The sequence below is a fragment of the Ixodes scapularis genome, unplaced genomic scaffold, assembly GCF_016920785.2.
Source record: "Ixodes scapularis isolate PalLabHiFi unplaced genomic scaffold, ASM1692078v2 PGA_scaffold12__126_contigs__length_90152505, whole genome shotgun sequence".
In the NCBI taxonomy this organism is placed as follows: domain Eukaryota; kingdom Metazoa; phylum Arthropoda; class Arachnida; order Ixodida; family Ixodidae; genus Ixodes; species Ixodes scapularis.
In genome coordinates, this window is record NW_024609838.1 from 23,051,880 (window position 1) to 23,195,390 (window position 143,511).

Below are 143,511 nucleotides of genomic sequence, written 5' to 3' on the forward strand. Positions count from 1 at the left end.
GACGCCCGGTATCACCACGTGACGTGGTGAATGTCTCCCTGCACAATACTATAGACGCTTTGCAGCAGCTGTGCATGGACGCCGCCATAACTGACCTTCAGTTTTTGTTTCCTCTTATTTTGTTTATTTCACTTCATCATTACCATAGCAGGCCAGGTTATTGCCATATTAGATTCAACTGTGTCCTTTTCTAAAGCATCGGCCTTTGTAGAGGATCGTCAACTACCGTTTCAGTTGCTCGGCATCTCAGTAAGACAAGAGAAGGTCAGCAATGGCGGCTGTAATTTGGCGCGTGTGTAAAGCGTCTATAACTTCACTAGTTTCTCTTTTTTTTTTTTTTTTTTTTTTTTTTTTTTTTTTTTTCGCGCGAATCTGAAACTGTAAGCGGGTAACCGCTGTACGCGCATTTTCCCGCGACATTGCAAAAACAACGCTACTACCGTCCGAGCATTACCGTACACTAACGAAACCTTGCGATCTGTAGACAACGTTTCAAACATAAAAATTGTGAAAACCAGCCGAAAAGGGGCGTATCGGTATGTTGGTATCGGCAACACCGCCGCGTCATCCATATGCAAATATAAAGGCAGCCGGAAGCAGACGACACTCCTCCGCGCAAGAGGAAATCGGAGACTCTCACATTCGTTCTTTTACGTCTATTCGTTCATGCTTGTCTGCGTGCGTGATGTATATTCTGCTTGGCGTCTCCTAAGATATTCAAACCCCTCAACTTCCAAAAGTTTTAAGAAGAAAAATCAAATGGCAGCGAACCGAAGTTGTAGACCTGCCTGCTGTCTCTGTCCCTCCCACGGGGAACTAGCCGTAGGACGGGAATCCGGTGGGCTGACCGCTTTCACGCCGTTCCCAAACGGCGGGAGCTATCTGGAATCAGTTTCACCCCTAAAGCGAACCACAACGGAGGCTGCGAGCCGTCCCAGCCAATCCAGTCCTAAGGCTGTGTTACGTGACCTTCCGGTCGGTCACGTGGTACCGCTCGGAGCGCTGGATTGGCCGACAAGGACGTTAACGGGTGTGCCCATGATAACGGGCGGTAGCTTGCGTCACCTAGCCTGAAAACTACATAAACAAACATTGGCTGGGATGTCTGGCAGCTTCCCCTGCGGTCCATCTCAAGAGGAGACAGAGTAAGCTGCGGCGGCGGATCTCGGCTTTCAGGGCGATTTTCAACGGTCTTCTGCGCCTCCGAGACGAGGCGTTGTGAGGTTCTGGAGCAAGGCATACCGTCCACGCTTTCCGGCAGGCGAGATGCAGAGGCAGGCAGGCAGACAAGTTGTTGCATAAAAAGAAGGCAGACAGCCTCCTCGTTCCTTCTCCCACACTTCTCTCTCTAAAACAGTTCAGTCTGCTCGTGTTTTTGTCTTCCCTCCCCCCGCTTTTTTTTTTAAATATTTACGAGCGCCATTTTTGTTTCTTTGTTTCTTTCCACCGGCGAAACGGACCTACCTACCTAAGCGCGTCACGATCTTCAAGGAGAGACTCCCTTGCGCGAACGACCCTCACAAACGGTACCCTCATTTTTTCCTCTTTTTTTATTTCTATTTTATTGTTTTAGTTTGTTCTTTTGGGAGATTTGTTTACGTGTTCAGTGGAGTATGTTCTCGGCCTCTGCGGGCGCTCAAGGTAGCAGTTGTTCGTCTGCGTTGCAGAGGAACGATGTCTGGAACATTTCGGGCAGCTGGCCAAAGATTGACGCGTGCGCCGATACGAGCCTACGACGTCATTCTTGTGCAGTGGCATAAGGGCAGTGACTACATTGGGATTGGAAACACTGACGGCGACGTCATTATTGTACAGTGACGTGGGCAGTGACTACATAAGGTAACGCTCGCTCTGACGTCCTTCTCTGCGGTCCATCGAGCAATGCACGCAGCCTGTCTGGTCAATGCCCATGGGCAGTTGCGGAACTCTGCTCAGATGCTACCTGGTGTTGGGTAAAGTACACCGAAAAAGTATTTGAAGTAAAGTACAAAGTAAATTAGAGGTTATGTACTTCAAGTACATCGCATACTTTTGAACACCATGTAAAAGGAGGAGAGGGAAGCTACTTTTGTAAGTATTTTGAGTGACAAGTTAATCTTCTATAATCTTCTGGGAGGAGAACAGCGACGTCTGTGCTTATCCGGGAGGCACAAAGGAGGATCCTGATAACAGGGGAGCTCCTTCTTCCCCTTTTCTTTGGAGGGCATCGGAAATGACGTTATGTGCAAGTGCATCGAGCGCAATGAACTTGAAGAAAAGTACTATATATAACATATACAACGTACCTTCAAAGTAATTTTTAACAATTTTTCACTCGCCTACTCAATGTTTTTTCTTTTTTTTAAGATGCATTGTTACGGGGGATACATCAGCTATTTTCAGAAATGGCGGTGAATATTGCCTAAAGTCAAGTTGCAGAGTATTTGTTTCTCAGAAGGCAGTTATTTGTATTGGTCTCATAGCCGGCCCTTGCTTCACTCAGGAAAACGACCAGATGACGTCTTGAAAGACGGATAGCGAGTTTTCGCATGATGATACGCCACTTTTTGTTAGAGTTTGGTGAACCCTTACACTTGACCTGTCAAGGACGCGAGCGCGTGGTCCTTGAAAGAGCTTAATATCACCGAGCCAAATTTGGGGAATGTACTCTGAAGTCGGGAGTTCTACTTTCCCCGGAAAGTGCCAGAAAAAAAAAAAACTTTTCAGTAAAGTACAAGTACATATACTAAGAGAATGTACTTCAAGTACCACTTTTCTAAGCCAACCTGAAGTACTTTAAAGGAGCTGTGCAACGATATTCAATTGGAATGTTTTTCTCTCTACACTAGCTTACTGGCACACCTCGGACTCAAGGATACTCACACGCAACACCATTGTCCAAGAAACTCCTTTGTTGTGGTGTAATTTCAAGGACAAAAGCGATCATTTTCATTCAATCTCTCCTTTGCAAAATTTGATGACGTAACTCGGGGATCGCAGTACACCCAAGTGACGATATTTGAATGCGGTTCACAGATTGGACCCGAGCATTGCGTGGGCACTCGACTTGGGCTCGTGACAATTGCTAGCTCGAGAAGCATTCGGGTTGTGACCCGTGTCCAATCGCTGCAACGACGACAACAGCCGAGCCATAACAATGTCTGGAACTCAGCGCGTGTCCTGCGCTTTGCCAACCCCTGCGCGTGGCTATGATCAACACTGGCGGCATATAATCGGCTCCAGATCACGTGGCCGCTTGTTCTGGCTGCGAGTTGAGGGGGTGAACGCTGCTCGTTTTTCTTAAATTTTTTTCTGGGACTTCTATTGCGTGGGGTGAAAAACGAACGTGTGTTTCATAGGTCATTAACGTTAGGGATCCGATTTAAGCGGTATTTGTGCACAGTACAAAAATTGTTGCATAGCTCCTTTAAAGGGGTACGGAAGCGAAATGACGTGACTGCAAGCTCTCTCTCTACCTCTCGCTTTAAAATCGGCTTCAGTACCCTTGGCCGTGCAGAAGCCATTGACGTCACGAGCGCAATACGCATTGCACTTGTGACGTCAGTGGCTCCTGCATGGCCAAGGGTACTGCAGTTGCGAGCGTTCCCGCTTGGTGGCGCAACGCATGACAATCTCGCCTAGTAGTGAGGACTATACCGTAGCGTCATTCGCGGTCATGCCGTTATTTTATGTGCCACGAGCGTTTGGTTCGCCGTGTTAGGGAACCAGTAAATAGAAATAACCGTCAGTACACAGCAATGGCGACTCCTGCAAGCTATGTACTGGGTGCCATATTTGAGCGCTTTGTTCGTTTTGCATCCACGGGCGGGAGTGGTATGGTTGGCCTGGCAGAGGTCCTCGCATCGTCAAATCAAGCTCAAACCTAACGTCTGCAAAAAACGGCAATCGTCATAATGTGGAATGCACGTTGCGGAAGCACTGTGGAAATTAACATATACAACTTAGTAAACTCGTTCGCATTCTCCGCCAAGTCACATTCAGGACTAAGTAACTCCACGAGAGAGCCACACTGCCACGAACTGGCGCTGCTTCTCAGAGGCCGATGATGTGGTGACATTCCAACAGAACTTCATAGACCGACACGTGGCGCAGTTTTAAGATCTGTTCATTTGTTTTAAAATTAGTTTTCTTGACTTTTCTGCCGGCAGCCCAGAAACAATAATCTAGACTAGGGTTTTCGGGGCTGCCGTCACAACATAGTCCATATATAAACAAAGAAATTATAGCAAAAATTTCGTTTCTGTGCCCCTTTAAGTATACGATGTACACTTAAAGTACTTCCCAACATTGTCATAAACGCTGCGTCATCTTCGTGCTTGCCCAAAAAAGCCCAAAAGAGCTTGCCCAAGTGCCATCCATTTTTTTTTTTTTTCAAGATTTCATTATTCTTCGAGAATCTGTCCCTAAAGGCAAAGTGGGAATTATCTTTTTACTGCGTCATCAAAAGCAACCGATCACAGGGCAGCCCGTCGCGACTACGAGCAGACGGGATCGCGGACGGTTCTTCAGTCAGCCGAGAGAAGAAAACGAAGGAAAGCGAACTTGGCAAGTGCGCAGCATGGCGGCTCCAGGCATTCCTCGCGTCTTCTGACCTCCATGAGAGTGCCCTTTCTTCGCGGCGCGCCATCGTCCTTGTCGATAGCCTCGTCGCCCCGTCCAACGCGGCCGCTCCTGCGCTTTTCTTTTCCGGGTAGCGTCTGCTCGGAGTTCGGCCGAGCATCACGCATGCGCCGCCGCTGTGTTTTTACCTTGACGGAGCGTGAATTAGGGTTGCCCGGACAGATTGAGATTGAGCGTATCAAACTCCAGCCGTGTGTTCCGAGTGTAATTAAACGGACTTCCGGTTCCGTTGACGTCCGCCACTATGGCTGGGACGTGTCGTCGGGCCGGATTACGGTACTACAGCGCGAAACACATGTACGACGAAACCGTCCGATCCGACGTCCGATCAGGCAACACGACGGTCGGAGGCGAGGGTTTTCAACGCTCTCCGGCGCTACAAACCCCCCCCTCCCCCCCCCCCCCGAAGGTCGTTCCGGCAGTTCGCACGTCGGATCGGACGGTTTCGTCGTATGTGTGTTGTAACACGGAAGAGGGCTATAGACCGTTTTGAAGGTGCGTGATAGATAGGGAGTTTTCGTAGATCGTTTTCGCCGTCCCGCAACGGCTCTCCACAACCCGCTGCGATACCGGCGATACCCGGAACTCTACACTCAAGGCCATCGGCGCGCAGGCGCAGTAGGGGCTTCTTCGTTGCGGAGGGCTTAGCGGAGGGGGAAACGCGGTCTACGAAACTCCCTAATGACTGCAAGTCAAGCAAGCATAAGCGAGTCTTCGGCTAAGCGGGATACTCTACGGGGCAGCATGTTCAGCTGTACAACGAGCCAACTACTCAAAAACAACTTTTTCTGGCATTTCCGAAGTGAAGGTCGCGTAAGCACAGTTGTAATCAGCGCTCAGTGTGCGCGAGCGCACTGTCCCCGAGTATAGCGTATCTGATGGGATACCATGACCAGCAGATCCGAACGTTTATGGTGGATCCAACGGCGCCAAAGCAAGCCAAGTGCCGATGGTTATAAACTTTTCTCAACACACTGCACAATGGCGGAATAACCGACACCGCGGAACGTGCGAGTCTAGAAGTACATTAAAGGGATACTTCAACAAAATGTGAAATATACCCGTTGTGTTCAGGAATAGGCTGAATATGATCCACAATATCCGTAAATGACAGTCGCACGTTTGTATTTTGAGCCTGATGGCTGTATTTTTTCACACTGGCAAGCGCTCGGAGAGTAGCCAGCGGAGAGCACGTCACATCCGCCGGAATCGTGACGTAGTTTGTCTCGGGACCTTACGTCCGGACGCAGCGGACGCCGGCGAGCTATCCCAGCCAATCCCGCTCTGTGGACGTAGCCCGTGGTACGCTTTCCGTGCGTCGCTCTGCCCCCTCTCCAAGCCCACGTGACATTCACATGTCCTTGGATAGGCCCCGAAGGCTCGTAGCGGTCCGCTGAAAGCAGCCGAAGCACATCAGAGATCGGGCCACCGCAAGTAACCCCCAATGCTGCCTCTGTGCGAATTTTGAGTAACGGGTTAACTAGAGCCACTAAATGAGCTGCGCTTAGAGTATCGGCACTCCGTTCCCGACATTGTTGTGGGCGCCGCCATTTTGGCTCGTATGCAGAGGAGACGCAACTGCCGATCGTCATGACTCAAAAGTGTGACTTCCTCGGTGTTAGATTCGGTGTTAGGAAGGTCATGCAATATTGCTTTGCTCTGTCGCGAACTGTTTAAACATTTGTGGAGGGCGGAAAAGCGTTTCCTGTGATTTCAGATAAAGCTTCAGATAACTGGCAACCATGATTTTAAGACACAATATGGCCAAGTGTCGTTGCTCTGAAGCGTAGCTTATTTAGTGGCACTAGGGTTAACCTATAATCTTGTAGAGGGACAATAGCGACTTCTGGGACATACAAAAGAGAGCCTTGGGGAGAGGTGAGTTCCTCCTTCAGCTCTTCTCTCGCCGTGGCCGGAGGCGGGACAGTTATCGTCACTACCTGTCAAGGTTCCTAGACGGGCATTACAAACGAGGCGTTAGCGACAGACACCAGGTGCTCTTTGCTAATCGTTTAATTCGTTTTAAAATTCCTTTTCGTGTCTTTTAGAGCGCAGCTCTTAGGCGCCCGTTTCCGGCTTGAGCGGCGTCGCCGTCGGCGTAACCGCGCGGTGCATTATGGGTAAATTTTTCCGCTAAATTTAGCGGGAAAATTTTCCCCGCTAAGTCTAGCGGAAAAATTCCTTGCTAAATCTAGCGGAAAAATTTCCCCGCTAAATCTGGCGGAAAAATTCCCCCCTTATTCTAGCGGAAAATTTTCCCCGCTAAGTTTAGCGGAAAAATTTCCCCGCTAAATCTACCGGACAAATTTCCCCGCTAAATCTAGCGGAAATATTTTCCCGCTCAATCTAGCGCAAAATTTCCCCGCTAAATTTAGCGGAAAAATTTCCCCGCTAAATCTAGCGGAAAAATTTATCTGGGGGTCACGTGACCTCGGGGGGGGAGGTCACGTGGCCCGTCCCCCAGGTCACGTGACCCCCCTTCCCCCCGAGAACACGTGACCCTCAGTACCCTTCTCTCCTCATCCTCAAGAGCTGCGCTCTAATTCGGCGTTACAGGGAGTTGTAAACGGCTTTCATTTTTCAACGAGGTGTGTCTGATGTGATATGATGCTTTCTTGAACACGAAAATACCAAAAAAATAAGCGTCGGAATTTCTTTGTAGTATCCCTTTAAATGGTGACGAAGTAGAATTGGTAACATTTCTGTACTGCATCTCACAGACATGCTGGCAAAGGCACGGGAGCGAGCACGTGACTCGTGCAAAAATGCATTCTTCTATGAGGCCCACGTGCCTGCGGCTTTGTCTGCGCTGTGAAACAGAATACATAGTGTTCCAACTTTGGCGGTGTCTCCTGTCTCCGCCATTGTGCAAGTGCGTTGGTGACCTTTCCAGTAATCGCCTTTTGTGCGCTACCATCTTTGTCTACTGGGCTGTGGAAGACGTCCTGGGCGTGCGCCGTACCTTTCTTCCACGAAATGGGAGACGCCGCGCATGCGCCCATGGCCCAGTGACTGAGCATCTTTCGCCCGGGTGGTAAGCGGTGGAAAGGCCTAGAGTCGCCGACAGTTTATGAATCGCCGGGCGGGGTGAGTCCCCGATAGCTTATTATCGATCTGCGGCCAATAAGATTAGGCATTAGCCGATAACAGCGTCTAAGAGCGAATCAGGGAGCGAGACTCGTGAGCATTATAAGCCACACCCACCCCTCCTTTTTTCGTTTGCCCTCGTCTCCCGTAGGCGAAATGGCGAGAGAAAAATAAAAGCGATGCATATTACAACATGGAACAAGTAAGATAATATAGAAAAGGCAAAACAAGATAGTAAACAGTCGCGATTCAAACGTGAGCCCCTCCCAGCGCGAGGACGTGGCGAAAGCAAAACGATGATTTCTCGCGAACCGAAAGTTCCGTGATTCAAGATGGCCGCGCCCACGTATGAAAGGTATATCCACTGATATCTACGACAATTGCTGGATCGCGCTTCCCCGCTTCGAGCCAAGCTGCGAGCCCATTGCGCGATTGCGGCCATTGAGGACAGTGGTCGGCCATCTGACGACAACCGCCGAAGCGTGTCAAGGCGGTGGTCACGTGACCTTGGCCTCTGTTGTCACGTGACCTACAGATGGTAACCATGGTAACTGTCTAGGCTTGACATCCTTGACATAGACCCGTTGCTCTCGGGAAGGGGGCGCGAGCGCGTCCACAAGACGCGACCATGTTATGCTGGCAGCACCATCTAGGCGGCGCCGTAACGTTCGATTTTGTAGCCTGCCTTTATACACACGCGCGCTTTTGCTTTAGTGGTGACATCTCAAATATTTTTCCGCAAAATCGTTTTTTTTTTTTTTTTTTTTTTTTTTTTGCATTTTGAAGCGCGCGCAATCTGGTGTCACTCAGCTCGAGCGCGTATAGCTTTGGCTAATGCATAGACGCCATTTTACCGCCAAAGTCACACGCCGAGTGCGCGAGAGCGTCACGCACTGGCACATTCAGGGCAACAATGGATGTCTTCACCTTCAGACAGACAGACATGTAGGCACCCCACGATTTTGCACGTGCTACGTTCGAATGCAGGCATCCGTCAGCACCTACGCGCGATAATAAAACGTCTAAAAAAAAGAAAAACTAAAATAAAAAAAAGAATTATGCAGCTCGCTGCCTCTGCGTCCCATTAAACATTCCTTTCAGCTTTATTATTTTATTGCTTTCTTTCATAGATTCCTTGAGCCCGTATGTTTCACTTTACGTGATAGTGAAGCAGAAGCTATACTTGCAAAAGCATGTTCCCCAACGATGCTCGCACGAGCGCGCGTGCTTGGCAGGGACACTCAGAGCCTTTTATACTGGGACACTAAAAGTGTCCCAGTATAAAAGGCTCTGGGGACACTAAAAGCTCGGCGCTCGCTCTTGAAGCCTTTGCTATGCTGGCATTACTGCCACTAATGTCTCTAGCTGGCACTTATAATGGAACAGAGTATCAAAAAACTGAAGCGTAAGGACGCACGTTGGAAACGCGAGCCAAATATTCTATTTTGCTCGCCTGGAGCGCTGCTCAAAACTTGAGAGTAGGGTGCCTACATGTCTGTCTGTCTCAGGGTGAAGACATCCATTGTTGCCCTGGATGTGTCAGCGCGTGACGCTCTCGAGCGCTCGGTGCGTGACTTGGGCGGTAAAATGGCGTCTATGCGTTAGCCAAAGCTACGCGCTCGAGCTGACTGACACCGGATTCCGCGCACTTCAAAATGCATAAAAAAAACGACTGGGCGGAAAAATGGCTGAGATGTCACCACTCAAGCAAAAGCGCGCGTGTGTATGAGGGCACTCTACTTGAGAGTGGCTGCATTTGCAGAGCAGGGAAGGCGGGGAAGCGCGATCCAGCAATTGTCATAAAGATCAGTGGGCTACTCACTGGACGCCATATTTAAGCGCTCTGTTTAGAGCACAATCGATGGTGTGAAATGCATGTTGCAAAAGAAATGTGGAAGCTCGCCTCCAGCGCGCGCTCAGCAGTCGCGCACACAACTATGGCTGCCAGTGAACACTCCATATAAACCTTTCCAATTTACAAAATCACAGTCCCGCGTGCGATCTTCACAGCCCAGCACGTACGTGCGTGTTCGTCGCTTCGGAAAGCGAGCAAAGCACGCGCCATACGCACGAACACTCAAAATGGCACCGACCACACGCTCTTTTTCGGAAAGGTCTATGGTATTCACTGGGGTCATAACTGAGTCCGCGGTTCTTGAACGCAAGCTGACAGAGCTCCCACAAGGCGAGCTTTCCACACCAAGACTGCCGGCCTTTGCAGCCCATAAGTGCGAGCTCGTTCTGAGCAAGCGGACGCAGATGTGGCGTCCAGTAAATATACCTACTATATGGTGGGCTACGAAGGGAGGTGTGACAATCGCTCGCTTCGTCCAGCGGGAGAAAATGGCAAGGCTGTTTAGCACGGAGCTTTAGCATCGATATGATCGATATGCCCGCAGCAGCGCCACAGACGGTACTCCTCCGCGCTGTAAACACCAAAGAAGAAGAAAATGTCTTCATCGTTGATCTCAATCGTGAAGTGCCGCATAATGAATCTTTCCTTGATAACCATAACGAAGTTGGGCATGGCACATTGAGCTCGACGTAATGAAGACAGACTGCAGTGATCTATTCGACACAGCGAAGACAGCCGTCTCTGCTGTCTCGACAATTCCGGTATCTCGTTGTGTCGGCGGTATACCCTCTCCCTCGGTCCGAGAGAACGCGCGTATGCGTTCTCTCGGACTTGGTTTGTCCACGCCGATTGGGGAAGACTTACATACGCAGCGCGAAGTAGTTCCTACAGGATTCTGTTGCCGGTGGAAGAAACGATGGTTTTTAGTGTTTGAAACGTGTATGCTTTGATAGTTTTGAATGTAGCTTATCTAAAATGCATTTACATATATCTGTATATCGTACTTCTTCACAAAAAAGTTTTAACTAGTAATGCTCCGCGAGGAACCGGACTTGTTTCAGCTATTGTTCTTGAGATGAATAAGTGTAGTAAAGCATTCGCTTCTTATTCTATGTTTGTGATGAAGGGGGGCATTCATTAGTTTACCCGTGCACGTGCTCGTGCGCCGGCGCGGCTGTTTCGTGTACTTGTCTACGTGCGTGCAGCTACACGTTTAACAAGAACAAGCCACAACAATGGCGAAGCAGAGCTAAGTAACGAAAAAAAAAATGAAAAAAAGGGGGTCAGCCCGAGGCGAAATGGGAGGCCCCTCGGCCACGAAGCGTGCCTACACGCTCAAAGAGGGGTGTCATAGCCTCGCGGTCAGGGGCGCCGGTTACGTGCCCTGAATGGAAGATCTTCCGTCATGGGAAAGGTAGACGAGAGAGTCCAAGAAGCCGTCTGTTTCATTGAGCATTCGCCCGCGAAACACGATATGCTCTGCCAGAAAACGAGTTATCGAGCAGCGCCATTTTCTGTTTAATCGGAAGGTAAAATCTCAGTAACGCGTGCATTGTCATCAAATGTGTTCCTAGTTACTGATCTCTTTTCGAGTACCGTTATTTATACACATGTTCTATGTGGATATTTATTCACTTGAAGAATGTTGTGTCAAGTTGCATGGTGTGGTCAAAGTCACCTTTGACCACACCATGCACCCCCCCCCCCCCTCCCCCACCCCACTCCCTCTTAGATCATAAAAAAAGTCAGTAAAGGTCCATTGTCAGAGCGCTCGTCGTCTTTGTGCGCTTGCTGTACCCGGCCAAACATATCACACACAAAAAAAACACAAAAAAACAACAACAACAAACGGTTATACGGCATTTACTATGCGTGATCGGTTTAGCCGTGGATACCAAACGGGGAAGATTCGCCTTCGTAAATTTTCCCCTAAAATATTTTATCTTCGGTTTTCTTTCTTTTTATTTTTGTTGGTTGTGTTTTCCGTCAGTTTATTCCGCGAGAAAACAAGGCGGCCCTAGCGGCTACGCGGCCGTCGCGTTGCAGACGACCCGTAGCAGACGACCCGTAGCAAGCGATGCGTAGCAGACGCCCGCACGTCTACCAGGAGATATGAAGACGACGCGTAGTAGATGAAGCGTAGCAGGCGACATTCGAAAGTTGTTTTGGAACGAAATCGTACTGACTGAACTCCACAAAGAGGTTATAGAGGAACGCCATGAGGAAGTGGCGTGTATCATCGCAGAGCGCCGGCGCGTTTAGGTTGTAAACAGCCGTCATTTTTTGGTAACTGAAAAGTTGGGGTTAGCTGTTTAGAACGTGATGTTTCAGGGGAAGTTGATGACATCTACCGATTTCCACGACGGACGTTAGGAAACCTGTCGAGTTGAGATAGAGCCTTAGGTTTCCGGTCCTTTTTGTTTACGCACAGTCGTGGGTTTTTTATTTGTTGGTTTCGTTTCTAAAGGGCACGCGTCTTGTCTCGCAGGCAGAAAACCTTCCGCGCTCATAAAAATTGCCCCTTATTGAGTGAGGGGAATTAGACCACGCCGAAGTCATTAGGCCGAAGGTCTCAAACTGCCCATTGTTTTCAACCGTAGAGAACGAAACACTTTAGCGTTCGTTTCACAGGCACCGTGCCTTGTGGTGGTTGGTGGGCAGGGTTCCTGCAACGACCGTGGCGTTTTAAAGTGGCACAAATCAATGGATGTATTGCCGATAAACAGACCGCTCTGTTCGTCGTTCCTGCTGTGATTTTTCTTGTCTTCTGCTTGTTGATTGTGCTCACGCTCGCTTCGCACGCCACGTTTATCGTCTCTCTTGCTTTCGGGCATTTGGCGCCTTTCCTTTTGTTAGAGAAGGTCCATTTATTTTACTTTTTTCGCCAGTGAGGTTTTTTTTTTTTGGGGGGGGGGGGGGGGGGGCTTCTTTTTTCGTGCCAACAGCGGCTCCGTCGTGTCCATTTTATTTTTCTTTCAATCCGCCTTTAGTTATTTTTTAGACGTTTTTATTTTGTGACGTCACGTTTCCCCACTTTGCTTCAGCGGGTCATAAAAAAATAAAATAGGAGAGGTTGAGAAACAGTTTAGTTTTTCTTGCGATCGGGAACCTATCGAAAAGAATTATTCGACCTTGGAAAAACACTTTCAATTAGTTTAATTTATTCTTTCGTCAAAATATTTTTTTTTTCTGGCGAGAATAATATTAGGGGTATGTGGCACGCAACTTCTTTTATTGTTATTTTTTTTCTTTCTCGCACGCGCGCGCTCACGGACACACACATACACACACACAAAGAAAGTCAGGGAAGGCGAGAAATAAAGAAATGAAAACAAAAGAAAAATAAAGCTACGTACTGATTTATCCTGAGTGGCAGACGGCATTTTTGCAGCAGCAGCCGACGACATTCTTGCCGTGGCAGACACTTTTGTGCCACATTCACCGATCCACGGGCCCGTCTACTTATCCAGGCTCGGCACACGTTCTAGAGAATGGCGTAACGGCTAAACGGAAGTCAGGGTTGTAACAAGAACGTTTGCGCTTTTTTTTTTTTTTAAGTTTTGTAATTGAAATTTTTAAAAGGGGAATCACCCGGCCGTGCATGAGTCTCCCTCATTTGGTGACATCACGGATTACAAACCAACAACGCAATCCTCGGTTACCCCAGTGCGTTAACCTGTCAGGAAACTTTGGCGTGGCGTTCTGAATTCTGAGCAACACCCTCTGTTCGCTGAAACTGTCATGGCGGTCAGGGTTCATTCCTCTGCTAAGTAACTAACGCCCTTCTTTTTTTCTTGTTCTTTTGCCAGCACAACAAAAAAGACCGTTCCCGCCCGAACACCGGCAGAACTGCCTCAGCAACGAAGCAAATTGACATGCCGCGGCTTCTTTTGACATCACTAATGTTCGCCCGAACTTCAAAGTTAATAAAAGAAAAAAAAAGTTAAAAGGTCATTTTTTTTTAGCACGCTGAGATTTCATTGACCCTTTGCTGAGTGGTTTCTGTTGGTTTTCGTTGATAATGATACGACGGCGATAGCATCCGGAGAGCAAGTCGTCTGCTTCAAGCGCAAGAGTTGCGGTGACGTCAGAACAACGCCGAGCCCTGATTGGCTCTGGTTGAAAGGATAGTGGGTAGATCTCAATGCTGAATGCTTCAGAGCCTGCCCAGTATTTTTTTTTTTTTTTTTCAATCAGCCAATGAGAGCTTGACTTTCTGACATCAACGCAACCCCTGCGCAAGAAGACGAATTTGCGCTCGGCTTTCGTTCTAGCAGACGACATTTCTTGGTGCGTTGCCAGTGCAAAACAAATTGAGATTTATATTATAATAATATACGCGTCTGATTCGATGTCTAGAAAAAATTATCACATCAAAAGAGCGCTTTTTGTTCACCATGAACCTTGACGCTTTCCAAGCCTTCATCGAAACGCTTCTTCAACAAAACAAGCGAGCTGGCACGATGTGCGTGCGAAACAATAACGTTTTTAGATGCCGGCAACAATATAGCCTTCTGACAGGTTCCGCATGTATGTCTGTGAAGAAAGTCGGCCTTGACTACGATGATGAGACAATGGGGGACGTTCGGAGTTTCATCATTAGCAGCTAGCATCCGTGGCACGTTTGTCTCTTTGACAATAAGCGAAGCGCGCTACACTAAGGGGCGATTTGTCTGAAGGCTGGCATCACGTTCATCTTTTATGCGAAGCATATTAGTCAAGCAGCGTGCGATATCATTGAATATACAAGTATATCCTTCCTCGTCTGTAGTTAGATTTCTTGGAAAGCCGCGCTCAGACTTGATTTGTTTGTACCCAGGCAGGCGTTACGTGTATGTAATTACACACGATGAACACACACACACAAAACGAGCAGACGATAAATAATGAATCCGGCACCGATCTTTTCCTTTCTTTTCTGCTCCTTACAGCCGCAGTTCCAGATTTGGAAGAGTATTGAGGTCAGCGAGCGCGCTTGGCGGCCGCTTTCGGCGGGGACGCGCGGGCGCCCCGAGCCAGTCTGGCAACATTGGGAACGTGATGGCCGTTCCGTAACTTCCGTCAGGAGACCTCTAGCCGTTTTTTTGTGTCCTGTTTTTTGTGTTCCGTGCGTGCGTGCGTCTGTTCACCTGTACCTGCATACCGATGTTTTCGCAGCGACGATGTCCGTCGAAATGCGTACGGCAAATGCGTAATCACCGCCGACATTGGTCGCGTTAGCGGATCGCCGAATCGGTGTGGACACAGCGCAAGGGATTCCTCTGCGTCGTCGACATCTTGTAAAGGCACGTCACCGAACTCCCCCCTACAGGTGTTTTCTCCTAGATCTTCGCTGGGTCGCCTCGTTCGCCACCGCTGGCGCCTACCCACCCATCCTTCCTCGAGTTTTTGGCTCGCATATTTTCGCGTCCTTCGATATCGACGTTGGCAAGACTGTCACTCTTCGAGCTGTCGCAACACGTCGTGCCGTTTCGCTTCCAAGAACTGTTCCGATGATCGGCGTATCCTCGAACGGCGGCAGGAACCTGCATTGTGTGTTATCATCGTGAGAAGGAATTCGCATGCCACAGGTATGTGTGCCCTTTTTTATTTCTATGTACCCCCCTCATTAACCTCGCTCTGTAGGCGTTACTATGCCCAGCTGTAACGAGAGAGACACGGGAGAGCTTAATTGGTTTCTGAAACTACGAATGTTTCGGTGTAACGTTCGAGTTTGGGTCGGGGGAACTTCGGACCTCCGTGACCTCCCTCGGTACTGCGTCTTGCTCGAGTCCGGTTCGAACCTTCGGATCGTCGGCACACGAACCGTTTTTCGAGCTTCGTAATCGACGCAGGAAAGGTGAAAGTGGACTTCGTTGGCTCGTCGCGGGGAAGAAACAAAACAGAAAAAAACGGGATCATCCAGCGCGAGCCATGCACCCACACAAGCCAGCCTTGTTTGGTGGGATCGCCTTCGCGAGGGTGGCTCGTTACGTTTTATTTTTGATCCTTTTTTTCTTCCTCCGTAGCGGGTGGGGGTGGTCGCGATCTTTCTCGAAGCTTGCCCACACGATGCAGTCCCCCCTCAACTTTTTCGTGCACTCGCAAACTGCGTTCGTCGTCACAACGGCGCTCTAAAGACAACAAAAACAGCACAAAAAGAGGTATCTCAGTTCGGTTTGCTTGTTTGCACGGTTTGCACGGGAGGTCTTCTCAGCAAACGTTGGGTGCGTTCCTTCAATTTTCTTGTTTGTCTTCTAAAAAAACAAAACAACGGCAGCCGCCAACTAACTTTCGATCTAACGAGCCGGTCAAATCGTTTCCGTTTATGCTTTTTGCGCGTTTTTCTTTTGTACTTTGTTTGGAGTAACTGCCTGTTTTTTATCATTATTATTATTTTCTTTTTTCGGAGAGTGATATGTGGGGCAGGTAGGGAGGGCCCCAGCGGATATCCGTTATGTCGTCCAGTGACATGCGTTTAGCGGACGATAGGTAGCTCTTTTTGACGAGGATGGAGAAGGGGGGAAAGGGGGGGGGGGGGGAGTTCGCGGTTGCGTTGCCGTGCCTTTTTATGAAGAAAATAAGAGGGTCGGTGTAGGAATGCGGTCTGGGTAACTCTCTCGATGGCCGACGGAACTTGGCACATAAGAGTTTCGTGTTTGTAGAGGCAGGGGAAACTTCTTATCCCTCGCTGATAACAAAAATTGCCGAGAGGGGTCGCCAGAAAGGTCTCCCAGAAAGATTGCGTGGGAGTCTTATCACAGCCTCCGGATACCCATCCTCGCATTTATTTTTACACGGGGTGCGAGAGATAAGGTTCGATACGACTTATGATTTCTACATGACTGCTCTTCGGATAACTGCACATGTAGGAGGAGACCAGCCTTATCGCCGTTCTTCGCTGAATTCCGTTATATGTCTCACCCTTGAGTCCACATCACTCCTGCCAGCAGTGTAATTCTTATCGCAAAGTCCAGCGGAGACTTGTGATTAGGTTGGTCGATACAGGTCGCATTCCCCTAAAGATTGCGGTCAAAGAGGGATAGCATTCGATAACGACCCGTCGCCTTCCGGCTTGTTTTGATTGCGAAGCAGTCGGTACCCTCTTGGGAGCTGCGATAAGCAACGAAGAGTTTTTATAGTGCCCAACCCATTGAGCTGGCATATCTATGCGAAGGTAACCTGGAATGGTGCTCGCGGTCATTTGAACATTGGGAGGTGCCGAAGCCCCGCTTTTGCGTCTGTTGAGTTGTGTCAACGTACTCTCCGCCCAGTGTCAACGTAGCGACTCGGAATCCATCACTAAGCGCTCTAGTGTAGCCCTTGGCGAAACGTGTGCTGTCTTCGTTCGCAAACCTGTCCGTCTCCACGGAGGACCGCGGATCCTCTTATGGTATTGACAGAGCACCCAAGATAGTACGCCGACGGTTCATCATTTTGTTGTTTAAGACTAGGGACAGGAAAAGCATGTCAGCATGTGTAGGTTCTTCCTCAGACGGCAGAGAAGTGGAACCTTGTTTCCACAACTTAACCCAGATGTGTGCGTGGCTTCTGATGAGCTGTGTCGAGTTTGCGTCCCTAGGTTCGGCATTTACGGCTTCTTTTCCTTGTCTCGGCATGTGCCTTCAGAAGAACTTTCTCTTTCTGTAGAATGTTGACATAAAGTTACGAGCTTTTAGCATACGAGACAAAGGCTGTGGGCTAGTTGCACGTAGCTGCGTGACCTCGTTTGCTTAGACAAATCGAGTTCTGAAAGTGTTTACGGCCCGAGGTCGTGCGTCGGTCAAACTTTACGTCGGTTCGTTTTTGAAGGAGACGGGGGAGCCTCTTCCTCTTACGTAGGTTTTTGCTCGCTTGGGTGCTTCCTTTACAACTCATGAGCACTGAAAAAAAAAACTTTTAGTTCCTTTGGATTGAGTACAAATTTCTTATCTTCAGTGTCACTTTGTCATACTCAAAAGTTTAGAACAACGGTGGGTGTAAAGGGAAGCCAGTGTGTGTCGTGCACGGTTAAAGAACCCGAGACGGGAAAGAAATCTGCCAGAATGACGACGCGAGACCAAACACAACTTTGTTCCGTGATGTTGCGTTTTCTGTGGCCATATTGGGGTACACGTTGGGAGTATGTGTGCACGTTATGATGACTGTCATAATCACATTGGAAAAGGGGGCGTGGGCAAGCGGGGGAGGCATCCCATTGCTGATAGGTTCTCAACGCACTTGAGAGACAGTTTTTACCGAATGCCTTCTCTAGTTGATGACGGGCCAAGAATGCAGTAGAAGACCCACCTCTAGCATGTGCTCGTTTCCTTCTGCTGGGCTTTGGTTTTGTATGCAATGAAGTGTCACGAAAAGCCTGCACTAGAGGCGGACCATCTACCGAATTCTGAACCCATCCTCGACTATACCGCAATATCCTGAGAGATAGCCCACCCAAAAATAAATGCAAATCGGGTGCAAATAAGGGGTAGGTTACCTTTCGGTGTATGATAGAAAAAAAAAAAAAAGTTGAAGAAATGCAAGTTTCAGATTGCAGGGAGGGCAACGAACCAGACGACTGCCCTTCCCAGTCAGCAGTGTTCGCTTATCTCCCGTTGCGGCTAAGTAGCACCTTTTACTCTGAGGTCACCATTGGTCAGTGCCCTGGAATTACTAGAAGTAAGCTATTTTTCAGTGTTTAAAAAAAAATATATATATAGCAAATCGTGCAAAAAATAGGAGGTGGGTTACTTCGGGATATACGGTAGGTGTGCGGGCAACGCTCATCTTGCATTGACTGCTCGTGACGAAACGTGTCCCTGGCGACTCATGTCTTGGACGCACTAACGGCGCGCTCATCTTGACTAGGGCGCTCGGAGCGCTTCTCCGACCGGTGTGTTTAGTGTCCTATCACACTTGTGCTTTGAAAGTGGTCCCAAAGTGGCAACGAATGACATCACGGAAGCCGGAACGTTGTGCTGTCGGACGTTGCGGTCCCGGCGGTTGGTCGTAGGAGTTGCGGCAAAAGGCAAGTGACTGATGCTTCTCCAATGCGACTCCTGTCTCTTCTTTGACGCAGATGCTTGTTGAATGGCAGCCATGCCGGGGGTGATGAAACTGGACAGCTGGGAGGACGGATATTCCATGAACAGGCACGCCCTCGCTTCCTTCCCCGCTTTCTTGTGCCGCTGTAATCTCGCGCATGCGGTATATCTCCCAGTGTTCTTGCGTGCGCGGTATCTCGAGACCTAGGCCCAGCCCCGGGTGTGTCGTGTATGAGCGGAAACGCTCCGCCTAGCCTTCTGAGGTTCTGAGATGCAGTTTTAGCATTGAAGCTGTAATTGTCTCTTAGGGTTCACTTATCTTTTTTAGATGGCCATGTTTAGAATGAAATTACTGACTTTATTAAGCAACTGTTTCTTTTAGGTAATGCATAGATTTCTTCTCGCAAATACTGCAAGTACTTTTGTCTAGTGAAGCACAGTTCGGACAGGTTCCAGGGCTATTTTATAGATTGTTCCAGTCTTGATCACACACAAGTGGTTACTAGCATTTGCAATGCAGTCGATGACACTCTCACGCAAATGCGTAAGTCAGTCTTTGAGGGTACAGTGTCGGACAAAGCCGGCGAAGTCGCAAGAATGTGTGACCTCTGACTGAGCGCACACGTCGTCGCGGGTACGAGAGGAGCCATTCACACCGAGCATCAGCCAGTTGCAAGATTAGGGGTTATCGGCAGCCGGCTACTGAACCTTCCCATTCTTGATCGCACTGTTAGCGTTTGAGCAATGCTTTGAACGATGTGCACTCAGAATAAATAAAACAGCTTAAAAAAGAACACAAGTCTTCTACTTGTTTTTGTGTCCCCTTTTGCGCCGTTTAATTTACTATTTAGTCTGATTATGCACTTTACTACACACCTTACAACAGCATGCACTCAGCTGACCGAACATAGAGAGTTTAGAGTACCGTATTTTCCTGTCTATAAGTTGCACTTTTCTATGAGTCCCTATAAAGGGGTGTTCCTTATAATGATGTTTCCTATAAAAGGCTGTTATCATAAAAAATGTTTGTGTAGAAATCGTATCTGTATATTTCTACCGTCGGCGAAACTGCATTGAAAAGCTCGTATATGTGTATTACGATCGCAATATCTGCTCAGGCGAGAGCAAGTTTCAATATTTTTGTCCATGAATTGAACAGGAAATTCTATCCAAATAGAAAAGAAAATACATACAAGTGACACCATTGCATAAAATGCACAAAAAATATATATAAAAAATATGGGACTTATACATTGGGAAATACTGTACTTAGGAGCTCCACCTGACAGATTTGACTCTCATTGTAGTAGCACAGCATTGCCAAGAATGCTGGTTGAATAGCTGGATTGTGAGAGGCGCCAACCTCGCCAGTTTACCCTCATAGTTCCAAGACCACGCGCTCCTACGGATTCATTGGCTTTTGTCCGGCGTTGCACAACAGTTGGCGCGGACATGACGTCGGCTCTTTTCCTAGACAAAGTGTCGATTGGCACCAAGCTTTACCGCTTATGTTACGGCCAGGGGTTGCCCCAGGAATTGAAATTAAGGGGTGTGTCAAAATTTTTAGGGGGGATTGAGAATAGAGGAGTCATTGCGAATTAAGGGGGTGCCTTCAGAAAAGCGACGGGGGGTGTGTAGGGAAATCACCGGTTACGGTTCTGAATGAGGGCGTTCTGCCACAGTAGTAATAGTAACGACGGTTGTTCAGTTTTAAGATAAAAACAGCAAAAACTGGAACAGGCATGTTTGCACTAACAGTGCAAACAGTTTACATGGCGTGACCGTTAACGTGAGCACACCATTGGCGCTTTTTTATCGTTTGCTGAGGTAGGGTATAGCCAAAGACTTGACTTAGTGCCTAGATTAGTAACCAGGATGAATGAGCATGTTTGACCGTGAATGCGCGTGGCTTCGATGGCAGCACTTGGGTTGGTATAGGAAGGTAGGAAAAATAACTCCAGATCGCTCGTTTGTACCGACCGGATCGTCGCGCTCTGTGCATAAGCCGTTTCAGACATGAGGAACCTGCAGAGAAACTGGAATCAAACTTGGCAGACGGGATCAAAATGTTCCTTATGGGAGCGTTTCCTTGTGTCGGGTGTGGAACTAAAGTATTGCAGTTGTAGTCTGTTGGTAGCAATTCCTGTGTTTATTGTTCGTCTACTCTTCTCGTCTTTGTTCAAGAGAGACTTTCCGGCTGAAATGTTGAGTTGATTTCTGCTTGACTACTTGTGCGTGGTACCCTGATTGCATGGGTGCTCTTAACCATAGTTAAAGGGACACTGACACCCCCTGAAATTGGTTTTATTTTTTTGCTAAGCAATTCATTATGGTGTTAGAAAACTACCCAATCAATATTTTGCTACAGCATCACATATATTTTCTATAAACTAAAAAAATGCAACCGCTGGAAACCAAAACTGGACTGGGGAGGAAGAAGAAATATAGAGGAGATGGCAGAAGTCGCGTGGCCGTGCAACTTTTTTTTAATCTTCAATCAATGGATTTGTTACTTCTTAGAAGCCACAAAAATTGGGTACCATATTTCTTTTTTATTTTTAACACTGAGTGTGTGCCATCGATGACCCACGATTTTGATTATACTTGGTGGTTCTGTCTAAACCATGGAAAACTGCACATGACCACGAAGAAGAGAGTGAGTGCGACTCAAATTGGCCAGTTCTCGATTGGCGGTTTTCGGGCAGAAGGAAAACAAATCTTAAGCTGCAATTTGTGCTCTGGGTAGTTAGGCACTCGTAGGTCATGTATAAATAAAAACCTTGGCGAGCATAAATACCCTGTCAGTGTCCCTTTAAGTGTGACCAAGGTCAGACTGAACTGCAGTTAAAGGGGCCTTGGTAACCAGGGAATAGTTGATAGAAACTGCTAACGATACTTGATGGTAACTGCAGTTTATGATGCCTGTCGGGCACTTGCGGCTGTGTCTGACCTTAGTCACACTGAACTCTGGTTAAGGGTGCCCACATAAATAGGGTAAAACTGCTATTTTCTCGACACCTTAGGAATCAAAACGAATAGAGAAAGAACTGTGCAGCAAAGAACACCGTGCGCAAGTGACTGTGACCAAACAGGTGCTAAATCGTTGCTGCCGTTATCATGCGAACATTTAGACTGTTAATTGGAACATTATATGGCAACGCATTGCTTAGAGGCTTCGGTACAGGGAAAATGAAATGGCCCAAAAATGATGCGGGGATTTGTAGAAGGAATACACGGTGTCGCATCTGTGTATTCCGTTTACTTGTACCCGTGTCTTTTTTGCAACGTCTTATTTTCCTCGTAACACCTGTCGACTTGTCACGTAAAAACACATATGCGGTAGGGTGCAGATCTCAGTTTTAGTCGTGTTCCCTAGTGTTCGGTTTGTCTCGCACAAGCCCATTTCAGGAATTGTGACATGTGATGCGTCTTCGTTTCCCCGTGCTTGCAGTGACTTTGACCCTTACTCTGTGCACAAGGACGTCCCGCCGCATCGTTCTGACCTCGACATGCGCAGCTCAAGATCTGCTTACTCCAACGGATACAGCTCGGGTGAGGCCCAGTCACCTTTTGCACATGTCGTTCCGCTCATGTTGTATATTACGGATGTTCGGTGCACGTTGCTCTGAAAGTCCAAAAGTGAATGCGTTGGATCGTGGTTTGGACTGGACTGGAGAAATTTCGCAAGGCCGAAGCGCTGCTCCAGCCGTGCTCTTTCGCTCCGTTCGTTAGCTCATTACATCCACTTTCCCTCTTACAAGAAGGAACGAGGGAAAGAGTCTTCTGGCGAGCTTTTAGTGACTCACTACGGGAGGGATTGAGCGGCTGTGGGGGTGACACGACGTACCTGATAACGTAAAATCGAGGCGTGGCGACGCCACCGTCTGTGCGAAACTCCCGACACCCGGGAGGAAAGATTGGCTCTTCAAAGACGACAGTAGCGGACTGTAGGCGGCAATCGATGGAAGCTTTAGTGGCTGCATCCGAAAGTGCCGACGCCCGGGAGAACAGACTGGCTCTTCGAAGATGGCAGCTGATCAATGCGAGGTTGTAATTCCCACCCTCCGCCGAGTTGGAACCCCTGGGCTAAATGCTAATGCATTTCGTCAAGAATCGGTGTAAAAACAACTACAATTTTTTTAAAAATAAATTCAGGGGATTTTGATGTGGTTGAAAAGGGGAAGGGGGGGGGGGGGGGGGGGATAGGAGCCTTAGACAAGTTAATGCTGTGAAATGACAGTTACCCTTAAGGTAAAATGGCCACTGATGACAGTCTATACAGATGCTAGATACATGTTGTAGTTGTGAATTCGTTGGGGTAATATTAGTTACGTCATGTGCTGTCCCGAGTTGTCATGTTGCGTTTCTACTTCTGATGTCTTGTTTGATGCTTGGTTCCTAACAGATCAGCACAGCGATTTTGGAGGTGAAGATGGACCTTCGTATCTGCTCGAGCACCTCGCCACGTTTTCGGTTGGGCAGCAGTACGGTGAGTGCCCTTTTCCGTCGACTGACGAAGATCCGACACGCCGAAAACGACAGATTCGCAGTGCCATTAAGCCGTCTGAGCAACGTCCTAGGGGGGGGGCTGCTACGGTTACACCTGAATACAAACTGCTGTCAAAGCATTTTGCGTAAAGTTTTGTTCTGAATAATATGAACGAGTAATTGTCCAACTGATTGTAAGCGTACAAACGAGCTGGTGTAAATTGAACGTGGCGTATGCACTGAGACTGCAGGTAAAAGATGACACATACACTGAAAGGTCTCAAACGTTATACCTTTTAGTGTCTGTGTTGTTTTTTAGGGCATGAAATCTTTCTTAACAAAACCCCCCAATCCAAATATTTGGTCCGTCCATGCATGTCTCACTAAATTTGGCGGGGAAGCTGAATTGGTATTTGGGTCACGTGATGCCAGTTGATCTCACGTGACCCATACACCGGTTACGTTTTCCGCCTAAGTCGGCGGGGAAATTGATGTCGCATGACCTATACACTAATTCAGTTCTCCCGCTCAATTTTGCAAGAAACATGATGCCACATGACGTCACGTCACGTGACCTGCACACCAGTTCAGTTTCCTCACCAAATTTGGCGGGGAAACTGATGTCACAGGAGCTGATGTAATGAGACCTATAAACCAATTTAGTTTTCCCGCTAAATTTATCGCGAAAATTGATGTCGCGTGACCTATACACAAACTCAACTCTCCTACGTCGCGCCGCGGTGGTGACGCGCCGGACGCACTTCCGGTGTGGGGCGGTGGGCAGGAGCCGCCATGCCAGACATGCATTGCTGTGTTCCTTTGAAAGAAACGAGACAAAAAATCTGCCTTCTCGTCAAAATGCTGCGATGGGGGCTGTACTAAGAGAGTCTGGAAAGGTTTGGAGATCAGTTTATGTGTTTTTGCCCCCTCCGTTCGTCTGAGAACGTGGATAGTAGCCGTGAAAAGGGCAAACCAGACGCTGTCGAACTACGATTGCATGTGAGAGCAACACTTTGTGGTCGCCAGATGTATTTGCTTTGTTCCAACATGAACGAGAGAAAACGGCCAAGTTGTCCGGACCACCGACGGGTTCAGTGCGTCTTCGAATTCACACGGCCGCCTGATCGTTTGAACTTTCGTCTGCTCTTTCAAACTTGTCTGCTTTTTGTCGTCTGCTCGTTCAAACAAAAGCGGCCCATAGACCAAACATTGACTCGGTGATTGCAATAAGAAGTAATTGCAGGCCTCAAAAGACTTAAGTAGGCTTGGTGTAAACAGTAGACACAAGATGTTGATCATTGGTACCGGTGGCCATCAATGACTTGTTACGCTTGGTCTGTTCCCGCTTCCGATTTTCAGTATCGACGTCGATCATCGCCGCTACCTTCTACACTTTTGCAGCACGAGTGACGTCGCAACTGAAAATAGCTAGAAGAATCTCATCATGGTTTTGGCGTCCATTCTGCGGCGTTCATGCGAATGAATCGCTGCACTTCAAATTATTTACGAAAAGTTTAGCGGCGTAACGAGCCTTGATAATTTCGCTCAGGCGATTAAAGTGGTAAGACATTGCGATGAGGACGTAGAATCGACAATCCCAATGCGAAAAAGAGTATGCAGACTAAACAGACGCCGACAACGTGACATTTGAATGGTTTGTTGACGCGGGACGCGGTGCTTCTTGCCCATACTCCATTGCGCATGCGTTCGAACTGTCGTCTGCTTTTTGTCGTCAGCTCGTTCAATCGACAGCGGCCTGTAAACCTAACATTGACCCGGTAATTGCGATAAGAACAAAGTGCAGGCCTCAGATCACTTTTGAAGGTTGGTTGGGGTAAGTAGGCTAAGTGTAAACAGACACAAGAAGATGTTGATCATTGCTATCAGTGGCCATCACCGACTTGTAATGCCTGATTCTACTTGCGGTTTTCAGTATCGATGCCCACCTTCTCAGCTACGGTCCACGCTTTTGCAGTCCGAGCGATGTCGCGACTAAAAAAACGAGCAGAATCTCAAGTGCGAGTCAGGCTTTGGCGCCCATTCTGCGGCGTCCACGTGAAATGAATCGCTACACGTCACATTATTCACGCAAAGTTTTGCCTCGTTAGTTTTGCTGAAGCCGCTGAAGTAGTCAGACATTATTAGGAGGACGTAGAATCAACAATTCCAACACGAAAAAGAGCACGGGGACTCCCACCGACGCCGACAACAACGCAATTCAATGGTTTGTTTATGGGCGACGGCGGCCTTCTTGCCCGCCATCCACTGCGCATGCGCGGCGCTGGTGGCGTCCGCTAGGGGCGCTCCGGTTTGTTTGTAAACATGAGTTGGTGTATACACCAATTCAGTTTCCTCGCTAAATTTGGCGGGGAAATTTGATGTTCGAATAAATAAATAAATGTGGCAACGCTGTAGTAATGGGTCTGAAAGAAATCGCCTTTTTGCTATTAATTTCATGAAGTTAAGCTGGGAGTTTGTTCGTCATGAGAAGATGGCTGAGAGATCCAGGTATTGAATCTAACTGAAGCAACGTGGGCCACGCACAGTTTTACCAGTTTTCGTGGGAGTCTGTCGTGCGGCCCGATTTACCTCACACATTTTTCTCACCTGGCTGAGCTGTGAAAAGTCACATTCTTCGGTCTTTATATCACAACATTGTTTGCTTCACTTAGCACCTTTAATAATGTCGTCTCTCTTTTTCGTGTTACGCAAAATAAGAGCTGTTTCTCTTTGTTTTTTTTTTTACTCTTGGTCCAATTTTTCGCGCATTTCTGCACAGCTCTGGAGAGTCCGAAGGATGGACTCCGCAAGCTCTTCCAGATGGAGAAGTCCAAGGGGATCTGGACGCAGAAGATGAAGATGAAGCTTGACCGGAAATGGGTCATCATCATCGACTGCGAGAACGGGGTGAGTCCCACCCTTGCACCTGTTGTGCATATTGGAAAAAAAAAAACGCCGACTCGGGGAAGCTTATAAAAAAAGATTAAATTTTCTTATTTTTCACAACTAAAAAAAAAAACGGTTGTTCGTTAGGCTGTTGCCCAAAGTTTGATTGTTCGTAGTGCGAAATGCAGAAATCAATTTTGTATAAATTCATTGTGTGATAAAGCCATGATGACAGTGTCGACTTTTTAAAAAAAATTGTACATTTATCTAGACGCAGTAATTTATTTCCACTATCATTCTTGCTTGTTTTTTGTCTTAGGAGCGACAGATCCTCAGGGGGGCTGCAGTAACAAGGGGGCATGGCATCTTTTCTATTTTTTTTTTTAATGATTAATAAACAGCACAGGGACACAGACAGAGCAGAAGACGGAAGACAAACACGGCACTGTCCTCTTCTCTGTCCGTCTCCTACTCTGCCTGTCTCCTATTCTGTCTGTGTCCCTGTGCTGTTAGTTACTCGTTAAAATGAACTACCGACTAGCCCATTCGTCGATGCTACTAGACATATATTTTTTTTTAAACTTTGATGGTGGCTACAGCCTTTATTAGGTTAGTTCCGCAATAGTATGGTAACACGAGGCTGCCAAAACACACACCGTTTTTTATTTTCTATTTCTCGCCTTCAAATCTCGCGCTGGGAGGTGCAGACGCATTCACCGGGAACCCACGAGCCGCGACAGACCTTTCCGGAAAATCCCACGAGGCTCCTCATCAATCCCACATATTGTCACGGGTGGTGACCAAGAAACAATAAATAAACAGAAAGAAATGAACGTTTAATGTGGTGAACTTGTGTCAAAAATAAAAGGGTTACAAAGGATAATAACAGAGCATCGCGGGCGTCGAAGTCGGCGAAACCGCAGGATCGAGCGCTGGGGGCGAGACTGAATGCTGATCGCCACGCGGAGCCCCTTATGTTCACGTGTGGGCTTCTGGAATGATCGGCGTAGAAGGTTCGGCGTGTAGAACATGCTGACCTCGAACAAGCAACCAGAACATTACTTTACAGAGTCAACAAAAATGTGCCTCCGCGGCCAAGAATCGAACCCTGACTTCCAGCGTGGAAAGCGCGCGCGATAACCGTTAGACCACGAGCGCGCTGCCTTCTTGGTCAGCTGCGCTCGCGGCAATATCACCGTGTCCGGTGCGGAAAATTGTGGGACTGTTCTGACGTATGCTCCATACGTCTTGCAAGCGACGTGGTTCCAGCTTCCTTACCACTGTGGGTTCGGAACACAAAGAAAACGGAGCAAACACATCACAAAGCCGATACATACCCTGTTTTGCCGTCGTGGTGCTTTCTTTGTTTCTGCAATCCCGAAACGTTACACAAACATGAGCTGCACCTTCAATGTTTGGATACTCCTTCAAGCGCTGTGCATCGGATTGATGCAATCAAAATAAAGAAAAATCATGAATTTTTTTGAAAAAATTAATGGTGAATTCCACTCGTAGATCTGGAGCACTTTCCAAAATCCGTGAGGGAGGCAAAATTCCGCTCCGTGGGACCCGCTCCGAATCGACGAGGGGAAGATAAACTTGCAGTTTTGGAGCGACCTCCCCCACACCTCTTCCCACCCATTCTCCCTCCGCCATACAAAATGGCCGCTGCTCGAACAATCCCACCAACGCCTCAGCCGGCAAATCTTTCCGACGACCAGTGACGACGGTCACTGCTTAGCTGCAGAAGTAACACGCGACACAGACCGGGCGAAATTATACGTACCACGGCGCCCATGTCACAAATAATAAAGACGTCCGCGTTCGGCACCGTCACATACCTTTCGGCCGCCTCGAAGCGGCGGGGCAGGGACAGCGATTGCCAGCGGTGGAGTTCAGATTTGTAGTACGACTTTAATAAACACAGAGGTAACAAACCATCACTTGCGCGGTCGTTGCCTAACCACTTCTTGCTTTATTTCACGGGAAAACGCCGACGGAATGCAGTGCAAAAAGGTAAACAATCACTGGCTGCAGAACGAATAGGCCTAACCTTGCGTCTGCCTCCGGCTTTTTTGTCATTCCTTTTCTCGTTCTTCCTCTCGCGATCACAGAGTCAGTGCTTACGATTTGCTTACGATTTATCCCTGGTCTACGCAAAGTAGAAGCGTTGGAGCCGTCACAATCCAGAGTAAACAACCGACGCACCAGAACAGATCAAACTCCACGACCTGACCGGCCCGCCGATCTCTCCAACCTCGCCGCGCATGCGCACCACCGATTTAGACGGAAATCACGTGGGCCGCTCTGTCAACTTCCGGAGAGATCTGTGAAACCCCGCAGAGCAAGTTCAGCGGAGTTTGGGGCGCTCCATGGAGCGGGCGCTGCCAGAGATCTACGAGCGGAAGATGACCAACTTGAGCCAGATCTGCGAGCGGAATATGCGCGCTCGAGCGGTTTTGGAGCGCTCGAGATCTGCGAGTGGAATTCACCATAAGTAAATCAAGATTTATTTAGTTTAAATCAGATTAATTAGATTCAAATCATAGTAGCTATAAAATAGTAATTCTTAATCATTAGATATATTTTTAAACATGGCAGATCGACTGATCAATCTCTCCGATGACTAAAACGATGCGTAAGAAAGAATAAAATACAATTTAATGGAAAACTTTTTTCTTTTTTTTTAATAAACCTTGCCATAGTAAAATGAAAACAGCTTTAATATTTTTGAGTTAATGAAAAAGCTTTATTTGCTTACTTGTGTTTTGATTTTCCTGCTTTGGGACATAATTTTTCTAGTGTTAGTTTCTTTCTTTTGCTTTCTCAGTTACTTGCAGTAGGAGGTTACGTGACAGACGAACAAAGGGGATGATAGAAAGAAAGCTCAATGCTTCGATTCGCTCGAAATTTAAATCACGATTTAAATTACGGTTTATGTCATCTCAATTTTTATTTTGCACGCTGATCCTAATGCATCGAAAAAGCAATCGTGAAGAGCCTAAATTTGGCCACTCGTGATCGGCTTGTCTCTTTCCGAACAGGACATAGTGGAGCGGTTTCCGATGAGCCTGATCAGCGACCCGACGGCCTTCACGTCGGACGACCCTCGAGAGCTGTACAACAACATCCTGGTCTTCGTGGTCCAGGACGACCACACCTCGGGCCAGCAGGTCCACGCAGAGATGCACATCTTCCAGTGCGTCCGCATCTCGGTGAGCGCTTTTTTTTTTTTTTTTTTCGTCCCGTTTCCTCCGTTTTTGTCGTCCCTTTGTATGCTGGACACATTTGTGTCGAGTTTGCGGCTCTCTGCAAGCGTCTGTCATTTGTGACTAGCACTTGTTGCGTTGTCGTGGCGGCACCGATATCGAACGGGCATCTATGCACGTCAGGCATCTGGCGTTCGTTCTCGCCGTTCCTTAGTGTGTTGTGCACATTCGTGCTATGTTTATGGTGTTCTGTGAGCTGCTGTGATTTGCAGCAGGCGTTTGTCTTGTGTCGTCAAGCTGGCACTAACGTCATACGGACGTCGTCGGACGAAACACGTACGACGGATGTCTAACAAATGTATGAAGAACGAATGAGCAGTTATTTTTTTTCGAAATGAGCCAAATTCAGAAACCGAAACTAACCGAATTTGGAAAGTATTTTTGGAGGTGCATCATTTTCGAAAGGTTTTAATCTAAAATCGGCCATATTATGCGAGAAAGACCAATGTAAAGGTGGCCGCTGTACAGGGCTCAAAGCTATACTGATAAGCACAGATTCCTGTTTATCTCAGTTTCCCTTCACATAAATTTGGCTCATTAAAAAAAAAAAAATTTATATGTGTGTTGAATGTTCTAACAAACGTTTGATAGGCAAACTGTAGGCATTTAGACAAGCGTCCAAAAAGTCAGTAGGATGAAAATCTTTCGGGCGTTTGTGAGACAGACTTCTGTCTGATGGATGTCTGATGTCGGATGCCGTTAGACGTTGCTCGTCTGACGTCTATCTGGCAACAGATGCCATCTGCCCGGTGGCTGGCATTTGTTTCCACGATTTCTCCACATGCCGCACACGTGACAGAGTTGGCTTCATTTTCGAGCTTAAGTTTTTTGTCGAGATGTGCACAGTGAAAGGAGTGTTTTATGTTTAAAACTAAAATTATGCTAATTGTAATTGTTATTATTTTTTCTCTGCCACTTTCAAAATTTGAGTTGTAAACTTTATTAAAGGGCAACTCCGCTCAATTCCGAAAAATTTAGGCTTACATGTGATTCAAATTCACAAAGCACTACTAAACAGCTCTACGTCTTCGGATTCGCGAAATGTGGAATATTATTTGTGTAATCCTAATTTAAACATCAGCAGATACCGAAACCAAAACTTCGGTTGCGTCAGGCAACATTGGTCTCGGGTCGTCAGAGTCATGGCCACGTCACGTCGAACCACGTGGTCTTGTGATGTTCGGGAGGGGGGCGAGGGACAGGACACGCGACGCAAGCAGGTCGCTTCGCATGGCGCGGACGGTGATGGCCCGGGGGAGAGGGGGAAGGGGAGAAGCCGAAAGAGGAGAAGGGGAGCGGAGAAACAGACCGATAAGCGCGCAGGGCAGCGCAAACTAGCGCATCCGCGTTACGGTGATCACGTGAACGCCCGGTCAGCCAACACCGGGAGGAGAAACTCATGACGTCATCGTTCAATTTCGCTCTGAGGAGTAAAAACAAACAAAACGTGAGAATGACGTAGTCATGCCTCTGACGTAGTGGCTCAACGTTTGCCGCTCAAACTTCGTCGCATTGACTGCGCTGTTGATTGCGCCTCACGTCGCACGCTAGAGTTGGCAGATTTCGGCGACTTGGCTTAGTTGAAGGTTTGCTGGCCAGTGTATTAAATATATAAACGGAATTAAATCGTAATCTTCGACATGGGGTCTTCCTATATGATACTGAAGAGGGCTACATAGTTTTCTAAATATCAAAAATGAAACGGAGTTGCCCTTTAAGAAAAAAAGTGTGCACTTAGCTGCGTGTAAAAAGCATTTACACAACTGAGTACCTAATTGGTATTCTATGCTGTAAGTCCTTTTCATTGTGTGTTTTCAACTGAAATTGTGTGGCTTCTGTAGGAGTTAGAAGCACCTGCTTGTACTGTGGCTTTTTCTTATGCAATAGTAATTCTAAAAATAAGATTTTTTAAATTTTTTAAAAATAATTTTTAAGAAGAGTTTTGTTCAGTTTTGTTAGAACCATATTGGGGTACCATGTAAAATTGTGTTTTACTAAAAATCTAAAAGTCCTATCTTCACTTGGGAACGACATTCAGCGTACATCCTTCAGAGAAATCTGCAAGCTCAAATGAAAAACCACGCAACAGGCTTTATGATTGGTTATTGTAAGTGTGGTCATTGGTTATCAGAAGCCGCCCCATTTCTTAGAACGGATGCTTGGGCAAGTTGAGTATTCATGATGTAGGAAATAGTGCAAAAATGCTATTTGCCCCATTTGATTTTAATGGCATATTACTACAGTAGTATTTTGTTTATATCTCTATTGATATCTTTATGAAATAGGTTTATTTGTATTTGGATGGCTGCAGATGGAAAACTGTAGGACTTATTTCTAGCTTGTTCATTGATTATGCATTCAATCATGGCATTATCTGGCATGGCCTAACTCTAGGAATACCTGAGATATCATTCTTTTTTTTTTTTTTTAATTGAAATGTGCACTGCATTTTTTAGAAGCCTGCAAAAGTTGGTTGTCCTGGCTAAAAAAGTCACCGTAACATAATTGCGCAAATATTTCATACATAACCTTTCGGGGAGCAGGGCTCGTTTTCTTAGTGTTTTGAGGGAGAATTGTTTGGTAAAAACTTTTTGGACTTTTTAATAGATTGCGCAATGCTTCATTTCTAAAGAGGTTTGTTTCTTTTACCCAACCTTCTAACGAACAGTTAACCCTTTTCTCCAAACCAGGCTCAAGAAGTGGTTGACGACATTAAAGCCTTCATCATGGGCAAGTGGAAAGGAAGGTGAGCTGTTGTAGCTGCCATTCTTTTTATTCTACTGATCATTAGGCTAGAATATAAGCATTCGACAGAGGTCTGTCTGGTTTGGTGGACACCATAAGAGTCCCAAGGTTTCGAGACCAACTTGGTCTCATCCAGGGGTGGATGAAGGTGTTTCCAGAGGGTGGGTGTCAGTGTAACAGATGCTTGATCACCGCTCCCCTGCCACCCCCCACCTCGCCCCGCCCTAAACTTTTACACATGTGAAATTCAAGCGGGTTGGTTCAGGACATTCAAACACTCCTGGTCTCATCTTCAAGAATGACTATGCAATAATCTTTGTTTTTTTTTTTTTTAATTTTTTTGTGGCAGTTTTTTTTAATCACATGATGTAGCTTCTTTATGTAGACAGGTGGTAAGGCGCTGAGGGACCTATTGATGTTTCCTGGCATGGTCTGAATATGCCATGATTCTACAGAAAGCCTCAGGCCTTTCATTGTATTTTTTGCTTTTTTCTTTTATAGACCTTTTCATTTCAGTAGTTGCCTGACCGGCGGGTAGAGGGCGCTGGCGCACTCGGCGCCATTAGGTTGCTTCAATTTGGTCGGTTTCGGTTTCAACGTACACGCGATTGTGATGCTATTTCATGCCACTTTCGATTAATTTTGCGATATGTATTTCTTTCTAGTGGCACGCAGCGAATGAAACAATAGTATTGAGCCACTTGGCAAACCACGAAGTGGTTTCGAGCTTAAATTGCGATCATTTTTTACTAACACTATATGCGTCTGATTCCGTCCATCATTAATTTCGGCCAGGTTCGGCGGTGAAACAACTGCGCTAATGCACAGGGAAAAGTACCATTGTCCACGGCCGTACCCGCGGACACTAATTTCAAGAAGAAAGAAAAATAAAGAGCAGGACAAGCTCCGCCTGCAGCGTGCGCTCGTTGCCAGCCGCCGTGCTTTGGCTGTGCGTGCACCGAGCGGTACGGAAGTAGATAGCTCGTGCTCAAGTCAGGTATTGAACTGATACTCTTATATTGCAACATACTATATTGCATGAGTGCTTAGTGAAAAAGCAGGTCGACAACATGATTAACAATCTGGTGAATCACCAAGAACAGATGAACTGACAAGTTTGCTGTTCGATGTTTGGTTTCCGTACACCAACCGTTCTAACTTCGAGACTGGAAACGTCTTTTATAATGACTAGAAAAGTTTCATATAATCAGGTAGATAATATAAAAATGTGATATTGTCTCGGCCTGTTTTATTTAAAGAAATTAAGCGCTCGAGAAATATTTTGATAGACCAGCCTAGGCTGACTAGAAAATTTCTTTTCTAAATTTCTCATTAACAGCATTTCAACATATTGGCCTTATGAAATAAACTTCTTGTTATATGGACATTTCCTTACGACGTTTACAAGGTATGAGAATGGTAAGATAAGTGAATGCCAGACTTCAAATAAAGTCTGATATTCATCTTCCGTAAAATTAGCCGAATGAAATTGAAGAGCGCAAAAGAAATGACCTCCGATAAGTTTGGCTGAAGTCGAACGCCAGGCGCCACCCAATGGACCCGTGTAGAAAGCTGTTCACTGATTTGAAACGATGCGCTTTGCACATTTTGACGTCGCCATCTACTGAAAGTAACTCCCTATTCGAAGTCGACAACCGGCTGCACTCGGGTGATTTTGATGCAGAAGGATTCTTTTCGGCGTCACATTTTATGAATCATAGGCACTATCAAGCTGTCCGTGGCAGTTTCTTACGCGGGGAGGTCAAATATTTGTGTAGAAATAAATTAATTGAAACTGCATGGTTATATTAAAAAATGACTTAAGCAGCTGAAAGACTATGGACATGGGATCAAGTATGATCTAGTATTCCGTGGAATTCATAAACAAACCGATAAAGCGAATGCTTATATCACACACGCGATTAAGAACGTAAAACAGATATAGGTGTGATATTGCGAACAAACAAGTTGCCTAATGTTAAGGTACCATTATTTCTAGTGTAAAAACGAATTCAAACTAAATGTTTCTTCCCGCGCCTTGTCCACTAGTTCTCTAGTGTAATCAAAAGAAACTGTTTTCGATCTGTTGTAACCCCAAAACACCATGTTTTCAGGAAAAACACGTGGCTAATTACGCTGAGTGTTTTTGTTTTCTTTCTTCACACCAATGCGCACTCATATATATAATAACATTGGGCTTCCTATTGCAAATGTTCTGCCCTTATTAGTAACCGAACCTCAGTTCTCATAAGTTATTGGTATTTGAACCCTCGAGGCTCTCTTCAAGTCATATATGTATTCAATGTGCGCAAGTGATAACGCTGATTCCTGTTCCTATAAAACCTTTTCACACGTATCCCGCACGCCGACGGTAAAAAATATTCAAAACGTGTTACAAAATCAACTACAGAAGTTGCGCCCATAATGATGTAATGCAATTGCATGATAAGTATAAGTATCGGACGACACTTTACGGAGTAAGGCAAGAGACGCCGTGAAAGGCGACGAAAAACACGAATTCAACGCATCCGCCAAGGCGCCGACGGGAGAGCGGAGCAACAAGTTGAAGCAACCTAATGGCGGCCGCATCACGTGATTCCAAGATGGCAGCGCCCATGCGGCGGAGGGTGAAAAGGTCTATAGACCACATTAGAACATATGCATTGCCAGTACCAAGATCGACGACGCACATGTTATCTGAAATCTGATTGCATATTTGAAATCTGCGGAAGAAACCATGCTTGCATGGCGAATATAATAAAAACCCTTGTAGAACTAAAAAAAAAAAAAAAAAAATCTCTCTCTCAAGAACTCACATCTTTCTTTAAAGGGATCCTAAACCGAAATTTGGAGCTCACAAAACAAGGCTGGAGTGATAGGCGGGAAGCTGAAAAACACAAAATTAATGGCTAATACAGCGATATCCCTAAAGGACGGCTGTATATTTCGAAAAGAAGTGTGCGATTGAACACGGACGATGAGGCTGATGAGACGTAACATAACGATTCTCATTTCCTTTCCCCTTCACTTCGTCCCCTCGAGCAGGTGAACCGAAGCGAGGCCACTCCCCCTAATTATGAACTGTTCGAAGAGAATCATGACATGACATTATTCGCTTGATCGTACCCTTCTTTTCCAAAAATAAGGCCGTCCGTTTGAGATATCGATGTAAGAATGATGTTTAAGGCGAAAGCCTTACTTGTTTCACTGAGTGAAATATCAGAGTAAATGGCCGTGAAAATGCGGTTGAGCAGCACGCACCACTCACTCGTATGCTCAAGGACGATGCTGTCCTTGGCATCGTCCTTGAGCTTGTCCTAGAAGTCGTCCTAGACTTCTAAGATGACCTGACTTGTGCCTTTACATGAAAAACAAGCAGCAGCATTGTACCCGAAAGATGGCTATAAAAATATGTCATCAAACATCATCAGTGTGATGTCATCATACGTCATCAGCACAATGTCACTGCCAAAGCACCGTGTGCAAAAGGTGTGCTTCGGACTTCATCTGTGCTTGTTCTGTGCTTTGTGCGATGGACTGTGAGGCGACTGTGTCTATATCTATGGCGGCTTCCACTGGGAAACGTGGCCGCCCACGCACGCCTAGTCGCACGCCATGCCTAGAGGACAACACTCTCGACGTCGTCCTCTAGGCCTCATTCTCAACGTCGTCCTTAAGGTCGTCCTGTTGTCCTAGAAGTCGTGCTAGACATCTATCTTGATGTCGTCCTAGAGGTCGTCCTAGACGTCCTCTAGGTGTCGTAGCCAAGGTTTTTATGTGTACATGGCATATGAGAGCCCAACTACCCAGAACACAAGTTGCAGCTCGAAATTCGTTTTCTTTCCACCCGAAAACCGCCGATCGAGAAATGGCCAGTTTTAGTCGCGCTCACTTTCTTCCCCGAGGTCACGTGCCATTTTCTATGGTTTAGACACAACCACCAAAGATAATCAAAGTCATGGGTCACCGAAGGCACATAGTCAATACAAAAAACAGACAAAAAATATGATACCCATTTTTCGTGGCTTCTAAAAAATTGCAAATACATTGATTAAAATAAAAAAAAAAAAGTTGCACAGCCACGTGACTTCCGGTAACTTTCTCCTCCTTTATTTTTCTTCTTCCTCCCCAGTCCAGTTTTGGTCTCGGCTGCGAGCAGTTGCGCATTTTTACTTTATTAAAGATATATGTGACGCTGTTGCAAAATATTGATTGGGTAGCCTTCTGACTCCATAATCGATTGCCTGGCAAAAAAACAAAAAAAAGAAGTTTTGGAGGGGCGTTAGTGTCCTTTTAAGGTCGTCCTAGTAGTCATCCTCAATGTCCTCCTAGACATCGTCCTTGAGGTTATCCTAGACATTACTTGTTACTGGCAAATAAAAGGAATGCATTACCGGCCCACTTTAACTCAAAGTAAAAACAAATGCATTACTGTTACTGATTAAGAGTAACACACGTTACTTTGGCGTTACTTTTTATTTATGAATTAAAATGTTTTGATTTTACAGGCATGCGTAAGTGCCACATTTCAGGAAACATGTCCACGCAGAAACTAATAAATCACTTTATCTCTTTACGATTCTACATAGTTACTCACCAGGTAAAAACATGAAAAATTTAAGAATATATATGATTGGTGCCCAGACACACGCAAAAAAGAATTGAAGTGTAATTTTTTTTTAAGTCTTAAAAAGATGATGTTACAAGTAATTTAACTACGTTACCCGTCACTCGAAATAAGTAACATAAGTACCCCCATCACCCGTTACTGATTTGAAGATGTAACGAGTATGTTACTGTTTTACTGAAAAAAAAACTAATGTGTTATCACCAATGCTGCACCACGCCGACCATGCGGCAACTCGACGCGTTGTCAGGTCGCATGATGTCACGGTGTTGTGCCCGGCCGTCACATGATGCAACGCGACGTGACACTGTGACACGACGTCATACGGCACCATTAAACTTGCGTCTGCGTCGGCACGGTTAAGGATTCTCCGCACTTCTTGCGCCTCCATACGTCACATGCAAGACGAAGACGGGCCATTCTCGTTTCCAGGCCCGGAGGCGGGGGCTCCGCACTGCCCCCTCCCCCGAACGTGGCCCCGCCCGAGCCCCCGCTCAACGGCATCAACGTCCGGGAGCAGGTCAGCATCTTCAACGCCGTGTCCCAGGGTTCCCCGCCCACCCACACGCAGCTGCTCCGCGCTCCCCACGACAAGATGGACCGGGGCGCCCCGCCTGGCGGCTACGCCCGGGAGTCCAACGACGAGACCAGCTCCACCACCAGCGAGAAGTACGAGCGGGAAGTGGTGAGTGGCGCAAGAGCTCTTGCCCGCAGGCGTCCTTCTCCGTCAATGCCGTGCCGCAACGTTGTGTAGGGTGCACCCGGAAAAAAAAAAAAAAAAAAAATGTATGCCTTTTAATTTGCCGAAAGAGATTGCTACTTTTTTTATCATTTGTAATCCTTTTGTAAAATGACCGCCAGCCCTATTTTTTTTTTACCACAAATGTAAATTATGCGTCACCCAATGCTCTGCCTCCACCCAAATGTAGCATTGGTGGTCCGAACCGGACGGCGAAGTTTCAGGGCGTGACGCTATCCGGTACAAAAGTTGTAAGCGATTTTAAGAAATTTTTAATGGTAAAATGGTGGTCGACAAAGCCCACGAACGTGTGGAGACAAGTGGCGTCGGCTGCCGGGAACATGCCCCACTTTGCCATTGAAACTTTCAGAGAGTCACTTCTTTTAAACGATATAACGGCAAGTTTTGAAACTTCGGCTTCTAGTTCAAACTGCAATAAAAAAAAGAAAAAAAAAACAAACGCTAGAATTTTTAGGGGGAAATGCCGTACAAACAAATATGCACTTGATGAAGAAGGGACATACTTGCGTAACTGATTTTCTGATCTTTTGTCTGTGTTCCTTTCTTTAACTCCTTCTTTCAGTCCCCCTATCCCTCTGCCCCAGCACAGGGTAGCTGACCGGGTAAATTGCCCAGGTTAACCTCTGTGTCTTACTGCTCTGTCCTTCCTGCCCTTCTTTCAAGCACTGTGGTCTTGCCGTCTAGGGAGTGTTAACATTTTGGGGTCATGTGAGTCTTCCCTTTGTAGGCCTCTCTAGTCAGAATTAGCTTAAGCGAAAAAGGATCAAATCATTGAGTGACTTAAATTCAACTCTTTAATCTATTGCGATCAACACATTCAGTTTGAAATAACTCTGCGTTGTCCTGAATGTTTTCATTTGAATTCTTGAACTACACTAGTGGAATTTGTGCAGCGTATGATACTTTTAAAGCAAATGCCGGGGTGCAAGCGAGGGTGTAGATTGCAGGTTTTACAGTAGAAAACAGTTTCACGTCTTTGCCCTTTGACTTTCCTGTCACTGCAGACTGCACAGTTTGTAAAACGCGGACAAAGCTGCCATCCTGAACACCCAAAAGCGCATGTGAAATGCCCACCCGTGCACCTAGCAAACAAAAATGTGTCGCACCTTTTACTTGAGGGGACAAAGAAACTAAGTATGCATAGTTTACATGCTTGATAAGAGATGGCGCAAGTTGAAATTGTTGGGAAGTGCTAGGCGCTTGACCGCAAAGGAGAAATGGGCCTGTTGTGGGAGCCCCGATGCCTGTCCAGAACAGGAATATTTGTTTGCCTGGAGACACCCGACAAATGACCCAAAAGCGTTAAATTAGTGTGCTCGCACATATCTTGGGAGAGTTTGCAGGAAGCAAGGGAAAAAGGAACAAGCACATGCCTCGAAGGAAACGGGGGTGGCGTGAAAAATTTATGGAAAATCGCTATCCGATTGTGTTGCATGCGTGAAACATTCCAGCCTCCGAAACGTTCAGCGATATGAGCTCCCCGACGCCAGTCACCTACAATCACCATGCTCTTCATTAGATAATTAAATACGTACCATGTGTACACTTGATAGTTGCTGCTAGAATGAAGCAATACTACCACTAATTGGGCTGATAAACCTGACGATCTTCCAGCGTCTGCCATCATCTCGAGCTTATCTCCCTTGGTGCGCACAGGTGGTCAAGATCCTCCTCGCCGACCTCTGTGGTCGCATAACCTCTCTATTAACCAATCAGCATTGAGCACATCACTCCTCCTCTCCCACCTGTCAACCAATCAGTGTAGAGCCTAGCGGCCACGCTTTGATTCGGGCTTCACGAAATGTCGAACGTTTCTCGTTAATAGCACCTCAACTCACGGCAATGTGTCGTGACATGTTGGAGAGAGACTCGCTTAATAATCTAGATCAGGGGTATCAAACATGTGGCCTGCGACTCGCTGGGACGCAGCCCACAGGCTGCGAGCCCCGGTTCCCATGTCTCGAGCGCTAGAAATTGCATGTGCCAGTTGTCTCTTCGATTCATTTTCTCTCGAAAAGTAGCTCTGCTCTTTTAACGTATTCACATAGGTTATACTTATCTGTGTTCATTTGCCCTTTGTTTTGCTTAATTTGTTTGTTTCCCAACTTTTTGTACTGTACAACAATTCCGTTACTAGGCTGCAAGCGCGAGCTACTGTAAAACCCTTAACGTTTGCGTGCCCTTCATTTTCCCGAATTCAAAAATTTGGAAATTTAAGGGCAAGCGAAAATTTCAGTCCTTAAGAGTTTCAATGCAGGCGTCTGTAATTCGCGAAATTTAGTGGCTGCGATTATGTCCTCTGTGACCGATTTGCACAAAATAGGGTCCATGAAAATGAAGGGGCTTATAGTATTTTTTGAAGAAAGCATTTCGGCTGCTCAAACTCTCTATCAGCAGAAGCAACGGCGAAAGATAAGGCTACGAGCTCAGGATTCTCATTTTCAAAAAAATATCTCCATTAAAAGACAATTACTTGTTCAGGGTGTTGTAGTAAAAATCATCAGGAAATCGAAAACTGACAAATTAACCAAATGTTTTTTAGAGACATGTTAAGCTTGGTTAATTCCTGAGTAAATTGAGCATTGGGAAAGACAGTGTACTTGCTCTTTTGTTTTATTAAAAATGCCAGCACATTGGCGGGGCTATGTCATTTTAAATCTTAACACATCTGGTCAAGGCACAAAGTCAAATCAAATCTAAAGATGTTACTGGAAAAACTGTGAGTTTACAAAAAGCATAAAGCACCGAGGTCTCGTCTCTTTAAAATCTTTTGAGCACCCCCCTTCGCCCTACGTTGGCCCTCGACCTTTCCGGTGTGGGCTGTCGGGGCCTCACACTCAAATGAGTTTGAGTTCACTGATCTAGATGGTCTGGGTTCGATTCCCGCCTTGCAGAAACACTTTCTTACCGCGATGGCCTTTTCCTTCCCGCTCTAAACCAATGGTTTTTTTGGGCTTCACGAAATGCTGAACATTTAGTTAAAGAATGTTTCACATTAATAGCAGTGTTAAAACTGTGATGTGCGACTGGATGACAGGCAATATATGCGTTCCACTCCCGCCGGAGTGCTAGCTTTGGCAGGGCCTTCTTTCAGAGACGCTACGCACAACAATATGTCTGTGTGCAATGTCACTGCAAAGGAACATACTACACATTCTGTGGAAAAGGGGCAAATTTATTTTGTTGATCTTCCTAGGCTTGGATCAGATTGCACCTTTAGCAGTTTCGAAAATCGCGGTAAATATGTGCTGCTCGTTTCCCGTGCACAACTCAGTAAAACAGGCAGCAGGGGGCAATGTTAAGACCTCATTTTAATATCAGCATGAAGCCAAAACCAGATTCCAAGCAAGCATCACCCGAAACGAATGTTTAAACAACTTAAAATGTTCAAATGAACCCTGGTGAACCCGCTTTTATGGGCGGGAAAGAACGCATTGCAGGCAATGACTGAAAAACGATTGCAGTGAAATAAAGCACACGCCCGCTGGTTGTTGTTGTTGTTTTTTTGGGGGGGGGGGGGGGGGGGGGCAGCAGCGATATGATGGTTGAAGTATCGTTGACCTGTCTCTTCCATTGCAAAATACCATATTTCCTGTTGCCATTGTCCTCATTGGCTTTTGTGGCCCGTTTTTGCACAGGCCATCCTGAACCACTGCTTCGACGACATTGAGCGGTTCATCGCGCGTCTGCAGCACGCGGCGGCTGCGTACCGAGAGCTTGATCGACGCCGCAAGTCCCGCAAGAACAAGAAGAAAGATCTTGGAGGTAACCAAAGCAGCGTTCTTCCTCGTGAACTTTGTTTTCCCGTCTTTCGCATGGTTGTCTTTCTGGCAGCTCTCTGTCTTACCGCTGAAAGCTTTTGGTTCTCCGAGATCTTTCGATGCAGGAAACAAACTTGGGAGCAATGCGTTTCTTTTTGCAGACGGCATGTTGAGCATGCGTGCCAAGCCCCCTCCGGAGCGGGAGTTCGTCGACATCCTGCAGAAGTTCAAGCTCTCCTTCAACCTTCTGGTACGTTTTAACAACCACCGCCAACAAAAGTTGCCGTTACATTTCGGTTGCGACGAAACGTGAGGAACCTGTAGATCGACAAATCTGGCTTTCCTTCCAGGCCAAGCTGAAGAACCACATCCACGAGCCGAACTCGCCGGAACTCGTGCATTTCCTGTTCACTCCGCTGGCCGTCATCGTGGACGCCGCCCGTGACTGCGGCCGGGCCGGCACGGGCCCGAGCTTGGCCTCTCGCGTCGTGAGCCCCCTGCTTACGCGAGATGCCCTGGAGCTTCTCGCCAACTGCTGCACCTCGAAGGAGAGCGACCTGTGGCACAGCCTCGGGGACCCCTGGGTGGTCCCCCGGGACCTCTGGAAGGGCTACGAGACGGAGACTTACCAGCCCGTGTTTTCGGACGGCTGGGCCCCGGACTGCAGCACGGGCTCGGACGACCAGATGATGCCGCAGCAGCCGCACCCCCGCCGCCGGTCGCAAGAGGAGGTGAGGCTGACTGCTCTCCGCTGGCTGTGACAGTGCTCGGGTGGCTCTGCCGGCCGTGGCAGCAGGGCAGCAAAAGTTTGCTCGTGCTTCGTGCACCTCCGGGCAGGGGCACTGTTAGTTTAGGGCCCTTGCGGAGGCATGATTGTGCAGTGCCTGCGTGCGAGGACGGTTCCTTGAGAAGCTCTTATCTGCTTCCTACTACCCCAGACATCTTGCACCATCTCACGGCATTAGTCCGAAATGCCAGCAAACTTTTGCCACAATGCTGCATGGCGAGGCGGTGCCGTTCAGGCACCTTGCTCTTCTGCCACGGTCGGCATGGTGTGTGCTCATACTTGGGGAACTTGAAAGCATCAGTAGCTTACAGTGGGGGAGAACCTTCCAGGAGCAGCAGTGATGGCACAGTGCCGGCATTTAGTTGGCACTACGTCGGCATGACATTGTTATCAGGCCCACGTGAGATTGGAGATATGTTGGCATTACACTGGCACAATGTCGGGGTTACACTGTTATTAAATTAGCAGAATGTAGGTTTTACATTGGTACAAAGTTGGTGTGACGTCGTCATCAGGTTAGTGTTACATTGGCTCGACGTCGGCTCAACATCATCGTTCCAGGTGGAGCTGCGTGATGTCCCGGAGTACCACGCGCACCGCGGCAACGTGCCGGGGCAGCACGAGGTGGACAGCCGCTACGGCGGGAGCGACTACCTCGGCGAGCGGCCGGGTTCCATTCAGGCGTCGCCCTACGACCGCAGCTTCTCGCCCCGCGACCACCTTGACAGGTAAGCCCACCCCGTTGTGCCACTCTGCCGTAATGTTCCTTGTTCAACATCTGCCCTCAACGTCACACTCCCTCCCTCCAAAAGTGGTGGCTGTCCACGACCTTTATTTTGCGGTAGACTGTCACCACTTTAGGAGGATAGGTGTGTGACCCTAATATGTCGGAACATGCAGCTTTGCAACATTCTAGATCCTATCCGAGGTGGGGAAGAGAACTTCCTTCACTCTCGTGCTCCCAGCCAGGGGCTGGCCCATTTTCAGTGGCTTCACTGTACTTGTCTTTACTTTCTGTTCCTACGTCATCTGTGTCCTTGAGAACTATTTTTTATGTGGTGTTCAATCCTTTTGATAGCTTTTCAAGAATCATGTACCGGAAAGATTGCCCCACCTACCATTCTTTCACGAACCATCTGCTGCCTGGGTTTGTGAACGAGCGTCTAATCGAAATATTACAGCGTTCAAATCTGAATGAGATCTAGCCACTTTTACATCTCTATACACTCCGTGCGACGCGACTGGCGCGCCGCCGCGCGGCCGGTACCAAAGGTAGGCAGTGAGAACCCCAGAGAAAACGAAACCGAAACCACGCCGCGTACGTTGGTACGCATTGAAGTCGGAATGGTGCTGTTGCGCTGGGTTCACAGCCTGTGCTGCGTCATTAAGTGCTTCAATAGTTATGCGTCGTATCTCGTGGATACAAAGTTTCACAGTTTTTCACCTCGCCGATGTTTTGTGGGACAGCGACAACGATAGAGCCGTGCCGTACGACGCGAGAAATTTGGTGTCCCGATCATGTCTGTCACTGTGTCGGCACGGCTGACATATTCTTCACTGCCGCTTTGCGCTCTGCGTTTGTTTTCGTACCAGTAACGCCAACATGTGTCAGCGCCGATGGGACGAACTGAAATGCAATCCCACACTCGCGGGTATGCAGTGCCAATTTCGTTGGAGGAATGCCCTCCAAAAATGTTTCGTCCCCATTGTACGTGTCAATGATATTTTTGGACAAATATGGCACGCAATCTGTATTTCATGAAGAAAGATTCCAACGGTAAAAAAAGTGACATATAAATCTAAAGAAAACAACCATGAAACTCGGAATCACTGGAGAATCGGCGTTTGAGTATGGAAGTTTATGTGGTGTGCTTTCTTTCTTGATCAGCCTCCTTTTGGATGTGGAAACACTGACATCCCGAGTTCTGTAGACAACAATTTTTTTTCTCGGCTTTAGAGCCACCTATCGCAAAGTGGTTCGAACTGGAAGTACCGTCCACTGGTCCCTTCCTACCTGTAAAGTGTGCACCTCCCACGATGAGTGGTATTTTCTGACAGCCTTAGACGGTCAAAGCCAGTTCCCATTTAGTTACGCCGCCCAAACTAAATTTCCACCTGGTTTTGCTAACTATTTTTGATATAATAAGTGTTGTGCCAAGTGACGGTCATGTCAAAGTACCTGTGGGCCGAAAATCAGCACCTCGCACAACAGCTTATTACACAACGGCTGACCGCAAAAGCACTTGGCGGCCAAACCGTGTGTTGGCCGACAACTTTGTTTTCTCGGCTTTGGAACCACCTTTCGTAAAGTTGTTTCAATTGGAAGTACAGTCCACTAGTCCCTTCCTACCTCTAAAGTCTCCACCTCCCCCGACCAGTGGTATTCTCTTGACAGCCTTTTCATGGTCAAAACCGGTTCCCGCTGAGTTACGCCGCCCAAACCAAATTTTCACCTGGTTTCCCTATGCCACCTTTTTTTTTTGTATAATAAGTGCTGTGTCATGTTACTGTCGTCCAAGCACCTGTGGGCCAAAACCTGCACTTTGCACAGCCCGCTATAACATAACATTTTGGGTCCAATATTGGATATACCGTACAGCTTTATTTCTTTATTCGTTAGAAACAACTTTCACACCTGTAATGAAACTTGGCACACCTCGTGCAGAAACTTAGTGAACATCTCACTCGCCTCCAATATCATCGTTCCAGCAGTCCTACGTTTACAGCGTCGAGCAAAATGAATTTCCCACTCAAAACAATTATGGTGGCGGCCGTCTTGCTTTTCGGAAAATTGCTCCAACTCCTTTTTTGGCCGCAAATAAGAAAATTACCCATAATAACGACTCAAACTCAATATATAAGAAGTAGAGAACAGCTAAATGACCTTCTTAGGCCTGCCCCAGCACTCATGCAACGTCACCCTCAACGTATCGGCTCAAAAAGCAAAAGTTTCGTCCGTGCGCGCTTCCGCCGCCACAGCTTCGCGTGCGAAAAGGCGCCGCAGACTGCTGAACGCCAGGGTTGCCAGGTGTCAGGACTCCAACCCGCCAAACGTCTACGAGATATAGCTTAAAAATAGCCAAATGTCGATCCAGAAAAATAGCCCAAAAATAGCCAAAAAAAAAAGCAAACACACTTATCATTTGAAACGTTTATTTTGAGCAGAAAAGACACATGATACATTTTTATCCACCAAATGCCCCAGAAATGGCGTCCCTTGCACGTTCGACGAACCTCCTGAAACGCTCGTACAAGCGCATGACAACATACCTTCCACTGTATTCGGACGCTTACTATCGGGGCATGATGACCAGAATGACGTCATGGGAGAACTATGCAGAATTAAACACAAAGTATAGGTGCAAGCCAATCAACAGACAACCTAATGAATGCGCAGAACAGGTGCTGTTAAGGCCGCAAGGAATCGCGCCGTCACTTGTTGAGATGGAGGAATAACAACACATGCTTGCATTCGGACAAAATTCGGAGGTAAACAATTGCACAAGGCGCACAAAAAGAAGACGAATTTCTTTGCTGTTAACGAGAAAAGAGTCAAAGTACAGGCTAGCTGGTGGAAGTGAGACTGTCTGTTTTTTCTGTTACTTCTGCTTTTCAAAAAAAACCCAGTCTCAGGGTAAACGACGAAATGGTTGATTTCTTTGCTGTCGCATACTTATCAGGGTTAAGGGACTGAAGCGCCCCCCAAGAGAAAGAGGACATGAAAGCCTGGTGCTAGAAGGTATTAGACTTCCTCCGGCAGTGACGGACACCTCCTTTTCGGACTGACACGTACCATCCCATATGACCTTTGCGTTAAACATCAATTACCGTCAATGTCCTTGTTACTGATGTGTTAAGTTCCTGTTATACTGCGGCACCACAGGCCTCAGGTACGGGCCAATGGCCTTTCTGTGGTGCTGCGACCCTCCAGGGTCGAATGAAGACTATCTATCTACACTAAAAAAACACGTTTGAACCTATAAACCCAAGTGCTTTCAGGCATTTTGGTTCTAACACAGTTCAGAAATTGCTCGATGCACAGGTCAGAAATAGCCCAATGCACAGGTCAGAAATAGCCCAATACTAGCCAAATAGCCAACTACCATTTTTTCCCGCCAACTGCAAATAAAACTAGCCCAATTTGGCTATTTATAGCCCAACCTGGCAACCCTGCTGAACGCGCCTCACGGTCGAACGCCAGCTCCTCCGCTAGCGGCGCTGCGCGCGTTTTTCAAAGCGCTCCCTATAGTTACCGCACGGAGTGTATAGTGGTTAGAGCAGTGGTTACATCTTCAAACATTTAACTGCTTTTACATCTCTATAGCAGTTATAACAGCATTTGTACATCCATGAAGATCTAGCCTTTGTTACATCTCTGTAGCAGTTATAAGAGCAGTTTGCATCTATAGGGTTGTAACTGCTGTTACATTTCTGTAGCAATTATAGCTGTGATTACATCTCTACTATGGTTATAACAGCAGTTACATCTGTATATTTCTGAACTCTGGTATATTCCTATAGTGTTATAATTGCAGTTACATCTTCAGAGATCTAGCCACTGTTACATCTCTACAGTTGTTATATAACAGTGGTTACTTCTATAAACATTTAACTGCTGTTACATGTTTATAGTGGTTACATTTACAAAGATCTAACAGCTGTTAAATCCCTGCAATGGTTACATTTGCAAAGATCTAACCGCTGTTTCATCCCTACAGTGATTACATCTGCAAAGCTCTAACCACTATTACATCTCTACGGTGGTTATATAATAGTGGTTCCATCTACAAAAATTTGACCACTGTTATATACCTACAGTGGTTACATGTGCAAAGATCTAACCACTGTTACATCTCTGCAGAAATTACATTTGCAAAGATCTAACCACTGTTACATCTCTGCTATAGTTACATAATAGTGGTTCCATCTACAAAAATTTAACCGCTGTTATATTTTTACTGTGGTTACATTTGCCATGAACTAACCACTGTTGCATATCTGTAGTTTTTACATCTACAAGGCTCTAGCTGTTGCATCTCTGTAGTTTTTACATCTACAAGGCTCTAACCGCTTTTACATCTCCACAGTGGTTACATCTGCAAAGATCTGTTACATCTCTACTGTGGTCATAACAGGGGTTACATCTACAAAAATTTAACCACTGTTAAATCTTTACAGAGGTTACATTTGCAAAGATCCAACTGCTGTTACATCTCTGCAGTAATTACATTTGCAAAGATCTAACCACTCTTACATCTCTGCAATTTTTATACATACAAAGCTCCAACTGCTGTTACATTGCTACAGTGGTTACACCTGCAAAAATCTAACTATTGTTACAGTGGTCATAACAGGGGTTACATCTACAAAAGTCTGACCACTGTTATGTACATCTTTAGTGATTACATTTGCAAAGATCTAAACACTGTTACATCTCTACTGTAGTTACATAATAGTGATTCCATCTACAAAAATTTGACCGCTGTTATATACCTACAGTGGTTACGTCTGCAAAGACCTAACCGCTGTCATATCTTTACTGTGGTTGCATTTGCCATGAACTAACCACTGTGGCATCTCTGTAGTTTTTACATCTACAAGGCTCTAACCGCTTTTACATCTCTACAGTGGTTACATCTGCAAAGATCTGTTACATCTCTACAGTGGTCATAACAAGGGTTACATCTACAAAAGTCTGACCACTGTTACATCTTTAGTGATTACATTTGCAAAGATCTAACCACTGTTACATCTCTGCTGTAGTTACATAATGGTGGTTCCATCTACAAAAATTTGACCGCTGTTATATATACCTACAGCGGTTACGTCTGCAAAGACCTAACCGCTGTCATATCTTTACCGTGGTTGCATTTGCCATGAACTAACCACTGTTGCATCTCTGTAGTTTTTACATCTACAAGGCTCTAACCGCTTTTACATCTCCACAGTGGTTACATCTGCAAAGATCTGATACATCTCATAGGGGTCATAACAGGGGTTACATCTAGAAAAGTCTGACCACTGTTACATCTTTAGTGATTACATTTGCAAAGATCTAACCACTGTTAAATCTTTGCTGTAGTTACATAATGGTGGTTCCATCTACAAAAATTTGACCGCTGTTATATACCTACAGTGGTTACGTCTGCAAAGAACTAACCGCTGTCATATCTTTACTGTGGTTACATTTGCCATGAACTAACCACTGTTGCATCTATGTAGTTTTTGCATCTACAAGGCTCTAACCGTTTTTACATCTCCAGAGTGGTTACATCTGTAAAGATCTGTTACATCTCTACAGTGGTCATAACAGGGGTTACATCTACAAAAATTTAACCATTGTTAAATCTTTACAGACGTTGCATTTGCAAAGATCCAACTGCTGTTACATCTCTGCAGTAATTACATTTGCAAAGATCTAACCACTCTTACATCTCTGCAATTTTTATACATACAAAGCTCTAACTGCTGTTACATTGCTACAGTGGTTACACCTGCAAAGATCTAACTATTGTTAGAGTGGTCATAACAGGGGTTACATCTACAAAAGTCTGACCACTGTTACATCTTTAGTGGTTACATTTGCAAAGATCTAACGACTGTAACATCTCCGCAGCTTTTACTTCTACAAATCTCTAACCGCTGTTACATCTCTACAGTGGTTACATCTGCAACAGTTGTTACATCTCTACAGTGATCATAACAGGGGTTACATCTACAAAAATTTAACCGCCTTTAAATCTTTACAATGGTCACATTTGCAAAGATCTAATCACTGTTACATCTCTGCAGTAATTACACTTGCAAATATCTAACCGCTGTTACATCTCTACAGTGGTCACATTTGCAAAGATCTAACTGCCGTTAAATTCATATACAGTTGAACCTCGATGTAACGAAGTCGGTAAAATTCGCAATTTACTTCGTTACATTGAAATTTCGCTAAATCGAAATTTGGCTTTAGCATGCGAAAAAAAAATTCCGAAACATTTTACGGGTATGAAAACTCACCGAAAATGACATTTATTTAGGGGCGAAGTAGTCCGCGAGTTTTGCTTGCGCCTTGTCCGACAGTAGCAGCGGCGTTGGCGGCGTCATACGGCGTTCGAGCGCCCAGAGCGCTTGCACGGCATCCTGCTGCCCATGCGACGCCGTGTACCTCCTCAGTACGTCCATTGCGTCGAGCACTTCCCGAGTGCTCGTGATCTCGGCAGTTTCTTCAGGATGGCGTCCAAAACGTTTGCTTTCTCATCCAAAGAAAGAACTTTCCCTATGGCAGCAAGCACGTAAGTGAACCGCCGAGTTGAAAAATAAAGCTGTTTAGTTTAGGCGGTGCCAATGTTTCCAACCTACACAGCACTCTTGACCGCACAGTTTACTTGCCCCCTTGCGCCCACAGTGTGCTTGCGCCTTTGCTTTACATCACGCTCTCAAGACGATAATCGGTCTTTTCGGTCTTCTCCTAGATGGCACTGCCCGTGCGGTCGCGCGGTCGCGCCATCACGTCGCTCCCCCGCTGAAGTTGGCTCCCGCGCTACCCGCGGTACAGTGGACTATGATGATCAGTGAATGTCAGTGGTGATGCTGTTATGCCGTGTTAACTTTTTGCTCGGCATTTTCTGGCCAGCCTCGCGGAATCCGCTTTGCCGCATGCCTCGCCGGCGCTACCGGCGCCGCATCCTGGGGCAGCCTAGGAACGTTGGAAGGCCTGTCCCCGTCAAGTAACCTATCAAGCGCTCGCGTTTGCGAATAATTTTTTTTTTTTAACCACAATTTTTTTGCGAAGTTGTTTTTTAGAGTTGATTTATTTATTGCCTTCTATGGCAATGGCGCTTCGTTATATTGAAATAGCAGCCAATTAGACTTCGTTATATAGGGACTAAAAATACATGGGGTCTATGGGCAAGAAATTATGAAAAATAAAATACTTCGTTAAATCGAGGATTTCGTTACATTGAAGTTCGTTATATCGAGGTTCGACTGTAGCAATTATAACGGCGGTTATATCTCTATAGCAGCGGTAACGGCGGTTCCATTCCTAGGGACGTAAACGCTGTTCCACGTCTTTGGAGCGGATGCAAGACGCTTTTAAAACCGCCTCTCCCCGCAGGCCGGGCACTCAGACCCCGTCAGAGCCGGACCTGCACGACCCGAGGGACCAGAGGTCGGAGCTGAGCGTGGACTCGATGGAGCGCCCGGACCCCCAGCGCCAGTGGCGGGCCTGGGCCGACGGCCTCCGGGACCAGGGTGCCAAGCTGGTTCAGGTGGTCTACCCACGCACCGCCAACAACGACAAAGAGCTCACCGTCGTGCGCGGAGAGTTCCTCGAGGTGAGTCCGCGCAGCCGGAGCCTCCTCCGATGATCTTAGAGTGGCGTCTCGTGCTTTGCGAAGCCGCACAGTTCCAATCGAGTTGCGTTTGTTTAGATGTCCTCGGCCGCCCCTGCCCCTTAGTAGCCTTCTACCATTTCAAGCACTATTTCGGAAGATCTGAGTAACACTTCCTAGTTTGTGCATTATTGTTTACAGGGCCTATGGGCTTGATGTCTCGATGCCGAGACTAGAGGGGGTTCCTTGGCAGTCGAGAGGAATGTGCGTTCTTTGAGATCAAAATATTTGAGCAGTCCCAGTCTAGAAGTGCACGCGTTGAATGGAAGCTGGCTGTCGAGGATTTGATTACCTTCTTTTCTTGTGTGTGGTTATCTCGCCATGGCACATTGGGCCCCCATCAAGATGCATCACGTTGCAAAGCTGCAGCTGCAGTGTCTTTGTCTTTCTCTTTTTTTCTGCTACTTGCTACATAGCTACAGCTTTTTTTTTCTTGTTTTGTTATTTTTGAGGTTTATGGACTCTCATGTTCCACTTCTGAAGAGAATCTCTTCCTTCTTTGTTTTATAAGGAAAAGAGGTGTCTAGTCTTGGGGTGTAAAGTGTAGCCGAGGAAAAAGAGTGTAGCCTTCTTGAGCTCACTTTTTGTAGAAGCTAGCGTCTGTAAACAAAAACATGTGCCCGTTCTGTTCTTTCTGAATGGGAAGCGTGTAGTTTGAGCACTATTTAACCATGACAAAACCTTTTTGGGGTCCCTTTATACAGACATACAATAACAAACAAGTACCATAAAATAAAGGGGCATGGTCCAACCAAAAAGCAGCATTTCTTGTCATTGTTTCTTTGCTTTTTTGCCAGCATAGCTGGTGCTTAGCTGTTCCTATTATTTCCCATCTACGTCGTTTCTCCCTAGTGTGGACTTCCAGTTTTTCTAGCATGGACTTTTAGATCGCTCCTTCAGGGACCGTAAGGCACTAAAGAGGGTTGAAATCGCCGCATTGAACTTCTGCAGCTATAGTAGAGTCCTCACTTTTTTGTAGCCTTTTTAATGTAGCCTTTCTTGGGGAAAGCACTCGGGCACGTGTTGCCATTTCGGCTTTCCACTGCGAGACTGCCTAGTTTGGGTTCGTCTGCAGGCTGTTGCAGACACTAAACGTGATTTGCATTCAGTCAAATCGACGACTTTGACCTTTTCCAATTTACGGCAATCTAATTGCTGAGGGTTTACCAATGAACCCCCTATAGTCGAGAGTTCTGCAATGACGCAGAGCTAGAGGAACGTTGCCTTAGGTAAGACACGACAGACTACAAGACATAGATCCGTATCTGAACTTCCTTTTCCCACTAAATTTCGCTGCGTTTGACAAGGCAAGCGTCTCGATGGTCGCCGAACTTCGCTTTTGTCGCAGATCCTGGATGACAGCCGCAAGTGGTGGAAGACGCGCAACATCCGGGGCCAGGTGGGGCACGTGCCCCACACCATTGTGACGCCCTACCAGGACGAAGGGGGCAGCGACAGCGTGGTGGGCGGCTACGACCGGGGCCGGGGAGAGGACAACTACAGCCCCCCCGTGAGGTCACCGTACCCGCCAGGAGGAGCCTTTGCGGACATGGGTCTCGAGGTACGGCCTAGAGGTGTAGTCTCTTCTCTAGCGCTGTTGCGTTGCGGCGAGCCGCATCGGACAGTTTGACAAGATTCCGATGCCTTGATGGGAGAGCACTCGTGACATGGGGTGTCTTTTTGTGCACTTTGCTGAGAGTGGTGACATCTGAAGTAATGTGTTAGGTAATGGGTGTCGTATCTTTGGAGATGTAGTGTTCTTCAAGTTTAGCCTCTATTTCCGAAGATCCGAGCTGTCCGTTGAGGCATATCTATGTGGCAAACGTTTTCCTGGTGTGTACATTTATCTTTGCAAAGGTCAGTAGGCTTCTGTAGTGCTTTACTGCTTCAGTGCCAGGGCCACGTGGGGCTTCTCGGCCGCCATTCAAGGGAGATAGGTGTTCCTTGAGATGAAGAAGTTTGAGAACCTTTGCTCAAATGAAAGGGCATTAGGCACCCCATTGTGTCAGTCTCCTTCTCTTGAGAGCTGCGAGATTTGTCCCTAGGAGGACTTTGTGCATACAGTAGACTCATTAATTCAAACTTCAGGAAGCCACATATTTCGTTTGATATATCAGAAGTTTGAGTTATCATCAGTTCATCTGATTATGACGCAAAATAAAATTATGACTTTTTATGTGGATGGTTACGCATAGAAGGCAGATATTTGGCGATGTCCTCTATGCAGGAATACTAATCGTAAGCACGTATGCCACATGTGATAGGTGATGCATTGGGAAAATGTAGGAGATGCATTGGGGAAATGTATGAGATAGGTTTATTCATCCCTCAGAAATGTCCTCTATCATCGACTGTTTAGACAGCGGGTGACACCTTGGAACAAAAGTGAGTTTGTACATCCAGCAAAAAAAGTTGTCTATTGCGGACTACTAGCCCCATTGGGCGCGCTTTTTACCTAGCACCGTTGCGGTGCGGAGAGGTGACAAATGCGGAAGCGAGCTCCGTGGGTGTTGCATTTCTGCAGTGCGCCAATGCTCAATAAGTAGCGCGCTTAACGGGGTCATGAGAACAAAAATGAGGAATTACACGAAAACGCCGTTCGAAATGCCGAAATGCGTTAAAAACACTGAGGGACAACCAAAATCTTGAAATTTGTTTGAATTAAGTAGAAGTATGAAATATTTGAGCTTGAATTATCTTGAGCCTACTGTACAATAATTAGCGTTTGTGACTACAGTAAAACCTCGTTATAACAAAATGGGATATAACAAACTAATGGATATAACAAAGCAATCATAGTTCCCCTTGCTTGCTAATAGGGAAGAAATGGACATTGGCTATAACAAACTAATGGTTATAACAAAATAATTACGATCGCTCCTTCAACTTTGTTATAACGAGTTTTTACTGTATACTGGACTATACATACCGGGACGTAGTCACCTTGTGTCGGGAGAGGACGCATCACAAAAGCTGTCCTCTTCCGAACTGCATTCCCACGACGCAAAATTTGTCCGAAGTGAATCCTCTTGTCGTCGTTTTCTCTCTGAATGCGGAGTACAGCCAACGACGTGAAAAAGAGTAAATTTTTGCGTTGCGTGTACGTTCAGATGGCGGGAAGTCGGTCAGCTCCACGGGTATCTGGTGCCTCCGTTGTAAACAAGTTCTTATTGAAAAGTTTTTTTTGACATCTGACGTCGAATCTCCCCGGCAGATTTCATTTCAATCACTTGAGTAATTCAGAAGTTGAATCTTGTGCCAGTGTCCCCCCTTGAATGCTTATCTGTAGGGCTGTGCGAATACTCGAATATATGAATTCAAATCGAATAGCAAGCTCTCGAATAATTCGATTCACGAATCAAATTCCTAGTATTCGGTTACTCGAATATTCAATATATTCGGCCGAAGATGCGCGGTTGCAGCGGAGCTGACAAAAGAACCGTTTTTTTCTCCCAATGTTAGTTCCGTGATGTTAGACAGACCATGCGAAAAACACCTATTGGTTCTATCATTCCACAAAAATCTTAACGCACAGGTTAGAAAAAATAAAAGTAACGAACGCCGCAAACTTTATAGCACGCAGATTTACTCATGATCAAAGACACAATCTAACCTTGAACACACTTGCCACACTCACAGAAATCTTTGAGCAAGATGACAAAAAGGAAACCACGTTAACCACACTGATGAAACCAGCCGAGTTGTCGTCGTCATTCTTTTGGATCCTCATGCCGCAAATTTTGATTCGGAACAAAACGGAACGGGAAAATAGTGTGCTTAGATTTGAGAGGGTTTCCACCTGTTTGATTGTCGCGTTTGAATTACGAACTGTGAGAAGGTGTCGAAAAGACGAAAGTGTCGATCGGGCAGGCGTCGTCGCTTTTCCGTTTGCTCGCCTTCCTTTTACGCGACAACGCAACATGTGCGCACTTACGACCAATGTGCGCAGGAGCCGTCTCCGTGGTTTCAGTGTCGCTTGCTCCCTCTTTTAAATCTAATGGTGAATTCCACTCATAGATCTGGAGCGCTTTCCAAAATCCGCGAGGGAGGCCAAATTCCGCTCCGTGGGACCCGCTCCGAATCGACGAGGGGAAGATAAACTTGCATTTTTGGAGCGACCTCCCCCACAGCCCTTCCCACCCCTTTTCCCTCCGCCGTACAAAATGGCCGCTGCTCGAACTTGACCAGTCCCACCTACGCCTCAGCCGGCTAATCTTTCCGACGACCAGTGACGACTGTCACTGCTTAACTGCAGAAGTAACACGTGACACAGACCGGGCGAAATTATACGTACCATGGCGCCCATGTCACAAATAACGAAGACGTCCGCGTTCGGCACCGTCACATACCTTTCGGCCGCCTCGAAGCGGCGGGGCACGGACAGCGATTGCCAGCGGTGGAGTTCAGATTTGTAGTACGACTTTAATAAACACAGAGGTAACAAACCATCACTTGCGCGGTCGTTGCCTAACCACTTCTTGCTTTATTTCACGGGAAAACGCCGACGGAATGCAGTGCAAAAAGATAAACAATCACTGGCTGCAGAATGAATAGGCCTAACCTTGCGTCTGCCTCCGGCTTTTCTGTCGTTCCTTTTCTCGTTCTTCCTCTCGCGATCACAGAGTCAGCGCTTACGATTTGACACGCTCCACATTCCCGGCTTTTTATCCCTGATCTACGCGAAGTAGAAGCGTTCGAGCCGTCACAATCCAGAGTAAACAACCGACGCACCCGAACAGATCCAACTCCACGACCCGACCGGCCGACCGGCCCGCCGATCTCTCCAACCTCGCCGCGTATGCGCACCGCCGATTTAGACGGAAATCACGTGGGCCGCTCTGTCAATTTCCGGAGAGATCTGTGAAATCCCGCAGAACAAGTTCGGCGGAGTTTGGGGCGCTCCGTGGAGCGGGCGCTGCCAGAGATCTACGAGCGGAAGATGACCAACTTGAGCCAGATCTGCGAGCGGAATATGCGCGCTCCAAATGGAGCGCTTTTGGAGCGCTCGAGATCTGCGAGCGGAATTCACCATAAGTTCTTTAAAACAGGACAGAGAGACGGAGGAATGGCTGAATAGCGGCAGTTGAACGGTGACTTGCTCCACCAAATTGCATGTTTTTTTTTACTTCAGTATATTGTTTAAGCTTGTTTACTCAGATTTAACAGCTATCTGTTTATATAAAATAAAATTCTGGGTGCCTTTTTTCTCCCTTAAAATTGAGACCAAATGTCACAAAATGCCCCTTTTTTGAGATATAGAAATATAAGGAGAGGACATGTCGCTGTGTTAGGTTGTGCTTTTAACGAGAACAAAAGGGACGCGTGGCTGTAACATTGGGTTTTTTGTGGCGCTTAGGGTAGATAGATTGTTTGCGCCATAAATTTGGATCTTTAGTGCCCAATGTCCATCAGCAGCTGTTTTTCTTTCCTTTTTTTCTCTCCAGAAGTTTTACACATTTGAGCTTTTGTTCCTTAAAAAATTTATATTCCGCACTAGGCGCACACTCTGCACATATAATAATCTCATTCACAGCACACTTCGAAAACTTCCTACAAATAAAATCACTTCGATGTTCAATTCAATATTCGGCTTTTTTTTCTTAATTCGATTTGGTATTCGATTCGATAACTACTATTCGGTGTTCGTACACCCCTACTTATTTGTGTTCATTTATTTAGTGTTTCTTCGTCTATGATTACTCTTTCTTCTTTTTTGGCACTCAAAGACTGCGACAGATTGCTAATCCGGCCCCTTAGCCAAAACGTTTGGAGACCCTCGCTTTGAAGGCATTGCCAAGGATTGCAACATCTAAAAAGGTTGTCCATTTATTTATCTTTTTGTTTCTTTTTTTTTTTTTATATCCGGTGTAGGGAGGTGATTCGCCATCAGGACATGACATGACGGGCGAATCGGTGAGCCCGTCTGCCCTGGGACTGGGCCCCCGTGGGGGCAACAACGGGCCCCGCCAGCCCCCCGCCCCGGCCGACTGGGTTCGCAGGGAGCGCCAGGGCAAGAAAGGTGAATTCCGCTACTTCTAAGCCAAGCGCCGGGACACGCCTCCCCCCTCTCCTGGCGACCTCAAAACGACCTTGACAACCCTTCAAGGTCGTTTGTACCCTCGTCCAACCCTTTTTTCCCTCGAGGAAGACCGGAACTCTCGTTAACGCTGCCTCAAGAAACAATCTTCAGTCATTTTTTTTTTTCCTCTGTGTAGTAGCGTCTCTTCTGGCGACCTTGAAACAATCTTGAGGACACTTCGAGGTTGTTTGTGCCCTCGTCCGACCCCTCTTACCCCCCGAGGAGGATTGAAACTCCCGTTAACGCCGCCTCGGGAAACAACCTTCGATCGGCTTCTTGGTGTAGCACCGTCACCTTCGGACATTCGAGATGGACTCAAGTTGAGATGCGAGTGTTTGGGTGTTAGGTTCACAAGTCATCGAGATGTCAAATGTGGAGGTTGGAATCTATTTTCTGCTCAATCGAGGTCTAACAAAACTTGAGGTCATTTACCGGTTGTGGTCAGTTTTTCTCCGGTCATAATTTACCTGGGACTCTCAACAAGCGATGAAGATGTCACCAAGTGAATCAGCATGTTTTATCTATCGAGCTTCTTCAATCTACAGCAGATTGGCAAATCGACTGGGGCTGCTTTCCTGACAAAGGGGACGCTCTGGATCAGATAGCTCCTTGTGACAACTTTCCAGAGTCCCATTGTGACACCCACTGTAAGGTGCAGCCCAAGTGGGGTGCGCTATAACAAACTTTTGAGCATCGCGTTGGCTTACAAGACTGTGTTGTTATGTTTTGTAGAAAGATTGATCGACGCCCGGATTTGTGACAAGAGGGGGAGTAGGGAAGCGTCGTGGTGCAAACAGCCTACCCATACGAAGAAGTAGAGGTGGTCAACACATGCATTCCCCTTTTTTAATGATTTTTGATTGTGTGCAGTTGCAACCACGACATTCCTATGGAAGGGCAGCAACCTTTTTTTTTTTTTAACTTGGAAGCTTTTTCTGTGACTGTCCTTTCAGTGTTGACCCGTTTTATTTTTAGAGTTTCATGTCCTGTGTTTTGTCTGTGTGTGTTTGTCTGTTTCGCATAAGGAAAGGCTATGGTGCTTTCTTCCTTCCTTAAGGCCCGTTCACACTCTTGCGACTGCTTGCGACCTCTTAAACCTGGGTTCCTTAAAACTTCTTAAACCAGAGAACACACTGGCGCCATCTATTGGGAAGCAGTGTAAACTCGGCGGTCCGGCATATTTTTTTTTATTTCTCGCACAATATCCTTTCTTTTTTGGCTCGAAAAACTTTTGTCAATGTTATAAACGAGCCTTTCTATGGGTATTACGCACATTTGACCTCGGAAATCCCGCAAAACCTTCGCTTTTGTGAAATGCAGTTCTAGGGTCACCGCATAGATGGCGCCACAATGTCAGTGTGTCCAGTGTGTGTGTCCCCTCATTCTAGAAACATTTAAGAAGTTGTAAGAGATCTCGTCTCTCTCAGTCGTACTCGGTCGCAAGAGTGTGAACGGGCCTTTATTTCCGCGGTGTGCACATTCCAAATCAAAAGTGTTCATTCCCCCCGTCTTTTTTTTTTTTTTAGAGGTGTAGACACTCGCGCTTTGAAGCTTTGTTCACATTCCATTTTTTTGTGTGTGTTTCTTGTGCAGTCTTCTACATGCAGTGTTTACACAGGCCCACAGACAGTTGTGTCGGTGTTCCGTGCTGTTGGCTTTCGACGCCGCGGGCTTCAATGTTTTGTCCTTGCGTTTGTTTGTCGTTTCGGGGGGTCGTCGTTCTCGACGCACCTTTGGACCGAGATCAAAACGTACGTACCTCGTGCGTCTGCCGTATTTCGCAGACGCCCGGTGTTTCTCGATAGCCATCTCTGTAAATAGAGGCTAGTTTTAGGTGCGCGGCGACCTTCGTAGAAGAGAGTGCCAGACCGCTTAGCAGTCGCTGGTGGCGTCCGACTTATTCGGCGTCTTTGGTAGAGCGCAATACGCGAAATGCAGGTGCGTCGCGCTTGTCTCGTTCGTGTGGTTTACTTCGTCGGCGTCCTGTTTGTTGAACCGGCGTTTAGCCACGTTTAGGCGATTTCGAGTAGTGCAGCTGTAGCGATACGTCTCCGGACGCAACGAAGCGGATTTGAAATCGGGAGGTGCCGTATCGCGGATCACCGGCTCAAACTGTCGCGACGTCGGCCGTCCTTGTTCTTCGAGTAGTTGAGACCGTGTTTTATCGTAGAAGCTCTTTCCCTCCCCGACGCAGACTTCTTAAACTGAGCGTCTCTTGGAATGGGCTTGGGTGTTTCCGACGAATGACTTGCAGAAGCGCGTGTCCTTGAACTGTTAACGCCGTTGTCGACGGCGGAGACGGAGCGTTTACCCGTCTGGCGGTCCGCAGCGTTGGTGCGGACCGGTGTCCGAAAGACGTGCCTTAGCCGTGGGTGTCTCGCGCGACCCCATAGGCCGGTTTTGGAAGCGAACGCACAGCAAGCGAACGGTCACAGTGTTAACGGTTGAGAGACGTTTTTAATTTTTGCACAAAAGGACAAAAGGAAGAGAGAATATTTTGCCTTCTTTGTTTTGTTGGAGGAGCGATCTTGGGTTTTAGAGGAGCTGTTTTTTTTTTTCTCCTCCCTTTTATTTTTAAAATGTTGCTTGTTCAAGCTAATTTTTTTTAATGCAGACAGATAGCTAAGAGTTATATGCAGAAGTTATATACGATAGTGTATATTCCAGATGTCTGGACAACCCCTCGCCCCCTTCTATTCATTTATATCTACCTCCGCTAACGTTTGTTTGGTTGCCCCGGGTGCGGGAACACGTTTTTTTTTTTTTTTTACGGGGGGGAGGGCAGGCGTTGTCGGCCGCTCCTCCCGAATTCCATTCCGATCTGTCACGTTGTTGGAAACATAACTGAAAACAAGAGAAACGAGAGCGTTTTTGTTTTGTGTCTGGTGTTTTGATGCAATGGCTTTTTTTTTTTTTTTTACATTTATATTGAGTTTGTACAACTTAAAACTTGCATTGAATAAAGCCCCAATCATTAACAAAACTAATTTCATTTCCATTTTTTTCTTTTGGTCGGAGGATTAGTTGTTGCATACTGCTGATTGAACGGATGCTTTAGATATGTTTTATAAGACTTTAGGTTGATTAGCTCTGTAGGGGTATTGTTACGTAGTAGATACAACTTAGTTAAATTTCTGCAGTTTAAGACAAAATAAAAATGTTTTTGTAGGTGAGGTCATTGACCACACTGGTTTCTCTTTCCCTTTTTTTTTCACTTTGACACAAATACAGTCTAGGCTAGATTAAAGAAACATAATTTTTTTTTAAATTGTAGTTTCGGTTTATATTTTTTAGGTTAAAACTTGGGATATCATAAGCTCTTGTTTAACATGTAGTTGGACCTTCAAACTTCGGAAAAAATTTAACAAGGTTCTACTTTCAATGGTGCTGTACGATTTCTACTCAAATAATATAAAATTTGCAAAAAAGTATGTACAGTAAAAGCGGTTGGGGGGGGTGTTGTCATTTGCAAAGTGCAAGATTTAGTTTGACGATGCCGACGACTTGCTTTGAGAACGTAACAGTGACGATGACGGGAACGACAGCACGAGTGCGGACGAATCATAGTCTCTAGTCACGGACAGAGCGAGGACGACATGGAGCAGCTTCACTTGTCCCGTCTCTAGCGTGTGCTTCCCAGTTTTGATAACGCTTGGGCATCTCGTGCTCTGGCATGCCTTGGCTGCATGCGCAGCCAAGGCATGCCAGAATGCATCGAGCACGTTCTGGAGGCCGGCCTTTCAAGAGGGACGCCCTGCCCTTCTGACGTGCTCGCAATAAAAGACACCCCTAAAAAGTTATTTTTTTCTTGTTTACGTGCAATTTGGGGGGTCGACCTACAATCATGTCATTACGTTACTTCTTTTATGATTAATCCAAAATATCAAATGTTTTCATGCTTTAACCTGCATTCCAATTACATTAAACAAAAAGCCTTGCGTTGATGCTTTTGAAAACTTGATTTTTGCCGTCTACTCAATCGAGGCAAGGTGCCAACAACAACAGACTGCACACTGCGTGACACTGTTAGCTTGAACGTAACATGGACGCTCCTTCGCATCTAAAAAGTGTCAACGAGCGGCGGGGTTGGCCGCCTGTATTAGTGCCCCAAATGAGTGCCTTCCATCACATTATAGTAGTACTTTGATGACAACCTTCCAGTTCTAAGAGAAAAGCAGAAAAAAAAACCAGCTCTCGCTAACAGTGTCACATCGTGTAGGTTGCCGTTTCAACGCGGTTGAATTCTGCTTGGTTGCCACACTTGCTCAGAGACAGAATGTGGCTGTAGCGTGACTACTATACCCCGTTTCACCTTACGACGGATCACGGCGGACACTACATGTCAACCCAGTCAATCTGGCGCCGCGAACGAATCGCGTGACCACGCGCTCCGCACGTTACTGCACCCCTCTCACGGGTCACCCGACGCCCACGGGACGTCCGATTGGCTCCGACGATCGGCCGTGTCCGCCGCAGTCCGTCGCAAGATGAAAGGAAGCCTAAATGTCGGATTACGAGAGTGCGCTGTAGAGTCTAGTCGTCTGGTTCGGCCCAGGACATAGACCGACAACCATCGCTTACATTGAGAGTGCGGAAGCGGGCGGCCATCTTTGTGGTAAGGAGACCAACGACGCCTGCTCGTCGCCGCAGGACGACGTTACTTTTACTAACCCCTTTCCCGGTTGCGTCGGCATCGCATGAAGTCTTGGGTGTCGGTGTCGCGACATTTTGTTTCTTTTGAGTTTGCGCATAACAGTCGACCCCTGCAGCCTCCCTTCAATTAACCCGGTATAGACCCTTTTGGAGCACGCAGTATTACCTGTTCTGAACATCAGGCATGATATGACATTTTGTTTTCTGCTGCGAATGATGAGGAGCATTAGGGTTGTTGGAATCATTGCTCTAGTTGCCAAACAACCTGATGTCTGCTGGAGCATGGACAATCTTGGTTCTGTTGTGCCCTTAAAAGGATGCATCAACCGCCTGCTTTCGAAGCATTCTCGATAAAGAAATGCTCAAACTGGGTAACTTCTAAAGAACAATGTGATTCCTTTTCTCTTTCGTTGAAATTGCAAAATTGCAACCTCGTAAAGCTTTTTTCTCTTGGCTGTTGCTTCATATTAGTTTAAACATAAGTATAGAGTAATTCAGATTCTTGTTTTTCTATAAATGGACAGGATTAGTTGAGAGATTGACCGGATCGGAGGTGGACGGGATCAATCGGCTTATTGACGTCATGCGATAACTAAATTGGAAGGATGACACTTAGCTGAAGCCGACGAGCGATTCATTCCACTATCCATTGCCGTCGGCAGCTAAAGGCGGGGTTTGTCGTCCAAAAGGGTCTATCGCCGTTTTATAATTGCCCATAATTTCTAAGCTGTCACAATGACTCGGGGTCTTTATGGTGGTGTGGAGTTTCGACTTTCTTGTTTTGTTTCGTTTCGAATGTTGTCTGTGTCGTATAATCCGTAACCCGCACGTTAACCTCCTTTCCCTCTCCTAGAAACGTTTCTTTGCACACTTGCTACGGCATCCGTGCATGTTTTGTCTTGGCCTTGACCTGGTGATGCGTTTCCGAGCCTGCAAACTGACCCGATAACATTTCTTCAACCTCCGAGCGTGGGTCTTCGTCGGTGCGTAACCTTGCCTCAAACTTGTTCCTTTCAGGCGAATATTATTTCGCTGATCAAGGGATCCACTTGGAAAAAAGTGAGTTCTTTTCTTTTTTCTGGTTTTTAGTTTGTTTGTGACAGAAAGATCATTTTGAGATAGAAGTAAGATACCAGAAAAAATGTTTTAGATAGCGGTTCAAAGCAAAGTTTTGGGAAGCCGTTAATATATGTTATTGTTATTGGTAGGGCTGGATGTCATATTTTGTTTCCAATTTGTGTTTGGGAGGCAGCAGGTAGCGTAAAGTCCCATGCTGACCTATTGAGATTTTGAGACGTAAGAGCCGATAAGCGTCTTATCTGAAACACCCATCTGCAAAAGGTTTATTTACACAAACAAGCAATTAAACAAATTTTTTATCACTTTTTTTTTTGGTTTGTTTATTTATTATTCAGAAGAAACACTTTACACCCATGAATTATGGAACAGGTATTTCACGCTTGCTCACATATTTTTTTTTTTTTTTAAAAAAGCATTAAAGTGGATTAAATTTAGTTGTTTTTTATCTGCATTTTCCACCCAGCACGTGTGGTGTGTTGAGAGAATGCCTAATTTCCAGAAACTAAAAAAAAACGGGGCCACAGACAATCTTTTTGTTTCCCGTTCGTCTCATCGTACGCCCCAAATGTGACCCGGCGCGACGCTTCTTCAGCTTGACATCTGAAATAGCCTCGACTCAAAAACGTCTCCTCAGTTGTTAGGCTTCCGATTGGGGTATGAGAACATCCCAAAACAAGTTCACAATCTCGCCGCTCCCCTGCAATCAGTCATAGTGCCGTAACTTCAGAAACAGAGCTTTGCTATTCGTTTGAAGTAAGTCAGGTGAGCATACCTATACAGTAAAATCTCAATAATTCGAACCTGAGGGGGACCAAAACTTTGTTTAAACATTGCAAAGTTTGAATTACCGGTAGTTTCCTCCCTAGGAACGCATGTTAGTTTGAGTTAGTGAGATTCCACTGTACATTCCTGTAATGCCCCCTAGTTAGTTGGGGATAACTTTGCAAAATTTGAGATTCCAGCTTTTCATTGTGTCCCAAAACACTTTTTACTGACTTCTTCCTTTAATAATAATAATTGTAGTAATAATAATAAGAATAATCATTTCTCTTCAGGCATTCCACCGGCACCCCCTCTTCCACCGCCCGGTAAGACCTGCAACTCTCCTTTTAATTTCAATTCTTGCGATGGCTATGCGGAGTGCTAGTTTGTCTGCTTCTTTTGCAAGCGTTCGGGTGTCATCAGAACACCGAGCTCTGGTTGGTTCTGATTGAAGGATAGTGGGTAGATCTCAAAGCAGCTTGCCCTTTGAGGTTTACCCACTATTCTTCAATAAGAACCAATCGGAGCTCGGCGTTCTGGCGTCACCACAACCCTAGCAAAAGAAGCAGACAAACTCGCACTCTGCATAAGCGTTGTGAATGTTTTGATAATGGGTACTTCACAAACACTGAATTATTTCCAGTAATTCAAAAAATTACAATCACTGTGGCTTGTTCAGCGATAGAGCTGCAGAAATTATGATTCAGCTCTTATCGATCACATCAGCAGTTAAAGACTGATCTTTTCAACAGTAGAATTACAGATGTAATGATACAGCATTTAATGATGGAAATTATTTCTATGTCTATTGTTGCAATAAATTTATGAATTGTGTGTCAACTTGAACATTTTATTAAATAAATAATTGTGAGCGTTTCACACTTTATTAACCAATCTGGAAATCAAGCGTAGGCACCTATTTCATTCAATAATGCAATAATTTATCCTGGACATCATTATCACTTTCAGTAATAAATTCAAAAGGAAACTGGTCACCACAGCTGTCTCAGTACTTTACTGAATAATTAGTATTTTTTACTTTTCATACTCTTAAGGCCCAAAAACACAGCACATATTTTAACAATATATCTTTCATTCACTGCTTTTTTTTTCAATTGTCACCTGTCAAGAACGAGTTTGGCCAGAAATGATTTCGCTTATGTTAAAATCCGCCACTAAAATACACCTTTGGTGAAAGGTTGAGCTCGTTACATGCAGGCATTGATCTTTCCGACTCTTACATGGAGCCCCTCGATTCGTAACACCCCACACGTCCGCATGCTCGGTAAGGTTAAGCCCGGGGTGCTTGACCTTCATCGGCGGAACCCGAACACGTCTACATCCGCAGATCCTCCGACGCGAGGATCGACACCACCGGCACCGCCAACACCAACCAAACAGCCCAAGCCGACTCCGGTCCAGAAGGAGCCCGAACGGGCGAAAGATCCACAGCCAAAGCCCGTGGCAAAGACAGACAACTCCTTCGACGAAGAACTGAGGCTCCGCCTCACCCTGGGTCACAAGGCGGACAAGAAGTGGGGCAAGATGAAGGCAAACGCCGCCCAGACCACCTACATCACGCCTGAATCGTCAGTGGCCGAAGTGCAGACCTGGCTCACAGCCAAGGACTTCAGCGACCGGTACGTGCCCATGCCGTGCTTAGCTGATTTTATTAGCCGATTTCCGTCGTAACGGCTACAGCTAAAAGGGCTAGAGCCCTTTTATGCTGAAAGTAGCGCCAAGCCTTTTTTCCTTCGAGAATCTCTTGCTCTTTCCTCCTCTCTGTGAGTGTCCCTCTGTCATTTCGGAGCTAGCGCATCGTAGGCTGCCCTTTTGCTGAGCGCCGTGACGGGCGACTGCTGGCAGACTTTCGCTAGTTTCGCGTTTTCTGCTCGATTTCGACTGGCAGCCTTTTCGTGTTTTCGCTAGGATGCGAGTTGCCAGCATCCATGACGTCTTGTCTAACGGGTATGTTTTTTCATATCTTTACGTATGGACTAGGCGCACGAGTTTTGTCAAGGCTTGGGCTGAGCGTCTGTTCGGTTGGAGATCAGATACATCCTTCCGCTTTATAAACATTCATACAATAAAATTTAACTGTAAGTCAGATTTTCCTAACCTTATTTCCTCTTCGTCAGAATAGGGGATCCAAGGTGACGAGCACACACACGCTTCTGTTACGGATCGCAAAGTTGTGATCTCGGGCCCGTCTTTAAAGCGGTCGACAGCAGAAATAGTGACTTCTCGTGCCTTTTTGTTTCTGCCTCTACACACCAAAGTGACGACGAGAGGAAAACACGTGAACCAACGTTTCTTAAAGCTAAACGCGCGACAAGCGGTCTACCGACAAAAACAGTTTCGACGGGTGGCCGGCAACATGGTATTTATACGTATGCACGCTGCCAGAGAATGCGAATACGCAACACGGGAGGGGCACAAACAGCGGACGGAAGTGGCAGACCGAAACGGGACAGACGATTGGCCAATCAGTGGTAGCGGAAAGCGGAACTTTCGCGCAGCGTGCGAGTGAGCTGGCCTCTCCAGTCATGTGGCGCCATCTCACGGCGCTTGTGAGAAATGAAAGCGAATCTTCGGTGGATGGTGCCATGGAGACGCCCTTCTCTTCTTCCCTAGAAGGCCTATAGTGCATTCTGCGCTTACCAGTTTTTTTCAGCATGATCGAGCTTGTATAATTTTACGAAAAGGATGCAAGCAGGTGTCTTTCTATGTCCCCGCAAACCTCCGGTCAAATGGGAGGACAGGCAATCTCTTCATAACTCCGCTCCTTGCGACATTCACGAAATATTTCATCACAGAGTCTCCAGGTGCGTAGCTAAAGGTTCAGTGAGCGAAAGACTTGTCGGAGATTTCCGAATACTTCTGTATGCCGACCGATCACCTCTTATACAGTAGTGAACAAAAAAAAAAAAGAAGATATATTTCAGTTTTACATAGCTAACTTCTTTGAGAGCTGTAATATATGCATAGAAAGTTTTATGTAAAGCTATATTAACATGTTTTTATGGTACAAACCAATGTTTGCTAAAATATGAATGAAAATTATTTTTTAATAAACATTTATTGCATAACTGGAACCATCAGTGTAACGGTACATTGTTGATAATCTGGCTGCTGTGACAAAAGAGGACACCAAATTTGCGCTCATCTCTAAATATGAACATAAGCTGACCAGTAGTTCGTAGGGAAGCCTTTAGAGGGCAACTCCAGTAGAAAACGAAACCAAAATAAATGACTGGTATCGCTTTACCGGCATGAAATATGATAACAGCCGAAATATTATGTCAAAGTGAAGCCACGTGGTCCACTAAAACTGAATTTAAGCGGTTTAGCTTTTAGTCAAGCGATGCGTACCGCAGCACCCTCGTGACGTCCCGGCTTTGTGGTGCTGCGGTTGATTCCGCACATTGTGCCGCGTATCACAGCACCACGGTGACGTCACGTTGCGGCCAAACAGCTGATGATCAGTGTTGCCATCCCTTTCTAGCAGGTAGTTTCGGTTTTGCCGTAGATGCCCGAAACCAAGCTTTGAGCTGCGATATTTATAGAACTACAGACACTATCGAAGGAAAATAAAACCTTGTAATTCAGGGACATTGATTGAGCTGAAAACAGTCATAATCCCAAATTCTAGAATATTGACCGGACTTGCCCTTTAACATTGATCACCACTTGACACCAATGAGTCATGAAATCCAGCAAATTTTTAAAGACTATCTGCTCTAGGTTTTCCCATTCCTGCTGCAGTTGGTCAAACTCCTGCTCAATGTTGCTGGCTTTCATTTTCTTCAGACGAAAGTTCACGTCTGTCTCATTCTTCCCCGGCCTCCATAGGGTCAAGTCCCTGTGCCAGGATCTCACGGGCGAGCACATGTTCTTGCTGACAAAGGAGCGGCTGGAAGGCACCCTCCCCGCCACCGAGGTGGCACGCCTTATGAGCCACCTCACTGTCCAGAAGAACCTCTGCGGGGTGAGTTGCCAGGAAGCGCCGCTATCACCTCCTCACCTCTTGTCGACGCCGTCCGCAGTTTCTGGAGCGCGTCGTCGACCAGCGCATTTGCCACGCCCTCAGAAGCGGTCTCTCGATTTCTGCTTGATGATGAAAATCAAGAAACGGCTTTTAAGAACGCGGTAAGCGGGAAAAGAGGCGTCGCGTTGCTGCCCGCCGCGATTTTGGCGGCAGAGGCGACGGCAGATGTCGTGGGTCACTTCACAGCCAGACGGAAACCAAAGCAGACGAGAGTTGGAACGCCGCGACGGCGTTCCTAGGGCCGACCGTTGGAATCGCGACGTCCGACGGTGCGATGCACTGGCTCCAGCGACGCGGCTCATTGCTGCTTCGGGGCTGCCATTGACGCGCAGGCGAAGTAAGATAAGTTAACGCACCAGACGAGGACTCGTTTTGAGCACCGCGAAAGCTGGTCCGTACCCTTGCACCTTATTACGGGCGGTTCTTTAAAATCTCGTGACCTATTACGACAAGAGCACACATATATTCTCTAGTTTTTTTTTTTTTCGCGCATCATTTTTTCTTGTTTTTTTGGCTTGAAAAATTTTTGACACTGTTATAAACAACTGTGTCTCATAGATAGTATGTGCGCTTGATCGCGCAAATGCCGAGAAACCTTCGCTCTAGTGAAATGCAGTTCGAGGGCCGCCTCGTAGACGGCACCGGCGTGCGAGAGCGTTCGCTTGTCGTAAGAGATTGCAAGTACTCGGTCGTGTGCAAACGCAAATGTGTAAACCGGTGTTAACCGTAGAGTTAATGTAATAATATAGAAGAGAAGGCCCCGTGCATTCGAGGCCGCTTGGGAACGGCAGGACATGGACACGGACCTCGGTGGCCCCAGTTGGCAGTCCCGATGGGCCCGCATCGCTGGCGACGCCTTAATATGCACAGAGAAGCAGCAAACCATCACCTGTAATGTCTGTACCTGCATTCATATCCTGAGAGACAGCCCACCCAAAAATCGATTGCAAATCGGATGAAAATAAGGGTAAGGCTCACTTTGGGTGTGCCATAAAAAAAGAAGTCGAACAAATGTTAGTTCTAGATTTTGTGACCCTTAAAACTTGCAATTGCAGGAAGGGGGCGATGTACCAGAGACGGCTATCCTTCCCAGCCAGCAATGTTCACTTATCACCCGCCACGCTTAATTAAGTAACACCGTTTTGCCAAGTCACCATTGACCAGGGCCCTGCAATTACCAGAAGTAAACTATCTTAAAAATAGCAAATCGTGCCAAAAATAGGACTGGGCTATCTTTCAGGGGTGGGGCATCTCTCGGGACGTTACGGTAACGGTTTTCTCGCCTACTTCGTAGGATAACACCGGAATCGTGCATCGTATAAAAACGAATATTGTTAACAAGCGCTCGAGCGACTTCGACTCGTTGCGGCAAAACGAACTTCCTTTCTCTGCTCTTCTGTTTATCTCTTTCTTTTTTTTCTTCCGAGACCATAATGTCGACGCCTGGGATTTACCACATTCTTCTCCTGTCTTTACTGTCCCGCCCCCTCCCCCCCCTCCGGTAACTCTGTCCAATCTTCCTTTCGTTTCTTGTGCAGTACAACCCCACGAAAAAGAACCAGTTGAGCGAGATCCTCCAGCTTCGTCGAAATCAGGTGGAAGCCGGCAACGCGCCGAAGGAAGCCTCCCAAGTCGAGATGACGACGCTCGTCGTCATACCGAAACCAAGTCCGTAATCTTGGAAACGTTGCGGTTCCTACAATTTCTGCATGTCCCTCATACAAGGTTTAGCTAGCTCTGTCGAGAGAAAATCACGGCTGCTCCGCTTTGAGCCGCTGAACCAGCTACGCTTCGGTGTAAGGATACTTCGGCCATGTTGGTGCTCGATACCGTTGTTGCCGGTCGTCCAGAGTTTCATCCGAATTCGCAGGAAACACTTTTTTGTCCTCAAGAAATGTAAAAACGGTGTGAAATGGAGCAGAGCGATATCACCTCGGCTCTCTGACAGCATATCTAAAGCTCTGGAAGTCGTATTTTCAACTCGTAACAGCCCACACTGAGCACCGAAATGGTGGCGCCCACAAAACTATCGGGGTTTGAAGTGCCGATAATCTGAGCGTCACTCATTCAGTTGCTCAGGCTTCGCCAAAGAGCCGAGCCCTCTGATTCCAAGGCTTTTGACATTGTTGTCGTTGTTGTTTTTTCCTATGAGGTTCTCGACTCGAACTTGACCCCATTTGTTACCTGGCCGCCGAAGCGGTGCCGTGTTTTTGTTCAGGCACCGGATGACCTTATATGCAGGTATTTTTACAAGTTAGCTCCGGAGGACTGAATATAAATAGTCTATTCTGTCGCGTTACAATGTATGGCGCCACGCAGCTTCCCTGGGCCGATTTGTTCATCTCGTGGCTGCAGCCAACAGGGATTTTTATGTCACGGAACCAGTTCCATGGGGACATGGAAGTACTTAGCATCCCTGCCTAATGGCGGAGAAATACTTGTTTCATCGAGCCCAAAAGTTTGATTTCGCTCGCAGAAACTGACTTCAGAGGCTTTCTATTAGAGTCCAATTAACTGCAGCCTTACACTTAAGGAGCGGCAAGTAAAGTTACGGCCGGGGAAATTGTACCTGGAATGAAGAGCATGCTGGTAAGGATAATATAAGTAATGGGAAGGACAGAAAGCACAGAGACGGTCCGTCCCTGCATTTTCTTACCAGCACGCTCTTGATTTCAAATACAATTTTATCTGTTTTTAAACATGCAACACACTTGCTGCGACTCTTTTCAATAGCAGCAACACCCACTTCGTGCTAATACACACTGCAGCTGGGTCAATTCAAAAATTAAAAACCTCCACGCACAAAAAAGTTGTTCTGCGGCGTGATTCGCACTTGGAACTTTCACGACACGCCGACAAGTCCCGGCTCTCTTACCTCTTGAGTAGAGTATAGGGTGGAAATTGCGGTCGCTGGTGCAGACATGCAAATATAATGCCACCGCTTTTATCTCGCGTGGTTTCTTTTTTATTTTGGCTCGTATTGACCTTCCCTGGCCGTAACTTTACCTGCCACTCCTAAAGTATAAGCCTGCGGTTAATTTGACTCGAATCGAAAGCCTTCTGCGATCAGTTTCTGCGAGTGAAATCTAACTTTTGTGCTCGAATCGACACGGATCTCTCTGCCATTAGGCAGGGACGCTAAGTATTTCCATGTCCCCATGGAGCTGATTTATCACGTGACATAAAAATCCCTCTTGGCTGCAGCCACAAGATGAAAAAACCAGCCCCGACATCTTTCTCAAGTTTACATGACAGACAAGATGACTTGCGCACAGCGGCTACAATTTGTGGTGAGACCAAACTAAATAGACTTGACCGGCTCACAAAGTGTTTTTATTATGTCGGTGCGTTGTTGGAATCCGACCATTGTTGTTTTTTGTAGAGAGCTTCATACAGAGTTCAGCAGTTGTTTTCTAAGCACTTGTTACGATGGTATTTTGTTATACTGAGTGGGGCTGTTGTGACTGAACAAATACATTGTGTGCTAAAGCTGTTGATCATCTGGGCTTGGGAACAAATGTACTTAACATATTTCTATGACATATTGTGCTAGTATGTTTGATAGACAGTGGTGTGTAATGTAGTCCTTGCACGTTTTGATAATTTGAAACGATAAGATGTCGAGACATATCGTTGACCATCCAGGTAGAGGTGGGTGTGCGTATCATATATTTGTCTTTGCACTTGTGTGCCTTGACCATATAGTATGGCCCAAAAAGTGTGACTTCACTAGCCACTGCAGTGAGTCCTAATCTTGTTAAACCCGTATGTGCAACATTTCAAACAAGGGTTCTCGTACGTCGTATAAAAAGCATATGCATATATTATCCGCTCATGGGTGCAGGATTGTTTCCTGCACTTAGGTTTTCCGTGCAACACACATTAATGCATCGAAAAAGAATACTACCTCTAGTAGTAATATGGGACTAACTGCATTTGTTTTATTTGTTTATGGTGCACAAACATTCAAACTTTTATTATATATTTCTTCGTTAAGTAAGGTTCACTTTTATATATGTTGCAGCTACAAGTGCAGGTTTTTGGGTTGTGAATCGAGTTTCTGCTCATAACCATGTCCAGAAATGGTAACAAGGTTGAACAAGAGATGGCAGGCTGCTATGTTTAGCCATTTATCATTTTTCAAGTTATGTATACTTGTAGCCTTTTACTTCAAGTTGCTTTCTTCCACGTGGGCTGCTGTAATTGTGCCTCAGACCTGCAATAAAACCAAAGCACTATGTCTTTTTAAATAACCGACTTATTTGCATTTATATCTGAGCGCGGTTGAAAGAAAATTTCTCACAATGGTGAGCAATCTGTTCATCCGATTTCACTTGTTTTTTTTTTTAATGCTTCCCTTAAAAATTATAACTGAACAGAACATGCACATCTGCGTAAGCTTGGTGTCTTAACTATGAGCATCATGTTTACTCCTCTAAATATTTTTCATGGAATCACTAACATGTGATGCACATTGAACGTAAGGTTAGCGGTCATTCCGCTCAGCTGAATCGCTCTTCTGGGGCAGAGCACATTTTGTGGCGAACTGACCTCCCAGCTGTATAAACGTTTATACAGTAAAACCTCGTTATAACAAAGTTGAAGGAGCGGTCGTAATTATTTCGTTATAACCATTAGTTTGTTATAGCCAATGTCCATTTCTTCCCACTATTAGCAAGCAAGGGGAATTATGATTGCTTTGTTATATCCATTAGTTTGTTATATCCCGTTTTGTTATAACGAGGTTTTACTGTATAACAAATCTAACTCAAGGTTTGCTTGGTTTGGCGAAATGAAGTATGTATACAGGTAGCACTCTTACATGTCACTTGTCCATCACTACCACATATTCCTGGCCATCCTGTGCCTTGCTAGATCGGCGGAGGAAAGCTCACCACAAAACCGTCGGATGCAGAAAAAAAGCTCACCGGTCTTTTGATGGATGTGGAGAAAACCTCACTTACGAATCGAATCGAGCGTCCATTAAAGTGAAGTGTATGTTCAGTCAACTGGAAAGTATACTGGGATGCCTTATGTGCAAACGTTCATTCTGCACTCCGCTAGCAGAATCTTTTTTTTTTTTTTTTTTTTAATGTAAAGTTGTTCTGCAACATGTAGGCGTTGCACAACAAAAATAAATAAAGAATTTTAATAGAGCGCTAATTTCAAAATAACTGGGGGAAATAAAGCAAGTGTAAAAGTCCGCAGCTTGCATAGTTTCTGGATATTTATACAGGGTGTTTCTACGAAGGCTTTCAAGAAAGGAAAAAATCTTTCTTGGAACAAATTGCAAGCCACGGTGAATATCAAAAATTACAGAAACAAATATATTAATTAGATAAATAATTTACTAAAATTTAATCATTCATTTTTTTTAGTGAAAATGAACAAAGTTCTAATGATAAACTTTCTAAGCATCATCGAAAGCCACTAAATAAACTCATTTTAGAAATATATAAGGCCGGGTCAGCATTTTACGGCGTTTCAAGAATGAACTAAATTCGGACGCATCCGAATAAAGCGTTTTACGACATTTAAAAAAAAATGCTAAATGCGGACGCGTTCGACTTGAGCGTTTTTTAGAGACGTTATAAAAAGCTGCCCCTGTTTTATATTTTTCTAAAATGAATTGATTAAGTGGTTTTCAATAATTCTTAAAGAGTTTCTTGTTGGGACCATATGTTTATTTTCACTAATTAAAAAGTTAATTATTTAGCTAATTAGTATTTTTTTTTCTCTCGATTCTTGACATTTGTTGTGGCTGGCAGTTTGTTCCCTGAAAGAGCTTTCTTTTGCTCAACCACCTAATTTTTAGGGATTTTTTGAAGTCACCACTGAAACACCCAGCATATTGAATAACCTTTCATGTAGTTCGGAATGCCAAATCTTCACATTTCACTATTTATTTAAGAAGCTACGCTTTCAATTTTTAGCTCTTCTGCGAGTAATTTTAGCTCTTACTGCGAGTAAAATGCAAAAAAAAAAAAAAACGCCCAGCTCGTGTTCGTGCTGTGTCGTACAGTGTACCGCCTGCTTGAGAGGTGTCAATTGCTTTCATTGCACTACTGCTATAAAATGGTATTGTCCACTTTACATAATGATTTAATTCGAGGTGAGATTTTTTCCGGGTCTGTTGAAAGACTGGTGAGCTTTTCTCCGGGATTCCCCTTGCCATTCTGTCTCTTCTCATTCTGTCCATTGCCGTCCTGCCCCTTGCCACCTTGTCTCTTGAAATTCTGTCTCTGCCCCTTTTCAGTGTCACCCTTTCCGTGGCTATCCTTTTTCTGGGTCGAGGAGCGAAGTTAAGCATGTAGCTGCACACGCGCAGAAGCTTTATATGTGTGGCATGCGACCCGCACAAGCACATCAGAGTTTGCTGTTTTCACGTTTGCACAAAACACGCCATGCGTCTAGAAGCCGAAGACATCCGGTTTCCAGACGACGAAATGCAAGCGTGGAAAGCGCCTCGGTTCTCGGGAGTTCACTTCTTGGAACCCGAAAGCAACTCAACCTGGAGATACAAAATGCTGACGTCCCTCAAGCGTCAATTTGTGAGACATAAAATGCTAACGTCCCGCAAGCGTCGTTAGGACGTGGTCATTCCTCGAAACTCGGTTGTCGTTGTCGTTGTCTCCAGGGAATTCCGCTTCTGGCAACGCCGCGTCGCAGCTTTGGTCTTTGTGGAAGCCCAGACGTGCCGGAGGTACAGTGGAGTGTACCCGTGACTGGCTATCACTCGAGGCGTTGTGCAGGGCGTAAAGAACTTCCGGTAGTTGAGGAACCCGTCGTTGTGCACCCTACGAATGCCGGCCTTCTCTGCCACGAGTCCGGTGAGGAAGACGTCCTCAAGGTACAGGTAAGGCACGCTGTCGCTCGCGCGAGCCAGCAACGGCACGCTGTCACCGGACAGGAGGTACGAAGGACCCGTCAAGAAGTCCGGGTACGTCGCGTTCTGGTACATTCCCCAGGACACGTACCACTTGCTCCGGGGGTTCCGCTCTGGCGTCCAGCGCTGTGCCAGCAGCCCCCAGATGGTGCGGTCTACCCCGTGCAGTGCGCTCAGGGTAGGCGCAAAGTCCCAGACGTTGAGGAGCACGTCGTCGTCGATCTTGAGTACAAACTCCGCACCAGGACAGGAGGCACTGGCCCAGCGGACCATCATCACCGACTTGAAAGTGAGGTTCCGGTAGCAGTCTGTGAAGTTTCCTTGGACGATGTCCGCGTGGAGGCTGTCTTCGGCTAGGATGCTGCGCTGGAGGACGTCGTACCTGGGCAGGCCGAGGAGGAACACGAGCTTGAAGCCACGGTGCAGCGATTCCTTGCCCCAGGTGTCCCTGATGGCACGGCGCTGGTTGAAGTTTCCGGAGGCCGTCATGACCGCGATGAGGACCAGGATCTTGGATCCTGTAGCGCAGAGGTCTGGTTTGTTGAGGACGTAGCCGAAAGGGTATGGGTTGACGTCCTCGTGCAATCCTGGTGGGTGGCTGGCCATCGCGGGGGTAGCGCGTGACGCTAGCGTTGCATTGTCTTTGAGGATGAATCGAGTGGCGACAAAGGTACCGAAATTCCCGATGCCCGCGTTGTGTCTTGAGAAGTGGAAGTAGCATGCCAGGAGAACGTAGATGGCTGCGCATGTCGTGATCCAGAGGAGCAGCTGTCGGCTGTACCTTAGATAGAGGCTCATCGCCTTCCGTTGGCCACGACATCAGGAGGGCTCTGCAATGGACGATTGACTGCATGAACGAGAGATTGAACCATTGCTTCTATCGAAAGCGTTAATCAACTTTAGCTGCGAAAACTGACTGTTGTGAGTCGGGTGACCCATGTTTCTGTAACAAAAACTAACAAAACATGAATCTCGCTTTGCCGCCGGATAATCAGCTATGTTGGAATCGTTGGAGATTAAATTAAAATCGCGCCACGAACCTCGAAGTAATGAAATAAGACGAAAAAAAAGGAGACAGTCTTGTTAGTTGCGCTGCTCATTTCTTGTAGTGCGAGCTTCAGATAGAGAGCAACTTTTTATAAGTTCGAACAATGAAAATCTCTACATAGTAAGTACAGGCTGTCCACCAAAATAATTTACACTTTTTTTTTTTTTTTTTTTTTGTACAAATAGGCTGCATGGCTGAACGCTCATTCTCATCTGAAATGTAGCGCTAGAGGTCCGAACCCAATGCCAAAGTTTCAACACTAACCATTGCCTTATTCAAAAGTTATAAGTGATTTTCTAAAATTTTCAATGGGAAAATGGGGCTTATTTTCGTAAAACCTTTGGTAACTGACGCCATAGAGCTCTGTGTATTCGAGAGCTCTCTCTCGGCCGCCATTTTTCCATCGAAAATTTCAGAAAAGTACTTATAAATTTTGAATAAGATAACAGTTAATGCTGAAACTTTGGCATCTGGTTCGGGCCTCAAGGGCTACAATTGGGGCGGAGAATGAGCATTCCGGCAATGCATAGTTTATTTTTCGGTGAAAAAAACCCTGTAAATATTGTGGGAGACATATTGTACTTCAGCTGCTCGTGCTCAGACAACTACTTGAGAAAGTCCGCGAGGGACTTATCTAATCTCCTGCCCAATCTCTGTCCCGGTTCGACGGCCTCTTCTAGATGACGTCAGAAAGTAAGGCCTCGTTATCGGGAAGTGTGCCGGCGCACCGCCCCTCGTTGCCGCGTTTCCTGCAAGAACAATGGTCGCTTTCCCCGCAATACTTGAACATAAGAATGACGGACCAGTGTAAAAATACATGAAGGAATACGAAAGCATTCCTACAAGCAGCGCGCCACGTCTTCCTTTTGCACACGGCGCTCCGGTAGTGACGTCACGCTCCCCGACTGCACAGGCGCGGCGAACCCCGCCGGCTCCACGGCTTCCGCGACGATGCATCTGCGTTGCTGTGCTTTTCTTTGTGTTTTATTTCGGAGGCACGTCCGCTTTGACTTTCGCAGATGCTTCCGGGGCGAAGCATCTGCCTTGCTGTGCTTTTCTTTGTGTTTTATTTCGGAGGCACGTCCGCTTTGACCTTCGCAGATGCTTCCGGGGCGAAGCATCTGCGTTGCTGTGCTTTTCTTTGTGTTTTATTTCGGAGGCACGTCCGCTTTGACCTTCGCAGATGCTTCCGGGGCGAAGCATCTGCGTTGCTGTGCTTTTCTTTGTGTTTTATTTCGGAGGCACGTCCGCTTTGACCTTCGCAGATGCTTCCGGGGCGAAGCATCCGCGTTGCTGTGCTTTTCTTTGTGTTTTATTTCGGAGGCACGTCCGCTTTGACCTTCGCAGATGCTTCCGGGGCGAAGCATCTGCCTTGCTGTGCTTTTCTTTGTGTTTTATTTCGGAGGCACGTCCGCTTTGACCTTCGCAGATGCTTCCGGGGCGAAGCATCCGCGTTGCTGTGCTTTTCTTTGTGTTTTATTTCGGAGGCACGTCCGCTTTGACCTTCGCAGATGCTTCCGGGGCGAAGCATCTGCGTTGCTGTGCTTTTGGTCAATGGGAACGTAACTACCGTTTCGTTGCTACGGACAGTTACAAGACAACGCTAGCTTTGCTGCTACGGACAGTTACAAGACAACCCTAGCTTCGCTCCATAAGACAGTTCATGCTTTCGCATATAATCCCTGCTTCGTGAGCGGAGCGCGCACAGTTGCTTTAGTTCTCCATTTCCGTGACGTCCGAACAATACACACTTTTCAAAAATGCGCGTTGCTAGTGAAGAAGGTAGGGCGAGGGAAAGGCAGACCGGGGAGGAGGAAGCAAACGGAACGATGGAGTGGAGAGGGGGAAACCTCCTCATCTCTAGCGTTTCGTCTGCTTCCTCCTCCCCAGCCTTTCTTGCCCTCGCCCTACCGTCTTGAGTTGCAACGGTAAGACTGTGATGGCGCAGGCGAGCTGGCGTAGATTTACCATTTTCTTGAACCAGTTGAGACTGGGTGGAGAACTAGAAGAACCAAAGTGGAAGGGGCAGGAACAGAAAGACGGAAGGCGTCGTCTCAAACTCAGCTGAAAGTTTATTTAGTAAACCTCAAACGTCGCCAACCAATCACCGCATTCGAGAAACCTAAACTTCAGGTCCAAAGCCCGACAAAAGACATGACCTATTTCCCGGATTTGTTATCGTCGAAGTACAACATGTAAACACTCTTGCCTTAGTACACTCGGCGTGCATTGGAGACGAGCTCTGCGACACCGCTCGGCGTGAACTTGGCTCGGTTCGTATTGGAAACGAGTGCTGCGTCATTGCTCGGCGAGCACTCGGATCCAATCGCACGCTTTCTGCCCAAGAAATGGCGACCGACCATGTTGCTGGACGGGATTTTGATAAGGGGGCTGTTGTACTCCTGCACTTTTTTAGAGAATCTCAGAAACAAAGATGTTAAAGCCTTTTCACGATGAAAGAGAAAACACGAGCAAGCTGGCCAAATAGCTTTATAATAATCCTGAGACCTGCAAACAAATAAAATACAAAAAGGACAACCATGCACCTCTCTCAAACACAGCAGTAGTTGTAGCTGCTTGAGACGTCTGCTGGTACACGGTTTTTTATTATTTTTTTTTCTGGTCTCAGGTTTATGTCGAGTTCAAACTTGTTTCTAGCTCTGGTAGATATTCGATAACTGTTTCTTTTTCGTGCGCGTGTGTGTCGCCCGTAACACTTGCAACTAAGAATAAAACTTCAAAAACTTGTTCGTCCTATTAAACAAAACAAAAATGCAAAGCGTTTTTGTTTTTTGCGAGGAAAGCGCGGCGGTTTGCGTCGCCGCGTTTGCGCCTTGCTCGCTACTGGTGTCTGTCGTTTTGTGCATGCGCATTTGAACTACTGTCTGCCACGTGACCACTCCCCGTCTGGAAAAGAAAAAAGTGGGAGAGGGGGGCTAAAGAATCACGTTACAACTTCCCGTTTAACAAGAGTCAACAGCCTCCGAGTGGCAGCCACATTAAGGTCACGATTGCCCTCACGCATGCCGCCGCGGTCCGCGACGAGCGAATCGAGATCAGTACCGTCGTCCGCTCACCACAACACTCGCCGAGACACGCGCAAACGTGTACAAAAGCGATGTTGCCGGAAGTGAGCGTGTGTACGCCAATGCTTGCTTTTCGGGACCCCAAACACATACAAAAGCAGCCACGCATCGATTTGGTAATGCATTGTGACGTCACCGGGGATACGACGCAGGAAGACTATTCTCATCCATCGTACCATCGCTATTTGAGTGCCCGGTTCCCATTCTTCCCGGTTGGATTGATATGAGGTGAAAAATAGAGCACAACGCGCCAACGAGGAGGACATAGAGAAATAGGGCACAGGACTAGGGCTGACTTTCAACTGATACGTTTTAATGGGAAGAAACGCAAACCTCGATAAACAACTCAGTCATGGGTTATCAACATATGTCAAGGAAGGCAATCTCCTTCCAATGTAAATGAACCGATGTTTGGCACACATCGACCTCCCCTTCTTTTTTGATGGCGAAAGCTTCTAGAATTTCTCTGGCACTCTGATTACCGCCCCATCCATCCAATGATGGGGACGTTATCAAAGTCAGCGCGACACCCACAATATGCATAGTGTAGTGGAACGTCCGTCAGTTTGCGTTTTATTTTTTATATACTGCTCCTACGATGCGATACTGCTCTTTTGAACGCGTATGGACCAAAAAATAAGCGCCGAAATTTTGTTGTTGTATCCCTTTAAGTGTCACCGACTTACTATATCTTAAGACTTCGATCGCGAGGAGCTCTCGCACGTTTCGGGTCGAGCGGGTGAATAAGCAGAAATTTAATTGAAACGACTCCGGAGGCCAGGTCCACCGCTTCTTCCTGCCAGTTCTTTTGGAGGAAATGTTTGTTTAGTGGTTTACAAAATTCAAAAATAAATCCTCTTGGAAGTAATGAGAGACCCGCACTCACAAAACACATTGGAACCGGCAAAATACACGGAGTCGCTTTCACTGAAGTGTTTAATACAAACGTGAGAGGCGAATTTCGCTCTCCTATTTTCAGTTCGAAGAAACATTCCTTTCTCAGTTTGATTTTGTCCTAGTCACAATAAAAAAAAAATTCACCCTATTCGCTGAGGTAGACGTTGTAGTGGGGTAAAGCGTTGGATACTCTATTTTCATAATCCAGCTTTTAAGGCGACAGCCTTATATGTCCCATTACGCAAAATGGCGGCGTCGGCGTTGTGCCCGAAAGATGGCCATAAAAATACGTCACCAAGAGTCAAAGCGGACGCGCCTCGGAAATAAAACACAAAGAAAAGCACAGCAACGCAGATGCTTTATCACGGAAGCCGTGAAACCGGCAGAAGCGCTCAAAGTCGAAGCGAACGCGCCTCAGAAATAAAACAAACGAAAGCAAAGCAACGCAGATGCTTCACTGTCTTGCCGCTCATTCATACTGGAAGCGGATCCGCGTTCGCAAAGCGGTTGCGAACTCGGTTGTATCAAGATCTAGTACAATTGCACGCGTACTCGATGACATCAAGTGAATATGGTCAGCTGAACAATAACAAATTAGAAAAGAAAAGAAAAGAAAGTACCAACTAGCTCAAGTAAAACCTGTAGGACATCAAGTGCGCTTGCAATTGTACTGGATCTTTATACGACCGCGTTCGCAACCGCTTTGCAAACGCGGATCCTCTTCCAGTAGTATGAATGAGTGGTTAAGTTTCTTCGGCGTGTTTTTTGTACTGGGGTAGAGAACAGCACACCACCATCCGAGCCCTTCGACACCTCAGCGTCGAAAGAGTTTGTTAGCACTTGAAACCGCGTGCCAAGGTTTCAAGCTTTGGTGAAATGTCCTACTACAACTATCACTTGACCAAATAAACCCAACGCGTGAGATTGTCTCTGCCGCGCGTTACCCAAACAGCGCACGAAGCGAGCCGACGAGTCGAGGGATCCAAGATCTGCGCGGTCTGTCCCAGTCTGTCGTAGCCGTGACGTCATAAACGATGATGATGATAGTTACAGAAGCGCCCCCTGTAGTTCGATCAAGCCGGCAATTAACAGGCATGCTTATTCTAGGACATTTTGACAAAATGCGAGGAATTTTCACCAAGCTGCACCAAAAGGTTCATTTTCACTTTCTCACTACTCTGAAACTAACAGCTCAGTCACCGCTACACTGCCAGGCCGTAGGCCCGCTCACACACTTGCGACTGCTTATGACCAAAGAGACTAAAACTCGTTTTTTTAATCCTTTCACCACAGCCTACGGTCCTTTTCCATCGCAGGAGGCTTAAAAACCAGTCGTGTCGAAGTCTGTCGAACTCAAGAAGGTAGGGCGAGAGAAAGGAAGGCCGGGAAGGAGGAAGCAGACGGAACGCTGGAGAGAGGAGGAGGTTTCCCCCTCTCCCCTCCAGTGTTCCGTCTGCTTCCTCCTCCCCGGCCTTTTTTCCCCTCGCCCTACCTTCTTGAGTTGCAGTTGACTATATGGAAGTGTGTGAACGAGCTTTTACGGTTGACCAATATGCAAGAATAGAGAAGTTTAGTGTGACCGTTCCGATACCTTCGACAGCCTCCGATAATGGCACGATGAATGCGCAAATGCAGCGGCGGAGTATCGCCCCTTTTTGGTTTGCTTTCCGTTTGGCCCTGTAACATTGAAGGCTCGTTCTTCTAATTCGCAGACTCGCGTGCGTTTTCAGAACTTTGGAGCATCCCTTCGAAAAACGCACTATTCGATGTGATCTTTGTGTCGATCACCGACACTATACTCCCAAGTATCGTTCCTCATTGTTCCAAGGCCCGTTCTTTCGTGCGGGTTGAGTTGGCTCCCTTGAGTGCGCTTCTCGCCGCGCACTGGTGCACCGTGGAGAAGGGACACCCGCGTAGAAGATGCCGCGATCGCCTTGTCAATTAAGCAAAAAAAAAAAAAAAAAAAAAAACATTGCGCGGAAATTTATTATCACGCGACATCAGGTCATGTGACATCGATTTCCCCGCTAAATTTAGTGGGGAAACTGAGTTTGTGTGTAGGTCGCGTTACGTGAGTTTCCTCGCTAAATTTAGAGGAGAAACTAAATTGCCGTGTAGGTCACGTGCCGTCAATTTCGCCGCTAAATTTAGCGGTGAAACTGAATTGGTCTGTAGGTCACGGGAAGTTAATTTTCCCGCTAAGTTTAGCGGGGATATTGATGTCACGTGACCTATACACCAATTCCACTTCACCGCTAAATTTAGCGGAGAAACTGAATTGGTGCGTAGATCTACGATGTCCCGTAATGCAACAGTGCGCGCGTTACGACGTCGCAGGTCTCGTCCTCATGAAATCCGGCTTTCCGAAGTCCAGAGTAACATAGCCAAGGAATCTTTCACGTTAATAACTGTACTTTGCCGTAATTTCTTGTTTCTAATAACACCTGAAAGTCGGGGCGTAGCTCATGTTCACGCTTTTAGCTGTCTCATTGGGCGCGTTCAGTAGCGGCCCCGGAGTCAAGGAGTCACTGACTCCTTCCACTGGACGGCCAAAAGTCACTTCCGGTGCACGTAACTCCGGGGCTTCGGAGTCAAGCTCCGAAGCACCGAGTCCGGAGACGGTGCACGTAGAGTCAAAGGAGCTAAAATGACGTCATTTCCTGACTGGTGACGATTTCCGGCGCTAAAAGAGGAAAAAACAAACAATATGGCGGGATAAGCTGCTTCGGTTCTGTCGCGGGTGCGCGGTTTGCTCGCTTTTGTTAATGAAAAGTGGTCAAGGTAAGACGAATAACGCGTTCGAATATCTTTTTCAGGTAAGGCTCTTTCGGAAAATGCATTGGACCGTTTTTTGTTTGGTTTGAATATGCTAATAAACAACGCAAACTTTCATTTGACGCCGTGTCTTGATCGCCGTTGCACGGAAACTCGGTAATATTGACGATAGTCCTGTCCGCGCTCAACAGAGCAAAACGGGGTATGAACGCGACTTTGGAAGCCGGTTGGACACTCACGCAGAGCATGATACCGATTAATGTTTTGTTAGCGTAGCTAAATCGGGGTGCACGTTGACTGAGGCTCGCTTCGGCCGACAAAACCTTGATCGCCGAGCGCGGCCGAACTTCCCGTGTGTATACGAATACATTTTATAGGAAGTTCGTTACGAAGGGCAGAACAAACTTATGGCCGTATAAAAGTATCGCAACCGGCGGGGTAGATTCGCTGAGCTCTGTATTTTGCGTGTACTGACGACGTTTTTTGTCGGCTTTTATAACAGTAGCTGCCTTTGCACCGCCAAGCGAAGGGGCGAAAGGCTCGATCGCTTTGCATCGCTTCGAACAGCAGCGCTGATGTGTACAATCACCCTCTTTTTCTTCAACGACCTTGTCGAGACTTCTTCAATACCGGCGTCAAATAAAAGCGATCGTGCTCGCCATCGTCTGCTTCCAGTTTATTCGGAGACCGTCTGGCACAGGGGAGGAAGCGGAAGTTGCGTAAAAGCAGGTTTGGAGCCGCGGGTTTTTTTTGCCGTTCAGTAGGCGCTCCGATGATTCCAACTCGAGGCACTCCGTTCGGAGGCAAGGGAGGCGCTACTGAACGCGCCCATTCATTACAGAGCGACCAAGACGCGGGCATTGACTATACAAGGTGTTAAACTTTAATTCAAACAGACTTATTAAAAAGAAAAAAGAAGAAAATAAAGGTTTCAGCCTTTCTATTCTGCCGAAGAAGGAAGACCAGCGAAGCTGTACTGTGGTGGGAATTAAGTAATGGCGCTGGCCGCAAGTCGGCAAGCCAGATCGGAAAGGCTCGAGAGGTGTCCGCCATCTATGAGCGACGGCGGCAACATAGACAAACGGCAAGCCGGTTGCCTGGTTGCCGCCGTCGCTCATAGATGGCGGTAGCTGTCCAGGGTTCTGTGTTATCAGGTCATTTGAGGACGGACACGATCCTGGGGAAACTAGCCCTTAACAGCTCCGCTGTAAAAAAAAAAAAAAAAAAAAAAAAAAAAAAAAAAGGCTACGAAGGGTATACATAATATAAAAGGCCAATTCTCACGATAGGTTGGATAATTAAGTAAAATGTCTTAATTAACGTTATAATTAGAAAAAATAAACGTATGGTTTCAGTTGTAAACTTGTCGAGCGTTATCGAAAACATCTAAATTTTATGATGACTCGAAGGACGTGGGAAGCGCAGCGGGATGCACCGCATTGCAGTTTTTTTTTTGGAACGTTTAAAACGTGAGCGAAACATTCAGTGAAGTACTGAAGAAGTACTATATTCTAAACGTTATTTCAGTGGAATACTATTTGGTTTACCTTTGATTTTAGTTTGTTGAAAAAGAAGTTCATGCTATCTCCTTTATATGTACGTGTTTTAAAAGCAAAATAAGAAGAAAGAAAAAACAAACAGCCTAGTCAACATGTGGTTGTTATGCCTGGTCCGTTTAAACACACCTAAATAGCTATAGTTGAGTGTTCGAGGGAATCAAGCATGCTCTGCAGTGAATGCTAACAAGTAGTTGCGCAGGAGTAGGAAGGCATCGTCTTTTCGTTGGATAGGCCAACATTTGCAGTGGAATGATGACGCATAATTAAATGGGTTGTGCTCCATCTGTCTTCTTGCTGCTTCAGAATTATTCGAACCAAAAACATCACCGCAGTAATTCGATTACATTTTCAAGTTAATTCTAACCTGCAAAATACTTTTTTGTAAAAGTAGCTGGTAACACTTTTCGAAGCGCTATGTATTAGGTAGATTTGAGCTATTATACTGTTGCGGAAGGAAACGAATCAACGAACGTAAAACTAAAAATAAAGATGTGGGCCGAACTGGTACCATAAATAAAAAAGAACGCAGAGAAAGCAGCGGCGAGCGTCGAAGGCGGCAGCGGCGGCCGTCTGCTGACTTCGTCGGCAGGGAGATTCGGCGCGGTCACGGTCAACCCCTTCCTTATCTAATACACGCGGTGTCTCGAACATTTGACCTATAGTTAGGGTTCGGAGTTTTCGGTTTAAACCCATAAAAGTACGCCGAAGTCATTTTTGGAAATTCGGTTTTAACTGAAAAAAGTCAGCTTTTAGGTTAGGCATTTTTTATTTAAACCGATAAAAACCGATAAAAGTTCGTCGAGTCCATTTTCTAAAATTCAGTTTTAACCGGAAAAGGTCACTTTGACCTTCCAGTCGTACAACAGAGCCGTGGCAAAAAAGTGGAACGACAGTGTCTATCGAAACGTGTCCGAAAGTATGGGATACACGGATGGCATCACGACGTTTTGGTTTAATGTGCGCATCATCGATCGGAACGTGAAGTCCGAAATGCCCCATGAGTTCGCCATGTACGAGCGTGCTTTCAAACTCGTTGTAAGGAAGACTGACGTGATGCAAGCTCTGCATGTTGTGTTGTGCTTTAAAATGTCGCACGTACGGTGCCTTTTTCGGCGGTCAAAATTGGCTGATTGGCCGATGTTGGCTCAGGCAGCGCTTCATCTCCTCGGCCTGTCAGTGTCCGGTGTTAGCGTTGAGAGGGCATTCTCGAAGCTCAGGGTCATATTAACAGAAAAGAAAGAGTGCGGATTAAGGAGAAGAACCTTGGCAAGTACAAGGTGAAGTTCCATGTTGATTGGGCATAGGCTTCATATCTGACTTGTTTGTACTTCTATGTTTTTTTTTTTTTCTTGTTTCTTTTACAGTTGCACACATTTGCCAAATGAACTGTCCATTTCTTTTTCAATGTATCTGTGCCGTTATTCTTTGAGTGATCACAAATATCAGAGCTACGTACAAGGATCATCTAATCCCATGTCCATTGGTGTTTATTTTATATTCACCGAAAAAAGCCGATAAACTTTTGTGGGCATAAATATCCGCCGAAAAAACCGAAAATTGTATTTTAAAATAAACACCGATAAAAATACGCGGAATTTTGAATAAATAGAAACCGAAAACGCGGAACCCTACCTATACTTCATTTCAGCTTAGGTCCGAACGCGGCCTATGTTATGAGCCGAAGGGCCCATTATACAGCGCAAAAAGCGCAGCGTCATGGCGTGCTCTCTGCTCTTTATAGAACTAGCCGACAGAGGAGCACGCACAGAGAAACGGCGAACACCGGCTGGTCCTATCACCTGCAGAAAGCACGCCATGACGTTGTGCCTCTTTCGCTGTTTGATTGGCCCTTCGGCTCATAACATCGGCCGCGCTCGGACCGAAGCTGAAACGAAGCATAGAATGTTCGTGAGGGAGCTAGGGCGAGACTGGCTCTACTCCGTTCACCCTTAAAAACTACGGTGGGAGCTACGTGCCCGCCGATCCAATCAGCCGCCTCCTTCTTATCACCTGACCCGACTCTTCGCGCGTGGGTATGGCCTGGAGCGTGATGACGTGGCGAAAGATATGCGTATGACTGGCCCAAAGGGGACGTCGCTTCCACTGCTGTCTCAGCTTAGGGATGAACGGAGTATAGGCAAGGTCCCATTCTGGCCTCTTTGTATTCTACACTCGGGGTAAGAATAGACACGAATATTTTAAATGAGGGGTCGCCAAACGTTGTCGCTAAAGGGTCGGATCAGGAATCAGTCGCAGTTTTGAGGGCGAGAAAATTAATAAGAGAATTTAAATAATGAAATATCAAATAAATAGACCTAAATGAACACTTCAATAAAAAAAATAACGAGAAAAATATAAAAAATAAGGTGAGTGAATATAGTTAATAAGGTGATGGAAGCGCAACGCCATTTGTACCATGAACGAAAGTCTGCTGCATCTTGCGCCAAAATGCCATGTTTGCTAAGAATTTTATTATTGACAGAAGTAAGAAGGAAGGAAAATGGTACCATAGTATACATATTTAACAGCGTCTCCACTCGCCCACTCACCTTATAGTTTATTTCATCTTACTAGGCAGAGCACATGTCGAAGACACTGGAGTACAGCGAAGCTCACCGGGCATTCGCTGTACTTGTCGATGAGAGAGCGCGCACAGAAAGATGGACAAATGTCATGATGTCGCTCTTTGACGCTGCTTTGTTGGTCTGGCTGACCTCGTAGCGTCGGCTGCGCTTGTCGCGCTGGTTAACTTACAGGCGATGTCGGTGATCTCAGGAGAAAAAAGTCGCGAGAAAACATTGCAGAGTAATAGGCTGGCGGCTATCTCTGATAAGACAGGGCCGCGGTCTTGTACTCCTGATCACTGGATTTTCATGCTTGCCGCATGCCTCCGTTGCCGCCTCTCGCCAGCGCGCGCGTTGAGCTGTATCCGCTTTGCTCCCGAGCGCTAGGAGGAGCAGCGGCTGACATGGGTGAGTGCCAGGGTTACTGCGATTGGCTCGGAAATTATGCTCAGAACTGTTCCAGGTCCACTTTCTTTGGTCTTGACTTTAATCTCCAATTTAAAAAAAAAGAACAGCAAAAAAAGCCCGTATATATATATATATATATATATATATATATATATATATATATATATATATATATATATATATATATATATATATATATATTGTAGCGGTGCTGCCGAGGCGCGTGCTAGAACCCACCGAGGACGACGACGAAGCGCGTGCAGACGGCGCGTGACACACTTCTAATCGGATCTAATTTGGTTATGGACGTCTTCTTGTAAATTAAAAACGCAACATTTGGTGTCAGAAGTGGGATTTCTGGCATGGCGCCTCAAGTTACCCGGAAAGCTCCGCTTGGGAAGATCATCCCCTGCAGTATGGTCAGCGCCACCGTCTCGGAGCCAATGGCTGGCGGCTGGATTGCCTGACGCCGCAAATCTTCATGCCGGAACCGCCACGAACAAGTGACCACTTCGCCATGTTCCTCACGACCACTCTGTGGCCGTGCAATGAAGATCCTGCGTTGGCCTATGGCCAAGTTTGCATCTCAAAGCTTCAAGGCATTGAGGCGCGTTAGTGCGCGCTGGACTTGAATGTTTTTCGGACTGTTGGACATTCGGCGGATGAGGTCGTGAGCACAACGTTCTATCTTCTGGACTTTGGCCTTACCGGCACATTTCATTTTCGGTGTTCTTTTTCAAAATGTGCAAATGTGCAGTGATGCTTTGCACCGACATGATATGTGCCGGCATCAGAGTTCTGATTAGACATGTCACCAGGGGTGACGAAAACAGGAGCCTGCGGCGGCCAAGTGACAAGTGTCCGGGCATCAACTTCAAAAAGCGCCAATGTGCTGGATTTTGGTGTTGCGGAGGAACTGTCGCGATGAGCATCGGCAACGACACCTGCAAAAAGAACTGTCTATCTTTAATGGAACGTGGCGAGGTTGTTAAAGGGGCACTGACACCCCAAAGGTCGTATTTATTTTTATTGTCTAAAACGATGCAATTTGCAGTCATAGACACGCAAAAAAAAACGCATCGCGAAAAAAAATTTTCCCGCGCGCGCGCGCGCCTTTTTATTTTGGGCGTTTGATTTTCCCGCCTCTCGCCTCCTCGCTTCTTTTGATCGGTGACGTCAAAAATCAGGAAATTTAGAAGCTTTGTAGGCGACATCTCTAGAACATTTAATTACGGCAATCCTAAAACATGTTTTTTAACGCAATTGCGAATGCACTACGGCCCTTCTTTTTGAAATACCAAAAATCGGGAGTTCGTTGTGGTGTCGTCTCCTGGATTTGTATCCTCCAACGGAAAACAGGCGACACCGCTCAAAACCGGTCCGCGCCGCCGCTCACTCCTTTCCTCCTCGCTTTGGGTCGCCATGGCAACAGCAGGGAGTGGTGAAAGGAAGTCGACTCTCAGGTCTCCTCAATTTTTGACGTCAAGGCGCCGGCGCCGATCGCGCGGGAACTTCGAATTCGGCATTTTGGAAATTGTTTTTTTACTTCACGAATACTGAATTCCCAAATCTCAAATTTTGAGGGTAATGTCCCGGCATCGTTTTCAATCGTTTCGGATAATAAAAAAAAATATGATTTTGATGTGTCAGTGCCCCTTTAAGCACAATGAACCAACCTACGAAGAAACATCACTAAAAAACTCAGAGGGGAAATAGTGTAGCGGTGCTGCCGAGGCAGAAAATAGTGGTGGGTCGTATCCCGAGGAATATGCAACCAGGAAAGGACGACGGCAGAAGAAAGGCCAGATCTGAGGCCCTGTCTAAGACATCACAGAAAGGGAACGCTATATGTTGACTGTGGCGGCCCAGTAAACGGAGTCGCCACAATCGCAGTGGCTAACGCCCAGGATCGGGTGTTAAGATTAGCTTCGGTCAGAGTAGAGTCGGCTGGGCAGACTGAGGAAGCGGCGATTGCGTTGGCGGTCGTTTGCAACCCCAGGGCGACGGTCATCTCTGACTCCCAGAAAGCATGTGGAAATTTCGCTCGCGGGATCGTGTGCGCAGTCGCTGATAGAATACTACGTAAGACGGAAGTGCAGGGGGTGCATCTTATCTGGTCCCCTGGCCACACGGGGAACACTGGGAATGAGGCAGCAAATGCTGCGGCCCGAGGCTGTATTCTCCGGGACTCGTCCCAGTCGGGTGGTCAAGTGGACACGGACCTCTCGTTTAACGAGGCACTCAAAATGAAGAAACTCGACAGGCGCGTATTCCCGAGCCCGTGCGGGGGGCTTGGGAAGGAAGAAGCATGGACTTGGAGAAGGCTCCAGACGGGCACTCTTGTGACCCCCGCCAAGTTGCACCAGTGGCACCCCGACCGGAACACTACGGGAGCCTGCCCCTTCTGTGGTGATTCCTGGGCGGACGTGCATCACATTACTTGGAAGTGTAAGAAGATCCCATGGACTGGCTCCACTGGTGGAGCCTTCTACTCAAGAGTGGGAAGCGGGGCTGCAGAGTGAAGTCATCGATGTGCAAAAGCTGCTGGTGACCCGCGCGCTGCATGCCCAAACCGCAATTGGAGCCCTGGAATGAGGGCATACACCCACTCTCTATCTCTTTAACTCCCCCTTCCCTTCCCAATCTTTCCTGCTATGTCCAGTAAAGTTTTCAACAACTACTACTGCCGAGGCGCGTGCTAGAACCCACCGAGGACGACGACGATGCGCGTGCAGACGGCGCGTGACACACTTCTAATCGGATCCAATTTGGTTATGGACGTCCTGTTGTAAATTATATATATATATATATATATATATATATATATATATATATATATATATATATATAAACGAACATATGCAGATGAATAAACCGTATTTAATCCAATGAATCAAAGTTTTCAGGAACCCGCCGAAAGCCAAAATAACGGCGGAGCCAGGTACAAGGCTGGGGCTAGATAAGCGACGGAAAGATTGCGCGGGCGCCTTACCGAAACCGCTAGCCTTGTACCTGCTCCACGAGTGGTTACTTTATTGCACTACCACGCTTCTCACGCGCTGAAAGTCTTTCTGAAAATGTCTGATTTAGGGGTTTCGGACGACGCTCAGCAAGTTTCGAATTGGAACCGTATGTCTATTTTCACTAATTAACAAAGTTAATTAGTGAATTTTAATTAATTAGCCGACTTATCGCGAAGATTAGCCACCCACATAATGTCGTCCTGGGCGTATAACTCACTCGCACAAACCGCATAAGTGTAGCTTTCATAGTTTTTTTTTAAAACAAATCTGCAAGAATAAAAAGGTGATGAGGGTGATTCAATAAATAAGGTGATTTTTTTTTTGTATGAGGACTTCTAATACAGATGATTTTTATTATTTTACTAATTTTCCACATGGATTTAATTTCTTATGCAGATTGCAAAAAAAAAAAAAAAAAAACAGAATTTTACTGAGTAACAAAGATGGCTGACCAAGAAGTATGCTCCAGGATTGAACAGCGGTCAGTTATCAAGTTTTTGGTTGCTGGAGGGTGCAAACCCGTTGAAATTCATAGGAGAATGTCAACTGTGTATGGTGCCACATGTTTCAGCCAAAAAAATGTCTACAAGTGGGCTAAATTGTTTAAAGAAGGGCGGAGCAGTGTTGAGGATGAAGACAGGCCTGGGAGGCCTACAGAAGTGAGATCTCCTGAGGTGATCGAATCAGTCAATGACCTCATTTAGTCTGACAGAAGGGTGACAGTGGATGGCATTGCAAGGACTTTGAGCTTATCTGTGGGGACAGCACACAAAATTGTCCATGATGACCTTGGCTACTCGAAGGTCAGCAGCAGGTGGGTGCCAAAGATGCTTACTGCAGAGCACAAACAGGGGAGGGTCGAGTTGTCCCAGCAGTGTTTCTGAAGAAGATGGTCACATCTGGACGAGACATGGGTTTGGCACTATGAGCCTGAGTCTAAACGACAGTCCATAGAGTGGAAGCACGCAGGCTCTCCAGTGAAGAAGAAGTTCAAGTCCCAGCGGTCCACTAGGAAAGTGATGCTCACCGTTTTTTTTTGGATATGCAAGGCCCAATCACCATTTCATTCCTTGAAAAAGGAAGCACTGTGAACAGTGCCAACTACTGTGAACTGCTGAGGCAGGTCAAGAAAGACATGAAGAACAAACGCAGAGGTCATCTTGGTCAAAGGAGTCATCTTGCATCATAACAACGCAAGGCCTCACGCAGCAGCCCTAACGGTGCAGACCATCAACGAGCTGGGCTGGGAACTGCTCCCTCATCCCCCTTATAGCCCAGACCTTGCCCCTTCAGACTTTCACCTGTTTGGTCCCTTGAAAGCGTTCACGAGAGGCACGAAGTTTGAAAGTGACGATGAAGTCAACGGTGCTGTGAGCGACTGGCTGAGGCATCAGTCTAAAGATTTTTACGCTGAGGGAACGCGGAAGCTTGTGCACAAATGGGAAAAGTGTGTGACAGTGCTAGGAGACTACGTAGAAAGAAAAGTAGGCTTCTATCCTGTATTAGAAGTCTTTATACAAAAAAAAAATTCACCTTATTTGTTGAATTACCCTCGTATATAATTGCGGTAGTCAAGGTAGTTGTCGCTCAGCTGTAGAACGAAAGAGCAGTGAACTTTGACTTCACTCTGGTTCCAACGCACCAAAGAGCACTCGATTTTAAAGCACAACTGTAAGACTTCATAATATTTCTGGGTGGTTGTTTTTGAAGCTTATAGTATTTAAGTTTTGAGTTGGGTAGGTTTTTAAAACCTGGAAAGCGGGGGGGGGGGGGGGGGGGGCGAGGTCGCGTTTTTATTGATGGACATGCTTTAGATTATATGCTGGTTTTTGGAGTCATTTTACAGAAATTATATTTTCAGGCAAATACTACCGGGTGTAGAAATGGGAGGGGAGAGAGGCTTTATCTAAACTGATTAATTTTTTACATGTTTTGAGCTTTGAGTACCCATTTTACATGAAGCCTACTCTGACCAGTACAATATTTTCTAAAAATAAGGTTCTGTCTTCTTTTCGCACCCTATGTAATTTTATTACGAAAGGTAACGAGTAATATGGTCCAGTATCAAAGAGAGGCCCTCAGTCATTATCATAGATAAACTTATTTAGTGTTGCAATCACTTTTATTTTTTCGCGATGTGCTAACAGATTGTTGGCATCTGCTCTGGAAGTGACAGCGGCACCAAACCAGTACTGTGCCTGCTACAGAATCTGCTACTAAACGTCAAATACCGCTTCCATAAATATTCTAAACGTAGTTTCGAATAATACGCTATTCGATATTCGCTTTGAGATGAACTGCGATGTTAGTACTTTTGGAAGTGTCGATCGCGGCTGGTGAGCCCCGTTGAGTGCGCTTCTCACCGAGCAACTCTGCACTGCGGGAAAGCAATACCTGCGGAGCCCGCGGGCAGAGCCGTGTATACAGAGAGTTTAGTCAATGGGAGGCGCGGGCAGGGTCACGGCTTGCACCAGACGCAGAACGAGGGCTTGGCATGCTCTCTTGGCCAACTAGAAGCCGAAAAGAATCCTCTATGGGTGGTAGCGAGAAACGGTTTTAATCGTTTTAATAAGCGCCTAAGAGTTAAATGTAGTAACCCTTCATGGTTGAAAATAGCGTGCACGTGATGTTTCGATCGTGATCATGCAGAAAGATGTAAGAAACGAATGTGCCGCTCGAACTCTGTTTTGCTCGGACAGGGTGTGACCGCTCGGACGGCGAATTCCCGGCTCTCGGCGCCTGGCGTACGGATTATGTCGATCGTTCCGCTGGTCGCACTCTTCCACCATGATTTTGGATGACCGTGATTGAGACATTACGTGCACCATAATTTCAATCACCGAGAGTTACTTCGACGCACTTATCAAGTTTGTTTCTCGCGACCACCGCCAGGGTATCATTTCCGGCCTCTGGTTGGCCACATTTGAATTTGTGAAGACGCCCTGGAATACGCCCAGCCCGCTTTCAGCCAATGGCGCCTCCTCATTTGAATGACTAAACTCTGCCCGCGGGCTCCGCCGGGATTGCTCTCCCGCAGTGCAGAGGTGCTCGGTGAGAAGCGCACTCAACGGGGCTAGCTGACCACGATCATATGTCTTGACAACCCGCATGCATAATTCGTCTTTTTCTTTTTCTTTTTTTTTCTGTCAAATGTGAAATGAGAACAAAATTTGCATATAGCAAGCATATTTAGGAATCTCCCTAATTAGGATAGGTGCAACAAATTTAATGTTTACATGCCGCGGTTCATAAAAAAATAGTTGCCTAGTATATTAAAATTAACTGAGCTTAGAAGTGGGCAAGTGTTAGGAACAACATTCACGAGTTGAGCTGAATTTTCGTTGGACCATGATGCACGGTAGTGAAAGGCTAAAAAAAAAGGAAACTATTCGATATTCGAATAGTTTCTCCAATATTTGAATGGTTACCAAAACCAGTGTTTGCTTCAAGCTGAAAATGCACGATTCGCACATGCCTAATACTTAATTTTGAATTCAGTATGTTGCCACTCGTGTCATTACAAAATATTTGTGACCCAGGAAACTCACCTGGCATAAATCGAAGCGCACATATGGCACCGTGGTGTATTAACACATGGCAAAGCGTTCCTACTCGTAATACTGTACTAGGTAAAAGTACCTTGGACACTTTTTGTCGAGTAATGCATCGTACAACGTTGCATAAATATTCACTTTGAGCACACTCTCCAGTGAAAGCAACTGCGGTACTACTTGAAACCAGGGCCGTAACCAGGGGGGGGGGGGTTAGGGGGTTCCGACCCCCCCCCGAAATTTTTTTCTGGGTACGGCCCTGGTCGGTGCACTTGCAGCCAGCCGATTTTAATCTCCACCTCTGCGCACGCGCAGTGGCACCGGTCGGCTACCGGATACCAAACCGGGACCGGTTGTTCGGTTTGCTATAACTCTCCATTATATGCCACCGATGCACATGATTCATAGGCGAAAATAAGACAAAATGGCCGCCGTTGTCCCCGATAACCCCCCCCGAAATTTTTTTCTGGGTACGGCCCTGCTTGAAACACTGCGTTAGGTATAGGTATCTCAAATACTCCTGCCACGAGTGTACCGTGTACAAGACTGGATAAATACGCACTACAGATACAGATACGTACCACACCGGCGCCGCTTCTCCACCTGCGTTCGTCATGTCTGCTATTTATTTTTTTTCTTTGCGTGTATGTGTGTGTGTGTGTGGTGTTGTCCTTCCTAGCCGTGTTCCACCAAAGCGTCCAGATCATTGGTATGCGACCGACGTGTGAGCCGTCGATGGCCCGCCGCCGTACGGTCGCTCTCCGTTTTGACTGCTTTGTCCATGGATGGCGATCGCGGACAGAGGCGCCCTGCGTGCACAGTGCTCCCGTGTTGCGCGCCCCATTCTCGAAAAGCCCGGTCGCTGTGGTCACGCATGGGGGTCGAAACAAACAGCCACGTCTGCGTTTAGACGAACCGCCGCACGATTCCGTTGGCGTTCCGATACCGTCGATAACGATACGATGCATGCGTAAAGGCGGCGGTGGAGTGTCGGAAATCGTTATCCGAGTCATCGGAAGGACTCAGTAAAACACTGTAGTAACTATTCATCTCCGCGGTTAGAAAGGGTGGCGGTCCATCGGGGACATTAATCGCTTCCAAATGATCGACAGATTTCTACACACTAGAAGTATGCTTACTTCAAAATACTCTACCCAAAATACTGTATTTCAAATACTTTCGGTGTAGTATTTTGGTATCTCTAAGATGCATTTGATTGGGGGTGCTTGTTCCTATATCTCAATTAAAGTTTTTCTTTTTACTATCTTGTACTCGATTTATTATTATTTTTTATTATCTGAAGACATTTGTTGCTACAATATTTTACGGAAATATGGATCGGCGGAATTGATTTCAAACAGGGATGGGCAGTATTTCAAATACAAGTATTTGAAATACGCATTTCAAATACAAGTATTTGAAATACGCATTTCAAATACTTTGTGTATTTTGCATTTGTATTTAATTACAAATTGGGTAACGTATTTGACGTATCTAAATACTAAAACGTGGGTATTTCAAATATAATTGTAATTAAATACAATTTTGTGGGCGAAAATACATCCCTCAAATTTATTGTCACGACTCAATTTTCTCATCCTAAGACGTGTCCAGAGCAGGAAGAAAACTACGTTCTGCACCGAATGCAGTGTCTCTGAATCAAGCACAAGCGTTTAGTGACTTTGTGGTTACGGTGCTAGTCCAGGGCAAGAATAGTGACGAAATCGACGCTCACAGGCAGACTGGCTAAATGAGTGCCTGTGACAACTTGTGATGCTCTTCAGCCTGATTTCCATCCATACTTTTGACTGGAACATTCTAAATGAGCGGGTCGTCCAGACTGTCGTAACTGGTGCGAGTTGCAACAATAAGAAATTCTCTAGCTAGTGCTGCGCGTCTTGGTCGTCTCGGTTCTTTGTTGGTTTATGCCAACATGTAATCGACAAAAAAAGCTGCTTGAAGCTCTGTACTTTTTTCACCTATCACGTCCAAGCTGATTATATATATATATATATATATATATATATATATATATATATATATATTCTTTTTTTGTGATTATATTTCTATTACGTTACTAGAGCCTCGCACACTAACTCCCGAGTGTGCGATGCAAAATTAAAATGAGATACTCAGAAACCCGTTGCAGGTGCCCTGAAGTCGCTGACGCAAATTTTGAGGAATGTATTTGGAAAAGTATTTGGAGGAGACCAAATACATTTGGTTGTATTTGTATCTTGTACTTAAATGTTTTTTTTTTTTGTTTCTTTTTTTGGAAATGTAATTAGATTTGTGATTAAATACATTTTTGACGAAGTATTTTGTATTTGTATTTCGATACATATTTGCATGTATTTTGCCCATCCCTGATTTCAAACTAGGAGCGGATGCGATCGAACACAGATATCAGGAAACAAGCCATGGCCAAAGATGCCGGCCCGAAATGCCAACAAAAGAACAATTAGGAGGAGACGACACCAAACGAAGACACGCGTTTATTTTTTTTTTTCTATTTTTATCTTTGATCTTGATTACAGAATGCGAAAGTAATTGAATTATATTCCCAAGTATTTGGTAGTGTATTCAAGATATTTTGCAGCGAAAATAACTCGAGTAGAGCTTTAAATACTTTCTGAAACACGTATTCATTAACTTATATGAAATACTCGCGCCGAACATCTTGTCCAACGCTGCTTGACGGATATATTTTTCTCCTTTTAGCTTAAAAATCAAATTAATTCGCACTCTGTAAAGTGTGCCGAAAAAAGGAAACATCTTTTTTTTTTTCTCCACACTTACAATGGTACATTCAATATTATTAATTATTATTTTTAATCTCCGCTGCTAGGGTCACTGATAGTACGAGAACTGCAGGGGGTTATCCAGTTGTTCCGCCTCCGGCGTCAACTTCCTGTTTTCGGTAGCACTTCGGCTGCTGGTGAGTCTGGAGCATGCTCACGCAGTAGAAGCACGACGGAAGGCAACGCGAGCACGTGCCGGAGGCAAAGCATCGGAAAGAAGCGCCCTGTCGTTCCCATTCTGTCTATGACTACAGCCGCAGATTATAATGTCAGAACGTTTTATATTTAAGTGTAAAGAATGCCAGGTTGCCCCCCCCCCCCCCCCCTTTTTTTTTTCCCCTAATATAAAGAAAATGTACAGTTGTTGTTTTTACCGGAAACATAAACTGCACATCGCAGAACGCTCATTCTATGCACATGTGTAGCGTTAGCGGTCCGAACCAGGAATCCAAAGTTTCAGAACAAACCGTTATCTTATTCAAACGTTATATAAGTGATTTTTTCTGAAATTTTAAGACGATGCTTGCCTGTTGAAGTCGAGAGCAGCGGCGATGTGGCGACTGGCATCGCCGCTGGGGCCCACGTGGTTCGGGGCACGGCCTGTTCTAGCATATTTGGCGGGCCGATCGACGGGCAGCTTGTATTGTGTGGCTACGAAACTGCGCGGGTCGAGGTTTGTACGTTCAGCACGTCCAGGCGCTCGCCGCCAGACTAAAAACGGGCCCCTCGCAGCCAGTGTTGCCAACTCAAAAATTGAAAACCCGCAGTCGGAATCCCGAAAACCGCTAAAAAACCGCTAAATCCAAAACACAGCGCAAAACGACTTTTTAATTTTTTTTTTTTTTTGCTTTAATTCTTGACAAAGGTATAATAACAGTATAGATCATATCAATGTCATCTGAAAGGAAGCCTTCCTTTTGTTTTGACTAGAAATTGGTCACGCCACGGCCACAGTTCACCCAGGTGATCCGAAGCCAAAAATTGCAGAGTGAGCGCATACGAGCATGGCAAAGGACTCTTCAGCAGTGTGTGACTAGTCAGACCCGTTCAACTTGTAGAGTCGTCTGCTACCAGAGGAGAAAGGTGCGGCGGCCGAAACATGCTTCTTCGTTGCAGCGTGCATGACCAAATCCACATTCTTCGCAGGCAGTTCCGTTTTGAAATAGCGGCACCTGGCTCGTCTGCTATCACCAGAAACCTCCAGTAGCCAGTCTTTAAGTTTGGGGTCTTATAGCCAGTCTTTTCTAAACTTGTGAGCGTACTTCACTGCGACCATTTCACGGAACAGTGAGAAAAACGTCAAAGGAAAATTAGACCATTCAGGCTGTTCAAACGGGTGCGCACAAAACGGGGAGGCTTGTTCCGATATTCGACGTCTTAATGTTTTGATGACGTCACAGGCGTTACATTCACAAACCAGAACATTACTGAGAGTCAGCGAAGACGATAGTCTACAGCAAATCGATATAAAACTGCTATATCTCTAAAAAACCGCCAAATTTATATAAAACCCGCTAAAAATCCCGCCGCCCGCAAAACAACAATTTATCCCGCTAAACAGAACCAAGAACCGCTAAGTTTAGCGGGAAAACCGCTAAATTGGCAACACTGCTCGCAGCCTCGCAACAACAACCCCTCCCGGCAAAGGGGAGAGGGTAGCGAAAGGGAGAGAAGGATGTAAGAGGGGGAAAAGGCGACGCGTCAACGAAAGGATGGAGTGTGTGCGTGTGTGTTAATGTGTCCACGTGTGTGTGTGTGTGTGTGTTTGCGAGTGCGTCTGTACCAGCGCGCTCGAGCGGACGCCTCAGCTCGTGATTGAAATGAACTCGAGTGGCGGCAGGTTCAATCAATCAAAGTTAAAGAGAAGGGGAGAGTAAAACTGCGCCTTCTCTCTGACTGTTGCTAAAGGAGATGTAATCTGATAGCATTTAGGATCGCTTGCCTGCTGATCGAGTCACGTCACAGGGTCGCGTGAGGTCGCATGACGTCAGTGACGTCACGCGGTGTCACATTGTAACATCACGTGGCAGCGTGACGTCACAGTGATGTGACGCCACGTGACTCTCTCACGTCATCTGAGGCATTGTCATTGTCACCTGACTTCACAATGCATCAATTATACCTCACTTTGGGTATTCGTGCTAGATTTAGTCGGGAACCGCTTTGGCAAAAGAGTTCCTCCGTTGAATTTAACGGTATTAAGATGGCGGTGAAAGGTTAAGAGTTCAGGGGAAGCTCCTCCTACCTCTTTCCCCTTCAGCGGAGCAAACGGTGGAGAGGAGGTCGCCTCCTGTCCAGCGCTCGCTCTGCTAAAGTGGAGAGTGCAGGGAGGCTTTGTACAGGTAAGATCATGCACGTAAATTCCAACGTGTTTTTTTTTTATTATTATGATTAAATTATTCCTTAGCATGTGTAGGGAACGTAACCAAAAAGATATATTTTGCTAAAAACATTGTATTTGAAGAGAACCAAAAATTTTGAGTGTTCCCGAACGGCATATTAGATTTTTGAAGTTTTCGTTTATGTCATGTCTGGTGACACCACCTATTACACAAACTACAATTATGAGAAATCTCAAATATTTTCCACTTATAATAGAGCGTTCGAAGTATTGAGTCGCGCTACTTACAGCCTTGTAGATGCTATATATTTTTCGTCAGAATGCGCACACATGGCTCCTTTGGCTAATATTTATTCCGATATTCGCGATGAAGCGGGAATGTTTGAGCACGACTTCATTGCCAGACTTTCAGTAGGACGTCCTTTTTAAGATTAAAAATATTTGTAATTATTGATTCTAATAAAAATGTGTAAAAGAAACATAGAAAAAATAACGAGTACAGATATCTAGGGGCTGGTTGGGGAGGGGGGGGGGGGGGGGATGGAGGCGGGCGACGAGGGGGGGGGGGGGGGGGGGGGGTCGCAGCGGGCCACCGCCCCGGGTGCCGCTGACCTTGGTGACGCCACTGAGTCTAACCATGTGGCAATCAGTTCCTCCGAAAAGGAACTTGCACCCGGAGAAAACGGGCGATAATTGCGTGCATATGTGCTCTGCGGTCCACGCCGTCTCTGGTTCCCTTTTGGTTCACGCTGCCTTGTGGGGTCTGCTTTCTGTCTGAGCGCGCCGCCTTCCTGCTTTAGCGCTGATTAGGTCGGTGCCGCTAGTATTGCGCGCTTCGCTTTTAAAGCTCGCGTCATTTCGCATTTGACGCCGGCGTTGGCTCCAGGGGACTTGTTTGTTGACAGAGGTGTTGCTTTGCACCGGTGCCGCCAGCGAGTCAAAGCGATAGTACGTCCCTCTGCAAACTGCGTGCACGTGGAGACAGGACTACAACGGATGCCCTTCAAACGTCGCCACTCTGATAATGGTTTCATGGGTGGTCGCAGGGATGAGCAAAATACATGCAAATATGTATCGAAATACAAATACAAAATACTTCGTCAAAAATGTATTTAATTACAAATCTAATTACATTTCCATAAAAACATTTAAATACAAGATACAAATACAACCAAATGTATTTGGTCTCCTCCAAATACTTTTCCAAATACATTCCTCAGACTTTGCGTCAGTGACTTCAGGGCACCTGCAACGGGTTTCTGGGTATCTCATTTTAATTTTGCATCGCACACTCGGGAGTTAGTGTGCGAGGCTCTAGTGACGTAATAGAAATATAATCACAAAAAAAATGTAATCAGCTTGGACGTAATAGGTGAAAAAAGTACAGAGATTCAGCAGCTTTTTTTTGTCGATTACATTTTGGTATAGACCAACAAAGAACCGAGACGACCAAGACGCGCAGCATTAGCTAGAGAATTCTTTATTGTTGCAACTAGCACCAGTTACGAAAATATGGACGACCCGCGCATTTAGAATGTTCCGACAAAAATATGGATGGAAATCAGGCTGGAAAGCATCACAAGTTGCCACAGGCACTTATTTAGCCAGTCCTGTGAACGTCGATTTCACCACTATTCTTGCACTGGACTAGCACCGTAATCACAAAGTCACTAAACGCTTGTGATTGATTGAGAGACACTGCATTCGGTGCAGAACGCAGTTTTCTTCCTGCACTGGACAGTGACAATAAATTTGAGTGATGTATTTCCGCCCACAAAATTGTATTTAATTACAATTGTATTTGAAATACCCACGTTTTAGTATTTAAATACACACGTCAAATACATTACCCAATTCGTAATTAAATACAAATGCAAAATACACAAAGTATTTGAAATACGTATTTCAAATACTTGTATTTGAAATACTGCCCATCCCTGGGTGGTCGTGTGGATCTTTAGGCTTAGCGGCTTTGCTTTGCCTTCTGATCTCTGTACGTCGAACGAAGCAAGGCGAGAAAACGGTTTCCGCATCGCTAGAACGTCATCTTGTAAATACACCGGTGACGTGGTTATCGGCTGTTTTGCCCGGATACATTCAGGATTAGTTTTGTCTGCTATTTCAAGAAGAGCTCGCTGCCACGCACCTAAACTGAGATAATCAGAGAGCCGGAGCTGTACTTCGTCCGTAAGGCTTTCGAATTCCTACCGGAACGCTGCGCCCGTGAGACAGCGTCAATCAGTTCGTGCATTCCCTATTTGCCACATTCTCTCGCATTGATTGCAATTATTGCAATGCATATGAGTTCTTGGAGGAATTCGTCCCTCTGATTTAAAAAACAAAAAAAAACGGACTTTTTAACGATAATGTAGTGATTGCGCAGGCGAGCTTGTGGATGTTAACCATTTTGTTCTTAGCCCGAGACTGAGGCAAGAAAAGAGGAAAGTTTCAAAGTAGAAGAAAAATGAACATAGAGCTGTGTTAAAGGCGTGTCCTCGACTGTTCATTTTTCTTCTACTTTGAAACTTTCCTCTTTTCCTGCCTCAGAGTCGGGCTCAGAACAAAATGGACTTTTGAGACACCTTCCTGCCAATACAGGCAGCTATAGCGCTCGATATTTTTACTATTTCTTTTTTTTTTTTTTTTTTTTTTCAATTTTATATTTTTAAATGTATTTTATTCAAATAAATATAATCACTTTTTTTTCCTTTTTTTTTTTTAAATCTTAACGGGCACTTTAGTGAAAGTCTGCCAGAGGAAGTTACGGGTTTACATTGGCCAGCCAGCCCGGCCTACAACCGTCGTGAATAGCAGTTTAATAAGCTTGGTGGCGCAAACATTCTCACTTCATCGCGAATATAGATATAAATATTTCCACATAATTTGCACCACTGTTCTTACTTTTCTAATACTTTATGTAAGAAAGAAATGGCAGTAGTAGCGATTACAAGCGGAAAAAATTGGCTGAAGCTCCTAGAACTTGTAACTTTAAAGGGCAAAACGGGCATATTGATTCAATAAATGCAAAGCAAGAGCAACGCGGGTATTGTTTTAATTAGTAGAATACTTTAACTTGAGCCCAATATCCGAATACAGTACAAAAATATATCCAGTCATAAAACACACATAATCAAAAGATAATCCCGTGCTTGGCATTGGACGAAAAAACCGGCGTGGAAGGTCAACTTTGCAGCGCTGTAACTTTGAAAAAAACAAAATGAAGCAACACGTTTTTTTTTTGTTTTTTTTTTTTATGAATAAACACAAGAATATGGTGGAAAACTATCACTATAAATATTTAAAAAAATCGAAGATGGGTCTTTTTCTTAAATTGCCCCCTGACGTTTCTTAACTTTGTACTTCAGAACAAGTTTGGAGCGACATAATAATTTCAATTTTCGACATAACACAATGATTTATATACTATTCGAAAGAGCATTTTAATAACAATAAATGACAGACCTTTTCATGTTCTAGCTATTTAATATTTTGGATTGCGTCTCAAAAATCTGGTGCCAAAACATCAAAGGAGCCGTTCGTGCATTTTTGACGCAAAATGCATAACCTCAGAGTTCCTATGATGTATTATAAGTTGAGAATATTTGAGATTTGTGATATTTATACAGGGTGTCACAAAAGAAAATTTACACGGTCTTTTTTACCGCAAAAATAAACTAGGCCTCGCCGAACGCTCATTCTCCGCCCAAAGGTAGAGCTAGAGGTCACAACCAGATGCCAAAGTTTCAGCCCGATCCGATAAGTTAATCAAAAGGTATAAGTGATTTTCTGAAACTTTCAATGGGAAAATGGCGGCTGACGGAGTTTTCAAACACATGGGGCTCTATGGCACCAGAAACCGAAAACGGGCAGAAATCGGCTCCATTTTCCCATTGAAATTTTCAGAAAATTACTTATAACTTTTGATTAAGTTATCGGATCGGGCTGAAACTTTGGCATCTGGTTGTGACCTCTAGCTCTACCTTTTGCCAGAGAATGAGCGTTCGGCCTAGTTTATTTTTGCGGTAAAAAAGACCGTGTAAATTTTCATTTGTGACACCCTGTAGTTTGCGCAGTAGGTGTGGCCAAACATGACAAACGAAAACTTAAAAATCGAATACGCCGTTCTGCGCAATCAAAATGTTTTCCTCTTCAAATATTTTTTTTTGCAATTTTTTTTTTATTACGTTTTTTACACATATTGAGGAGTAACATAAAAAAATCAACGAAAACGAAAAATACGTCCGTACTTGCGTGCAAGATCTTATCTGAACAGGGCCAGTAGTTGGTTGTACATTCCTGAAGTGAAACGCCTAAAAGACAAGGGCAGAAGAAAATATATGCTAAAATATGACTCGTTGCGTGTGTCCTGTTGGCGTCTATTTTCTCCTGCCCGTTGTCTTTAGGCGTTTTACTTCAATAAATTTCGCTATCGAGACTCGACAGAACCGTGGGATCCGTCGAGCCTCGATAGCGGAATGAGGTCACCAAACACGATCCCACGGTTTGGTGACCTCAAAAATGCTATCGCATTTAGACAAAAAATAATAATAGCAGACAGTGCTTCTCATATTTCCAAGAGAGGCGGCACCACAGGATGTCACAACTTAGCACCGCGAGTGTCGGGAATATACCCTTTTCAAACGTGCGCGCCATCTTGCGGCTGCGTCAGCGACGACACGGGCTTCGTGCCCAAAAAATGGCGACTGCCAATGTTGCTCGATGGACTTTTGAAAAAAAAAAAGGTATATTCTCTGACTTACGGCTTCTGCGTACGAATTTCGGATTTATTGTATATTTTTCTTTTAGCCGCGTTCAAAGGACCAAAGACGAAAGGTTGCATTTTTTTTTCCCTACGGAACTAGGATTTTATAAATTGCGCGATGAGCACATGACGTGATACGTTTAGACGGCGACAGCTGTGCTGCTTATTCGACGATATGACGATGGCGATCGATTGACATGGCGCCGATCGTGCATCATATACGGTTATTAAAAAGTTCAAAGATTAACTAAGCCCTTCCAGAAGGGCTTGGTTGATGTTTGAACTATTTAATAATAAATTACTCACAGCCAGACAGATCTCTGCCAAATGTTTACTTTTAAATCGTATATACGGTGATCTGATATTGAAATGTCGTTGCCTTTCTTTAGTGTACGTCGGTACGATATATTGTTGATGTATAAATGATTTTACGGTCGTGATGTGCTTTCCCGCCAAATTTAGTGAAGAAACTAAAATGGTGCATAGGCGGCGTGACGTTAATTTCTCCCTCTAAATTTAGCGGGGAACCTGCATTTGTTCGTAGGTCCTATGACGTCAGGTCAGGTGACGTCAAGTTTTCCGCCAAATTTAGCGGGGAAACTGAATTGGTACATAAGTCACGTGCTGTAAATTGTTTTCTCCAAATTTAGCGGGGAGCCCGAATTATCCGTAGGTCCCGTGACGTCACGTGACGTCACGTCAATTTTCTCGCCATATCTAGCGGGAAAACTCTTTCATTAGGGAGTTTTCGTAGATAAGTTCCGCCGTCCCGCAACGCCCTCCGCAACCCCCTACAATATCCGGAACTCTACAGCCAAGGCCATCGGCGCGCAGGCGCAGTAGCGGCTTCACCGTTGCGGAGGGCTTAGCGGAAGTGGAAACGCGATCTACGAAAACTCCCTATTTACTCTCACACCGTGGCAAAACCGGGAAACGAGTAACTAAAAACTACCGCTGTAAAAAAAAAAAAAAAAGTAACGTAAGTGGGTAACGCAAGAGTGCAACATGCAATTTCGCCGCTGAATTTTTCGAAGAAATCGAATTGGTGTATAAATTTCACACCAATTCAAATCCCCCCCCCCCTTTCCATTTTAAGTGGAAACGCTCCACCGCTGACTTTGGCAGGTGAAATTGAATTGCTCGGAGAGTTTTTTGTGAGAGGTTAAAGGCCGACCTACAGAATCGTCTTCTGCCGGGCAGAAAACCGGCTCCCAGTTTCCTTCTCTCGATTCCCTATTGTACTCTTCTGTCCTCCTCTCCAACAGGGAGCGAGTCTCTGAGCTTGACCACACCAGGAGACCCTCCTCCTTAGCAGAGCGAACCCTGGAGAGGAGGTCGCCTCCTCTCCAGTGCTCGCTCTGCCAAGGTCCAGAGTGGTGGGAGGAGCTTCACCACTCTGGACCTTAAACTCTTAAAACTTTTAAACGTGGCCCTTGAGTCTACTTTCCTGCACAACACTCAGCCAATCATCGCGTTCTGCACTAAAAAATAAATATGTATATATAAGAAAAACGCTGCGAAAAACAAGGTGTAGAACACGACTCTCCGTAAAAATCTGATCTGATGAGATAGCAATTTCGCGCGAACACGCTAGCTCTGTCCCGTATATCGTGGCAATTTTTTCTGCCAATCGCGGTGATTCGCTATCCTCGTGCACCGCGGGAAAGCAGACCTACATATACGGTATTCACACAGAGCCTGGCGGTCGAAAGACGCAGCCTTGAAAGCAGGTGCTGCAGCGTGCGAGCTCCAAGGCCCAGCACGCACGTATTCGTCGCTTCGGAGCGAGGCACGCGCCTTACGCACAAACGCTGAGAACGACACTGTCAAAAGCGCAAGTCACTGGGCCTTTTTCTGTTTATGATTGAATCAGCGATGGTAGAACGCGCATACAGAAACACGACGAACAACATGATTGTGCGCTTCTGATCTGTGGCTGTTTGATTGATCTCATCAGCTCGAATACCGTCTGCTAACGTAACGCTTTCATCGTCCCTTTCATCTGCTTTCATCACCTGCCGTTCTCCGCGCAAGGGTATATGGCCGAGAGTGTGGTCACGTGGTAAAGGATCGACCTATGACTGGCCCAACTTGCTTCCACCGCGCTGTCAGCAGCTTAGTGTGGAACAGAGTATAGACCCATCGCGTGCAATTCGTCATTGGCGGTGACAAGCGATTAGAAGTGACACCTATCGGAGGTTTCCGGCCGCTGCCACCTCCACCACCCCGTTCTTTCTCAAAACGCCGCTCGCGCGCGTGCTTCGTGTCTGCGGAATACCCGACACGAAACATTTACATAGTAAGCCCTAATCGAAAGCGGACGGAGGTCCTGGCACGTTTTATGGGGCGACTCATTTACATGACAACCCTATTTGAGGGCGTTCCGTATACGTCGTTGCCAAATACGCCTGGTGGACCGCCGGATGGATTGTCGTAGGCGCTCTAATGGAGTGTACAGGGTGATTTATTTATAAAGGGCGGTGTTATTATGCAGCACCCCAGAAATTGTGTGCTGCACGGCCATCAAAGAGACGGGCGCGGGAAACCATAGCGTCCTTTATTCTAGCGAGACTGTCGCTTCCACACAGTGGCGGATCCAAGAAGGGGGGGGGGGGGGGGGGCGACGGGGGCGGCCGCCCCCCATCCCCCAAACCAAGACCCTCCCCCCCCCCCCTTGACATGGGTGAACCCAGGGCCGTACCCAGGGGAGGGTTTCGGGGTTCGAACCCCCCCCCCCCCCCTTTCACTGTCGGCTGGGGAAGGGGGGGGGTTCGAACCCCCCCCCCCCCCTTTTCCAGCCGACAGTGAATGGGGCGCATTCCGAAAGAGGCCCGGGGTGCCCTCGATTTCGCTAAAGTCACTGGATCGGGAAACCCAGTGGGGGACCCGCTGAAGTTCAAGCGATGCTGTTAAGAATACACGTGTGCCTGTATATACAACAGAGCACTCCCTACTATTACTGCTAACCAGAGGCGCGTGAATTCCAGCGCGTCTTCGCCGCACCCCGAAAACCGCAACGCACCCGGCCCACGACCGGTCTTTTCGGAACCACTCCGATAGCGCCCTCCTGTTTTCCTCTCTCATCCAAGTGCCTGGGTGCCATCCCCCTCGGCAGAAGATTTCCGGGCGCCTCGCTTCCCCATCCTCATACCACGCTCCGTTCCACCGCACAGTGGACCATAGCGGATGCTAGAGATCGCATGAGAGAGAATCACATGACCTTGAGCTTCGCATAGCACACCACAGAGGGTAAGGTGACACTGGGAGCTGGATTAGCTGGGATGGCTCGTAGCGCCCTCTGCAGTCCATTACAAGGTGACACAGAGGAAATGTTCGCTCGAGCAATGAGCAGGTACATTTGAGGGAAGCTCGTATCGGTTCTCTGTTCGTTAGTCCAACTTCCCAGAACACCGCGAGCGTGCGACGCATCAGGGGCTTTGGGGGGCCTGCCGGGGGTATGGTCCGTACGGGGTGTTTCGCGCGGTGAAAAGAGGATGGAAAGAGAATGACGAAAATTCGTTCCGAGCTGTGTCTGTAGTCGCAGGGGTTCCGAGTGACACCGGAACGTGCGGAGGATGCGCGGGGCTGCGGTTAGGGAGCTGGGTCAAGTATGGCTGTATATATTTTTCTTGTTCTCTTACCCTCAGTTTCCTCTCACCCAAGTCATGCTTACTGGGGCGGAGTTTGGGCCAATAACTAAATTTTGTCGTAAGCTGGAAGTAAGCTTTGAAACAATTCACTCCCGCTGTGACGGTGCATGTGAAACATTTCGTCGCTCGCTATTGTTAATTATAGGTCGATTACATGCTTGTTTTTAAACAAAAGTAAATACAAAAAACAGCCATTCAAGATGGCCACCGTGTTCCAACCCCCCCCCCCCCCCCCAAAGAAATTTTCTGTGTACTGCCCTGGGTGGACCCCCCGGTGCACACGAAAGAATGGGAAAATAGCATCCTTACAAATTTTCCGCCCCCCCCTCCCCCCCCCCTCCCCCCCCCCAAAAAAAAACAAACAAAAAAAACGGAGTTTTGAATCCGCCCCTGCTTCCACAACGGAGCCATTGAGCGTCCGGTCGCCGAAAAAAAGGCGCGGTGTAGCGCGAACGGTTACCGATATGGTAGCGCAGAGTCACCTCTGGGGTGACGCCAAAAGTACGCGCGGTGGCCTCTCCGCGAAAGTACAACAAACTGCAACGGAGAAGAAAGAAAGAAGGATACCGGCACATGAGAAACGGGAGAGGGGCGGAATAGGCGGAACAAAACAAAAGGAGCGCGTTTGTGTTTCCGAATTTTACCGCTGGGGCATTGTTTGGCGCTGCCCGAGAGACCCCCTCGTCGGGCGCCCTCTTCCTCGATTTTCTTTCCCTCTTACAGCGGCCACGTTGTTTCGCGATTTAACAGGCTTTTTTATTAGAGTAAAGGAGGCCATGGTTGGAACGCATATTGCGCTCGTATAAAAATAAGCAGGCACGCATGCATGCAAGGAAGCTGAGTGCCTGTTACAGCAGCGGGGCCCGCGGCATAAATCTATTGAGATGGAGTGAAAAACACTCGCTTGCTGTCTCAGAAAAAAAAAAAAAAAAAAAAAAAAAAACAAGTTCATACACTTTTTGAGGGTGTAAGTGCGGCATATGCACCCCTAAAGCCGGGGTCACACTGCTCGTAATTCACACAAAAGACAGTCTGCTAACACGAATCACAGCAATATCCGTAATTTGAACTCATTGCCTTGCGGCATTCGATGCACGGATCTTGCGGTGACTTGCGTTCGAAGACCCCGGCTTTAGGACTATTTTAGGCCATGGGGCCAGGGGTGACTTTTGTCCCCACCCACAACGAATATTTAATCAACGTTTCACGGCATGGGTAGACCTTATTGACAACGACCGTTCATTCTTCAAATATATATCATGCCCCCCCCCCCCAAAAAAAAAATGAAAAAAAAAAATTGAAAACGTTTTAGGTAATTAGCTAACTAATCATAACTCATTTCGCCTTTTTTTCTAGTGGTCATCATGGCCACCAATTTGCCAACATAACTTTTTTTTAAATAAGAAAAAATCGAACGCAGAGTGTGTTCATTTTTGTTTTCGTTTCTTAGAAGGGAATTTCGTACGTTTTTGTCTGACCGATACGACGAGGTTATCAAGCGAGGAAGCAACACACCTGACACACGGCCTTAAGACCGTCTTTTTGTATGATTTATTAGCCGTGTGTCCTCCGCTTCAACCAGTCGTCAAATCAGCGGAGAAGGGCCTGGCTAGCTTATTTAGTGGCACTAGGCCTGGCAATCTGCATCAGGTTGTAGTACGTACACGCCAAAAAGAGGCATGCCGACGGAAATTCCGGCGAAGCAAGCCCACGTATCTCGTTTTCCCCGCGCGAGGGCGTGTCCAACGCGCTGGAGCTGTCCAAGCGTATAGAGCAGACTGCGAGCTGTTCTCGCGGACAGATGGGGGAATCATCTATCGATCGGTGTGTGCACGTGCCTCGAGATCAGGCCACAAAAATTGATGCCTCGTTGCCTATAGCCCCGACCCGAGCCGCGTGTATATGTATACGTCCAAGGTTCACGCGATCTCGTGGGGATTTAGGGGAAACTGCGATCGATGGGTGCACGTGTCTCGTTCGGGCGCCCTCTGAGACGAGTTCGGCGGGCCACGGGTTCGATGCACCAGGGCTTTCGTCCTATACTAAGCGACCAACGAAGAACGGCGCGACACGCAAAATCAAATTTAGAGGCTTTTTTTTAGAGCGCAGCTCTTAGGGGCCCGTTCCTGGCTGGAGCGGTGTCGGCGTAACCGCGAGGTCACGTGACACACCCCTCCCCCACGGTCACGTGACCCCTCTCTCCCAGGGTCACGTGACCCCCCTCCCCCGAGGTCACGTGACCCCCCCCCCCCCTGGAGGAGGTTGAAGAATGAGGGGAGGAGGAGGAAAAGGAGGAGCAGGAGGGGTATACCCTCCCCTCAGTACCCTTCCCTCCTCCTCCTCAAGAGCAGCTGCGCTCTAATTCGGCGTTACAGGCAGTTGTAAACGGCTTTGACTTTTTTTGTTTGTCTTATGATTACATATTTGTACCCGTGAGTTGTACAATACACCGATTACTACACGCAAGAATGGAAAAAAGCCCCCCTCCCCGAAGGTAAATCCTGGCTACGCCACTGACCGACTGTATAATGCTTATTGAAAAAAAAAAAAAAAAAAGTTGAGCGCACACATTTAGAAAGTATCCTCACGTTATGTGACCATCCGATGCGGCCTGGCAACGTAACCAAGTGACGTCATCGTCTCACGTCATGCTGTGCTTGACGTGGTCTGAGATTTACGTATAATCTGTGACTTTACATCTTTTTTTTTTCATATTTTCAAGCAGCCTAAGTAGGTTGGAAGAACAGGATGGACGTTGACGTCAGTAACAGTTCCGCCTGCAACAGTCAGGGACCGCGGTTGAAGAATACCCTTTATTAAAAAGGTCATCCGTAATCTGTTGTATATTAGATGGAGCTTAACTGTTGATATTAAAAATCCACGCTGCGAAGGTAGTTGACCAGCGAAGCTGTGGTATCACCTGCAACGATTGCCCACTGCAGAATACCAAATGATTGACTAAAGAAAAGTAAATGCGCTGTACCAAAACTTTTTTTTATATATATGAAAACCTTTGTATGATAATCGCATCACGACTAAGCAAGTAATACGACGGATAATCGCATTACGACCGAATGACTCGGCAAATGTACTGCTAGGGGAAAGTGTACCGCGGTTCCGTGGAACAATTACGCGTGCAGAGTTCCTGGAATTGTTCGCATCGAGGACGAACCACCTCGGAGACGTATCCAGATGCTGACCATGGGCATGGACAGCGGTGCCTCGGCTGGACATTCCTCCAGGTCGAAGGCAAGTCGGACTTTCAGCTTCGACGGGGTGTTTACAAGAGTTGAGTGGGCATGAGAATCGACGTACAGTAGAACCGATTGCATGTATACAATCAAGTCAAACATTTCGTAGAGCTCTTACTTCCAAGTTTCAATGATCAGCGTGGCGGGACTGTCTGGAGTTTAAAATTTATGGATTGACATTGGTGGCGTCATATTACTGGGCGAATCGAGTGGTGACGCGACTTCGTGACCCAGATCACGTGACATAAAACCCTGGTGCTTTCCCCGGTGTGGTATTGCTAAATGCTGCATTTACTAAAAAAAAAAAAGTTAAGTATAGCTTGTCTTGAAGACTTGAGGAGGCTCATATATGATATATGCATCCAATGTCGCACACAATTTAATAGTGCCAGGAAAATGCGTTTAAGCGATATCTACGTCATTTCACCTTGATTGTAGGAGTAACTTGAGAAGTAAATTTTCGATGGAAATGCGCATCCAGTTCGATACGAGTTTTGCTCAGAGGATCTTTCGCTCGCTTTATTTTTTCATTACAGCTGGTGGTAATTCATTACGGCGGATCTCAAACTAATAAGTGTATGTTTTCGTTTGTTTGCCACTATATTAGTGTGGAGCCAAGTCCGGTGTGTATATTGGTCGAGGCCTTAGATTACACTACCATTAAACTGCCGCTGTTCTTAAATGGTTGGTCCTTACAGTAGCATTAAAAGACGTGACTGACCTGGTAGAAATTTTTAAAAAAACACCAGCAGCTTCAAATTTCTGAGATACATAGAATGCAGTATTCAACCGTTTAAATTTGACTATAGTCAGTGACAGGTTAAGAAAAAAGTGGAACATCCTCTCCAGCGTTCGCTCTACTAAAGTGGAAAGAGGTGGGAGGAGCTTCCACTTTACCCTTAACCTGTCATCGACTTAGAAAAAAAACTAAACAGTAATTACAAGGAGTAAAGAATGTGTTGTTTATTCATTTCTGCTAAATTTAATTTTACCTTTATTTATATTTGTGTCATCCTTTCTCTGTGTGATTCTTCTCACAGCTTCTGCAGCCCTCGACTGCCGTCGGACAAAAGCTATGGGACGACGCTTGCGACCGGGTCCTGACGGTCAAGCCATCGCCAACCCGAGGCCGCATCGTAGAAATGCTCAAAAAAATTGTTTGTTTTACAATGTTTTTATTATTTGTATTTAAAATGAAGAGTTTTACGTTTTTGTTGACATTCCAATAAAACGTACTTCCTTTTCATCCAAGCAAAAACAGCAAAAAAACAAATAAAAATAAATAAAGGTAAGGTCACATTTGAGCCGAAATCATGCAGCCGCAGGTATGCGTTACCTTGCGGAAGTTACGGTCTGTAGCAAGTTAAGAAATGCAGGGCAGCTGCTCCCACAAAGCTCTCCGCTCTTTCCAGTTCAGCAAAGCGAACGCTGGAGAGGAGAAAACCACCAATCATGGCGAGCACGAGAGCTTTATGGGAGGAAAGCCTGTCATGCATTCTTAACCTGCAAGAGACCCTAGCATGCTACATGTAGAACTGCGTCGCGAAAAAAGATGCCGCTGGTCATGGTCCATGGGTATGCAGATTTCAAACCAAATCCTATTTTTGCTGGCATACAAAGATCGAAACTGTAATTTTCGGCCTGCATTCCGTGAGCGTCGCATTTTTACGTCGGCATCTGAATGAGATGTGAAGCTCGAGTCCGTATAATCTCGCGCCAAAAAAAAAAAAAAAAAAAAAAAAAATTGGGTCGTGTGTGTGTATACAGCCTAGAACTTGGTCTGCCTCACAGGGGCGACGAGTCTCCCAGCTGTAGATGAGAAATTTAGCCAGTGCGGTCAGCCGCTAGCCTGGGGTCTTTAACGTGCATCACGCAGTAGTGATACACGACCGCACGCCGGTACGATGCTCATCCAGATCGAAACGGGCAGGGGTGGGGCTCGAACCCAGGATTCCTGGGTTCTGCAGCGCGAGCTGGTGTGCGCTAGACCACTCGGCCACCGATCCCCCCCGCGCCAAAACGGTGGCCGGATCGAGTGTGCCTGCTGCAAGGAGAAGTCACTGTACAAGCCTAAACGAAACTAAAAAAAAAAAAAAAAATGCACCAGAAAACTTTAATTTACCTTACTTTTCCATTAGGCAAATAAACTTTCCTTTCGTGAGCAGTTCGTTTTATTGTAGTGCTTTCCAATGAAGCATGAACTTTCAGGCCGCAGATTTTGAAACATAACGAAGTCCTAACGCTCAGAGGATATGACTGAACGTTTATCTGTACTGCGTTCGCTTGTTCGTCTACCAAAACTTTCCCGCGGTCTTGCCTCGGGGAGAAGGCAGCTTCCAGGGAACATCAGGGGAACCGGCGCCACCCGAAGGCGTCCGTTATGGGAAGCAATATTATGCTCACTTTAATCGACGAAAACGCTGATGATTAGATTATTATCCGCGTCTTCCCAGCGCTATAGCTTGGCGTCCGTCGCAGAGTGGTGACTTTGGTGCACCCCCCCGCGCTTTGCACGTGCTTCGAGTCATTGTAAAATTGTCTGATTTAGCGACTCTCGATAACGCTCAGCAAGTTCGCTCACCATCCTGTTCTGGGTGGGGGGTGCGCTGGGACAAAGCGAAATACGGAAGATCGCGACATCTAGTCCGTGGGTGTCGCTTCTCCACGGTGCACCATTGCGCGGCGTTAAGCGCACTCAAGGGAGCCAACTCAACCCGCTCGAAAGAACGGACCATCCACGATGCGGGACGAACGATACTTCGGAGTCGTGTTGGTGATCGACACAGAGATCATATAGTTTGATTTTCTAACAGATGACCAAAAGTTCTGGAAACGCACGCAAGTCTCTCAATTAGAGCGAGCTTTCAATCAACGTTGAAGGTTGGGCTACTTGGTATACGGACATGACAAAACAAGAACAAAGCGAAGGCGAGGACACAACGCTACGATATCTCAGATAGGTCACACAGAAGAGCTGGTCAAACTTTGACAAATATTGTCAAGGGGACAAACTTTGACAATATTTTCCATAAATAATCCCTATTCTGAAAGTGGCCCAAAAACTGTGAAAGCCGTTTACAACTCCCTGTAACGCCGAATTAGAGCGCAGCTCTTGAGGAGGAGTGGGGAAGGGTCCTAAGGGAAGGGGGGGGGGGGGGGTCACGTGACCCCCCAAAGAAATGCTTCCGCTAGATTTAGCGGGGAAATTTTTCCGCTAAATTTAGCGGGGAAATTTACCCATAATGCACCGCGCGGTTACACCAACGCCGACGGAGACGCCGCTCAAGCCGGAAACGGGCGCCTAAGAGCTGCGCTCTAAAATGTTACATTGCCCGACCAAAGAAGGGCAAAACATGGAAAGTAGTGAAACATGACAGCTCCGACAGGCGAGAGAAAGGTCAGTTTGAGCCTCGGCTGCTGAAAATGTCCATAACTCGAGAACAAAAAATCTGGGAAACGGGCGGTTTGCGCCTTCCTTCATTTGAGAAATGCCCCCAAAACATATATTTTTTTTTCGTCAAAATTAAAAATTCGACCTGAAATTCGTGCCTGAGTTTAGATAGAACCACCCATATACAGTTTTTTTTTATTATTTTTTTTCCTTTTAATTAATAGATTTGTTAAAAAAAAAAGCCGTGAAAGGTACACTAATGCGGTTTGTGCAGGGGAGTTATACGGCCAGGGGGACATTTTAAAGGGGGGCTAATCGTAACGATCAATCGGCTAATTAATTAAAATTCATTAATAATCTTTTTTAATTAATACAAATAAGCGTATGGTTTCAATTAGAAACTTGCTGAGCGTTATCAAAAACCACTAATTTAACTATATTTAGAAGGATATAACGCTGCGGAGCGCATCTCTGCACCCGTGGTCCCGTACCCCGGTGACTGAGATACGCAACACACGTGCACCCAACTTCCCTCCATGCTACGAGGGAAGCGAGGGGGTAGCTTCGTGCCGCGACCACCGGGAGGCAGGACCGCGGGCGCAAAGATGTACAAAGATGCGCTCCGATAAGGAAGGGTTGGTTTTTACGGCGTTATATCTAGAGTCACTAAATAAAGCTAGTTATATCCTTCTAAAAAGAGTTTAGTTAGTGGTTTTCGATGACGCTGAGTAAGTTTCTAATTGGAACCATTTGTGCTATATTTTCATCATTTAAAAAGTTAATTAACAAATTTTAATTAATTAGCCGACTGATCGTTACGATTAGCCCCTTATACTCTGTCCCCCTGGCCGTATAACTCACCCTGCACAAGCAGCATTAGTGTAACTTTCACGGCTTTTTTTTTTTTTTTTAACTATTTGTTAAAGGGATACTACAACAAAATTTCGGCGCTCATTTTTTGGTCTATATGTGTTCAAAAGAGCAGTATCACATGGAACATACCAATATCTTGTTAAAAAAGTCTCGAAAAGGAATTTTAAAACGAATTAAACGATTAGCAAAGAGCACCTGGTGGATGTCGCTAACGCCTCGTTTGTAATGCTCGTCCAGGAACCTTGACAGCTAGTGACGGAGGTTGTCTCGTCTCCGGCCACGACGAGAGAAGGGGAGAAGGAGGAACTCCCCTCTTCCCGAAAATCCCTTTTGTGTGTCGCAGAAGTCGCTATTGTCCCCCTAGAAGATTATAGAAGATTAACCCGTCACTCAAAATTCGTACAAAAGCAGCCCCTTCGGTGGCTGGAAAGACTAGGCCATCCTCTCGACGTGAGCCTCGCCGTAGCTTTCCTCGTCTTGAGACGACCTACGTCACGATTGCGTTGGATGTCACGTGCTCTAAGCTGGGCCTTCTCCGAACGCTTGCCAAGTGGGCCGTTTATAACGAAAAATACAGCCACCAGGATCAAAATACAAACGTGCGATTGTCATTTACGGATATTGTGGATCATATTCAACCTATTTTTGAACACGACGGGAATATTTCAAATTTCGTTGAAGTATCCCTTTAAAAAGTGATTCGGTATGCGAAAAATACGCGTTTGGAACTTGTGTGTTTTGGTGTCATTATGATCATTCGATGATTGCGAGCAGTGCCAACGTTGTGTAATGCAAGATATTATTTTGTAACTAAAATTATAATTGAAAAATTAATTAAAGAACTTACCTGCCAATAAGTAATTTAATAAATATACCCATGCCAACGCAGGCGGAAGACAAACATGCAGCGCCACAACTGCGACTGCAATTTCCTCTGATTTACGCATACAGGCCTTGTTGGAGATTGGAACGTTTCGGTTTGTATTGTTTTTCAACTATTTTTTTTTTTCTCCCTTCTAAACGTACAGCCTACAGACGATTGGCATCGAAAGAACAGTCGAGAATCGCAGTGCTTCCTACCTGGTGCCCGTTCCTAAAAGCACCCGCAGCTATCTCGGCAACTGACGGCGCGGCACACGCACAGCGAGTTGAACCTTCGCAGTACGACTCGAAATCTCCAGAGGTGATACGAGTGAGACATCTAAACTCGTCTTCTGTCGCCCGATTCATTAGAGCAGTATCTCGGGCTATCGGGAGTCTCATCCCAACGCCAGGCTGGAAACAACGGGGTGAGTAACGAACTCGGACTGCATAACAATTCGAACCTGAAACGAGAAAAGAAAAAAAAAAAAAGGAAAAAAGAAAGGCTACTCTGCTTTGTATTGCGTAACCCGAACCTTCCAAAATAAGCGATTTGATCAATCGTTTAACGATGTGAGGTGAGAATTGTTTTGTTTATTTTTGTTCAAGGTCCCCTCGGAGAATAGATAGAACTTGTCAACGCGATTGACCCAAGGCTCTTTCTTCGCGCACGGCTGATGGGAAGTGCTCGCGATACGTTCATGCATGCTGCGTTCTGCTGGATACATATGTTGTTTCCGATCTCTCCGAATTACTCGTTTAAAGCGCCGAAACGACGTGCCTGCTTGCTTTGCTAACCAATCCGACTCGTTTCGCGTTCACTCCGACACCCAGGGCCGCAGGACTGTTTCTACGGGGTGCCATCCAGAAATCACGGCGTTCTGTTTCGGCGATCGGGGAGGAGGTCGCGATGATACCTCTGGAATAGGAGCACTGCCTGCACTGCGAGCCCGGTTTGCGTCGCCGCGGGAGCAATGTACGACTCTCCCGTGTCCCTCCAAGAGTGCTGTGTGGACTTCATCTGCGAGAACATCGACGCGATCTGCGAGGTTCAGGCGAGCCCCGATGACCAGACGCTTCGGTGAGTGGAAATTCCTCGAGCGTACCTCCATCGCATGCTCCTCGTTTTGTTGCTAAGATCCCCTTCGTCGGGGTCTGACGTTCTCTGACACATTTCGCCGGGTCTGGTGACATTCCACGGCAAGGTCGACTCAATGGCATGACATTAGCATACGGTCAGTTGTGGTTGCCATTACCAGAGCGTGTGTTTTACCGCAGTACAAGACATCCACAGTCAAGACCATAGAGTTATAATGTATGCTAGAGGTTCATATGGCACTAGTGTGCTGTGGCAAATCGAAGCAGACAGCAACCAGTTTCAAATTGACTTTCGGTTTTTTGGGGGAAAAGTGAGTGCATTTTCCCTTTGCTCTCGATTATAAGAGCAAATATTCTGAATCATTCATACGTACTAGATAACTTGGAACATTTCTCAGTCATGCATTTTTTAGGGGCAAAGCTCCTTAGGGTCTAGCCTTGTCCGTCCGGCGTCATCTTAAAAAAAGAAAAAAATGTTTGCGCAGTTGACAGGATTCGAACCTGTGCAGGGAGACCCCGATGGATTTCTAGTCCATCGCCTTAACCACTCGGCCACGACCGCGGGACGAGTAGGGAGCTCTGAGATGTGGTAGTAACTCAAGAGCTGGGGATGTCATGGATGAAACATTGCATGTAGCCGCTCAACGTCTATGCAGGAGAGGGTGCTGCAGTCAAATACGTATATAATTGTGTTAAACTTTGCATGCATTGGCTCAACGTTCATAGACGAGAGGGCGCTGCGGTCAAATGCTCAAATGCGTATATAACCACGTTCCATACCACACATTCTCTTTCTGACATGAACCGTTGACTTAAGCGGTAAAGATGCATTCCCACGGCTTCTAGCGGATCCAAGCTGATCCGCTGGAAGAACCACTGGCTCTGCATTTCACCGACCATAAAGCAGTAATAATGAAGTCGAAAGGCAACCCGGAACTCAGCACTACCTATGAGCAGTAAAAAAAAATCAGCACCATCAGCACTACCTATGAACAAAATCAGTATCACCAGAGCTTCACCCCAATCAACATCATTCACCACGTGGAGATGCGGTAATTTTTTCCCCAATTCATTGCATTTAAAACGGTGCTAAAATGGCTTTGTACATGTATTTATGTGCACTGTCGGACACTGTTTGCACGAACACGACGTTGGCACTTTTCAGCATGGGGGATTAACGTGCCAAACAAATGAAGGACATCTGGAGCATTAAGAGAGACGGCAAGAACTACGCAGTAACACTGGATTAGTAACTTCCTGTGCATGTACACTCAAAATAAATTGAAGGCCACGTAATATAGCCTGATTTTCAATGAGTACTGCTTTATTCTTTCTGCTCTGCGAAGATGCTTGTTCTACGTTCAAAACATCACCTGCACGCTCAAAATCTTTGAGAAATGGTGCCTCATAAAAGCTGCCCGGCATAAAAAGTAATAAAGAGACACCTTTCATAGCCCATGCACTTTATTCTTTACATTTTTAATGTTTTAACAATTCGTAAATATGCAAGACGGGGTCATTTTCATGTAGTGACAGGTCTGGCATATTACCAGTATATAAGCGTCACCGGGGGTCCATATCACATGAGCGAATGACTTTTTAGCAAACAGCGACATTTGAGCGAATTTACGTTTTAGCAAATAACGGGGGCGCGCGTTAACCCATCTGCCGCGCTGCGCTTACGCCGCTTCTTGGCGACAGTCTGCAGCGGCTCATTACGAAAACGTGAACTCATTTGGCCCACCCGAAAACGCCGCTTCGCGGCGTCCGGCTATTCGCTAAAGTGTCATTCGGTGAAAAGTGGGCGTTCGCTAAAACAATCATTCGATCAAGTGAGTGCCTCCCGTTTTTACACACGTGCTGTAGAACAGAGGGTTAGGCCTAAAATATAGCGAAGTTTAGCATCGTTCTCTGGTAAAGAAAAATGCTGTAACTAAAGCACACTTTTACAATGTTAATAAAGATACATGCTATACAGTACCGCCCAAACAACAAAAGTTATATATGTTATTTTCCGTCGAAGAGACAAAATGCATGCGTGTTTTCCCATAGGAATGCACAGGATCCCTGCAAAATTAGACTGGTTCCTGTCTACTTCAATTTGCCTCCCGGAAGTCGCATAGGCACTAGCGCCACTTGAACCTCTAGCGTGCGTTATAATAACTCTGTGGTCAGGACATGTATACCGAGTCTAAACTGTTGAAGATACAGGTTGTTTGTCTAGACTCTGGATATAGACAAACTAAAATGTTAAGCATATTTCTGACATCATCATTTGGATGCCGTGAGTTCAGCTTACCAAGTGTTGGGAAAGTGAAACAAGACCATGTATTTTTATAAGATATCATCTGCTGTGTATGGCTTGCACTGATGTCAGATCAGCGGCCATTGTGAAGGACCTGGCTGCTGCTTGCGTACTTTACGCAGCATGTATCTTATACCACCGAATTCGTTTTTCTCAGCAAGGACAAGTAGGATTGACCATTACTACAGTGTGGTTGCATCATGCGTAAGCCATGCATAGGCTAGGAACTAAGGTGTTGGGCATGCCTATTTCTGACCTAGTCGCTTGTTTGGCAGTTCATAGTTCCAAGTGTTGGAAAAGTCAAACAAGGCCATACACTTCCATGAGGCATCATCTTCTACTATTCTATCGGCTCCAAGAGCTTCTGTTAATTTTTTTTACTCATCTGGATGACACAACACGGTTCATGGCCATCTATTGAGGGACTTATTCAAATCCTTGAATGTATGGCCACATTCAGCGAATTAAATTTTATATTTACTGGTTTAACTCATGGGGCGGTCTTGCAAGACATCTGCACTTGTCCTTGGTTCTGCCCAGGTACTCTTTCAAGGATCCAGATGTCTTCTTCCACAAGGAGGTGTCCCAGCAGGTGCTGGAGACACTCAGCTCACGCGGTCTTCTCAATGACAGCATCCTGACGCTCTTCGACTCCAGGAGCACCCGGCTACAGAGGGTCCGCATAAAAAATGCCACCAACGTCACCACCAAGCAAGTCCACTTTTCGCCTCTTAACCTTCTGCCGTCCATCCATACGAAACGCATTTCCATGTGCAAGCTTTGCTTGAATAATGACTGCACTGTTGGCCCGTGGACCACACAAAGACTGTCCATGGATGCTATGGCAGCCTTCCATCGGTGTCACGTTAGAAGCTATTGTAGTGGCCTTACTGTCGAGCGTATACCGTCTCAAGCACACATTTCGTATTATTGAATTTGTTTTTCTTGTCGAGGACGAGGGATCACCACCAACATTGGTTTGCCGGTCAACCGCCGACTTGTTGCCACTTGTTGCCTGCCTGCCGACATTTCAGCCAATGTATTGCTGGTTTTCACTATTTTGATTGATGAAAAAAATCATCAGTGTCGGGTAAAATACATATATAAAAAGTACTTGAAGTAGAATACAAAAGTAAAGGAGAGGTTATGTACTTCCAGTACATTTTATGAAATATGAACTATTAGCATTGGATGAACTTTGATTTCAATACATTCCTAAATCAACACTGATTTATGACACATATCTACCTAAACACTCGAATTACAACCTGAGACGTCAGCACTTCCTAATACCCAAAGTTAGAAGTAATTACGGGCATTAAAAATGATCCTATGAAATTCCTGGGTATTCTCAACAAACATATTATTCACATTTCTCAACTGGCCCATAAAATCTCTTCCGTGTTCCTTTTAAAAAAAAAAAAATATGGTAAGGATCATCCACTGACCAGTAACCTAGCGCAGTAGCCTCGTAACTTATGCTGTCTGTACCGGTTTCTGTTTGTTTCCGTGTCAAATTTCTAACCCCGCTGCCTGAGTGCTCTAGTGGCAGTTGGGGTCTTGTCTGGTGATTTTATTCACCTTTTGTCCCAACTGCCTTGACTTTTCTGTCGAAATAAAATATGTCAATTAATCAGTCATTCAAGAAAGTAACGTAGTAAGTAAAATGGGTGCAATGTACCTGAAGTAAAGTACCATAAATGCAATGTTCTTTCAAAGTAAAGTACATTAACTTTTTAACACAATCTTTCATGATGCCCTGTTATTTTTTTTATTTTTTTAATGTATGCTTGCCTCAGGGGTAATCCGGGGTGCATCAGTTATTTTTTAAGGTGGTCACGAATATTGGATGAAGTCAAGTGGCCACAGAGCAGTTGATGTATTCTCGCCGACAAACTGTTTAACGCAATCAACTCATAAGGCACTTATTTGTTGGCAAAGCATCATTTCGTAGTACAAATCTAACAAGACCAAGAATTTGGTGAATGCACTTTGAAGTCGGTAGTTGTACCTCCCTTGGAAAGTACCAGAAAGAAACACATTTCAAAAACGAAGTACAAATACATACTTGGAGAATGCACTTCAAGTAAAGTACAAGTTTTCAAAACCTTACTTGAAGTGTAGTACCTTTTAAGTACAGTGTACTAAAATTGTTTCCCAACACACTGAAAATCCTATAATGGTGCAAGCTGAGTCACTCCAATGTCTCCTATGCAATCAACATTGTAGCCACTTTTAAGGGGCTCAGGTGGCGCAAAGCACAACCTAATACGTTCATGCTTCACGATCCATTCTCTGACATGCTCATAAAGCAATGCCACAATTTCATCGCAATAATAACATGCTTGGAGCTGCCTCGGTGGCTTCGTGCCAGATGCCCTTCGTTGGCGGCACGTAAAGACCCCAGATGTTTAGTAGAGTCATCAGGACATGTCAGGCCCGGGTTCCTAATGCAATGACTGCAACGACTGCAGTCATTGCATTAGGATCATCTGTGGTTACACCTGTCCTCGAGTTTTGTCATGTCTCAGAACCGCGGGTTCCCTCTCGACCTCGCCACAGGGGTCTGCGGGTCCTACGCTCGCACAAGCTGACCGAGCTGGAGGCCACGGGCCTGAGCCAGGTGGCAGTCAACGACCTGATCGGCTGCCTGGGCGACTGGACGCTGAGCAACCTCCGGCTGCTCAACGTCGCCCGCACCGCCTTTACCAGCTCCAAGTTCTGCGTGGTGGTGGCGCTCTCCAAGCTGCGGAGCCTCACGACGCTCAACGTCAGCAACACGGAATTCAACCGCCACGGGCTGGACATTGTGGCGACAGACCTGCCCCTGCTGGAGGTCCTCGACATCTCGGCCACCCGCATCAAGTGAGGACCCCCCTCGCTCTGCGACGTCTGCTTGCACCTTATGAACGTGGGGTGTTCGAGGCTTGTTCGCACAGTGCTGTCTGCTCAAGTCACGTCATCTTATGGGAGCTTGGGTGTCCATTCACGCAAAAACATTTGCTTACGTTTCCAGGCATTACATGACGAACCACCAGGACGTCCGTGCTTTGTTTGTTGCATGCAAAGCTACTTCTTGTATTGGTTTCCACGCTTCGTACGAAGCACGGATGTCTTGGTGACTCGAAGAAAGTGGACACGAGCTCCCTTAACGTGACACTCTCTTGTGTGAACGGACATTTACGTCTGCTTGCGCCGTGAATCATCAGAAGGTAACTTGCAATGATAATTTTAATCACCGAGATGTCTGGAATGTCATAACTCTGAAGCGTAGCTTTTAGGTGGCTTAAGATGACATTATACAACAAAAATACATTATGTCTTTGTGCCTCTTCTCCCTCCCCAGGGACATCTCTCCTCTGGTCCGCTGCCGCGACCGCCTCAAGTCTCTCAGCATGTACAACCTGAAAAGCCTGAGCTGCGAAGAAGTAGTGCCAGTGCTGTGCCAGCTACAGAACCTCCACCACTTGGACGTATCGGACGATCACGATCATCCACTGGACCTGCTGCATCCGCTGCGGCACGACGTTTCCTGGCTGCTCAAGGATCCGGACCGCTTCCCCCACCTTGTCTCACTCGACCTCTCGGGGAAAGATGGCGTCACCGTCTGCGCACTCAGGTCGGATACGAATGCGGCTTGCTCAACGGCTGCCAGCTGTCGCTGGCACTTCTTAAAATGTTGAAAACTTTGCATGCCAGCACGATGCCCTATGCATGGAGGCCGTAGGTGGAATAGAAAAAAAAAGGGCGTCAACAACGGTTTTTGTTTTACACGGAATGTCTTTAGGGCTAAAAAAGTAAATGAATAAAATGTAACGTAAAAAGGTAACACATAATTTCTCCACTATATTTGGCACGTAAATTTAATTGGTGCATAATTACAGCAATACGGGTTTTCCCGCTAAATCTAAAAGGGAAATTATATGTCACATTTATGCCATTGATTCTGCACAAAATGTATGGGCCAGTATTTTAAGGGAATGCTCCAAAAAGATGTGTAGCAGGTAATATTGGTATTCCGGCGATTTCTTTATGGTCCCCGATTTGCTTGAAATTTTGCTAAACTCACCAAACAACATCGCCAAAATAGTATCCCAAATATTAGATCAAAATAATTTTTGTTCACAAAGTTATTGAATTCACAATTTCGGTCCTCATCGTGTTTTTCAAACTGAAAGTCTCTACTGACAATAACAAAAAAGTGACGTCGGTGGAAGTGCAGGGGTTCACTCTTTGGATTGTAGAATTTGTTCCCAACTGATTCGAAGCAGTTTCATGGTGTCAAATGAATGCTTTGGAAGCTTTCTCCAGTCCCCGCGCTCTAGCACGTAACAAATGATTGGCACATTCCATTTTTTAGACTGCTCGCTCGACTGGCAAGCCTGCCCGCCACTGACGTCACGGCACTGAAAAGTGCGGGTATATTTGAATGTTGGTTTACGCATCATTTTCATTTGCCGATTTCGCAATAACTATTATGAATTTCGCGATACGAAATAGCATACCGGAAAGGGTAACGGCCGGGGAATCAGAAAATATAGTTAGTTGAGGTAGCTCAAAAAATCGCCGGAGTACCCCTTTAAAGGGGTACTCCAGCAATTTTTTCACGGTCCCCTATTTGCCTGAAAATTTGCTGAACACACCAACGAACATCGCCGAAATTGTATCACAAATATTATTTCAAAGTATTAGTTTTGTGTAAAGTTATTGAATTTCCAATTTTGGTCCTCACCGTGTTTTTCAAGCTGAAAGTCTCTACTGGCAACAACGAAAAAGTGACGCCAGTCGAAGGCATGACTTTACTCATTGGACAGTAGATTTTGTTCCCATCCAATTACAAGCAGTTCCATGGTGTCAAATGAGTGCTTTGGAAGCTCGCTCCAGTGCCCGTGCACCAGCACGAAACAGATGCCTGGCATAGTCAATTTTTCACGCTGCTTGCTTGACTGGCAAGCCTGCCTTCCACTGACGTCACAGCACTGAAAAGTGTGAGTAGACTTGAATGTTGGTTTTTGCAACATTTACATTTGCCGATTTCAAAATAACTATTGTGAATTTCGCGATACTAGATAGCATGCCGGAAAGGGTAAACGCCAGGGATTCAGAAAATGTAGTTAGTTGGGGTAGCTCTAAAATTGCTGGAGTACCCCTTTAAACCAGGGAAATTGTATTGGCCTGTAAAGGAAGAGAAATATTAAATGACTACCGAATTGTTCCAGTCAGCCAGGGGCTTGGGGACGGACGTGTCCGTATTTGGGAACTGTACAGTACATTGACTACTACATAGGAAGATGCGACAAACCCTTTCCTTTCCCCTCAACCACCCCCGGTCATGAAAATCCCAACCCCCTCGAAAATAATTCCTGGCTCTGCCACTGATAATTAGGGACCAATTCAGGTTTTCTTGCTATACTTAGTGGGTAAATTACGTGGTACACTTACACCTTGAACATCTGCTAGATTCAAAAGAAAAGAACAAGACCAAAGGGGGGTGCCGACCCCAAAAGGTCCGCAAACCCTTTGGGGTCGGTGAAGGCATTCTAGGTGTCCGCGAAGCCCTGCTTTATCAGCAAAGCTTGGCAATAATTGTATTTTTTCAAATTGAGAAGAAACATTCCAATTTTTGGGCAAGTTTTCTCATGTGTACATCAATGAGAGAAGTTTAATTCACCATAGCCCTCAGTTATATCTATTTATTGCATCATTATCATAATCAACCTATACTTTTCCCTTCCCCTCACCCCAAACGGGGTCCTTCATCGACATCAGTGGTTGAGAACCACTGACATAGATCTTCATCTGTGTGATAACGCTGAGGTGCTGAGTATGCGCAGAGGAAAGTTACTTTTGAACCCTAAACTTGGTTTTAAACAGATAAAGGTAAATTAAGAACTTGTCGCATGACCTCTGGGCATTGAGACTGGCTCATTCTTGTGACTCAGCTAGTTTTGAAGAAGTGTTTTTGCGGAATGAATTGCCGTTGCACCGTCGGCCGTCAGTGGTCACTGTCAGTTGCCGTGTTTTCTGTGTCCGAACAGGAGCTTTCTGGAGGCCCACCCCAAAATGAGCTTCTTGGGCCTCGTGCAGACGGACGCCTGCTTCGACGACTACTTCACGCGAGAGCTGCCGAGAAGCTCTGACCTTGTGGTAAGAGTTTCGCCAGGCGTCCCCTACGGCCATATCCCACACGATTGGTTTCTTTCTTCTCTTGCCATGTAAGCTGGGGAAGATGGTCCTCAAGCGTCTCGAAACCGTGGAGCAGCATAAACTCCCCATAAACGTCGGGTGTCGCTAAGCCGGTCGAAATGGTTGTAGGCAGAAACGACGACACCAATGAGGCCCTTCTGAAGTTGCACGATAAGTGTCGTACTAGATGAGCTTAGTACCAAAAAAAACATAAATAATGATATTTAAACAAAAAAAAGAATTACATAAATCGGATTCATTTGATTTAATTTGGCGAGCAAGAAAAAGTGATTATCTATTACCAGATATACTTTTAAGCATGGCTGTGTGATCAACTCATCCAATCACTGAAAACGATGTGGAAGAAAGAATTACTGTAAATTTAAACTTTTTTGTAATGCACAATTTAGCTAACACTTTTTTGTTGTTGAAAACACCGCCATACTATAACAAAAGCTGCCTCATTTTATCTTTTTTAGTTAGTGGAGAAGTTTTATTTGCTTTTCTTTCGTTTTCTGATTCGATTGCCATAGGACAATGAGTAACTGACAAACTAAATGGAAGATAGAAAGAAAGCTCACTGCTCTGATTTGCTCATAGGAGCACCACTTTGCTTTCGTGTTCTGCCTGCTATAAACATTCTTTTTTTTCTAGGCGATTCTTTTAGTTAAATACAAAGCAAATGCATATATTCTCCGCGCCACCAGCTGTGCGCAGTGCGGGCGAAGGCAACGTCGGGCAAAGAGAGAAAGGGCGAGCACTAGGAAGGTAGGAGGGTAATGGAGGCCGAGGGGAGAAAGGGAGAGCACTAGGGGCATTAGAAAAGAGAGGGGTTTCTCTCTTCCTCCCCAGTATTTCTAGTACTTGCCCTTTTTCCCCTCGCCTGGCGTGGCCTTCGCCTGTACTGTACGCAACTAGTGACACGGAGTATAGATTGCTGATGATAGATCTAGATAAATCTTTATTTGATGCTCTCTGTACCGGATATTCCTTTCAGGCATATTCGGTATAGAAAGCACCAAATAAAGACAAAGGGTAAATAAAAAATGAATTTTAGAAATTATTTTTATGAGAAAGGTTTAATTTAAATCATAGTAAAACTTTTTTTTGTTTTTTTATTTAGAGATTACTTTGCAGTGCCCGAGGGCATTTTAGCAGGGGGTTACAGTGCTGAAAAAAAACAAATCTTCATTTTCGCTGCACACTTGCAGCTCCGACGGTCCATTTCACTGCTGTATCGTTTTAACAAAAAAAGATTTGGCATACATGTCTGTCCTGGGATGGTACTCTCTAATTTTAAGAGCATGATCGTTCTGTTTAGAAATATACCGTAATATGGTTCTTTTAAATAAGTTTTACTGTTAATACCATTTTTATTGTTAGATATGAAAAACAGAAACTTTAAACACAAGTTTTTACGGCGGGCTGAGAGAAGTTCAGTTTTCATTTGAGTACAGCTGTCTCTCCGCCCGTTCTCCGCCCGTACCGTCCCAGAACGAACCTAGCAGCTCTGTTTTGTATTTTTTCAAGTTTGTCTATTAAGGTCTTTTGTTTCAGGGTCCCAGACGGCGCAGGCATCTTGTAAAATCGGCCTAACACATGTTAAATATGCGGTTTTCTTTAAGTCAGGGAGTGAACATTTTAGGTTTTGTTGAAGAAGTCATAAATAAAAAAAAGATCATAATTTAAACCATGATTTAAATCATCTTGATTTTTATTCTCCACCCTCTTAGTACAGAACTGTCTCGTAGCTGTGGGCCTATGCAGCTTTATCAGTGTTGTTCTTAGCCTAAAAAGCAATGTTTGTAGAGATTTATGGGTGTATGTCAAAGTATTTTGTGCACACTAGATGCACATTGCTTGTAACAACTTATTTAGCACATACTTGGCACATTATAGCCTTAGAAGCTTTTGTGGCATTGAACCCAAGGCAATCAATCAACTTATGTAGGATGTACTTGGCATGTTATAGCCCTAGAAGCTTTTGCATCATTAAATCCCAATTAATCAATCAATAAATCAACTGATTTAGGACATACTTGCCCCAGAAGCCTTAGAAGCCTTTGCATCATTAAACATCAGTCAATCAATCAATCAATCAATCGAGTTATCTGTGACATAGTTGGCACATTTTAGCCTTAGAAGCTTTTCATAATTGAATCCCAGTTAATCAGTCAACCAGTCTACTTTCCCAAGACATACTTTGTGTGTTATAAGAAGCCTTTTTATCATTATCCCCAATCAACTTATTTAGAAAATATGTGGTACATTACTGCCTTAGGAGCCTGTACATCAATAAATCCAAGTTAATCAATCAACCAACTTATTTAGGATGTCTGGTTTTAAACTTTCCCGTTCCCACAGATCACGGGCTGTGCCGACGAGCGACAGATAATGGAGGCGCTGAAGAGGTACCCCGACAGGCCGTACTACGTCCAGAAGTCCCTGTACTACCTCTACCAGTACACCCAGGCCTACTCGGAGCCCCGCGTAGACATCATACAGGTGAGTCCAGCTGTTTTATACAACACCGTTTGCCAAAGCGAGAAATTACACTAGTCAGCACGTCACCAGAATTGCATTCACTCGAGTCTGTCAAAACTCGGCCTTCATTCATGAAAGAAAGTCGGTATATTTAAAAAAAAGTACAGCGACCTCACAAAAAGTCCAAGTCCCACTGGAATTCATTAGGGGCAGCATTGTCAAAGCCAGCAGCTAGGTGGTGCAACCTACCACCCTTTATAAAGGGTACAGCCATTAGCATCCATCCATCCATTGAAACATACAACATTGACACACATCCATCTATCATTGATGTCTGTAAAAGCCGATAGATTTCTGTTTTAGCAGTTTTGTTGTCAGCAGAAGGGACTAATTATACCTTAGCATGGTAAATCTACTACATAAATGCACTTTCCAGTTTCGCAGCACTTTCCAGTTTGCAGATCACTACTTTATTATTTTGTGTTGCAAAAGCAGTGAGTTATGTTATATAGTCCTTCAAATTTACTATTGGCTTCTTTTTATAAAACGGTGCCTTCAGAAATCAAGGAAACTGAAGCTCTGGGTTCTTTTAGAATCATTTACAGAGTCCAGATTAGTTTGGAACATTGGTAGAAATTGTAAGAACTTAGCCCCCAAGCATTGGTGGAACCTCTTCCTCGAGTGCCTCCATGTTACTCCTGGTGGTGGGAAAACATCACATGTTCAGACATACAGTGGCACTCTGCTCCGTGAAACAAGCGTGCTCCAGGCTTCCTCAGAGAAAGAGCGCAAGAGAGAGCGACAAGAGAGCAGGGAAAAGATGGACCGAAATCGCTGCTGCTGCCACACTGATTCTCGAAAGCGGTTATGTGTAAAAAAGCATGGTGAATGCAGCCTCTCAGCACTTTTCTGCAGAGTGAACATTCTTCAAGTCCCTCTTCTCCCTGGTGCAAGTACATGAGGTCACGCGTGTGCATGAACAACCTGCGCGCGATGTGCAGATTATGACAGAGCCTTTTTGTTGTTGTGCATACATGTTGTGCATAGAGGGGTGATGACACCGTGCGCTTGCGGCCACAACTGTACGTCAGGAACGGTGTGGCAGGCCGAAGAACTGAACCGCAGCATGTGTGCATACTCAGGTCTTTAGAGACGGCAGCAGGAGCTTCCGGGGCCGTTGAAAGCGTGCACCCACACGCACGTGACGCAACACGTAGCAACCGAGGTGCAGTGGGGGACAGCTGGGCTAGGCTGTACTTGGGCTGCCAGTGGGGTGTCGCGAGGCAGCGTGTACGGGCGGCCCAAGCTGGGTTAATATTTTGTAATGAGCCATCCCCAGACTGTCGCCGCAAAGCAGCGTGACCGGGGAGGGGCCAGGGGCCGAAATTGGTGAAGGGAGACGTCGATATTCGGTTGCTAGGTGTTACATGAAGCTGTGGCGCCATCTGATGGTGACGTTGCAAACTTTGAATATGTGTTCTCCAACCAGTCCAAAGTCGGCGCATGTGCCATGGCACTAACGCATTAAACGAAGCAGACTTCTTTGCCGCAACAGGTTCAGGTAGTTTCGAGTGTTGAATTCCCTTTGCCGCGAACTGGGCTCTGCTCAGCGCTGCTGCGGGCTCCAAGTCGCAGTTTCACTGCAACACGGTGCTCACACACTTGCCTCGTTCTGTGTGTATGTTTATACAGCCTGAAGTTAGTCTGCCTAAACTGGCAACCTGTCAGTCATCTGTAGGTAAGCAACTTAGCCAGTGCAGTACAACCGCTAGCCTGGGATCTTTAGCCAGGGCCGCTGCCCTTGCCACACTAGTACGGCAAACAGGCAACTTTGTTCCCTTTTTTTTCCAGCTGATTTTGCCGGGGATGCTGGAGCATCCGACCGTGCTTGGGATCCAGATGGCAGCCACGGCCTGCCTCTACAACCTCTCTAAGAGTACCATGGGCCAGAAGATTCACCCCCGCTGGCTGCGCCAAATCGTGATGCTCACCCTCACCGCCATGGAGAACTTTCCCCGGCATCAGCAGGTGAGTCTCGGCGAGACATCTCAGCGGTGCCGCATTGTCTATTGTCAGAGGGCACTACGAGCCAAGGAACCTAATCCGACACCGTGCGGGTTTCGTGTAACCTGCGGTAGCAGAGCAGTAACGTGTGGAAAATGTGGTCAAGTGATATTTTCACACCGTTAGTTTGACCGGGATGGACCACAGCGAGCCGTGAAGCAGAGTATAGACACTTTCACTACCGAAGAACCATGAAAGCAGCAAGCTTTCGTTTGAATGAATTCGCTTGATATTTGTGCTTCAGCGCAATCCCAATCTTGACGAATGTACAATGAACTGTTCCTGTATAGCGACGGGAGAAAACAAACTATGTGAGATGAAGCAGAAGGCAAAAAGCTGTCCCGAAATCGCTCCTGGTAAAGTAAGAAAAAAAAAAAACAAGCTAATATCTGAGATATGTTTGCTGCACCAGGAAATGCGAATTTGCTGCATACGCTATTTGAGGCATCAGTTCCCATAACATGCGAGTTCGTAACAGGTTCCCGTGTGACCTTCGTACCGTGCTGTGTTTGCACAATTCTAACGTGCACTTTTTTTTCGCCAAAATCGGTGCCCAAAACTGCTACACGCGTGCTACAATTGAAACTAAGAACTGAAACTCAAGAAAAATGCAATGCTCGGTATAAGGTGGTTAGCCCCATCACCATCGTAACCGTTTGTTTACATTCGCCTTTTTGATATTCGTATCGCGCGCATTCTCTCGTGTCTACATACTCGTGTACGCCGTTTTAAGATGTGGAAAAAAAAATCCACTGGGAGGCTTTATTTAGACGAAAGGCCGTCACGCTGGTGGGAAATATAACAACGGAGACACACTGCGTGGCCTTGCAATCCCAGCAACCCAATGAGCTCGTTTGAAAGACGGCCCTCCGAAAGGCAACGGTTGCACACTCGTACATGCGCAAGAAGCACGGCACTTAAAACGTTTTGGACGAAAGCAGGAATCACCTCTCTGGACAGCGAAGAACCATCGTCGGACTTTAACAACGTCGACTAGTGCGCGGCACTTATTTTTGTGTTGGCGTTCTTTTCATAAAATCTGTTTATGAGGTATGTGTTTAGTCTTCATTATTATACCTGTGCTGTAAAATCGGCCACAATTTATTTTTTGGATATCTGAAAGCTAAATCTGCCTGCGCGTTAGAATCGGGGGCGTGTTAGAATTGTCCAAACACTGTAAAGCGAATCTGCTGAGTCCGCAACCCCTTTTACTGTGACGCAGGTTGTCGTAGCAAATTACCGCGTGTTTATCGCATCATAAAACACAAATTTGCCGTGTCCGCAATCTGCGGTATCAGTTCCCGTTTGTTGTGGTTTTTTTAATACTTTTTTGCTGTCGCATCTTCAAAGATAGCCCACCCCATGTTTTTCCCAATTTATCTCTTCATTTTGGGTGGGTGTCCTTACGGGATTGTACAGTAGTTCAAAGAACAATTGGAAGTGCGAAAGTGTATGAGCAAAGGGGGGGGGGGGGGGGTTAAAACCCAACCATGCTGATATGTAATTCAAGTGTCAATTCAGAACTGCGAGCGTGTTGTTTACATTTTTGTGACGTGAAATGTGCTTTGTCTCGTAAGGGGGTGTCTAGAAGTTTGTGAAGCCAAAAAGTGAAGCCGCCAATTAACTCGATGCTGATTGGCTGAGCTAGGTGATGATGCCACTCCCCCTATTTTGGAGACACCGCCACCGCCGCGAGTTGAGGTGCTATTTGGCGGTAAAGCCCAATGGGGAGTCTGCTCTGCATTCGGCAGACAGAAAGTTGACCCCCTGTCCCACATTTTTAAAGCCCGGGTTAGCGCCAGTATTTCCATTCCAGAAACTGCTATTGAATGCACATGCCATGCGTTAAGACAGTCGCCAAACTAGCAGATGAAGAGTGCCGAGAGCGTAGATGCCGCATATTTCACGGGCAACGCTATGTTGTTTGCTGTGCATTTTTTATAGAGTGTTGCAAGATTTTGGTGATTCTTCTCTGAGAGCTTCAAGCTTAACAATGACCTGCAACTCATTTCTTCAATAACCAGATTGTTTGATGCAATGCTCCAAGTCTAAAGCAGAACTACAGTCGAAGCTCATTATAACAGACCTGGTTACAACAGACATTTGGATATAACGTACCGATTTGTGAAGTTCGGTTGGTTTTCCTCTATGCGCCATTGACTCAACTTCGTATCTGCATACAACATACTCCTTTTACAACAGACCGAAATCTTGGTCAAAATCAAGGTCTGTTATAACGAGCTTAGACTGTATAGTGCGCCGAAAGAAGCGACTAACCGACTTTCCCATTTTTTCTCTTTCTCCCCCCAGCTTCAAAAGAACACTCTCCTCACGCTGTGCAGTGATCGGATTCTCCAGGACGTGGTGAGTTGTCGTCAAGATGGGTTTCGAGTCACGTGACCAACTAACGCCCTTGCGTCCCCGCCACGGCAGACGTTTGACCGGTACCACTGCGCTCGGCTGGTGATGGATTCGCTAGTGGCTTTCGATGACCCCTCCATGAACCGGATGTCGGTTGCCATCTGCTCTATACTCGCTGCCAAGGTGAGTGCATCTTTGAAATACTGATACCCAATGAAGCAAAGAAAGAGAAGCAAAGGCTGCACCAAGTGTTGCCAATGGCAGGATTTAAAAGGGCACAAAAGACCTTCGTTTGTCCGGCCTCCAGCGTGAGCTTCCTACCTACTATAACCCTTAACGTCTCGTGAGCCTTTAGCGTGCAAGCGCAGTCGAGTATGACGAAAGGCAATGAGCACGTAATCAAGGCCAGGCGTCGGAAAGTGACACCATGCCATTCTCACCCTTCTCTATGACTGTAGCTCAGTATCATTTGCGAGTGACTCAGTCTCGTCTTGAAGTATTTCTTCCAGACATAAAATATGGTATCAAAGCATTTAATAGGTTCCTTCGGGCCTCTTGTTATTTTCAGTGGAAAACAAGTGTGTCGTTTGTTTAGGGATCTATCTTTGATTATGGCTGCGAGAGAAACTGAAACCTGGGACAAATGTTGTAATGCTCCCCACGCCCTAAAGTTACAATGTCTGTACTTAATCAGGCTGCCCACTTAGTACTCGCTTCGACCTCGGCGAAACTTGGTATTTAGGAGGGAAAAGAATAAAGGCGTTGAATTTCGGGACGTTGTGTTTTCTTAGGTTGCGTTTTCTTCCCCCCGTCTAGCTATTCTTCTGCATACCGAGACCTTAGCAGAGCAGCCGTATTCAGAAGTGATGCATGCACGCATCGGCCCATACTTGCTAGTCTAATGACCGACAAGGAGCAGACGACGGTGGTAAACAAGTGGGCATGAGTAAAGTTTTATGTTTTCAAGGTTAATAACTAACAAATAAAAAAAATAATAAAAAATAGCAAGGGGCCTGAAGGAACCTATTTAAGACGCACAGTCGCGCAATGCGGGTGGAATGGTGCCGTCACGTACTTGAGGACGGAGGTGCGACGTTGTTGATTCTCATAGCCGTCGTGGTTGGCATCGTGGATGCCACTGACAACCACCACCAGTGATCAGTAAAGAGGGTAAGCGTGGTTAAAGTTTCTAAAACTATCCAACATTACGCGTAGCAACTGGATATACTGCCAAAGTGGGATTTCGCATAACGTGAGTAATGTCTGAAAACAAGTCTTTCGAGCAGACGGCAGGAAGACTCTCCCTTCGTCGCATAGTTACTGGCAGGCCAGGATGCCGGGATCTCTTCTCTCTCTGTGCTGCGCGGCCAACGGGAAGGCCCAGCTTCCCTGGCCTCGCGACAAGAGCGGAGAAAAAAATTTTTCCTTCGTGCGCGCGGCGACAACAACGGACAAGGTCTAAATATCTGCAAAGTGTCGCCCATAAAGCTACTGCTTCAAAACAGGATAAAGGGTTGGGTTCTTGAACCGAGAACCAACCTCGCGTGCAGTTTACAGGGGTATTCCGGGTGAACAGACAATAAGCCGTAGGCAAAGGTTTCTTCCCGTGAAGCTCGGATATTTCTCATTTGAGGATGGCTCCAGTTCAGGGCTTTTCAGTCTTCTCCGATTTCAATCAAATCTTGTCTCGGGGGTTACTTTTCGAGGTTTATCGACATTACACGGAACACTAGTCATAGCCTGCTGCAAGGCTAAACAACATTGTGCCCTAGCAGTCTTAGATTTGCTAGACTCTCCATACTGTGCCGTTCACTTTCTAAAACGGTCAATCGTCCACGGCAGATCTCGACCTCGGAGACATCGTCCCTGGGAGCCAAGCCACTGTACATGGAACGCCTGCTGAGAATCGTCAAGAGCAAGTTGTTTGCCGGCGAGGTGGACATCATGATGAAGTTCACACTCAGTGCCCTCTGGAACCTGACGGGTACGGACCACACCGCTATGACGGGTTCTTGGAGAGACGAGTCTTTTCGATTCGGTCGTGAGAATCGCCGTTTCGAGGCGGTGCTGTGGCGGAATGCAAACATCGGCAATTCTGTGCGGCATTGCAGAAATCACAAACACGGTTTGAGAGCACGTTTTTTTTACGGAACCAGTTGTGCGGGCAAACAAAGAATTTTTTCGGTGTTACATTTTCATGCTTGCCGCGGACCAGTTGCGAGCCGATGTATGGGCAAGAATTTGGAACGCCGTGTATCTGTCGAGAACTTGGGTGTATGACGCCCTGAAACAGTATTTGGGGCAAGTGAAGAGAGTTCTGAAAATGCATAGCTGAGAAAGGATGATCACTGCCTCTGCACCAAAAAAGTTGCGAAGAAATCTACAACCAGCATTAGTACAAAAGGGTTCTTTCACCGTAGACCGATAACAGCGTTTGCCCTTTAAGGTTATGCTGTGTGGACTGCCTGCATTGCCTATTTCTTATGAAAACAGTTGGCGTAAACTTTGCACATGTTATTTATAAGAACGAAAGCGTAGCAGTTTTCACTCGAGGCTTCTGTAGTTTGCCGCGGCATCGCTCGATAAATCCCGCTGCAAATGGACCCTTTTCGCGGAGGCAAAAGCTCGAACTATGGCTGGCGTTCGGAAGCAAAGTTGCACCACCTCTTCTCATCTCGTCCGAGTCACTGAGGAGGCGGGAGGAGTAGCAAAACCTCCCCTCTGAGCACCAGTTGCACTTCAAGCTTTCGCCGCTCAATGTATTCTTTATGTGGGAAAAATCCGTTGTGGCCTAGTACACTGGCGATTGTTCGGAGTTCTCGGTTTCTGACGGCTCGACCTCTCCTTTTTCCGGCTTTCAGACGAATCCCCCAAGACGTGCTCAGTCTTCCTTTCCATGGGCGGCATGGATCTCTTCCTCAATGTTCTCGAGGTTTGGCCGTCGCACATCTTTCGCACGATTACGTGACTGACCGGGGAGGCATGTTTCACGTATGCATGAGATGGAGTGACACATTTTTCTCCCTTGTCCAGCTCTTCCTTGGCGAGAGTGCGGTGGAAACCAAAGTCCTGGGGCTTGTTGTGAGCATAACTTTTTCTGTCCTTGTCGTTTGTGCTACGACTACCATAATCGCCGATTTTAAGATTCCTAGGATGCGTCACGTCCTGCGTGACTACAGTCACGCAGGACGTGACGCATCCTAGGAATCTTAAAATCACTCGGAAGCCAAGGGTTTTAATTAGAATGCTGAAGAATTTATCGAGCAGTGAAAAGTTTGAACATAATGAGCCATGCAAACATGAACCGAAGTTTCAAACTTTCTTGAGAGAAATGTCTTTTTTAATTTTGAGGTTTTTGGTCTTAGAAACTAATTAGTACACACCATTACACCGAATTTGATAACCTTATGCCAAACAGTTAAATATTTTCAACTCATTGTGAGGCAGTAACAAAGTAAAGGAGTTTAATGTTTAAATGCATTTTTCTCAGTTCCACTTTTTGCTGCAAATTTCGTACAAAGGAATTTTTTGTTTGAAGTTAAAAGTATTCTTATACTACAATCAAGATATTTCTGAACTAAAATTTACTGGGGAATTGGGCTACCTACTTCCTTTCATTCTGAGTTAAAGTCCTATATGAAAAAAAAAATTGAAAGAAATACATAGGACAGATATGCGTCTGATATTTTGAGGTATAATAACTCTTCGTAAAATATTTACATTTGAGTTTTAAAAACTAGATAGCCCAAAGTCCCACACCCCCCACTTTATATTCTAGCAGTCAAAATGGTGCTTATCTTAATAGCTTCATATTCATGATTTCTTAACAAAAAGTGACATATCTTCTTATGTGGGTTTGTCCTAGAGAGCTGAAAGTTTGCACAATACACCTACATCTCATGTTAAATCTCCCCTGGAAATTGCATTCCGGTCGCTTGAGTAGTTCAGAAGTTAAATCCCTAGCCGGCGGCTAAAGGGATACTGAACTGAAATTTTGAGCTCACAAAACGAGGCTGGACTGGTAGGCGGTACGCTGCAAAGCCCAAGAACATCACTCATACAGCAATATCTCTAACGGAGCGCCATATCTTTGGAAAAGAAGTGCGCGATTGAACACGGCGAACGAGGTTGACGAGACAAATCACGATTCTCATTCCCTCTCCTCCTCGCTACATCCCGTCGAGCTGGTGAATTGAAACGAGGAGAAGAGAAGCAAGGCCGCTTCCACTCATTCCCAAATGTTTCCGGAGGACCATGACGTCATAGCCCTCGCTTGATCACACCCTTCTTTTCCAAAAGTATGGCCATCCATTAGAGATATCGACGTACGAGTGATGTTTTGGAGTGCACAGCATCTCATTCAACGCTTCTGTGACCTTATTTTGCAAAATCCCAATTTCGGTTCAGTATCTTTTTAAGCTGTCCGTGGTTGTATGTGTGCGCCTCATTGTGGCACTGCAAAGACTAGTACTGGTGTCGAACAAAGACTAGTATCTTGCGGATGCCGGTGCAATAGACGTTGTACTACAAACCGTTGTGAATGCCACTCTGAAAGCACCTTTTTCAGTTACATTGCCTCGACGTCTTATTCGGCAGAAGGCGTGGAATGCATGTCCAATACCTCGTTCCTACGGAAAGGATGTCCCCATTCTGCGACTTTGCTGAATTCAGATACAGCACCCAAAAACGGGAACATTGCCACTGTTGAAGTGGAAGTACACACAACTCTATCCGGAACTTCCTTTAGTGCTTCTGTGGCACTCCAGAAAATACAATTACAGATTATGGTTCATCTGTAAGTAGTTTTTGTAACTGCCCTATATAATTACGGATCATTCACAACGGCGCGCCCTTTCCTCCACAGAACAACATAGCCGAGGTGCCCCATCTACGCAGCGACCTCATGAAGGACAACTTCCTGGGAATCCTGAGGTGAGGCGGCAACGCAATCGTCTTGCTCTCGGCGCGGAATGGCGTCTGTGCAACCGCCAAATCGCCGGGCAAAAAAGAGTGCCATCCAATGACCCGCCTTGCCACTCGTTTCCGCAGGAACCTGCTGCATTCGAGTCAGATCGACGTAAGCTACTTTGCGGCGGGCATCGTGGCGCATCTCGCGAGCGACGGGCAGGAACGGTGGACCGCCACCTGCGTTTCGTTGAAGGAGATGCTCCGCGAACTGGTGAGTCTAGTTCGGCGTCTGTTGACTCGCCAAGCCGCAAAGTGTGCCAATCGGTATGATGCAGAGAACACCGTGTGCCAAGAAAAGCCATGCAGCAGTGACCTGAAGTAATTTATGGCCCGAATTGGTTAATGCGTTCTCGCAACCAAAATGAAGGGATGCGATGCAAAAAGACCGAAAGGAGTTCTATGCCCGGCGAGCGTCGGAGTCGTATACACCGACAGGCAGAACCCTGCAGGTTCTTTAGGACGTAGCGTGTGGAGCAGCAGACCGTGTTTCAGTTAAAAAAATACTAAGTGCGTGCTACAGTTGCAAACTCGGCAGTCTTTCCTTCAGGTGTCGTAGTTTGGGCGTTTCTCGCTCTTGAAATCGCTCAACTTCTCCGCTTCCCCGCATTTCAGGGAGAAGTCGTGCAGGGTTGGAAGAGTCCCGACACCGAGATGGTGGCCTACAGGCAAGTAGCACATCCCTATATTTGGTTTCATTGAAAAGTATACATTGGAGACGCCGACGTCATTCAGTGAAAATCGGCTCACACGTGCACCTTGGTGCTGAAATAACAAAGTCAGCACCATGTCTATGGCATTGAGTTATCGCTGCACTGTATTTGTGAACAGGTTTAAACACGCATATCCACAGCCACATGTGTATGTGCGTGCGTGTTTTTTCTTTTTTTTTACGATTTTTTATGCTAGGGTTTTTGCATTGTTTGCGAGCTCGCCTGTGCCCTCCACTATCTTTGTAAAACGCTTTGTTTCAAAATTGGGTCACCTGGTACAGTGTAGACCGCATATAACGTATGTCGCGGGAGTCGCGAAAATCCGCACTATAAGCAGTACCGCGCTATAACCAAAACATCAATTTTTCAGGCCAAAATACATGCCATGAGACAACTTACCTAATTTATTTTATGTTAGATGAAAAAATAAAGCTTAGTTTGAGGAAAGTCTTTATTTCACCAGACTGGTACACTTCTCTTTTAAGTGTGTCAACTTTGAAAGAAATGAGCGACTTTTACCTGGCGCAGCCTTTTAACGGCGTCGCTGGTTGCGGACGGACGTTGCGAGCGTTCAGGGTTGCTAGCCCTAATCACTTTTCTCCGGTGATGAAGACGCGTGAAAATTCGCATCCATTATACGGTACGCGCCAGTAATACCTTTAACTTTAGCACAGGCATGAAATGCTCCAAATAAGAAATCCGGGCGATGTTTGAAAACACAAATGCTTAGAAAGCACCACTGTAGTCGAAGTAAACAAACACAACGACAGGGGCGTTTCTGCCGTCTTGAGAGTGCCGCCACGACATCGCCGCACGAGTAGGTGGATCTTCCCTTCTAGTACGTGCTGGGTTATCATAGCGGCACACAACAAAAATTCAGTCAATGATAGCGCTTTTACGCGGAACCATCGCAACCGACGCCATGTTTGCAGATAGAAGCCGGCCTGCGACCGGCATGCAACGCGCGCGAACACTTCTCCTCGACCTGCGATTGGTCTGTCGTTGCGGTTGTTTCCAACGCCAACGCGTCCCTCCGTCGCTATGGCAACTGAAGCCTCTCTCTTCGCTTCTCTCCGCTTCTTGGAGCCACGACTTCAAGCAACCTCCTTGCCCCGCGAGTGCCGCTTGCGGCTAGCCAGGCTAGCGCCGTTATCTAGTGTCGCACAGGGAACCCTGCTGGCTCTCAATCGGTGCGCTCGGCGCGCTGTTCCAGAAACCGCACTATAACCGGTATTTCCCTTCACGCGCCTGCATTTTAAGCGGTATGTAATTACATGGAGTTCTATGGGAGGCGAACCGGTGGTTTAAAAAAGCCGCGTTATATGCGGTCCTGCACTATAAGCGGTTACGTTGTAAATGGTCTATACTGTACTGGCCTTTAGCCGAGACACTTCGGAGGAGAGCCGGACGTGCCGTGCTCGCCCTTTCATGATACTGTTATCCTCACGATTAGCAGTTCACTATTGCCATCATTATGCACCCCTGTTGCGAGCACCTGATCGACTAAAGAGCTTATAAATGCGTGGCATTTGTAGGGCCAGCGGTTAGTGATTTGGTGTCCGTGTCGTGTAGGTTAGACAGTGAAGTCATCGCGTAAACACCGTAATGACATTGCAGACACTGCTATGTCATGGTATCCCACGTCAGGTGGCACATTGACGTGATGTCACGTCGCCCCCCGATGTTGTAAAGTGCTATTAATGCGGAGCTATGAATGCAACACATTTAGAGCGCCTTTGGGGTGCCCCAAGGGGACAGGCAGTTTTTTCTCTGGGTTAGTGCAAAGGGAGAATGGTTCACTAAGTGAGGCTACTGTTGATTTGCTTCAGGTCCTTCAACCCTTTTTTCCCGCTTCTGCACTGCTACACCGCATACGAAGTCCAGCTGTGGGCGGTCTGGGCCATGCACCACGTCTGCTCCAAAAACCGTACGTATCGAATACATTAAGTCTTTCGTGCAGGACAAAAGAAGCAATTCCCACGTGCAGTATCATGCTAAAGACTGGTTCACACATTTGTGTTTGGCTGCGATTGACCATGGGATCGAAATAATTTCGATGGTATTACAAGCGACCGTTTCTCGTAGATAGTGCTTTGATTTTATCTCGCAAATACTGCAAAACCTTCTATCTAGTTAGTAGACACAGATTGGTGGTGTTCCAAGGTTATCCAGTAGACGGTGCTAGTGTGCTCTCTCATTGTAAGCGGCCTCAAGCAGCCTGTTAAAAACTATGTCCTCTGAAAGCTTTGTCGAAAGAATTCTTAAAGTGTGCTCGGCCCATTTGACACCTGCAAAGTCGACTTTGTTCGCTACCAGACCCTTCTAGCTGGGACTGAATCACGAATGCCGTTTAGTTGCGGCACGTTTAACCAGGCACTGCATTATGCAAACTGCCTTTTGGGGCCGTGGAGGCATTTTAATAAACGGTACACAGCCTCAATCATGCCTTATAAGGTTTCAATTAGTAAATGTCGCATTTCGTCCCGGGACGAGAGACCAATAGTCGTTTTTTGAACGAAACTACTATTTCGGGGCATGAAAGGATTTGGACTGGCGATTTCCCCCTCCGATTGTTTTGTGGGCGACGCCATTTCGATGCAGAGCGGAGCAGGTGCAATGGACCTTTCTGGAAATGCCGCCAGTGCCACCAGTGAGCGCTCCTGGGCATTATGGGAACTGTGAGGGTGTACTGCCCCTAAGCCAAGCCAAGTCTAGCCTAGTTGACCCTTTGCATGCTAGGCGGCGCACGCTATCGCCCGAACTGCAGCACCATTCTCAATCCATTCATGCATCTAGGCAAGCCGACGGTCTTCAAACTTTGGGACGAGCTGCGTTTTGCTTCGTTTAGTGGGGAAGGAAAGTAGAATCTACCTACTAGCTCCACTGATTCCCGTAGCAAAATATAAAATAAACATCTTGGGTGCACGAGCGATACCTTGCACTTTTAACACGTAACCCATGCCCGATGGCCCATTAAAAAAAACAAAAAAACGATGGCCCATTTAAAAAAGGGATTGAGGGATTCTCTCCATGTGGGCAACGCAGCACAGGGCACTGCAATGATTGCTGTCTGCCGTACACAGGGACCCAACACAAACGTAGGCAATCTGGTTCTCGTAGGTGGTACAAGCAGCAGACGACGGAGTAGCGACCTTCGCTGTTCCCATAATACCTCACGCGCACCCCTTGAGGACACATACTACTTTCCAGATAGGTCCATTGGCAATTTTGCGGTTCAGAAATGGGACTTCCCGAGTTTTAGCCGTGGCATCAGCAATATCGATTGGCTCCTACAGGACAGAAAAGCATTTCCTACAATTTTAAAGAAAGCTGGGGAATACCACGATTTTAGGCACCGACACCGAAGTGGCACTAACCTGAATGTCTTGTTTCACGCCCACAGCCAAGCGCTACTGCACGATGCTGGTGGAAGAAAAAGGCATGGACGTCCTCCAAAGCCTGCTGGACTCACCCGCCACGCACGAAGCGGTGGCCACCGTCTGCCGAAACATTGTTGCCGTCGTCGAGACGCAGCGTAACTCCGCTACGACGACCGTCGCAAGCGCCACATCGCTTTCCGACGCCGCTGCACCCACGACCATCCTCCAATGACACCGACGCGGGAAGTTTCTAGATGCCGCAAGACCAAGGAAGCTTTAGACAAAGTAATTCGTCGGTCGGCTCTTTAAAAAAGAACAACGGCAACAGAAAGTTTGAAACGAGAAGAGTTTTCTTCCGTGCACGTGTGGCTTCCGGCCTCGTCCCCCAGCCCGTTTCGTTGTTATTTTCGCTCTAGGGTGGTTTGCTACCGCAGCCCTTCACCCGTGGAAAGACTTGGCGTCGCTGCGACGAGCGAAGTGTAATTTATTTGTCGGAGTTTCCGAGGCGTGTAGTGTACTTACAGGGAGGGGCGGTTGTGTGTTGCGCGCGCATTTCCTCGAGTTGAGTTTTCTGAACTACGTTCTCGCCGCAACTTGGCATGGAGTGAATGCTACGGCCCCTTTGAGCCAATCGGAGCAACGGAAGCGAAGCAGGTGACAGCCCTTACGAAGGGTACAGGGATGGCAGCGTAACCCAAACAGTTGGAGAAGAGGGAAAGGAGGAACTCCCCTTTTACCCAAACCCCTCTTCGTGCGTCCAGGACGTCGCCTTTCTTTCGTAGAAATTTCGAGCTCGTCGCTCATAACTCCTACAAAAGCGGCTTCCCTCCCGCAGCTTCGGTGTGTAAAGTTGCATCACTGTTTGACGCGCTGATTGGCTCAAAACGAATGTAGGGTTCGCTCTTTGCCAAGTTACGGTGAAACTAAGTATAGCCACCTGCCCTGCCTCCTTTTGTTTGTTCGTTGCAAAGAGGGCATCAGGAAGTTTTTGTGAAGATGTGTTGAGAGGGAGTTTTGTTGTGAAAACCAATGTGATAAAACAAGGAGGGAGAGAGGGAGACCCCATTGTTGACGATTTATGCGTTTCTCGTACGAAGAAGAGTCTATTTCTTGTTGTGAATAAAAAGAAAGTGTCCCTATATACACGGAAAGTTTTCGTTATTCCTGTATTAGTTTTTCGCTCTCTCTCTCTCTGTCTTTATGATGGCAATGTTTTTTTTTCTTCTGAAAATACGAGCTTCTTTAAATTTTTTCCACCCACCCTGGTGAAACCAAAGACTCCCCTTGAACGCATAGCTAGCAATGTGTGCAACGGTTACGGGAAAAGAAAAAAAAAAAGTTGCATTTGTGTGTTGATTGACAAGCCGGGATCCGGTTAGTGCGTGTGTGCAAAGGTGTTCCGCAACGTTCCTCCATGCTCATGCTCAAAATGAAATCTGCAAAAAAAGAAAAAAAAAGCATGTTTTGTCCCCCCCCCCCCCCCCCCTCCAGCATTCTTGAATACTCTTGTTGCCGGGCAGCTGTTGTGGTCTTTGTTTCGTCCCGTTTTATCGAATTAGAAGACATGCCACATGGCTAACTCCTGTAGTAAAAGTCCAAACTGGAGCACAATTAAAAAGAAAAAAGAAAAATTTCACCTGTTACCAAAACAAGCGTTCTGGCGTGGTTTGTCTGCCGTCTTCATCCCCTCCGATGGCATGATTGTCGGCAATTATTATGCAATCCTACACACACTTCCATGAAATTTATTTTCTTGATCGGCGGTCAAACTCAAATATTTTAAGTGAGATGTGCACGAACGAACGCTGCTATCCAACTTTACGCACCGCTTTGCGGCCAGTCTTGACATTAGTGTTCTGCGGTTCCATTTCCAATAAACATTCTTGGCGAGAATTTGTTGGCAGCTGGCAAAAGAAATATTACAGAAGACACCTAGACATCATTGGCTGAAGAATTGCAGGATGAGACGTGTTACGTCCGTGCTTTGCGATTAATCCTTCTGTGTCCCCATCGGCCGACCCTGCAAACTCGTTTGCTGTGGAGCGATATTAAAAGGGCACTGAAGTCGATTCCGAGACTGTTCTTTTGTTGGTTGCAACTTAGTCTAGACGCTCTAAGCATTCCAACAAACCCGAAATCACAATCGTGCGTAGCTTATTTCCTCGTTAAAAGTGTGTTCAAAGATCGAGACACGCCTTTTTTGGGAAGAATTTTCTTCCGAGTGAAATGGTCGACGAAGGGCGCGTGTCGGCGAGTTGCAAGCGATGGCTTCGCCCGCGGAGAAAAAGAGGAGTCTTATCCGAATGTGTAACTATCGGACTCTTTTTGAAACGAGTTATAATATAATCGTTCGGAATCTGCACGTATTGTAGGGCTTTTTCATTGGTCCACACAATGTAGTCCGGGAGAAAAAAAAGTCCACATGTTTTTCTGTTGCCCAGAGATGAATATGCGGTTTTGTAATACAGGACTTTTTATACGTGGGAACTAACACACTTTAAACAATATAAGATCAAAAACGACCTTTTTCAAAAATGACTTGAGTGCCCCTTTAAGATGCTAGAGACTCGACGTGCCCAGTGCTTTTTGGGTCGTCGGTGACTGTATATGATGCACCTTTCATTAGCCAGTTTGGTTGTGTAACCCACAAACATTCACCAACAAAGTGCTCGTAGCTGGCTGTACCCAATTGCGAGACAGACAACAAAAATGAGCTCAACAGAATCTTCCGGGTTATCGATTTTCTTTTAATGGCTACGGAGAAACTTCCCATTCCAGACAAGAAAAATAATAAACGCGCACAAGCGTTCCGACAACGCACGCCAGCACTTTGTACACGAAGCCAGGTTCAAAAGTCTTTGGTTCGCGTCGACAAAAATAGGGTAAAGTCATCGTTCATCTAATACCAAAGCAGAAATGCCAGTGCCGAAAGGAGAAAAAAAAAGAGACACAAAACAGACGCGTTTCTAAAAGAAGGCGAGCGCCGCTACTAAAGATTCTAGGCAACGCGCGTCGGTTGGTGATATGCGTTTCGCCCAGTCCGCGAGTCGGGCCACCGCGTTTGGCATCTCGCTTCTGAAATGGCAGTATCTGCGTCTACGCTGGAGTGGCGAAAATCGTCCTGCCTCCCCGTTTCAGAACTCTGTGCACGTTCCTGGCGGTACCGCAGAGGAGAAAAAAATAGAAATGCAGTGTCGAGGGGCGAAGCCCCCGAGTGGTGGGCTCCGAACAAAAGACGGTGCAAACGCTGGAGGGAGCTAGTGTCGCCCCTGAGAGAGTGGTCGGTCGTCGGGAAATCCGGACGACCGCGGAGTGACCAGACCGGACACGCT

The 143,511-nt window shown here is 46.2% G+C and overlaps 4 protein-coding genes and 1 pseudogene across 13 annotated transcripts in view; 2 read left to right on the forward strand and 3 right to left on the reverse strand.

Moving 5' to 3' along the window:
* Positions 1-14,576: 14,576 nt before the first annotated feature.
* LOC8051108 (epidermal growth factor receptor kinase substrate 8-like protein 1) lies at positions 14,577-72,870 on the forward strand. 8 transcript variants are annotated; one of them, XM_029992075.3, is made up of 20 exons: positions 14,577-15,132; positions 18,600-18,672; positions 22,016-22,116; positions 22,970-23,053; positions 25,832-25,959; positions 28,983-29,153; positions 31,898-31,953; positions 37,012-37,264; positions 40,978-41,104; positions 41,262-41,350; positions 41,451-41,831; positions 42,449-42,615; positions 49,998-50,217; positions 51,623-51,835; positions 56,146-56,293; positions 62,024-62,065; positions 63,142-63,174; positions 64,197-64,488; positions 66,701-66,836; positions 68,435-72,870. In XM_029992075.3, the coding sequence occupies exons 2-20, from the start codon at positions 18,611-18,613 to the stop codon at positions 68,570-68,572; spliced, it is 2,841 nt and encodes a 946-aa protein (XP_029847935.2). In that variant the 5' UTR covers positions 14,577-15,132; positions 18,600-18,610; the 3' UTR covers positions 68,573-72,870. The 8 variants fall into 8 exon arrangements, with proteins under 8 accessions (XP_029847935.2, XP_029847930.2, XP_040360460.1 ...); XM_029992070.3 differs by having other exon boundaries at positions 14,591-15,132; positions 22,967-23,053; XM_040504526.1 differs by lacking the exon at positions 14,577-15,132 and adding an exon at positions 16,685-16,718.
* On the reverse strand, positions 70,813-96,213 carry LOC8051109 (beta-1,3-galactosyltransferase 5). Of its 2 annotated transcripts, none has more exons than XM_029992076.4 (2): positions 96,022-96,213; positions 70,813-74,612 (listed from the first exon to the last, which is right to left on the reverse strand). In XM_029992076.4, exon 2 carries the CDS (start codon positions 74,578-74,580, stop codon positions 73,483-73,485), a length of 1,098 nt encoding a protein of 365 aa, XP_029847936.2. In that variant the 5' UTR covers positions 74,581-74,612; positions 96,022-96,213; the 3' UTR covers positions 70,813-73,482. The 2 variants fall into 2 exon arrangements, with proteins under 2 accessions (XP_029847936.2, XP_040076304.1); XM_040220370.3 differs by lacking the exon at positions 96,022-96,213 and adding an exon at positions 79,711-79,807.
* Positions 96,214-114,708: 18,495 nt separating this feature from the next.
* LOC8051110 (protein zyg-11 homolog B) lies at positions 114,709-141,828 on the forward strand. 2 transcript variants are annotated; one of them, XM_029992077.4, is made up of 18 exons: positions 114,709-115,051; positions 115,458-115,704; positions 118,567-118,737; positions 120,589-120,891; positions 121,373-121,645; positions 124,065-124,173; positions 126,577-126,717; positions 128,548-128,724; positions 131,071-131,124; positions 131,194-131,304; positions 132,964-133,105; positions 133,983-134,053; positions 134,155-134,202; positions 135,986-136,053; positions 136,171-136,300; positions 136,702-136,754; positions 138,629-138,726; positions 140,203-141,828. In XM_029992077.4, exons 2-18 carry the CDS (start codon positions 115,598-115,600, stop codon positions 140,409-140,411), a joined length of 2,265 nt encoding a protein of 754 aa, XP_029847937.2. In that variant the 5' UTR covers positions 114,709-115,051; positions 115,458-115,597; the 3' UTR covers positions 140,412-141,828. The 2 variants fall into 2 exon arrangements, with proteins under 2 accessions (XP_029847937.2, XP_040360461.2); XM_040504527.2 differs by lacking the exon at positions 114,709-115,051 and adding an exon at positions 115,149-115,201.
* Positions 141,829-142,905: 1,077 nt separating this feature from the next.
* The window catches only part of LOC8051112 (hippocampus abundant transcript 1 protein), a 23,662-nt gene continuing 23,056 nt past the window's right edge, over positions 142,906-143,511 (reverse strand). Inside the window, exon 10 of the mRNA XM_002433560.4 lies at positions 142,906-143,511. This exon is cut by the window's right edge and continues 1,734 nt beyond it. The gene's annotated coding sequence lies outside the window, so the exon portion shown is untranslated.
* The window catches only part of LOC121835339, an 819-nt pseudogene continuing 213 nt past the window's right edge, over positions 142,906-143,511 (reverse strand).

Bases quoted from the DNA above. Each gene is read 5' to 3' on its own strand.
- LOC8051108 (XM_029992070.3), top strand. From the start codon at position 18,611: ATGGCAGCCATGCCGGGGGTGATGAAACTGGACAGCTGGGAGGACGGA. The intron at 31,954-37,011 runs GTGAGCTGTTGT...TCTCGTTTCCAG, and splicing joins ATGGGCAAGTGGAAAGGAAG to GCCCGGAGGCGGGGGCTCCG. The intron at 50,218-51,622 runs GTGAGTCCGCGC...CTTTTGTCGCAG, and splicing joins TGCGCGGAGAGTTCCTCGAG to ATCCTGGATGACAGCCGCAA.
- LOC8051109 (XM_029992076.4), bottom strand. From the start codon at position 74,580: ATGAGCCTCTATCTAAGGTACAGCCGACAGCTGCTCCTCTGGATCACG.
- LOC8051110 (XM_029992077.4), top strand. From the start codon at position 115,598: ATGTACGACTCTCCCGTGTCCCTCCAAGAGTGCTGTGTGGACTTCATC. The intron at 115,705-118,566 runs GTGAGTGGAAAT...GGTTCTGCCCAG, and splicing joins CCCGATGACCAGACGCTTCG to GTACTCTTTCAAGGATCCAG. The intron at 126,718-128,547 runs GTGAGTCCAGCT...TTTTTTTTCCAG, and splicing joins CCCGCGTAGACATCATACAG to CTGATTTTGCCGGGGATGCT.